Source organism: Carassius gibelio, chromosome A3, assembly GCF_023724105.1.
Source record: "Carassius gibelio isolate Cgi1373 ecotype wild population from Czech Republic chromosome A3, carGib1.2-hapl.c, whole genome shotgun sequence".
Taxonomy (NCBI): Eukaryota; Metazoa; Chordata; class Actinopteri; order Cypriniformes; family Cyprinidae; genus Carassius; species Carassius gibelio.
The window spans coordinates 21,903,421-22,047,599 of NC_068373.1; the positions used below are offsets into that span (position 1 = coordinate 21,903,421).

At 37.3% G+C, this 144,179-nt stretch overlaps 4 protein-coding genes across 5 annotated transcripts; 3 read left to right on the plus strand and 1 right to left on the minus strand.

Moving 5' to 3' along the window:
- The first annotated feature begins 12,657 nt into the window (after positions 1 to 12,657).
- On the plus strand, positions 12,658 to 20,540 carry lfng (LFNG O-fucosylpeptide 3-beta-N-acetylglucosaminyltransferase). Its single transcript, XM_052550567.1, has 8 exons — positions 12,658 to 13,213; positions 17,506 to 17,554; positions 17,820 to 17,922; positions 18,020 to 18,173; positions 18,288 to 18,373; positions 18,477 to 18,642; positions 18,740 to 18,825; positions 18,917 to 20,540. Exons 1-8 carry the CDS (start codon positions 12,800 to 12,802, stop codon positions 18,981 to 18,983), a joined length of 1,125 nt encoding a protein of 374 aa, XP_052406527.1. The 5' UTR covers positions 12,658 to 12,799; the 3' UTR covers positions 18,984 to 20,540.
- Positions 20,541 to 28,278: 7,738 nt separating this feature from the next.
- Positions 28,279 to 82,549, minus strand: LOC127952164 (protein tweety homolog 3). Of its 2 annotated transcripts, none has more exons than XM_052550540.1 (14): positions 81,596 to 82,548; positions 63,584 to 63,753; positions 55,911 to 56,022; positions 55,551 to 55,771; positions 51,691 to 51,786; positions 50,080 to 50,152; positions 48,867 to 48,942; positions 45,136 to 45,191; positions 42,771 to 42,863; positions 41,485 to 41,577; positions 40,385 to 40,521; positions 35,891 to 36,064; positions 35,601 to 35,676; positions 28,279 to 31,463 (listed from the first exon to the last, which is right to left on the minus strand). In XM_052550540.1, the coding sequence occupies exons 1-14, from the start codon at positions 81,719 to 81,721 to the stop codon at positions 31,389 to 31,391; spliced, it is 1,578 nt and encodes a 525-aa protein (XP_052406500.1). In that variant the 5' UTR covers positions 81,722 to 82,548; the 3' UTR covers positions 28,279 to 31,388. The 2 variants fall into 2 exon arrangements, with proteins under 2 accessions (XP_052406500.1, XP_052406492.1); XM_052550532.1 differs by lacking the exon at positions 28,279 to 31,463 and adding an exon at positions 32,703 to 33,301 and having other exon boundaries at positions 81,596 to 82,549.
- A 2,180-nt stretch (positions 82,550 to 84,729) lies between these two features.
- Positions 84,730 to 95,533, plus strand: LOC127952171 (sorting nexin-8-like). The gene is made up of 13 exons (XM_052550554.1): positions 84,730 to 84,891; positions 87,368 to 87,495; positions 87,677 to 87,806; positions 88,710 to 88,900; positions 89,427 to 89,547; positions 89,819 to 89,955; positions 90,147 to 90,227; positions 90,355 to 90,515; positions 91,546 to 91,675; positions 91,756 to 91,824; positions 92,520 to 92,669; positions 93,939 to 94,088; positions 94,221 to 95,533. The coding sequence occupies exons 1-13, from the start codon at positions 84,870 to 84,872 to the stop codon at positions 94,308 to 94,310; spliced, it is 1,560 nt and encodes a 519-aa protein (XP_052406514.1). The 5' UTR covers positions 84,730 to 84,869; the 3' UTR covers positions 94,311 to 95,533.
- A 1,837-nt stretch (positions 95,534 to 97,370) lies between these two features.
- mrm2 (mitochondrial rRNA methyltransferase 2) lies at positions 97,371 to 99,188 on the plus strand. The gene is made up of 2 exons (XM_052550578.1): positions 97,371 to 97,971; positions 98,633 to 99,188. Exons 1-2 carry the CDS (start codon positions 97,671 to 97,673, stop codon positions 99,055 to 99,057), a joined length of 726 nt encoding a protein of 241 aa, XP_052406538.1. The 5' UTR covers positions 97,371 to 97,670; the 3' UTR covers positions 99,058 to 99,188.
- Positions 99,189 to 144,179: the final 44,991 nt, after the last annotated feature.

Here is a 144,179-nt window from a genome sequence, read left to right on the forward strand (position 1 = left end):
CCATTTTGCCTAAATGAGCAAAATGGTCAGACTCAAAGGAGTTTGTCTATGCCATATCACAACACTTTTAACAGCTCATTTGAGCCGCTCAGTTCCTTTATTTAATAGTCCCATATGCTTACAGCAGTTGCTTAAATGGGTCCAAATGTGGTGAGTTAACCTGTTCCTCTGTGATTTGTCCCGTGGGAAATCAGGATCCCTGTAACCTGTGGAAATGCAGTCTGTTCCCACGCTCACTGTATGAGTTTGGCAAAGTCACATACACTAAGAGCTGACCAGCCTCCTCTGGCTCAGTTAGATTTCCACCTAACTCCACCCAAATCTAATCATACCATGAGACTGTGCCCATTATACTGTTCAGAGTTTGGGGTCAAGAAGTCTCTCTCTCTTTCTTTCTTTATTAAGTAGGGATGCATTAAAATGATCAAAACTGATAGTATAGACATTAATAAAATAATAATAAAAATAATAAAAAGATTTATATTTCAAATAAATGCTGCTCTTTTGAACTTTCAATTTATCAAAGAATCCTGGGGGGGGGGGGATATCACAATTTCTACAAAAATATGAAGCATCCCAACTGTTTTCAACATTGGTAATAATAATAAATATTTCTTGAGCAGCTAAGCAGCATATTCAAATGATTTCTGAAGGTTTCATGTGACACTGAAGTCTGGAGAAATGATGCTGAAAATTCAGCTTTATCATCACAGGAATAAATTACTTTTGTAATTCGTAGTATTTTGATTCCAATAAATGCAGCCTTTGTGATTTCCTTCAAAACATTTAAATGCTATTGTACATTCCAGGTTCGGTAAGAGAAATAATGATGATTACTATAAAAAATATGAGGTTAGTGCAGCACAAACAATGAAAGTACGTATATGGGCTTATTTGTGGAGGACTGAAAAGGAGAATTGTGAAGCTTACAATTTTATAAAAGCCATTGTATTAATTATTTTGCTTAAACTTGAGTCATTTGAGCTGTTAAGTTCTTGTAATTGTGGCTGTTTAAGGATTTAGGCATTATGTTGTCATGTCAACAAAGCTGTAAAACTGGATGTGCTTTACACACACACACACACACACACACACACTAAAAAAATTTTGTGGATGTACTATCAAAACAAGTGTGTTTAAGGATGACCCCTTTCACTTCCACTTGAAGTGCCTCACTGTAACCCAGATCCTTTGATAGTAAAGAAAATACAATTGTAGATGCATTTTTAATCAACATTATGCCAAAAAAAGCAGTCGGTTGAGCTTAACTTGAACTGAACCCCAGAAATATTTCCATAATGTTTCTAAGGAAAGAATGAGAACAAACAAGAGGCATCCTGTTTAACTAAAGCATCGGACCATGCCTGCTCTGCCTCTAAAAGCCTTTTCAAGGAGCTTACTGAAGGCTGTCAGGTCGTATTGAGAAGACTGAATGCTGGGACGGCCGGCGGTGTCCACCCACTAGAAGAGAGCAGGTCTGTGACCCCGTTTGGTGGATGCATGGGCCGGCATGTTTACTACTGACCCTTGGAATGAGCCAGTGTTATAGAGACACAAGTAGAGCAGTACGTCTAGAGAGAGCGGGGAGACGGGGGTCTGTGCGTGTGTGTGTGTGTGTGTGTGTAATGATAGCAGACAGACTAAATCTGTGTTTAACAGGTGGTGTGGGTATTGTGTGGCGTTTCTGACCCTACCCATGCACCCGACCCGACTTGTTGTATTCATTAAGCTACTGCTGGAAGTATAATTAATTCAGGAAATAATAATTTCAAGTGAGATCTCTATACAAATTGTTTCCTTTTGGCAGGTACAAGGTTATTTAGAAACTAAATGGAAATGCATTTTGGATATTTCTCCCTTGAAAAAAAGAAAGAAGAAAGAATAAGAATCCCAATAATCCCACATCTGAATTTAATTAGATGTAGGAAAGATCTTAATGTCTCATACACAGAATTGCTTATTCAGTCTTCAAATAAATATTTGAATATAAACCCAGACCAAATTATCTGAGCTGTGCTTTCATTTGAGCTCCTATATCCTATAGCTCTTACATATAAGATTTTTTTTTCTTTTGAAATAATTTAATACTTTTATTGAACAATAATTAATTTGAATTGAACAAAAGTGACAGTAAAATCTGCTTTGTTTTTGCAACAATGTCAAGTAAAAACTGTTATTTTACACTTTTGAAAAAAGAAAACAAAAATCACAGTTTTCACACAAATAATATGTTTTGATGATGTGACACTGAAAACTGGAGTAATGATGATGAACAGCTTTTCTATTACAGGAATAAGGTACATTTTGAGATATTTTAAAATAGAAAAGAGCTATTTCATAATATTGCTGTTTAACTGTATTTTTTAAATAAAATTAATGCAGCCTTTAAAAGCATGAGAGACGTTTTTTAAATATATATATATATATATATATATATATATATATATATATATATATATATATATATATATATATATATAAAAATCTTTCTGACCCATAACTTTTAAATTGTAGTGTTCATTGACAGTGCCTGAATAATTTCATCTGAATGACATTTATCTATAATCAATGTATTTTTCTTTCAAATGAGTTGAGAAAAGTCCAGTAAAATCATATTGTTCAAAGAAAAGCAAAAAACAAAATCTTTTTTTTTTTTAAATCTTGTGAAATCATTTTGTTTTCAACTGTGCAGCTTTGAATGAATCTGGATCAAGATGAACAAAATTATGTAAGCCTGAACTGAATTTTAACCCGACTTATGGTTGATGACTGAAAGAGTGTTGACAGTATACATTTACAGCCTCACAAAGCAAATTACCCAAAAAAACTTTAAACATGAGTCACTGCATTTAGTTCCTGTGATGTAAGAATTAAGACAGACGAGTGAAGGAATAAAAACCCATGTTAAGGCAGTTTGCAGTTTGTCTTTAGTGATTATTACGGCCTGGTTCCCTTTGTGGACCCAGCATATGCCTCACATGGCTGTGAAGTCATTTAACAACCTCACAGTCACATGTGGATGCAATTCCTCTGGCCCCCCATGGACCACCACATAAAAGTCACCCTACTCTATTGCATCCTTACACAGGCCATACAAAAGTTTTCTTTGCGCTGACAATCTCGAAATCTACTTTACAAGACAGACTAGAAGATTATCATACAGAGGCTGCTAGAACTGCAGTGACTGCAGTGAATTCAACCCAAAACAGTCAAACTTCAGTAAATCAAACACCAAAATGTGGACAAAGACATCACAAGGGACTGAAACCTGAGACGCTGGCTGCAAAGTGGAAGAGAAAAGCAGGCAAGACTGTGAAATCCAAAATGGATTATACAAGAAGTGTATTATTACAGATTGGCTAGATTACTGACCTTGAATGACTGTCCCATCTGTCATGGTTTCTCTTCCTGTGCGCACAGTGATGGAACAGCAGCAGGGGTGAGGGTCCGGGCATTATACTCAAATGTTTGGGCCTCTCTTGACGGGGAAAAATGGTCAATCTGGGCTTTAAAAGCCTGCAGTTACTGTACCAGAGACAGATTGACTCCATGGGGCCTCTGGTGTTTCCCGAGCCCCTGAGGAAAGGGAAGTCAGGGGCTCGGTTCACTGGGAAGCAGGATCAGGTATCGGGGCAGTGCGAGGCCCAGGACCTTTATGAGCTCTGGGGGACTACCACTACAGGTCATAATGGTGACACTGAGGAGCCTGAGACCAGATCTAGTACTTCTTACCTGCAGAGAGCACTAACACAGGGCTGAGATGCAAATCAAAGCATGGGAAAGAGACAGAGCTCCCAATAAATGTAATGTATCACAAACTGAGAGCTTAGATAAAAACAAAACACGACTATGAAAAAGGATCCTGTCCATGTCAATGTGTGAAATATTTCTTCTTAGGTGACTTTGTAATAATATTCTAATATGAAGAATGGCCCCATTCTTCTCATATGTTCTGGGTCTGTGTTTTGTATCTGATAAAATAAAAAAGATTGCCTTAATATTGCATATAGTATTTCTTTTCAATAGATTTTTATTTTTATTTTAGATAATACAAATGTGCTACAGCAGTTCCAACCCAAACAATACAAACATTGGAAAAGGTTGGGACTGTGTAAATGAGTCTCACTTTTCTGAGAAAAATATTAACAAAAAGGTCCATGCAAATGCACTGGTCAGGTGACCTGGCAGCCATCTATGAGAACTTGATAATGTGGCATGCTTTATGCAAACCAATACACAAATTCCAAACACAATTAATTTAGCAATGAACTCCTGTTATTAGGTCTGTTACAACTAGTAAGTACAACTAAAGTTGTATTTATATTTAACAGCAGTATTTTGTATTATTATTATTATTATTATTTTGAAAGAAGCATCTCATGCTCACCAAGGCTGCATTTAACATGATCAAAAATACTGTAAAATGGCAAAATTGTTGGTAAGGTTATCATGAGAATTTAGCAGGTAACCAGTTACTTCACTCTTTAGGTGGAAAAAGTAATATCAAAATCAAATTCAGAAAGAGCTTTATTGCCAAGTATGTTTGCACATACAATAAATATGTTTTAGTGACAGGATTGTCCAACACACAGAGACAACAACAACGACAACAACACAGATAATAAGTAAAGATATGTGAAGAAAATACACACACACAAGCCCCTTTCACACTGCCATTCCGGCAAATACAGGGGTAAAGTGTTCCTGTAATTGTTCCCTGGTCGCTAGATTTGGCACTTTCGCACTGCCAGTGATGACCCGGTATATGTGCACACAACCCTTGAAGATCCCGTAACGACACGTGACATCAGCGCGTGACGTGTAATGTACGAGTCGACAACGCTTGGCACATTATACTTTAACTGAAGCAAGCAAACGATCTCTGCGTCAGCGCGGAAAGTGAGGAACTAACTGATCTCTGCTTCATTACAGTTTGCACATATGTTTTTGTCGCGAATGTTGATCTTCCTTCAAAACAGCCGGTAAAAGAGTCGCGCGATAACGCGCGTCATCACTTCGATACGGAATTAGATCTGGCTTTTGTTCACACAGCGCTCATTCCGGATCGATTACCGCAATGTTACTATGTCCCCGACCCGGGTTCGATTCGGTAATCAATTCCGGGACGTGGTTGCTTTCACACAGAAGGCGACCAGGCAATGTTACGGGAATATTGCGGGTCCGACGTGCAGTGTGAAAGGGGCTACAGACACACATATGAATAGAAATATATTTACAGTTGTGTTATATAAGGAATAGAATTTAAAAGCAATGGAATAAAATGTAGGGTAGTGTTAAACAAACTTCTGTGGTATTGCACATCTTTTTATTTAACAGTGGGGGAGAACATTTAACTGTCCATGGGGTAGATTGCCTGGGGGAAGAAACTATTCTTTTGCCTGGCAGTCCTTGTTTTCGGTTCTTTGTAGCGCCAGCCAGACAGTAAAAGTTAAAAAAGGAGATGGTTTGGATGCCAGGGATCCAGAATGATTTACTGAGCCATTTTCCTCACTCTGGATATATACAGTTCTGGAAAGGTGGGCAGGGTAGCACCAACAATCCTTTTTTGCACTCCGGATCATCTTCTGTAGTCTTCTAAAATCAAATTATATTACATAATGCATTACCCCCAAGAGTGATGAGTTGTGGACCAATTCCTCTGACATCTGTAATGTTATTTTCAGAGCGCTGTTGAATTGGAGATCACTGTGGAAGCTGGCAAACCATGCTTTATCTAACTTTGAAAACATCCACTGGTTTGCTAAGTCCGATGATACTGAAAAATTTAGGACAAGTGAGCTCATCAGCCAGTCCTATCAGTCAGTGCTATTTTTCCCACGTCTCACGCCTCTCCCTCCGTGGGTGAACTGTGATTAGCATCACACACACATACAAAGAGAGTCTCAGCGTTTTCCCAGCAGACTCACTCTCTTCTGCTCAGCACTTTGTGAGAGTTCCCTGTGATATTCTCACACAGCAGCTCTCTCTGTCATCCTACCCCTCCACAGCTCTCTCTCTCTGTTTGCCTAAGGTATCGCTTCCCAGTGGCTTCATTCTACCCCTTGTGACCCGCATTGGTGGATGGCGTCCCCTGCGAATACATCACAAAACCTGTCCGAAACCAAAGCAGCTGACATAAAAAAAATTAAAAAAAAACTCAACAAACAAACAAAATCAAGCAGGACAGCTCTTTTGGTTTCGACTGTGTTAATTGGTACTGTCCCGGGACGCTGTTCTCACTGCTGTTCCAGATCCACCCCCCATGTCCTCTCATAAACAACAGCCCCAATTAATATATGGTTGATCTTCTCTGTCGCACAGAGCTGTAATGCTGTCACTCATTAGCAGGTTCTCAGGATAGCAGGCCAGGGTCAAAGTGGAAATTATGGGAAGAGAGTGGAAGTGGAGGGGGGGAGGGGGGGTAGGACAGGTTTGGGAGGGGGTCAACTGTTGTGTAAATGAGCTGATCCAGATCAGAGGAAAGTACAGACAGCAATTAACACAATAGGCCAGTCTCAGTTATTCTGAGCTGTTAGATGTCATACTGTTTTTATGAATTGAGCAATAAAACAGACGTCCAGAGACTGTGTTTTTCTCTTGGGATCTGCAGTTTTAGAAACTATAGCATGACTGGGCAACATGTGGTTCTTATTAGGCGATAAACAGACATGAAAACAAACAGATCAAGCATTCATTTTGGTGCTTTTTGCAGATAATGAGAGTCTAGGGGTTTTGTGTTTGAGGCTGAGGCTTTTGACACTTGGGACAATTACTTTCACGGTTGTAGGTAAGATTCGTGTGGCCTTCATCATCAATCTAAAATGGTGTTTAGCTTTCACACGTCCGTGCCACACACAGGTTTAGTGTGACGCCTTCCCATGCCAAACCTGGTGCTGATCTTTCACACCAAACTGTAGACAAATAACAGTGGACAGTTTGTAACTGCACACAATAAGTGTGCAGTTAAATACACGTCGCACATTGCACATCTTTCAGAGCAAGAACACAATGCTGAGGCCAACTGTAGATTAAAAAAGTGTATACATGCTGAACAAGGTCAAGCTACAGTCACACGATCTAGGTCTGTTAATCGGATTTGTCTGGAGAAGTCGACACTAGTTGTCAGAACCAGTCGACAGATTACGGGCAGTCAGACTTGACATATTTCACAGAAAATCACATAGATAATGGGCACAGACTTTTTTTTTTTTTGCTTCAGATTATAAATCCTTCCAGTCAGAGAAGATCAAGGAAATTAGAAATTTTGAGACATTTTAGGCTTTAAACAAGACATTATGTTTTTAAGCACTTTTGAACAGCATTGAAAGCAGATTGTTATTTTTTCTTTGTAACCATTTACAAAGTCAGTAAGTGTACGAAGACCAGTGGTTTAAACTCTGGTCAAGTTTTAAAAGTCATGTAGTGTATTCCAACCAAGTGTTTTCAAGTGTTTCCAAGTGTTTGTGACATTAAGTTTAGGAAGAATTACTTTTTCCGTCTGACTGAAATCTTACATTTCAAAGTGCATTTAAACACACTAATTGAGGCTAACTTTGTTGAACAACACAAATGCACTACATTTTTCCTGAGTGCTATTCGTCCAGGTTAACATTTAACTATCATCAGAAGCTTATATCCCCATTGAGAGAGGAGGATTCATCAGAGCCATCAGAGAGAAGAGACAGAGGAGTCATCTCAGCATTCCCAAATGCCATTTAGCATTCAAATACCCAAAATGGGCTGAAGAGAAGGTAATTCACCTCAACAGTGGTTTTCAATGAAAACAAAGGAAACTGTTTAAGATCTCAGTAGCATTTAAGGAATAATCAATATATATGTCTCACAGAGATGCAAATGTGGTCACTATGACAACAGCATCATCATATAGACCAGTATGGAAGAGTCATTAGAGAAGAATGTGATCAATGAACCCAATTACAACAGGACGTGTGGTTAAATCATAACAACTGGCAAACCCAAAGGTGGGGAAACCCGACAATTTAAACCCACTCTTATTTGTGGCTGGAATGGGATGGGTGCTTCTAGCCTATTGGCATGCAGCGAGCTATTAGAATGGAATAGAGGCCTGATGAGAGAAAGAGACCTACAGTAGTGTTTTAGAGTTTAATGGGCTCTGGGCAGCACAGAAACATGTCTCAGTTTTCAATGGTTGGCTCATTGTCCCGCTCAGCAAGGTAGTGGCAGGCCACAAAAGGGAAGGGTATAGGTTGAAGAGAACTCTTTCAAAGAGTGATCCAGAGCCTGATTCACCCACAAACAGCAGCGTCCTTGTCCCGGTTCCACTCTTCCAGCACTATACAAAGAGACCCAAGCTGCTCTTTTCCCATCGTTACACCTCCCACTTCTTTTTCAATCAGCTACAAAATGTTACTGCTGACATTAGGTGGGAGATTAGTTGCTTCTGTTTCTTGCATGTAAATCTCACATATGCTTTCAATGCAGCTCAAAAGTGCTTAAACTGCAGTCCTTAATAGTTATGCAGTAAATTATGTAGATGAATGAGCAGTCAATTAAACTTTTCCTTGTGATTGCAATTACTAATGGTGTTTTGTGTCAGGGAAATATTTAATACCACTTAGAAGATCACCACATGTGTTATGTAATGTTGCTACACTGAGCGTTTGTAGTTGAGGACAAGCCTGGACTAGCCAGAGGAACAATCTGACCCCCACTGCTACAGAAAGGCCATTTAATCCATTGCTAAATTTCCCATAATCTACTTGACATGGTGGAAACAAAGCACAAGTTACAGCAACAACAGCTGGCACGGTGACACAGACCCTGGCGCCCAACATCTGCAATGAACAACAGTCCAACTATTCGCAATTCTCAGAACAACTCAATTAAATCTCATCTGAAGTATCGTAGGATCTGGAGATAATGGCCAGCGAATCACAGGCTTGGATGAGCCCAGAGAAAACAGATAATGTTTATTTGTTAAAGTTGAAAAAAAATTAGGTGCCAACCCAAGTCATCCGAGTGCACTTTGTCGTTCACAAACATTTATTCCAAAGCTGAAATGGGCTGTGTGGGAGAAAAACATAGAGTATAAAAATGGCAGTGGAAGAAGCCAATAGCTCTGCTTATTCTCCCAGCATGGCTGTGCTAGCATTGATAGGATTACAGGTCACACCAGAAGTGAGGGCCAGGGGACTCTGCAACCCCTCAGAAGCTGCATTATGTTTCCCTGCTCAGGACACAACCATAGAGGACATGTGCTGCAGGATTTATAGTCCAAAAAAGACAAAAAAAAAAAAAGTTTTCCCTTCATTTGGCTAGAGTTCATAGGGAAGTCGTGGCCTAATGGTTAGAGGATTGGACTCCCAATCGAAGGGTTGTGGGTTCTAGTCTCGGGCCGGACGGAATTGTGGGTGGGGGGAGTGCATGTACAGTTCTCTCTCCACCTTCAATAACACGACTTAGGTGCCCTTGAGCAAGGCATCGAACCCCCAACCGGGCGCCGCAGCATAAATGGCTGCCCACTGCTCCGGGTGTGTGCTCACAGTGTGTGTGTGTGTGTGCTCACTGCTCTGTGTGTGTGCATTTCGGATGGGTTAAATGCAGAGCACAAATTCTGAGTATGGGTCACCATACTTGGCTGAATGTCACTTCACTTTCACTTTCAGATACTTTTTCCATTAACTGAAATAGATTTCACCCAGATGGGACAAATATAGTCTCATTATCACATTATCACTGTGCAATTACAACTTAGGAATGATATCAAGGACCACCACCGTCTGTAATACCATTTCATCCAAGAACTTTAGAGAAAGAAAAAAACTGAGACTCGGAAAACAAAAAAAGAATGAAACAAGAAGACATTAAAGCTCCATGGACAGACTCATACTTGTCAGGACTTGGTGATTGCATAATTCAATCGAACATTTCACAGATCCCTATTATATATGTCAAATGGCCATGACGCTTCCCAAAGAGCCTTTTTTAGATGAGGCGAAAGATGACTATATTTCATGTATTGTAATCAATATTTTAAAGCTCTGTTTTGCAGCTGGCCAAAAAGGAAGAAATAACCCCCCCAAAAAGATGCACTACACATACTATAACTCAAGATAATTGGAATACAGTTAAATGCTCCATTATGTGGATCAGAATAATAAACAGGAGACTGTAGGCTGACAGACAACCACTAACCACCCCACTATATCCTTATCTATGCCCATTGTAAAAGGATACAGTGGGACACCACATAGCCGTCATCCTCTTATACATCTGTTGCGAATTTAACCTCCATCTTCAAAGAATCTGCCCAATGGTTGGAGGGAAAGGAAAAGACAGAGATGTATAAAAATAAGTATAGAATGAATGAAGGATGGATGTGCCTTTATCAACATGATGGTGTTTTACCACTCCGAACAGACTGCTCTCATTACCCAGAGTATCTGTGTTTGCAGTTGGGTATTAAGATCAAAGTGAGTCTGTTTGCATCAAGGGAACTGTTTAAACTGAACGGTCAGAAAAGACAACTCTGTCCTCAAATAGAGCTAACATGCTGAAATTGCTTTGTTTACCCTATGCAAACATTCAAATCCCAAAACAAACAGTTGCGCCAAGCCTTGAGAGCTTGAGTTTTGGCAGGCGGGAAAAGGGGCTGTTCAGACAGGGCATGTCAAGTCTCATTTGGCAAGGATGCCCACCATACTCACTGAAATGCCGTACCTCGCCTTTGTGCTACAGACATTAAAGTGACTCTATAAATAGCATAGCAGTAATCATAACCATTCTTTTCTGAGATTCTCCATCATCTTGCTCCAGATGCCACGGCAGGACAGCGGGAATGGGGTTGCAGGGTTTTTGCATTTATTAGCAGGATCGCTGGGCATTCTTGCGGGGAAGTGGCTTGTATTTGGATGGGAGATTTAATTTAACTGGAATTCAGCGATAATGTCTTCAGACAGGGAAGGATCCAGGATGTGGTAAAGAGGGCAGACTGGGGAGTCTTTTTTTGAGAATGAAAGAGAGGTTGGAAGAAAAGTTTTTTCCCCCCTTTTTTGTTATCCATCAGAGGGGGGTGGGGGGAGTGCTGACTGGCATGAATCTGGGATACTTTTGCTTTGTGTGGTTTAGTCCTGCTTTTTATTGCAAAGATTGTCAGAGGAGTCTGACAAGGGGCCCGCCAGTGTGTTCCTCCATTCCAGACTAAAAAAGGGTGCTGATCCTACAAAAGAACAGAGCCCGGGGGAGGTTCACGCCTCTGCCTGATTTCTTATACAGGTTTTAACACATTTTTTTTGTCGGGTGTTTCAAAAGATTAACAAAAGATGCTGTGTGTCTGTTAGCAGCGCTGGAAAGTTTGAAGCTTTGTGCTTTGTCATGGACCTGTAGAATTTCCAAAGGAGCACAACTTTTTGTTAGAATTTTTGTGATATGTTGCAAATGGGCCATTTCTTGGGTGCTAATTATCTCTTTTATCAAAACTCAAGTACATCTCAGCTATTCAGCCTGTCTTGGAAGGGAGATCTTAAATGTAGTGTCTAAGTGCTGGTTTTTTTTAAAGCACGCTGTTGAGAGGGCTAGAAGTAGGATCTAAAGCATTTAAGTCTGTCATCAGCAGTTGCTGAGCTGTCAGCTGGAAGTCATGGTCAGGGTCGTGCTCCCAGCTCTACAGGCTCTTCACTGCAGAAGAGGCGCCTTTTTAAAGCGAGTATAAGGAACGTGCAGTTGTTTGAAGGCCTCACGAGGTCTGCTGCCGTGGATTGACTGGAGCGCGCCACCATTGTGAGCTTGATTTGAATGTTAACACTGAGAAATGGCTGGTTAGCATATATATATATATATATATATATATATATATATATATATATATATATATATATATATACAATTTATTTTTTATACAATTTATTTTTTATTTTTGGGGGGGGGGGGGGGGTTATGTTAAAAATATATATACCTGTTCATCTATTTACATTGACTTACTTATTGTCATGGTTACTTTTTAATGAGATCTTAGAGTCGTAAATAATACAATTTAAAGAGATTAAAAAAGCCCAATGAAGTTACTTTTACTTTTTAAGTCTGTAATTTACTATGAGACAGCAATAAACTTACTTTTTCAGTTCTTACCATTTTCTTTTATTATTTTTATTTATTATAGTATAATCATATTTTTTTGGGATTTAGTGGGAAATATGAACCCACTTATTAATTCTGTATAGGCCTATATGCTCAGAATCATGTTAAGATGAATAAATTCTATGTTACACTTGTAACAGGCTGACAAGCAGTGTTTTCACTAAAAATATATCCTAAGTTGCCACTTAAAATAATTATATGTTATTAGACAGTGAATGAATGAATGAATGAAATTATTACACAAATTATTATTATTATTATATTTTTTAGCCCTGCTCTTGATAATGAAAAACATGCAATAAACAGTGATGTAGCACTTGCATACATCGTTTGTTTAATAAGAGCATGTACTTTAAAAATGTTTACGCCTGTTTGTGCTCTCCCCCTCCCCCTCTTTGTCCCTCGCCTGCTGTCCTTTAACGCGTCTTCCCATTGACAGCCTCTCTGCGGTTCCCACAGCAACAATGGCATCAATGCCCCGCCCACTAGGCGTGACCAATGCTGTGGGCAGTTTATAAAAACCCCTCCGAGTCTCAATGAGGAGACTCAACGTTAATATGTTACAGTCGGATGACACGCTAGTTTTTTATTTTATTTTTATAGAGTAGGCTATTTAATAGAGGTTTAGATTAATGCCGTTTATATCACAAAGAGAGCGTCCTTTTCTTAGAGTTTGATAAACATGTTGAAAACGTACGACAGGAAAGCTGTGCTCTCCCTCGCTGGAGCGACCGTCACCTGTCTTGCGCTGCTGTTATTTCTGTTGCAGCATCAGCGGATTCAGACGGACGGGATGCAGAACGGGAGTGAAACCGGCTTGCGCTCGCTCCAGAGTCTGGGGGAATCAGAGGCTGATAACGGAGCGCAGACTGAGCAGAATGGAAAGAAAGGATTCTCTGCTTATTTTTCAAAGCTGACCCGCAGAAGGAGGGATGCGGAAAAGCCCAGCGAGGCGTCCGGAGCGACGACAGACGCGCCGCCTGCTGAGGACATCAGCGCGGATGACATCTTCATCGCAGTGAAGACCACTAAGAAGTTTCACCGGTCCAGACTTGATCTACTGCTGGACACATGGGTATCCAGAAACATGCAGCAGGTATGTTTGTTTGCACGGTTACAAACTGCTTGCATAACTTGTTGCACTCTTTGGTTACATATTTTACCAGCCGGAAACAAATTAGATTGATCGTGATATTAATGATTAATGGTGTGCACTCTTTCCGCTTCAAAACACCTTTTAGCTATGAATTTAGTTCATGATCCGAGTTTTTTTTTTAAATCTAGTTACATTTTACATTTCTGTCTTTGTTAAATTATAATGTAGTTAACTTCAACAGTTTTAAATTGAGATGGATCAGTAGGCCTACTGGTTTTCAGGACCAATACAGATTATGCCTGTTTAACTGTTTCGCGTAAATGGATACATTTAAATATAGCTTAAATATTTTAGTATTCAATATTATTACAGATATTTTTAAATATTATTTGTATTTTTTCAATATTAATGGTTGTAAGTTTGTTGTATTTTATTGCATAACAATCAAAAAATTAATAAATAAAAGTTGGCCAGACCTATTTGTCAACCAATCTATAGTATTAATTCTAACAATGTGTATCTACAAGCAGGACTACGAAACCAAAACAAATGTTGTACATCGTTATTAAGGGACCAAAAATCCATTTACATCTGCCTGGCACATTAAAAAAAACATGATTGAACTCAGATTCATAGTGCTGTCTGTAGCAGTTGCTGTATTGCTCACAGAGCGATGGGTGGCTGTACGTTTCCCCCTCTCTCCCCTCCTGCTCCATTGTTTGGGGTGTCCCCGTGAATACGCTGGGGCTAAGGATGCACCGCAGCAGTGGCTTCAGAGCTGTCCCCTTCTTAGCACTAACAAAGCGTCTTTCTGAAGGGGGAAAGAAAAGCTTTGCCAGCCCCTTGTCTCCCACTCTCCATGGGAACCGGGGATCTGGAGCAGGGGCTGGGTCAAGCTACCCAAGTGGTGGGAAAAGAGAGTCTTCGTTATGGAGATGCTGGGGGGCACAAAGGGTGAGCATCTATAGGCAAGGGAAGGCTTTTCAGCAGCATGCCGAGTGGCTCACAGTATGAAAATACAGCTCTGAGAAAACAGACCTCTTTTGCAGCCAGCACAAAAAAAAAAAAGCAAGTGTAGAGCAGTCAAAATGATTTTATCCACCACCTAGAGTAGTTGCTCATACATTTTACAAAAGTCAGTTTAATTGGCCTTGGGGGTCTATCACAATCAGTTTCCCTCACAGCTTAGACAAGAGGGGTTTTATTATTGTCACAGTTGTAGCAACACTTTTATATACTTGCAGGGTCTCAGTACTAAGAACAGTATGTTTGTGGCGTTTCTCTGAAAAATGAGGCATGTGGAAAGTGAAAATTTAAATCAGACCTCTTTAGCCTCTGCTCTCATTCAGTCAGCTCAGATTTGTCTTTCACTATACAGTTAAACTGATATGACCACTACAGGAGACTGAAAACTAAGACTAAGTTTGCTCAGTACAGGAGTTGATGGAAGCTAACCCACAGAGGAGAGAGTTAACAGCAGGGATTAATAGCAGCAGCTGGTGGGGAGCAGCGCAGACATAAAAGACCAGCGTAGACCAGAATACAGGGGGGAGTTCCTGGAGAATGAGTGCCAGGTGGCTGGGTCTACAAGAACAAAAGATAGTTCTAATGCCAGCTATATGAATCCTCGTATTCTCAACATGTGCACACGGAGAGCCGCTCTCAAATGATTTCTACATTCATCTGTGCAACACCTGAGTATGTTAAATCCCAGTTATTGTCATCTGAATGGCCAGGGATTATCCCAAGGACTCCGGTGTACTGTTTGGCTGCTTGCCAATGGGCCAGGCAGTGTTAGACCCACGGCATGGGAACTTTGTCACAAATGTCACGTGAGATGATGCATGACTGACACTGTGAACATGTTCATAGGGGTTAGAAACTTGTGTAGGAAGGATCTTTCTAACCCGCTTACCTACTTCAGGTGGTGCATCGAGGGGTAATGAACAGCCTACAGTCTCGGGCTGTTTACATGTAAACACTGAGAGCAGATCCAATCTGTGCCTGCTGTTGACACTCATGGCAGCCTGCGGCTCTTCTTGGTGGGAAACTGCCTTGTCTTTGTTTAGAGCTAGCCACGGTCAGCTAGAAGCTTCCCCACCCTTGTTAATACACTGGAATTATCAGTATTTTTCTAAGAGAATAAATCTCTAGAGCTCAGTTGCTTTCTGAGCACTTGTTTTTGATCATTAAAAACATGCTTTGTAATTGTCTTGACTTGATGAGTCAGGACTCTTGAATAGTGCAATTATTTTCAGTCAGATCTGCTCCATTTTTAACTGTTCATGCTGCAAATTCTGGCTTCCACTGTTTCTCAAAATTCCCCCCCCCCCCTGGAACAATGCAGCTTCCCCAGTGAGAGAAATTCACAACAATGAGAGAACAGTCTGTGCCACTGCTGTGGTATCTGGTGTCCAGTTACACAGATAGCTACCAAATGCCATTCAGATCGAATGCACACTTGCTCAATGCATATAAAGTACCACGACTAACCTCATTATCTCTATCTGAAATACTTAACTGTATAATGATTTATGGTTTGTTGCAGTAGTTTCTCCGGGTTGAAGACAACAGTGAAAACAGTGTAGATCTATTGTGGTACGAGTCTGTGCAAGTTTCTGGTCTCTTATTGGCACAGGTAGAGGGAGCAGGGCTCATCTCTCTACTTCCTTCCCGGGTAGAAGGAGACAGACATCCAGGCTCCATGCTCACCCTGCCCTATGCCAGACCTTCCTTTGGCAGGGTGGGACGTCTTACCAATCTCTGCCCGCTCATCAGAACTCCAAACAACAAAACAAAAAACCTCATCCTTTCTTGTGTGCCGAGAACGCTGGGAAGCTGACATTTATGAAAGAAACCACAGAAGGGTCATTTTGGCTCACAGTATCTTCAATAAAAAGGAAACCGAGAAGCCATATGGCAAGAGAGGCCTCTCTTTAGTTAACCACTGCAGCTGTATGCAAATCCAGGCAACCATATTTAAGATTTACCCAGTGACAGCTTTACCCACTCCTTATTGTCTCTATGCATAGGGAAAGTGTGAGCATGGTTGGGGGGTGTATGGCCGCACACATACACACATTGTAATGCACTAATCAGCTAATCAGGTTTCTCTCTGTCAGTGCCCATTCTGCCTTGGCAGCTGCCTGTGTGATTAGTCTGTCCTTTCAGCAGAACTCTACCGGACAGCACCAGCCCCTGATTCTTTACTGGTCCAACTGCCAGCCCTCCCTGAACAAGCATCGCCTTGGGCCTCAGTCTCAGAGTTTGTTCTGCAAACCAATTAAACATTATCTGGCAATGTTTAAACAATCAAAAAAAAACTTGACTGTGAAAGGAGGAATGAGTCCACGTGTGTGTGCTGGCATTTGAAAGGCAAAAAAACAAAACAAAAAAAAAATACAAATTCACTCTTGAGATAAAGATCACAAAACAGCTCATAAGAGGATAATTTTGTAGCGTAGGTGTACATGTTCAGGGCCAGTTGGGCGTGGACAGGTTGATCTGTTCAGACACGTGGCTGTGATAAGGCGGCGGGTGGCAGGTGCTGTCTTACCTGAGGTGGAAAGCAAACAGGTTAATGGCATTGCATAGCCAGGGGCACACTGCCTTTTCATCAGTCTGTCTGAGGCGTGTGGCGGCGTCTTCTCAGTGGCTCCTTTGAGCCGGGGCTGCTGCCTTGCACCTGCTCTGTCTTATCTTCCACAATGAGCTCCTAATCCCACCCCTTCTATTTGAATGTTAACAAAACCCTGAGGGGTCAGACGTCAGTGAATGCACACTGGTGTGAATGTATTCTCATCAGTTGGAGTATGTCTGGGAGAATGGGACCTGGTGCTTCTTTCTTTTCTTCCAGATGATTTGGCCATTCCCTTTTGGGACATTTTAACATGTCTGAAGTGGATAGAGGGATGAGGAATGGAAAGACTTGGGAGGTGGTCAGGGGCATTGGAATGGGGGTGGAGTGTTGGGGCTGAGTGGGGTGGTCTGCTCCCCGCTTTGTTCTGGGCCTGGGATGCTTTGGGGTGCAGAGCAGTTGCCATGGAGAGATTGACAACAAGAACAAGGGGCCTTTATTTTGGCGGGTAGAGTTTGGCTTGTTTAACTTGCTGAGTCTTCCATGGCGTGAAACCCAGACAATGTCCGCTTGGAATAAATAGCTCTCCAAGACACATGATTCCAGTTTGGAACACGCACATTCCTGTTTCGTCTTTGCTCTAGTTCAGTGATTCATTGATGAACTTGTGGGACTCCGTTGATAGAGCTAACCAGGCTTTGTCTTGTTTTTGCAGACATACATCTTCACGGATGGCGAAGATGAGGAACTGAAGAAGAAAATCGGTGAGTGCAGCTTCCTCAAGTGGAAGTCACAGTGCTAGAAAGAAACAGACATTCCAAATTTGATGTGCACATAGTTTGGACTCACCCCTCTAATCCTCTTAAAAAACTTGTGCTTAGCTAAAGGGAGACGGCTCTTGGGGAAAGATGTTATTAGGGCACGTGCAGAGTCACCTGACCTCTTAGATAATGGGCATTTCTCAAGTGATAGACATAAGTGGAGAATTACATGAGCATTGACAATATATCCGTCCTCTTGTCCACACAGGAAGCCATGCTATCAACACCAACTGCTCTGCTGCACACAGTCGCCAGGCTCTGTCCTGCAAGATGGCTGTTGAGTATGACAAGTACATAGAGTCTGGAAAAAAGTAAGCATTGCATGATTATTTTTTATGTTATAAATACTTGTTTTAGTGTCAAAGCAAACCATATAAGATGTTCTAATGATATCTCTGGCTTGTGTAGGTGGTTCTGTCATGTGGATGATGACAACTATGTGAACACAAAGACATTGGTGAAGTTGCTGTCCAACTACCCTCACACTCAGGACATGTACATTGGTAAACCCAGCCTGGACAGGCCGATTGAGGCCACAGAAAGACTTGGGGACAACAAGATGGTAGGTGGTCCAAAATATTCTCATTTTTTATACATATATACACACACACAGTGAATGTAAAAATGAAAAGGAGCCTTAAGAATAGAAACTGATGTTTTTGTTTCTCCATTGCAGAGACCTGTCAATTTCTGGTTTGCTACGGGAGGTGCAGGATTCTGTGTCAGCCGTGGGCTAGCTTTGAAGATGAGCCCTTGGGCAAGGTGAAAAAACCCCACAACTATCCTAATGCGCCATCTACTAGCATTTTCAATGTTTTAAGATGATAGTAGACTTTGTTGACTTACCTTACTCTTTTTATGACAGTGGTGGCCATTTCATGAACACAGCCGAGAAGATCCGTCTTCCTGATGACTGTACCATCGGCTACATCATCGAGTCAGTTCTTGGGGTCCCTTTGACCCGAAGCAGCTTGTTCCACTCACACTTGGAGAACCTGCAACAGGTGTCCAAATCAGAAGTACACAAACAGGTGAGCAACTTCAGTGACTGCTTGATATAAGCACATTTCAGTTCTGTAAAATGAAGTATAGTTCTATTAATGCAGTGTTTCATATCATTTCGTTTAGATAACATTGAGTTATGGAATGTTTGAAAACAAGAGGAATATCATCAACATGAAAGGGGCTTTCTCTGTTGAGGAGGACCCGTCCAGGTAAGACGATTCTAGAACATATTTAGTTGTTGCTTTCATCTGAATTTGCGTGCATGTACAAATCTAATGTCTGTTTTTGATTCTCTCTCAGGTTTAAGTCAGTGCACTGTCTGCTGTACCCAGACACTCCGTGGTGCCCTCCTCAGGTTACCAATTAGGGTGACCGGCTCCTCTGTTGTATCCTCGTCCCTCACTGCCTCGGTATCTGACAGGCATGAGGGACCAGTGTGGTATTAGGCCGTGTAGCTGCTGCATTTACTCTGCAGTGGCACACGGCCTTCTGTGGTTATACTGGGCTGCTGTGCGGCCCGCCTTTAAACAGTTCCTTCCTGCCTGGTGCCTGAGCTTCCTGTCCAACTCAGACATTATGAAGGGCCTGGCTTTCAGAAGGATGCTTTCAGCTCCAAGTTTCACAGGCAATCAATTGTGCTTTATGTGATTACTGTTGCTTGTAACTCATTTGCAATTCTCATAGAATGTAACTGTCTAGAATACCCAAGCCTTTTGCCAGCTTTATATTCTAATTAGCAATTTAGTGCATACTTCATATTTTATTCTGTCCAAATGCCGTTCAGGATGTTCTTTCCCTCAGGTTTGATTTAGTGGTTGAATTCTTTAAAATACTCGAAGGAAATAAGTACAATGGGTTCTTTATTATCTAGTTCTAAAGGACTCCGGACAAAATTAATGACATGAAGGTCCTTTTTTTATTTTGCGAATTGATTTATTTGATGTCAGTGTTATTATAATTATTATTGCTATTATGACATTTTGTGCTGGCAATAGGCAAAGTTTCCAAATATGCTGTCAGGTTATTTTAATCTGTGGTGTATGAGGATTGAGCACTTTTCTCCCTAAATCCTCTGGACATTTTATGGTGATTGAACGGTTATCTCTTAAAGCTGTGTGAAAATGTATGATGTGCCCTAATTTTTAGATCTTTATATTATTTAATGCCAATGCATTCACACAATCTTGGCAAAGAGATATGATATTTTTGGCAGGTTTTATTATTGTTATAATTATCTTTTTTTATTTTTAGCTTTGCTCAAAGACGTACTTTTTGTGGGAGTTGCACAGCTTGGTTTTAATTAACTGTTGCTTGCTCAAGTGAAGTATCTCCTAGCAGTCACTTAATGGCAATAACGTTTTGAATTGGCACCAGGGCCACTGTCAACGCAATGTACATTGTTAAAACAGATGGCAGCTAAAGTTTAAGATGTGTTTATAGCACAGAACTGAGTTCTCTGATCCCTTTTGCACAGAGTGTTCTGGCTAAGAGCCATTTCTTCACAGCTGACAGTTGGACATCACTATTCCAACTATACAAAACATGTTAAGTGAGAGCTTTACATGAGCAACAACAGTGATCCTAAGAGTTTCAGTTTCTCTATGGGAATGACCCATATTGGGTGAGCATGTATATTTTATTTTAAAGCAGTATTTATGTACTGTGCCATTTCAAAACTATTGTATTTGTACATAATTGTTTAGATATATGCAATTTGGTCACCTATGGATCAGACCTAGTTCTGATGATTCCTCCAAAATGTTTTTTTTAAGTACTCTGAATTTCGCTAATGGCTGTAATTTATATTCCAGTATCTGGATTTGTTTGTTCAAATGTTGTCCTCTCAGGGATCGCAATCCTGATAATGTTACCATTGGTAATTCACCCTTCAGCTTTTGAATAAAGCAGCATATTCGCTAAGAAACCTTCCTGCATTGTTGTTTTCTTTCAGCTGACACACTTCATATTTTAGATTTCAGAGGGTAGTTCACCTCGAAATTAAAACCTACAAATCATACAAAAACTTTAATTTTAGTATGTCTCTCACACAAATGTATCATATGATTAATGTAGACCACATTTATCATACTTTTATGGTGCCTTTTTCCAGCCACAATGAATGTAGATGGTGATTGGGCACTGATGTCACCATCTACTTTAACTGCATGAAAGAGCATGATCATTTTTAAAAACATTTCCTTCCAGCGAGTAAACAATAACATAATTTTCGTTTTTTGGTGAATTATCCCTTTCAACAACATCTAATGTAAACGTCAAAAAGGACCCCACTTACTACTTTAGAGCAACACAGAAGACTTGCATCAATCATTTGGTGTAAAATCATTGCCAGACCGCAAATGTTCGGAGGCCAGTGTCTCTTACTCTGTCAAAACTGTTGTGATCTGTCACTGAAGCATGCAAGCAAAACAAACTCGCCCCCTCGTGGGTTTTGAGTGCTGGCATTGACCCGTTCTGTGTTGCTTGTTGTATTAATGAAACACACTTGAAAGTTTAGTCTCACTCGCACATCATTTATTATTCTACATCAATTGCCATGGGAAAAAAAAATTCCTCACTACCGGCCTTTCAACACACTATATAGTCACGGTGTTTGAGGCCTGGAATATAAGGGTAATGAAAACATATATATATATATATATATATATATATATATATATATATATATATATATATATATATATATATATATACAGAGAGAGAGAGAGAGAGAGAGAGAGGAGTACATAAGTAAAATCTTTTGGTAGAATTCTAAAAATGTCAGTTTTCAGGTCATGTTTGCTCTGAAATCTTTAATGATTCTGGTCTGGTCTCATTGAAAAGGTTAAAAGAAAAAAAAAATGTAATGTGCTCTTCATAGTCTAAAACAATAATACGTGCTGCAAAAAAATGGAAAAAGCCTTGAAATGAAGCTTGGTTTCTTTCTCTAGATGACTTAATACATTATGAAGACTTGTATTGCTTCCGATCAAAGAATTCCTCCACATAAATGGGAGGTCCACAACAGAGATGTAAATGTTATTGCAAGATGATACAAATCCTTTTATTCCTTCCACATTAATAACAGACTGAGGTCATATTTTTGAGAATTCTACCACAAACACTTATCCCATAGCCCAACGACATCATTCAACATACATTTAAAACCACTTTATTTTTTACATTCCAGTCAGATCACAAATATCTTACTACAAACATACTCATGTTTTTATTAAATCACATCTGTGTCTGTTTTAATGGTGTGAGAGTTCATATTCTTAAGCCACGAATGCCTGTTTTCCCATGAGTCTGAGGGCAGAGAGGGGATTTCTGCATTCACAGATCCTTCAAACTCATCCACTGCACCAAAAAGACTTCCTTCAATGGTCCCGAATTATATTTCTTCCTCCCAAATCCCTCTTCACAGACTTCAAACGGTTCATATGTCACATGTGGCTGTAGATGTCACAAACCATGTCTGCAAGAGTTGAAGCATCAGACACATTTGGGCATGTGTTTGCTCCCACTGTACTGTAATAAACCAACCCTATAATTATGGGTATTCATCTCGAAGTCTCCGTTCCAGGAAGCACAACATATTTTTGTTTAGGTTAAATACTACATTTACATTGAAGGCGGAGAGCGAGATTGAATTATGCAAAGCACTCAAGCAAGACAGAGAAAGTCATCTGCCTGGAGGAAAGATAACTGCCTAAATACTTCTGAGAGACAGTTGTCAGTTAAGAGAAACTGGGTGCCTCGAACCCATCCCGTACACAAAACATTACATCTTTAGTGTGGCATATAAACAAAGCTGTCTGTTCCATAACCAAATCTACTTGCTTATGACTTCAGAATCATAGTGAGGATTATAGTATGTGTAAGCTACACCCAAATATCCAAGCCATTCATCAACTTGAAGGGCTTATTAATGACTTCTGCTAACCACTGGTTGGTATAACAAACAACACAGAACCAAATTTTAGAAACAGAATCCATTTCTGCTCTCATCCTCGTGCCAAATTCTCATTTGTAATTAAAGCCCTGAGGTCTGTTTTGACTGCTTCTGCACTGTTGCGTGAAATAACAGTTGGACCACACAATGTCTGGGTCCGAAAGAGACTGGAAAATGACTCTTAAGTCCAAAACAGAAATCAATGAGGTCTTGGATTAAAACACAGCCCGTCGCTTCCTTTGACACTGGACCTTGATGAATGTTGCGGTGCCAGTTTCACCTCAGAGAGCCCGACGAAAACACTGAATGTGAAAACATCAGGCCACAAACCACACGGTGGTTTGCCAGACAAATAAATGGCTGCTTGAGCAAAGCAACCGTTGCATGGTTTCTTGGAAGGAAGATGGCAGCACTTTTGTGATGAGTCAGAGGGCCCTGGGGTCCACGTTTACAGACCTTCTGAACTCAAGAAACTGATCACAGCTATATTTTTATGCCCCTTTTTTCAAATCACATTCATTCGGAACTTTACTGATATTAACGGTCTTTGACAAGAACGTTTTTTTCCCCACATCCAGTAAGTGCTTGCAAATTCATTGTGAAATTTTCTGTTAGATATCGATCAGACAGCCTTCCTACTGACTCTACTAAAATAATCCCTCGCATAAAGATGTTACTTTCACTATAGCATTATTTAAATCTGATTTTGACAAGTAAAAATTGGTGTTTGCCTGTGCAAAATTTCAATCCCACAATGAAAAGCCATTGCTAGGCCAATAGCAATCTATGATTACAATAAAAAGAGTATTCAATAAATAGGAAGCCACAGCAAAGTTTCTTTTTTTTTTTTTTAAAGCAAACATGACAGCAAGTCTTCTCGCAGCTCTTCAAGGCAGTACCTGTCAGCAAGCAAGCAGCAGTTTGCAAGTTCTCCAGGACTCCCAGCCATCAGATCCAAAGAGGCTTTACCTCATGGAACAAAAATGTTCTACATGCTGGGAGATGTCTCCTGGGTGTTCAGAATTCATTCATTCAACAGGTCATTCGTCTGTAACTTGGATTTCTTTTGACTTCCTTGGCGAAGCAGCTTTGATGAACACTCAAGGCGAATTGCAAGGTTTTGTTCCTCATTTCATAAACCTGCACACATTTGCAATAAAACACCAAGAGATGATGTTCTGCCAACGGTGAGGGTAAGTGGTGTGTGTGATCTCATTCTCTACTTCTTTCCATCTGCCTTGTTGCTATTTACAAGCAGGTCTTTCCAACGGCTCATTCTGGAAAATATGATCTTTGTATGGGCCTTTTAAACCCCCTTTCATCAGTGTCTGGCATGCATCTGCATAAATTAACACCTGACTGTTTTCAGTTGAAACAGACAGCTTCATGCACGTCATGTACTAAGAACTTTCCAAAGATGCTTTACACTTTTACTTACAATTGCAAGTAGTTCAACAACAACCAAAGAGTTTGAAAAAAGTTATTAGCAACATCAAAAATGTGAAAAAAGTTACTCAAACAGGAAGTTACGCTATTTAAAAAAAAAGAAGAATATTAGTGCATAACTTTTGACTCCGTGTTGTTATTAACTAAATCTATTAAAATATAATATACAAGTAATATAAAATTTAACAGTGTCAAGCTTTGCCTGCAAAGGGAATCTAAATCGAAATCGAAAAAAAAAAGAAAGAAAGAAAAATGATTGAATGGGTACAATATATAAGTCAATGCATATTTCTAAACACGCACTGATCTAGAAATATCCAGCTAAAATCATATGAGGTACTGCATTTCATCCACGGGCATACAAATGTGGTTCACCTGAGGCTGGAATGAGTTTAGGTGAAAGTGTGAGTTTGGATGCAAAGCAGGATGCAAATAAGCAGAAAATCAGTTAAACTTGCAGATTTCACTCAGGCCAGGACAGGACAGGACAGGATGGTGCAATTAACTGAAAAACATGTTTATACACTCTACCATCTTTCGTTTAACATCCTGCACGAGTTCGTGGCAGGACAGTAACCAATAATAACAACCAGCTGCTATGAGTAAAAACCCAACTGCTGCTCTCCTCAAGGTTTCAGTTTTTGCATTTCATAACGGACACAACAAACCCAACCTTAATAAGAAATTACTCATGTCAGCTTTGACTACAGCGCTCTTTGACTCACTTGGCCTTTAGCACAATGCTGTTTTGGTGTAGAGCCGGTCTTCCTGCGGTTGTTCATTCTTGAGGTATTTTGGGGTATTCAGGGGCAGCGTGGTGCACTAATGTGGGTTAAACCTTGTTGACTTTCCCTTGTCCTTGTGCTGTGTTGGAAAGAACACTGAGGTATATAAATCGCAACAGTGAGGGGGGTGAGTAAAGCTGACAAAATGGGTAAGCAAAGGGCGTATGGCTCAGAATAAATGGTCTTAGATGTTTCTGAATGGTGTGGGTATAAGAGAAGAGCAGTGGGTTGAGGTTGAAGTTAACTGACACTCAAAGCCAGCAATGGAGGAATGACTGCTTCTCCACACTGCTCTTAAATAAAGAAGGGAACAACAGGTTTGAGCTATTCAGAGTGACCTGCTCCTTCCTCCTGGTGGAGAATGACGTTAAAAAGAGGCAGTGGGGTGTGAGGAATGGGTGGCAGACCCCCTGAATACAGCTGCCCCTCTGTATGGCTCTGAGGAACCTGTGCTGTCACAGTGACTCAAAATCTTGTCCATCAAGGTGGAGTGTAAAGTGAATTTACACACTAAAGACCGCTGTGACAGAGCATTTGATGGATAGCATATATTCTGAGGGTCTGAAAAGAACCTAACTGAGCTTCTGTTAAGCTCCACCCTCAGCGGTTATTGTTGCTAGCTAAAGCTTTACAGAACAGCCCATGGAATGAGCTAAGATTTCTGCCATCAGCGCAATTTTTAGAAAAAGTGCTAAAATTGTATTCAAAGTTCTCAGATGAGCTGAATTTTAACACTGCAAAACATTTTTATTTTATGGTTAATTTTAATTTTATAGGGAAGTCGTGGCCTAATGGTTAGAGAGTTGAACTGGCAATCGAAGGGTTGTGAGTTCGAGCCTCGGGGCGGCAGGAATTGTGGGTGGGGGGAGTGCATGTACAGTCTCTCTCCACCTTCAATACCACGACTGAGGTGCCCTTGAGCAAGGCATCGAACCCCCAACTGCTCCCCGGGCGCCGCAGCATAAATGGCTGCCCACTGCTCCGGGTGTGTGTTCACAGTGTGTGTGTGTGTTCACAGTGTGTGTGCACTTCGGATGGGTTAAATGCACAGCATGAATTCTGAGTATGGGTCACCATACTTGGCTGAATGTCACGTCACTTTCACTTTCACTAACACTTTATTTTAAGGTTTCCTTGTTACAATGTAATTTAATTACTTTGTAATATTAATAACCTGCACTCAAAACAGGGTTTGAGTTAAGAATAGAGTTTGGTCAAGGGTTAGCTGCATGTAATTATGCATACTTTTACTGTTATCACTAGTGTAAGTACATGTAATATGCAACAAGAACAATAAAATAAAGTTATACACATTTTTTATGATGTTTTTCTCTCAATAAATAGCTAAATTATGCAGTAATGTGATTAAAAACTGTGGGTACTGAGAAAAAATTACTTCATATTATATTTACCAAAACAGAGTCATATTTTTGGATAATTGTAGTTGTGTTCAAAGGTATTCAAATGCACAGATCCTCCATAAACTAACATAGAAGGGGAAAAATGGATGGCAATATTCCTTGCTTTCATTTTTAGTATTATTATTATTATTATTATTATTATTATAATATATTCTTAGTTTCAAAAATGTTGCTGTTATTTGAAATATTTCTGTTTAGCTTCCCTTCTGGATAAAAAAATAATAATAATAATAATAAAAAAAAGTTTAAATTATTTTTATTTCAACTCATTATTTGAGTATTTTGCCTTAAACTGATTTATGTACCAAGGCGACATTTCTAATTTTTTGTCTTTGTATGCAATACATTTTTGTTTTATTTCAATTACTGAAACATTCTTTTTATGTTTTTAGTTAACTATAACACTAAGTGAGAATGTAAATTTGAGGTATTGAGGGAGAAAAAAAAATCAGGTGTAAAAACAATCAAAGCGCTAACAAATTTAATTTACAGAAAACTACAAGTAAAGACGGAAATATAAGCATTTTCTTTTAAAACATACTCCAATAATACTGGTTTTACTTTGAAAAATCATTTCTGTGTCTGTATGTGTGTTTTGTGATTACTTACTTTTGAGTAAAAGTGGAGTCTGACTGTTGAGTTCCTGATATTGATAGCACAACAGAGTTGACAGCTGCTAAGAAAGCCCCTAAAAAGTCTCCCAAGTAACAAATCATTTTCAAGCAGATGGTCATTAATAAAACTTGAGGAAATCTCACCTATGATTAGAAACACTATGTCCACAAATAGGTCACGTCAACGGGCACAACTGAGAAGAAAAAGGATCCCACACTAAATGAGCTGACATTGAGCCTTGTCTAATAAATTAAAACCTGCTGGGGTTCACGGGAGCCTGGCATCACCCACATTGCCATTCACTTAACCACTCCACTGCATTTGCAACGCATCCCTGCGGCCCAACAATAGAAGCCCAACTCAATTTCCAACAGAATAAGGCTGTGTGGAATTCCATTTGCGATCCCTCTTATGGAATAAATCTGTGCCATTTTCAATAAAAGGGAAAAGTGTTCCTGTAACACGTACACAGACTTTTCATTTGTGGCTCACATAAGCTAATTTGTTTCTTTGATGCCTGTTCACATTTTGAGTCTCTGACATTGTTTGGCTCTCAAAAAATAAACACTTTACATTTCCACTGACAATGGAAGGGGACAGGCAGGGTGTGCTCTGTGTAAAGATCCCTCTGTCTTGTGCTTGGTTTCCCCAGAAGTCCTTCCTCTTCCCCTCCACAGGCACACAGGCCCAGTGATGTGCCAGCTGACAGACGGCTGACAGGAAAGCCACTATGGCGCGTGTCTGTCCTGTTTGTGACACTGACCCCCATGACTGAATAAAACCTTCTATTTTCCTCCTATCAGACGCTACACAACATTCAGTGCCTTTGACCTGACTATATTTTGTAACATTTTAAAACCCAAGCTCCAAACTTTCCCATAATCAGGAAACAGCAGCAAATTCCTAGCCACTTTTTATTAACCGTCAAACCATCCCATTTACAGCAAACCTTAACAGCACATCAAATTGTGCGTGATTCAGAATTATGTAGCTAGCAGCCAAGATTACCAAATGCCTATAATCTTTTACCTGCAGTGTGATCATCGTACATGTACCTTCTATTGAATGACACAATGCTGCCCTCTTGTGTTTTCATGCTAGAACTGAGTGGAGGGTGCAGTATTACCCATGAGCCACGGGGAGTAAAATGCATTCAGAATTTATATAAAATGTCAGAACATATATATATATATATATATTCAAAATCCTTGAATAGGTGCTGTAAATATAAATTCCTTTAACAGCATTATCAAATATTAATGGCAAGAAAACTTAAGATCAAGAATAAAGTGATCTTTCTCCCTAGTTCAACCCAATAACCCTTCTTATGATCTTGGAATATTCAGACAGGTCACCATAATAATAATGTTATCTAAATATACTCACCATAGTGCATTGCTGTAGACATAAAATACTTGCAGCTGAACATGAATGACACATTGATCAGTTAATGTTAGTTTTTAATCTGAAAACACAGTTCAAGCTCAATAAAACCACAGCCTTTACATTTAAAATATTTTAGTAATTGAACAAAAAAGAAAAGAAAAGCTGAAGTCATATAAAAGCATCTTGATAAAAGACCAAAATCATTTAAATCGCATGAAAGAGTAAATATTTTGTGCTTCCTAATAAGTCTGAAAATATGCCACAAGGACTAAGAAATTCAAATGAAAACGTAATTTTAAAAAATCCTGTTCGTACTATATCACATCACATTTTCATGTCCTTAATGGGGCATTTTCTTGCAAACATTTGTTCATTTACTGTATATACATTATTTTTTTTGCATTTTGACATTACCAACGGATTAAATGACAAGAAAAAAAAACAGATTGCATCATCACTAATGTGGTCATTTACATAGAAAAATCGAAATACTCCCACAGCATCAGGCTCATGTTCAAAGGAGTCTCATTTGGTTGCTCAGGCCACACAGAGCTCACGAGAGTCCACTTCAAGGACTGGAAACATTTAGAGATACACGAAAGCTGTCGGTTATTGGCACAGTCGAGGATGTACGGACACAAAAGCATCAACTGAGAAAGCAATGCATGCGTCAGTAGCACACAACATGGTTCCACTCCACATTTATAGGATGACAATGCCTTTGAGAAGCAAAAAAGCTTACACGGTCCAATAACAGCTGAAGAACACAATGCTTATAGCTGTAACACATCCCTTTAGTCATTTTCTCCATGAAGTTCTTGCTTGTTTTCATAAACGTCTGGGACCTCAGGAGCAACTTTGCCACATTGGCATTTGTTATTAATCTGCATTTAAACAGCATGCATGTATGCGAAGACCACGCAGATCTCTATGAGATGGAAAATCAGGCCCAAACAATAAGAATGAAAGGCCTAACCAATGCTTTATCTATTCTTCATAAATTATGAACCTTTATCATTGAGAATTTAGATTGTGTGGATAATAAAAATGTTAAGACTTTTTGTTGAGCCCTGAAAATGTGGTAATGACTCGGTGTCCTGAAATCAACATGTCTGCAGTGCGAGGAAGGAGGCAGTCTGTCCTGAGGTTTGGGCAAAGGGGAGACCGATGATGCCCATGGTATGAAAACAATGGCAGCACTTTATAAGGTCCAGAGGGGAGACGTGTTCATACTAGACTCAGTCTAACACATGAGAGGTCTTTTGAGGAGACCATCTTTTGATGCTCTCATCAAGGGAAAAATATTACAGCACATCACTTTTATCTCTTCTTCAGGGACGGCAGGCTTCCCCTCAGCTCTGGAAATGAAAGCAATTTGTGGTACAGAAGCAACAAGCCCAGGAAACTGTGGCCTTTGAAAGTCACACTGAATTACAGCACAAATTACAGAGGCTTGCAGGCTCTTTTCCATTTCTCTGAATAAAAATGACTTTCTATTGGTGTCCCCTTTCCTGAGGACTAAACTGATCAGCAAATCAAGGCCCAAATGTTAAGTCTACATTGTGTGCACTACAATGAGCTCCTCCCAGCTGCTCTCCTAGAACAGATAAGCGATGACAAAACACCCAAGCTGGTCCCAGCATCTCCGTGTTTGTACAGTATTAGGACAAATGTAATGTTCAGATATGGTTCCAGCATCAGACTAAGCATTTTTAGAGTTTTGTCGAATTCAGATTGAAAATACTTGGATGTAATAGCAGTTGTCCAGGTTTTCCAGTAATGGCAGTGGATATAGCCCAGTTGAATGAGTAATAATTCAGTCCATGTGTATTGAGAAAAACCCAGCAAGGACTTCAATAGGTAAACAGCATCAACAAACCATAATTTCCCACTGACAATTCAAGCCTGCAAATGAGATTAGAAAAAAAAAAATCTTCTCACAACAAGTGTATGCTACAGATTTTGTCCTAAAACATACAGTACTATACACAAGTAGAAGAATGCAAAAGCTATCTTGATTTCATGCATTACACTGAAATCTGTAACGCAACAAGTTTGTTAAAGCAAGCATTTCTTTAAGTTCAATTACGGTCATGACAAAGCAACTTTTGAAGAGAAACCTTGTGCTGTGTCTGAAATATAGTGCACTATTTGGTGTCTGCTAACATAGTGAACAATCAAGTACAGTACACTCATCTGATGTACACTAAATGTTTAACTGCTAGTGAATACCAATGCACTGTGAGAATTGTGCCAAATATATTCTGGATCTTGCCAGATAGCGGCATTCACGACTCTTGAATTCTTTCACTCACTTATGTAGACTATATTAGAAATTCAGTAAATAAATCTACTTAAAACATCTGGCTCTGTAACCTCGGAGTATCGAGGTTACTGCCAAAGCATGTACAATCAATCAACACATTCTTGGCGTTTGCATTTGTTTACTAGCATAAAGCATGTTTCGCTCTCACCATTTCATTAGAGCAGCTAATGTTAAATTTAAAAACTGCTATCAAGGCCTAAAGAAGTGGAACCCAATTATAGAATTCTGGGAAAATTCTCATTGCTCTCATGCTATTCAGATTAGATTTGTTCAGTTGTATTACAGTAGATGCCACTAATGTAAACTGTAGAGTCGGGATGTGCCAGCATGTCCTGCAAATGGAAAAGGTCACATTACTTTAAATGAGCAGAGGACAGAGGCCACGCAGGAATGTAGGGTTATAGGCATTAAACCCCATCCAGTTCTTCAGTTCTGGACCTTTCTGAACCTCTGCCAAGAGCACCACTAATGAGCAAGGGCAGCATGGATCAACCCACATACACACACACACACACACACACACACGTCACTCAATGTATCCGCAGGTAATGAAGCTCGTATCATTACAGACACTCTCACACATAAGCAGCCAGGGCTGAGAGTAACCCTACTAGCTGCCTGAACTGAACCAGTCATCTGGAAACAGCACAAGAGACCTCTGGAACATTCCTCTGACAGCAGTATTTACATGATGCAAGGGCGTCCTTTATCAGCTGGGTAGAGCACGCATCAAAGATCAACATGGCTGGATGGGTGGGCCTGGGGTGAAACTGGTCTGGGCTGTGGGAACAACATGTGGATGAGTGGGAGCTTTAGACTGAAAGGAAAGGAGACTGTTCCTCTAGTTTGCTGAGGAACCGCTGTTGGGGTCGGTTCGGGTGTTGGCCAGGTACTTGGCCCTCATGCTGGATGTGTACTGGATAGAGACAAACATTGAGAAAAAAAAAAAAAAAAAACTAAATCATTTAGATTTTAAACCGTTTTCACACAAAAGTACATGCTATATATAGTGCAAACATGCCTGTCACAGTGGTGCCGTTCCCACCTAGTACTGAAAACAGGATTTCATGGAAGTATATTGGGGATACACTGTAACTGAATATTATATCATAATCATATAAAATAATACGGACAGCCTTACATCATATAATGTACTGAATACACAAAGTACATATTAATTTTGAGATCTGCTGAAAAATACATTTAAAAGTGTTAATTTATTAATGAGATTAATTAAAAGATTAGCTGGTAATCTGTATGTAAATATAGACATTTGGATGCACAATTAAGTGACCAATATTGATGTCAATAGATTATAAAAATTCAGTAATATCAGATAAGAACAGAAATGCTATTGGTATTGTGCATCCCTAATGAATAATGCATGCTTTCCAAATATTTTGATTGGAATTTTCTTTCAAAGCTAGACCTCGAAATATCTGATACCCTTGTTTTGGCATCTCAATGAATGTATTATTTAAATTGTACTGACTAACTGTCAGTACAACTTTTAAACTGACTAAAACTACAATTTGGATAAATAATAATAATTAAAAAAAAGAAAAAAAAAAACCCCAACACAAATTAAAATGAAAATACAAAATATAACAAAATAATACTCAAATAACATTTATCCATAATAATAATAAAGTCTGACTTGGCACACCCAAAATCATTTAGACAGCCTTGAAGATGCAATATTAATATGTTTGCAGAGAGTGATCTAGCTCAGTTAGTATTTTATTTATTAATTCGCAATAAATGGCCAAAAAGCATATTTTAACTTTGACTGTTTGCTGTTTTGATAAAGTGAATGGATAAACGCAACTATAAATACACATTTTCTGTTTTCTACTTTTCTTATTTATATCCACTAACATGATATACAAAAAGAGGAGACATATTTATACTTCTAGATGTAAAATGAACTAATACTAACATAAATCCTCTTTTGATTCCCTTGATTATATATATATATACACACACACATTTTAAAGATAATAATGAAAGGTATAACAAAAATGACACAAAACACGACTACAGGACGTTACATTACTTTTGTTCACACTGACAGAGAAATATTACTAAGTGCTTATTAGGGTAATTACACTGTAAGTAGGAAACATTAAAATAAAGTGTCACCAATAATTTGCTGATTGTCAGTGAAATAAGTGACAGCGACCTTTATAAAACCGAGCACAAATTCATTCAAATGAGCAGTGATGTGACGTGTCAACTGTCAGTGGGAGCTCATACAGAGATCTGCTGCCCGATTCAACCTAGAAACTAGAAATGAATAGTATAGTGGCTCAGTGACCTGTCAGTGTGAAACCTTTAGGATGCTAATCATTAGCTAAACTAAATTAAAAAGCAGTTCTCTTCCTTAATGTCTACCTTAATGCATTTAGTCCTCTGTGTGGTCGTGGAAATGAGATTCTCTGTTAGATACGTGCATAGTTAATGCTGGTGGAGGGAGAACATGCCGCCTCACAGAAGACAAGACCAGGGATCCACACAACAAAAACACCAGGGGCAAGGGCAGCTTGCTTGGGTCAGAGTGAGGGTGGATTGGGAAGGAATCACGCTGTTGGGTTTTTTGGTTTTTGTAGGGAGGGAGGTGGGCCAATAAATTGGAATGGGACATTTGAGTACCTGTTGGAATAGCTGAGGCCGTTACCAAAACGAGCGGGAACTCTCCGATGGCTTTAACTGCCAGCTGTGACGGCTGTTACTGTCCGTGGATGTCAAATATAACTGTGTGGGTTTGCAGAAAAGAAAATGACAAGAAAGTGTAGAGCAGATAGACACCACTAACTGCATCTCCAGCTCACAAGAAACACGTACACATGCACTCCCAAACACACACACACAGGGTCTAGAGGACACAAGACCAGACGCGAAGGTGTGAGGAGACACAGGTACACGGGTGTGAGTGGGGTTAACTTACATCAGCAAGTCCTGACTACTAGATCTCATCTAAACTACCAGCCAAATAATCCATTTTAACATAGATTTTTAACCGTAAGCTTCTTTTAAATGTTCAGCATCAGTAGCTATGTTTCCATCACCCTATTTTAATGCACATTTTGAAGTGTTGCATGAGAAACGAATGATGGAAACACTCAATTTCAAATAAAAATCCATTTATTCGCAGATTTACTCTCGCTTCAGGTGGTTTTTGACTTCAAGTGCATCATGTGACTTTGCTCTAAAGTAGGACAAATCCTGACTAACCAGCAGACCGATCTCATTCCACAGCATCTGAAATGTTGTCATGGTCATTCAGAAATGCACAAGGAAAGTCTGTCAAAATATGTCTTATAACTGCCACCCAGAAATGTCTCACACGTTCCCAAACATCAGCATCCACCTCCGAAAGCAGTGACCACATTCATTCACTGCGTTTCATCTTCTCGCTCTGAGGCGCAAATAATTTATTATATGTAGAAATGATTATATTCTCATTCTTTTCTTCGTGATTTATAGTGCCAGTTTATCAGGAAGTGACGATTTTGTTCTCTTTGACTCGGATGGGAACGATGCTTGTTCGCAAATGTTTTATGCAATATTGTAGTGTTGCGCAAAAGCTAAATTCGCAAACACGGAGTAATTTTCTGGTCATGTAACTGATTTGTCAAATATTAAAATACAAGTAAAAAAAAAAGTAGAGTATGTGTTTATTTATACATAAAAAATTTAATCTATATAATATATTATATATACTATATATTATTTATAAAATAATGTAATGCAAATTATTGCTAAATTAATGTAAAAAAAAAACTAATCGATCAGATCAGTGTATATTATTAAAAAAGATTATATACTCTATACTATATAACTTCTTGGTGAACTTTAATGTTTTATTTTTGGTGACTTGAGTTTCTTAAAGAAACATAAAATTGGATTCTCATCTAGTGGGATCTGCATAACTCTGACAAGAAGCAAATGTCGATAGAGCAGCGATGTATGAAGCACAGCTCACACAGAACTTAAATCTGTATAGTGAAATCATTCGCCCTCACATTAAATAACTGGTTTTCGCCCACAAAATGTAGCCAAACAAGGGTAAATGTTAAGAAAACCTTTACAACCACAATAAAGAATGTGTCTGAAAGCACACGTCATTCATTAGATCTCATTACCTCAACATCATGTATCCACAGCGCCACCTTACGTTCAGATTTGTAATGCCAAGACTTAAGTGAACTGAACGGGCACATTTTTGAATAGGTGGCGCACAAGTACTCAAATAAATAATTACCTTCTAACATTCTTAGTGTCTGGTCAGGGGTGAATGTTAACAATCCCAACAACTTATCTCCCTGGTAAGTTAGTTTTTTGATTTGGGGATTCTTGCAAGAATTAAACTGACAAGCCATACTGTCTGAACTCTTAGCCACACCATTTTTTATGTTTTTCCTCTGAAAATGTTAACTGCAAAGAGTAAAGCAAAATTGCTCTCTGTGATGCTTCTGTTTGCAATGTGCTCTAGCTCTAATTTTGGGAGCTTCATATTGATTGGCTCTCCAAAAGAGATGTTAAAAATACATTAAAAGTCTATGTGAAATGTCAGAGGCACACATTCAGTCAATCAACTCTCTTCCATATCAGAGGAGAGTTTAACAGATTTCAGTTGATATGACCCTGTTTTGAGTCTGTAAGCAGGCAGCTTGCTCAAAATGTCTGTTCTCCTTTTCCGCACACGAAAAATCAATTCGACATTGATCTATGGCTATAAATCTCCACACTACCTAAACTGCTCTGTAAGATTGGCCAGGCAAGAAGTTCCAGTTCCTAAAAGCTTTTTGACAGGTTTGCGCTCAGTTCTCATTTACTTGAACAGAGTTCGGGGCTTTTTGTAATGACTTGCTGTGTACAGTGAACCTACAGTGGGGGAGATCACTGATTTACACAAGCAGGCGACAAGAACGTGCTATTTGAGTTGTGAATATTTAAGCATTCAGGCTGTCAAAATGACTCTGTGGTGTGTTAGTGTGTTTGTGATTATTGTGTGTGTCGTTGTTCACCGAGGACGAGTGCTGATACTCACAGATGGAGGAGGAGATTCTCTCCCGATCAGAGGAGTGTTCTCACAGCGAGGGTTCTGGAAGTTTGCATTCTGGGTCCTGGAAACAAAACACACTCTTTGCAAAGATCCTATATCCTCTTGCAGTAGTTACAAATGACTAAATTTCCAATTCACTGTTATTGCTTATTTAGACTATTAACATTTGGGTCGATGTTTTTAAAGAATAACAATCCCTCACAGAAAGGAAAAGGTGACCTGTATGTGTTCAGTCTGTGTATTGGCTGTTGATATCATGTGTGTGTTTAACTCACATGTACTCCGTGACAGGAGCGTTGCTGACAGCGTGTGCTCCTGCAGGGATGCTGGTCTCGCTGTCGTAGCTGCTGCCGCAGCTGTAGAGACTGGGCATGTGCACCCGGTACAGGTTATCATGATTCTCTCTTCCTCCATGAGCCATGGACTCCTCCTCACTGTCCTCTTCAGGCCTGTATGCACAAACACACACACAAACAGAACACACATTATTACAGGAACAGATCCATCAGTTCAAACTGGCCGGAGCTCAATGATTTCCGAGGACATCGGCTGTAGTTTGATATTGTTTAATCGGTCAACACAGCCCAATGTCATGCAGCTTGTGAATCGCTGGGATGACGCACCACGTCGCTGAAAGTGCAAGCCGTGATCTCTGTGGGAGTGTCAATTGGAGCAAAACTGCCAGCTAGCAGTGTGAGACACTGCAGATAGCTTACAAGCAGTGTCAAAACTAAGACGGGACCCCTCCAGATCAGAAAGAGTTGTCATCTGTATGCAACACTCCATAGAAGTGAAATACCTGCTGTTGATTAACACCACTTCCTGCACAAATCACAGGAATGAATTACATTTTAAAATGTATTAAAAAAAATTTATTTTAAATTGAAATAATATTTAACAATATAACTGTTATTGCTGTATATTTAATAAAATAATTGCAGCCTTGATGAGCATAAGAGACATTATATATCCAAAACTTTTGGACTGTAGTGTACCATACTAGTGACTATAGTATTACTGGTCACCAAAATACCACTAAACCATGCACATCATCATCAGCGCAGTCAAATAAAAATAAAATAAAAAATAATTTTTTTTTAAATATATATATATATATATATATATATATATATATATATATATATATATATATATATATATATTAGGGGTGTAACGGTTCACAAAATTCACGGTTCGGTTCGATACGATACACTGATGTCACGGTTCGGTTCGGTTCGGTTCGATACGATACACTGATGTCACGGTTCGGTTCGGTTCGGTTCGATACGTTTCAGATACAGCAAAATGTAAAAACATCTCAACTTTTCAGAATGCCGCAAGCGCACCGCGGGTCATGTGACAAGAACTAACCAATCAGCTTCATCCTTTCCCGTAACAACGTTGAGAGCTCAGCCAAGATGAAGGATCAGCTGATCATAGTTGTATATGGATTGCAATTTTGAAATAAATTTAGTAGCAGAGCTACTGCAAGCGATTTTTAGAGCTGCAAATCCATTTATCCTTCGCTGAAATTTCCGCGTCTCATGGAGAGAGCACGTCATTGTTGCTTAGCAAAGACAGACGCCTCATGAGCGCTTCTGCCCAAGCGCTTTGGAAAGGAGGAGAAAGACGCGCTTAGCGTTTTCCATGCGTTTTTAGGCACGATATGTGAACGGCCCCTAAGGCGCTCGCTCACTCAGCACACGCTGAAGGCTCGTTGCAAAATGTCGAATGCCTTTAACAGACCAGAAATATAAGATCCTAAAATAACCAACAGGTCTGGTGTTTGGGTTGGATTCCCTGTAAGCTATAGTTTCTAAATGCTGCAGGGATAGTTTGCTGCGTGCATGTTTCTCCTTTTTTTCGTCTTTTCCCGCTGGTGTTTTTTTTTTTTTTTTTTTTATTCCCGCTGGTGTACCCTGTCATGTTGCAGATGCGACATACCGTTGTTTTTTTATCCACCACTCTCTTGCCATCACCATTATAGCTTAAAGGGAATCCAAAGTGCACCCAAACACCAGACCTGTTGGTTATTGGAGGATCTTCTCATTTCTAGTCTGTTAAACGCATTGGCTATTTTGCAACGAGCCTTCAGCGGGTACTGAGTGAGCGAGCGCCTGCTGAGTAGCCTAACATAAACATATAAGATGGTGTTTTTTTCTTCTTCGGGAGTGTCAGGGGCGTTGCCTGTTACGTTGTTTGGGTTATTGGGCTACCTTGTTGAACGCATATCATTATATTTCTCTCTCTCTCTCTTTTTTTTTTTTTTCAAATATAATTAATTACTCCAACGAACCGTTCGGTATACATAATGCGTACCGCGTACCGAACCGAAAGCGTCGTACCGAACGGTTCAATACGAATACGCGTATCGTTACACCCCTAATATATATATATATATATATATATTTCAAATTTCAGTGAAATGGATGAATCCACTTAGAATAGAGGAGAAATACAAGTCATATCACTGTGATCTGTCCAACTGTATATTAATAAATTCTATCTGATCTTCACTATCAACGCGTCGCACTGTGGTATGAACAGCAGAGGGCGCTCTCTGCTGTGCGCGCTACTGATGATAAACAGGAAGAGCACATCAAGTCCACATACAGTCATGTGCTGCCATTCTTCCTCTGCTTGCTTTCGGCCACAGAGAACAAGAGCAGCAGCATGTGATCCGCTCTTCCCTCTTTCCTCTTAAAGGGAGGACAAATTATCAGTCAGGAGAGCTGTGAGAAAGAGTGTGGTGCAAGAAATATACGGATCTGGGCCGCCCCCTGCTGGAAGCTTGATGACCTCTGTATTGCTATTAAATTTCTGAAGATTCAGGGTACAGTGTTTCAGATTCAGTACTACTTTAGATAACACTTCAAATTTATCATTGGCATAAAGTGTGGTTGCTTTATTGTACACAAAAGGTAACTTGTCAGCACCAAGGCATAATTTTCGGTACCTGGTTTTATGAAAAAAAAAAAAAAAAAAAAAAAAAAAAAAAAATACATTTTTTAATTTTATTGTTATTTAATAATAATTATATTCAATTTTAATTTGTATTTTTTTTGCTTCAAATGCAGAAAGCCTTTAATGAGATTTTCTTTTCTAAGAGAATTCTGAAATGTGGCAGGTTGAAAGTTCTAATGTAAATGTTTCACACTTATGGACAATCTAGTTGCAGCAGACTTGCATTAGAAAAGACCGTCAAATTGACAAATTATGCTCCTGGTCAGTTTGACCCATTTTGATTTTAGAGTTGTCAGAAATACTGGTTAAATTAAGTCTTTCTTGAAATTTGGTGATATTCGCATGTCATGAACATGTCTGCAAAGTCTCAACAATCTTATGTGCTGTGGAAGTGTGTGAGAGGTTTGCAGGTCAATTTTACTTGAGTATTTCATGGTTAAAGGCAGCTGCACAAAATACATAACTAATCTCTGAGGTTACATATTTGATGGATGCTTCCCCCCCCCCCAAGAAACTTTGTTTCCAAACTAATACTGTATTAAAAGATTAAAATTTAAGATAAAAAGTTTGTACTTTACAAAAAAAAAAAAAAAAAAAAAAAAAAAAAAGTACTATTAGCTTTTTAATGATTAAAAATGCCTGTGTGCACCTATAACACAATTTTTTTTTTTGGCATATAAAACTGAACATAAAAATAAAATAAAAAATCCCAACTTCACACAGTTAACATAATCAGTGTCTACTTCCACACTGCTCTGCTTGCCACAGCCTGCCTGAACTCATATTCAGAAACTGCTAATTACCTATAATGAACAGTGAGTGCGAATAGCTGTGTACCATTAGACACACACTTATGAGTGTGATAATTACATAATATGCTTAAGCTGGTGTCTTTGTCCCTTCTATCTCAACCAGCCTAATCCGGTTTGTTTGATACAGGCCTATCCTGGGTGAGCAGCCGCATGGGCCTGGGCTGGGAAATTATTGCAATTTATGTCATTATAGGAGGAAGATGGAGCGATTCCCACAGAGAGCGCTTGGAAGGAAGGAACAAGGGGAAGAGATGGAGCGAGGCAGCGGTTTCCGTTGAGCTTATGACAGAAGAACGTGATGGGAGCATAATGTGTCCAACCATAGTCTTCATAACAAAGCCCATGGACACACTGCTAACCACCTCCAGTGTTGATTTAATCCTCTCGAGTGCATTTAACTACAGAAATGAGGATGTTCCACTGAATTACTGTATCTTACTGCTAACATTAACTTGGGAAAAGAACAATGTGTTTTATGACAATAACACAACTGCCCCTTTCTCTTTAATGCACTTTTAACCAGATACTTCAAATTTAATGCTGTAAACCAGTAATATAGTCTTTGTAATAGTATAGTTATTGTCATAAACGGGTAGGTAGGTATAATATATAGTATCATTAATTAATCAGAAAGCATTTTTATTTAAAATCATGAAAGGTAAACAATTTAATTTATTAATTTTAACAAAAAACGAAATTTGTATGGCACTATGAAATGTTACATTTTTTTTTCTCACATTCATTTTTATTGTCATCAAATTCTGTTTTAGCATGTCTAATTTTTTGAATGCATTAAAACTTAAAATGCATTGATTTATAAAATTAGTATTTTCAATCACCCTATGAAAGTGTTTTTTTTTTTTGAACTTCTAATTTGACCTACTTTTGGTTTCCTTATAACTGGATTCTCCATTGTGGAAATCATAGGGCCCTAAAACACATAATACAATACATTTGGTATATTTATGAATATTTTTTCTCTTCAGATCTCACCTTTTGCCATGCCATGTGTGTGGCACACTGCAGACGACAGAGGTGAACATGAGAGCTGTGATGAACGAGAACAGCACCAGGTAGATCAGACCCTCTAGTCCATCATAACACACTCCGGTCAATGCCTGCACATAATCCTGCACACAAACAGAAAGACGCGGCATGAAACGCAAATTCTGTCATCATTCACTCACTGCCATCATTGATTTCTTTCAGCAGTAGAACATTTCATTTTTAGGTCAACTGTCACTTTAAATGCCTTGCATGAAACAACACACACATAGAAACCAGTCTGCTGGGTATGTGGATAATATACATACAGAAAAATGTAAAACGGTATGATAATATCCAGTGCTAGACTCTCTAACTGGGATCTTCCTGCAGCAGACAGCACCATATGCTGCGGAGAGCAACAGGGCTTTTAATAATACACGCTGACCGAACTGCAGCTAGCCTTACACATGCTGCTATCAGAGAAACATGGCAGCGTCTTCCTTCCTCTAAATTACTGTCATTATTAACGGCAAAATTGCTCCATTTGTAATTACTGCCGGTGCTGTTCAGCATCTCCAGCACAAACCCTCCTACATACAGCCCAGATGTACGGTTGGACCGTGTAGTATGTTATTGCTTTTGCAGTATGAAAACACCATTAATAATCTATAACACATATCCAAAAGTCCATATTTTATCCGTTACTTTCTCTTCTCATGGGAAGGAGATGCACTTTTAGGACCACCCATACAGCAGGCCAGTGTCTCGCAGTCTCTTTCTCTCACTTTCTCTCTCCCTGATGAGGAACTCTAGTCACGCCGGATCCTGAAATATCAGACATCTCCATCCATCATCTCAGAGAAGAGCACAGGTTTCAGACTGTGGCAGTTAGTGCTGGTAAATTGTAGAGCATTTAGAAGATAGGAACACACACACGTGTGTATGTATGTATGTATGTATGTATATTATATTGTTAGTTTGTTTGTGAGTGAGTTGCAGATGGGTGTTAAAACCCTGGCTTTTCAAGCCCACAGGTTGAGGTTACAATGAAAATGGTACTTTGTAGTTTGTGCAAAGTGGTCATATACCCTGAAACACTTTCTTACCATGTGCAAACTGCGGCAGTCCACAAGAGCAGTGAGCTGGTGCAGTCCAACTTCAGTGGTGTTCAAACCCCCCTGAATTTGGTCAAGGTTTCCCTAAAAAACAGGCAAACATAGTTTGAAATAAAATGGTTACTCTAAATACAATATCTATAGATATTCTCATTTACATACACGTTTCTTGTTTAACTTGATCGAAGATACACTAAAATGGCAATAGTTTACTATTATTATAATTTAAAATAACAGTTTTCTATTTTAATATATTTGAAAATGTAATTAATTTCTGTCATGTCAAAGCTGAATTTTCAGCATTGTCACATGATCCTTCAGAAATCATTCTATTATACTGATTCGCTGTTCAAGAAACATTTCTTATTATTATCAATGTTGCAAACAGTCGAGCTGCTTTTTACTTTTTTTGAAACCAGGATACAGTTTGTTTTAGCATTTATTTGAAAGAATATTCATCTTTACTGTCACTTTTGATCCATTTAATGCAGGGATCCTCAAATCTGGCCCACGAGATCCACATTCCTGCTGAGTTTGGCTCTAACCCTAATCAATCACACCTGAGCATGCCAATCGATGTCTTCAGGTTCATTAGAAAACTACAGGTAGGTGAGTTTGATCAGGGTTGGAGTTAAACTCTGCAGTGCATTGGCCCTCCAGTACAAGATTTGAAGAACCCTGATTTAATGTGTCCTTGCTAGATAAAAGTATTAATTTCTTACTGAACCCAAACTTCAGTCTTTATAAGTCCAGCACACAATGGCACACACATGACTAACCAAAACATGCACATTCACACAGGAGGATGTCATAGAAGAAAGGCATGTTTTCTTTCTTTCAAAGGCTCAGTGTTGTGTGAGGTCTAAGTTGTATGAAGCTGTAGTGGTAATTGGCTGGTTCCAAGGGTGAAATATTTCCCTGTTTTCTCTCATCGCTTGTTTTTTCAGAGAGAGGGCGGCTTTCTTTCTCACATGTACAGAATGTCAGCCATCACTTTGTCCCAGAACACACACAGATGCTGCATAATAACAGAGGCCCAGGGGTAGTGCACACACACACACACACACACACACACACACACACACACACACACACACACACGCATGTACAAACATTTCCACACAGACACTACAACAGGACTTGAAAGCTTTGGGACACTGGTGCATCAGGGGTTGTGAGAATAGGACAATACATACCGCATACATGCTCTGAAAACACACACACACACACACACACACACACACAAGTCATGCAGATATCTACATACAAGCGCTCACCTTTGTTTTGGGGTAATCCCGGACTGCAGAGCGCAGTAGTTCTGACACATCGTCCTGCATTTCCACCAGTGCTTTGTGACTTCCTGACAGCATCTTTAACAAGAAAAAACAAAAACCAGTTACATGCTTAATGTAGGGTAAACATTATCTTGATTACAAGCTTATACTTATAAAATATTTCTTGCTCCCGGTTACTTAGGACATTTTAATGTGTGTCATGGAGCATTTCAGGAGCACAGGTCTTGAACACTTGAATATCTGAGAAGCCAAATGGCCACAGTGTCAGCATTGTCTGCCAAAAGGTCTACAATGATAGACAGGAAAATAAGCTGACATTCACTGAGAAAGAGGTACTGAAAGTACAACGTGTCCTTCTTTAGAAAGCTCTCAGAAGACTTCTGCTTACTGTGTTAATTGCAGGCAACAGTGCTGGAAAGTGGAAACTAAAGTCAACAGGCAGCAGCAAGAACAGGCTCAATTCTGCTAGCAAGAATCATGAAAAACAACCTCACAAATATGCTACTTCCCATGCCTTAGAAGATACATACGTTTGGTCAAAACTGGATTCTATAGGCTACAGTACCATTCAAAAGTTTGGGTTTAAATACAAATGACTACTTTTACTGAACAAGGATACATTAAATTAACATCCAAGATGTTTATAATTTTACAAATAAATGCTGCTCTTTTGAACGTTCTATCAAAATAATCCTGAAATATTAATGATGTTATAACAACGGTTTTCAAAATTGCTGATAAAAATAAGACATTTGTTGGGCAGTGAATCAGCATACTAGAATGATTTCTGAAGCATAACGTGACACTGAAGACTGGAGTAATGATGCTGAAAATTCAGCTTTACTTCACAGGAATAAATTACATTTTCAAAATACATTCAAATAGAAAACCTATTTTCAATTGCCTCAGTGTTACTGTTTAGTTTTTTATTCATCAAAAAACAGATGTGAATGTAACTGCTTATGTGCATTGTAGATAGCAAAGCAACTCTCATTTTAAAAACACAAAACGTGAAAATCGTTGCAGAATCGTCACCATTTCTCTTTAAAATGTTCCTGAAATATTCCTTGGTGACATTTTAAGTCAATATCCATTTCAAGAAATTGCTGTCTCAGATGTGAATCAGGCTCATTTCATCGCTACGCTGCATGAGAACTGGAGGAACTCCATTCAGACATCAGCTGACAAAGTAGACAGTTCAATCTCGATATAAGCATTACCCTTCATTAAACTGAGAGATTGGAGTGGCCACTGACAATCCATCAATCATGATCAGTTAAGAGCTGAGATTTGTCTGAATCATGCACACGCATTATTCAAATAAAGACGTGTAGTCTGACTCCATTAACTAAAGGGAGAGGCAGCATTTCCATTGAGCCGCCCATAATAAGGAGAATGCTAATGTACAGTGACAAACGAAACGGGGGGCGGCACTTCCCCTGTAATGGAGTGTGAGGAGGGAAGAGACCGGCTGTCTTCTAAACTCCAGTGAGATGTCTGACTGTCTATTGTTTAAACACACATCCTTACCACGATGAAGTTCAACTATCTACAGAAGGAACAACATTAATGTCCCCACAGACCTCACACAAATACAGGTTCGCATGCTAAGTACACAGGACTTAACATACTCTGAGTCTGATGGCAGAACCAGTGTTGTTTTGTTGATTAAATCTAACTATTTTTGACAATCAAAATAAAGCTGAAATCAAATAAAATATGAATATTAGATGAAAAAAGAACTTTACTCAATAATTTAATAAATTATATAAGTAATATAAAAATGATATAATACAAATAAGTTTTAGTAAAAAAAAAAAAAAGAAAAAAAAAAAAACCACATTTAAAAATAAATAAAAGGCTCACTCAAAATATTAATAAATATAATATAATATAAACACTAAACCTACACATACACCTGATGTTAAAGTAACATTTAAAAGATACAAAAATACTTTTTTTTATTTTTATTAAATAACAATTTTTATTGATATTTCAGAAATGAGGGGGAAAACATTCACTGACTCAGTCCACTATCTGTGATAGTCTCACTAACCTGATAGCAACAAATTCTCAGATTACCATTTTCATGACACGCACATGTAATGCTGTATTATATTTTTGTCAAAATCAGGCACCCATAAAGGTAATTGCACATAATATTGCTATTTGCAAAAAAACTTTTCTGTTATCTCTATGATGCCAAACTTCTCTAGTTAGGAATCTCACTTGTGTTTTGAAACCGAGCCAACATCCTTTTTTGTGGACATCTTTCAGAGATTTGAAAGTGGGTTGACAGAGAAAATCTGAATAAATTTTTTTTTAAATAGGTAGAAGCTATAGTTACCTGTTGGAAGGGGTTGACCTGACCTATGTTACAAGCCAGGAAAAACTGCAGGATATCTGTAAAGAGAGAGAAAGGCAGTAGGTCAAGGGTAATGACATGAAGGAAATCACTTCATCTAGATCATCTAGATGAAGACCCAGTCAGGTATGATTTTTTCCTCCTCCATTTTCTTGTCTCTACAGGCATATAATACAATTTTATGCACTGCAAGTCATACTATCTTTTCTCTTTTCTTTCCATTTCACATCAGCCCAAGGCAGATGAACACAAACACTGACACACTTATTATTTACTGAGCTCAGAGAACCCACAGTAGCCATGTCAGGTATCTGAACAGCTATATTTCCAACCACGAGCAACCCTAGATTCAGTCCACAAATGCCTCACTCACCCAAGCGAAGCCAAGCATCTCATTTTTTCTCATGCAGTGGAGAATTTCTCAGTCAATGCATATGAATCAATAACTAAGCCCAGACCACATCTGCTGGCTTTTGTTTGCACAGACATTAAAGGAAAATCTGTTGAATGAATTTAAACACGATACACCTTGTTAAATAAAGTTAAGAGCACACTTATTGGTAGATGAGTGCATGACAATTTAGCCAAAATATTTAATAAATGGGTAAGACTCTAGGTCTTCAGTCTTACGGGGTGATCAGGAATAATTCTTGCCTGGTGCAGGAAGTTGTAAGTTCAAATCTCACTCGCCTGAACATTGCATATGCTTCTCAGTAAATGTGCTTTAGTAACAGGTGTCATACTTAATTTTGTGTTTTCAACTATTTTAAGCAAACGTGAAAAGAAAAAGTGCTGACAGGTCATTGAGAATTTTTATGAGGGCTGAAAAGAAAGACGAGAACTGAAGATTTCCTAAATAGCAGTGCAGCTTGACATTAGCAACACCAAGGTGGTATAAAGTACACACACACACACACACACACACACACACACACAAAGTGTGGGGACCAACACATTTAATTGTGAAGTTGATTAACATGAACTTGAAATGACTCTGATCTGTGAATGTAAAATGAATGGAAACGAGGCAGTCGGAAGGAGGCGGCAGTGTTAAGAAAATACTTTCTATTTCTGCACAGGAAATGGTATTAATTCACAGTCCTCTCACAAACCTCCACACGCCAACACAGATGGAGTCTTGGGCCATCTTCATGCGCAGCTTGCAGCGGGTTGCGTGGATGTGAATCAAAAGCAGACACATGCGTCAGAGCGGTGGGTTTGTTGAGGGGGAGTGATGCTTTCATCACTATCATTACACGTGGACACACACATGGCAGCGGTCACAGGGACAAAATCACCCATCCCATACGACCGGCCTCCTTGATTGCCCTATAAATTGCATAATTATGGCAATGATGAGGGAAATAAACCGGCCGGTCAATTACATCCATGGATGGCTATATATAAAAGGCTGAACTGAGCGGCATTCATTTCTAGTGTAGTAGTGGAGTTCAGTGCTGGATTTATAGGTTGTAATAGTATTCAATGTGAGGGCCAGAGCCCCACAGGATCATATGTCATGTGTAAATGACCTCCAGTAATTGAATGTAATATTGGGTGACTGGTGATGCCCATATAAAACCCAACAAAAACAATGGAGTGGCTTCCAAAAATGATCTGAGAAAGAGGCAGAGCTCTAAATCCCACTCACGCCGCGAAGACTGCAGGCTGTAAAAGATCCTGATTAATGTAAGGTAGGGAACACGCCAGCGCACTCGCAGATCTTATTCATGAAGTGTTTCACAGCTTTTCTTCGATGATGATTGAACATCCTACTGAGACGTTATCAGATGAGTAAATGGGATATATAATGGAAGACAATTATAGCATGCATTACTGTTGATTTTTTTAGAGGAAAGCATTTAATTTAATAGGCGTTTGAACGATTGTCATCATCTGGGTTTGAAATTAATATTGAGTGATGATCAAGTACACCGGAAGTGGATAAACGCTGGAATGTCATTGTAAAAAACAATGCAAACTAGGAGTTGAGTCAGTCATAACAGAGATTATTTACATGCAGATGTAGCCAAAGCATTCGACAACAATAAAAAGTTCACTAGATTTGTTAATTTATTCCAAAAATGCATTACCTTTTTAAACAACAAGATTCAGTATTAAACAGCACAAAAGACATGCTGGAATACATACTGAGGCTTTCCTCACAGAAGCAGCACGATGGATGGCACAGGGACATGTGCACTATTTGTAAGTACAGAAATGTCTTGGTTCTATTCTAGGGAAAAGCAGTAGGATGACTCAGTCTAGGACTGTGATAGCCAGAAGGAACAAATCCACAGCCATTAATGCTTCCTGCTGAATGACTGCATTACTGAAATATATTTCTGGAATAAAGGAACATAATTAATGGAAAGGTGTAAGCGAAGATCTGATGTGCATATTTTGATGATGTTCCTGGAAATCAGAGATGTTTTTAGATTGGTTTCGTATGTGTATGCCCACTTGCCATTTATGAGTGATTTGAGTATTTTGACATATAACAGGACAATGTTCTATAAAGCAGTGAAACTCCGTTTGCTTTACTTTGCAACAGATTTTCAGAGAGACTGAAAGTAAACGACGATGCAACACTGAGTCTGAGAAGAGATATTCACATGGTCCACTTGCACATGGTCACTAAAAAACTGTGTTAGACTGAAAAAGGCTGGGTGAAAATTCATAATTCTCCTTCTGAGTCTGGAAAGTAAGCATGGTGAATAAAAAAAGGCAGAATTTTCAATTGTGGGTGAACTATTCCTTTAAGGACTTATTTAACACAAATGAGAGGAAGACTGAAGATAGGAAGAACAAAGATAGGAATAGAGCCCAGAAGACACACAATTACATGGGTGTGTGAAGCTGATAGTCACATGGTTTATCATCCCCATCCTTCAGCGGGTTTCTCTTCCTTTCCTCTCATCTCTCTTGCTGTAGCTCTTCTCAGCCAACCAACAAAGTGTTTCATCATAACAGACGCCAAAGCTGACATATCAAAACGGTTTCTACTACATTAAAGCATATAAGTATCCACAGGCATATACAAATACACTTCTGCTTCCTGCATAGCACCAATTCTTGGGTTCACTCACTGAGTCTCAGTATAACCCCTGCCTCTCCATGTCCATCTTTAATAAAACATAATGAAACCATTTAAAAACATTTAATGGGATTCACACATGTTCAGGCCAGTGTAAACGCTTCCTTTCCAAGGATTAAGTCACAGGAAGACCAATTTGCAATGGCCCGTATCCTGAGTCTAAACCCCTAGATTAGGCTTAACCAGAAAGTGAGAGCATCAACTTTCCATCATCATTATCATCATCTTGCTCTGGCCACCCAAAGGGGAACAATCAGACACACAAAACAAACACAGTCTAAGATAAAAACACCTACACGGTTGTCTCTTCCCCCTGATTTACTGAAAGCATCCACACTCCTGTGGAAAATAAGGTCACTTTGAAGAGGAACTGCTGTGTTGAGTAACACTGATAAAGTGAGGAAGTGAAAGCAGGAAATGAACGCCTGCGCGACTTCTCATGCCTCAGAGAACACGCTCCAGTCTGAATTCAGACAGACTCGCATGTGATTCACAATAGCACCTGCTAGATTAAGCATCTTACTCACAAATCAGCAGGAGGTGAAAGAATTGTGGCAGAAAGAAATTTCTGTGAAATTTGAAAGAAAACTTTAGACTGGAATGAAATAAAACATACCTTCTTTGATAAGCATGTTCTGCTCTGACACCTTTGTTATGTACATGTCCGGTGCTGCACAGAAGTCACTGAAGCCCTAAAATAAGAGAGAAAAGCAAACAAAGTGTATTAAAATAGCATATTCTTCACTTTATAGCATGCTACTTTTAAGTTAAAAATGGTTTTAAGACCATTACTCAACTCTACAGAAAGTTAATCCAATAAATTGATCAAAAGTGAGAGTAAAGACCTTTATAATGTTACAAATAATAACAAATGCTGGTCTAAACTTCCTATTCATTTCAGCTTTCTATTCTATTAAACTTTCTTTAAGAAAAAAAGTTCCATGTTTTCCACAAATATTATTAAGCAGCACAATCGTTTTCAACGCTGATAATGATAAGAAATGTTATGATAAGATAAGAAAGCATCATATCAGTATATTAGAATGATTTCTGAAGAATCATGTGACACTGAAGACTGGAGTAATGATGCTGAAAATTCAGCTTTAATAAATCACAAGAAGAAATTACACTATAAAATATATCAAAATATAATATTTCACAATATTACTGATTTTACTATTTATGATCAAATAACTGCAGTCTTGGTTACTGGTAAGTGACTTCTTTCAAAGCATCTTACCGACCCGAAACCTTTGAAGGTTAGTGTTTATATTTTAAGCCTATTTTAGTGACAGTGTTCAATTAGCATCTTGACAGCTTGCTGTGCTTTAACTGGTTGAAGTTTTGCATTTTTTTTTATGATGGCATGTCAAGCTAAAAAGTTGTCTAACTTTATATATAAAAAAAAAAAAAAAAAAAAAAAAAAGCACCTTGAGATCCCTTAATTCTGTTTCATTGATGTGACGTGAATTCAAGTGACGAAGTCAAGTATGATGTCCCATACTCAGAAATGTGATCAGGCCTTGGTAAATCTGAAACTAACCTAATCATACAGGGACTTCCATACAACCGATTTGCCAACTAGTAGTAGAAAAGTAGCTCTGTACATTCCTGATATGAAAATGACCTTGATTATGAGTGTTAGATTCTGAGTGTTAGCGTATGTATACAAACAATGGCATGGCATCTCCCCTTTAAAGAAGCTGTATGGTATATAAGCTATTACTGGCTGCTTTAGGTTATTCCACAGATATAATTTGGGCATTCGCATCATCACTAAAATACTGTCCTGCGTCTGTGTGGAGAAGTGTTGCCATGGAGACACTCACCGAGGAGACAGTCAGTTCCAGACCGAGTGAGGCCCAGCTGACTACCAGCGCCAACACACCCAGAAAACACACCCTGAGAGAACACAGATCATCAGCATGTCAACCATCATTATATACAGTGTATACATAAACACTGCTCAGAAAAACCTTTCATCACACTACAATTTATATAATATATTGATAGGTAAAAATTTATAGCCTGAATGCACTGTAAGTCGCTTTGGATAAAAGCGTCTGCTAAATGCATAAATTTAATTTAAATTTAAACTTAATTTAAATTTAATATATATATATATATATATATATATATATACATACACACACATTTTATTGGAATACAAGAAAAAAAAAAATTAAATTCTGAACAAAAATTACTGTTTGCAGTATAACAACTCTAAAATCAACATCTTCCAGATAAAACGTGCAGACGTTAAAGGGATTTTTTTTGGTGATGTGTACATTTATGAAATTATGGTTCCATCTGTACTTTTAAATAAAGGTAAATCAAGCAGTAGGAGGGAATCATAGTATTATGAAATGTCTTGAGTCAGGATTGAACTAAGGTAACCTAAAGATTTCATGCTTTTAGCGAGTAGCAACTTTTAGTGTAGTAAATAAATCAATATCATGGTATTTTACCTCCTGACACGACCTAAAGTCAAACAGGGTTTTCCGTTATATAATGTGAAATGCTAAATATCTTCACGTCTAGTGAATACGACAAGCTAGAGGGAATCACTATGCCAGCTTCAAGATATGGATGGCAGGCTTTAATATGATCTTTTGTTCCTGGTAAATTTTTTTTTTTTTTTTATATATCTCTGCTAATCAGAGAACTTATGACACATGGAAATCACACCAAAACAGCTCTGTAGTGCATCTGTACTGGCATCTCCATTGTTTTTAAATGAATTATGTCATTTGCAGTGCTTCACAGGATTGTAGTTCTTTAAGCGTTAAGTAAACAGTCTTGTAACTTTGATCTGAAGCAGAAAAAGTATTTGAAAATCAGACAACAGTCTATCAGTTATATGTCATTGCATATGAGGTAGTGTGGCAGAATGAAGTAGTAAGCAGTTTTCTGTGAACCTGCAAGACTTCTGCTTCATTAGCCACTTTAAAGAAATAACAAGAATGACAATAAAAAGAAGCTGTAAAACTGTTTTCACTACAAACCAGTGTGCTCATAATTAAGATAATATATTCAAATAATATGGTAAGACACACCAGTCTGCAATATCAAGCAGCAAAACAAGCTGTATTGCTCATACAGGAAAAATAAGGTGGAGAGAGCAGTCTTGAAACGGTGCTAACGTGTCTGTTTTTTTTTCAAGCTGTGTTGTTCAGGCACTCTGGAGAGCTTGTCACGCTATTGTTCTTGTTTTTCTGTGCCATCTCTGATTTAAAACTTCCCAGATGGGTGAATCAGAGAGAAAGAGACATTATAATTTCTCTGTTGGAGTTAAAACAGAAGAGCATAAAATCATTCATGCCTCATGGAGTGTCACGGAGCAGATCAAATATCTCTGGTCATTTGCTAGTTTCTCTAAGCTCTGTTTTCTCTGATGTACCACACGTGACCCACAGACACATCCATACGACTAATCTCACCCAATCAGAGTTCCTTTGGAGTTACGGACGAGGCCGAAGAGCACCAGCAGACAAATGAGCACATCAAACAGCAGCAGACCCAGGTAGCCCAGCCACCTGAAGACAACAACACGTTAACATTACAAACACAGCAAAATCCACAGTCACTGTAACAAACACTGTATAACAATGTATCTCGCAAACATTAACAAAGTATAAGATGCTGAATAGATCAGTTGTCTCTTGTATATTTAGATAATGAAATCGAAATAAAAGAAAAACAGCTAACGGTCCACTTTTTCATATAAGAAATGTATATTTTAAGAAACCAAGGATTCATGTAATGTATAGACGTTTTAATCTCAACACTCACTGCGCTCTCCCAGCTTTTGTAGGTGGAAAGACCTGTGTCTTATATTAAATGTTACTCAAGGTCTGCACTCTAAAATTCTCTTTATTTAAGCAGGAGATAAATTCACACAACAGACATTTCAGAATCATATTTGTATTTATCTCCTCTTGACTCTCTCTAGTAACTCTTGAGTAACGTTAAATACATGTAGGTTTAAAATCTAAGTTTAATAATACATCTGTTTAAATGTAAATACTCTGATAAAGTAGCTTTTTTTCTGAAGTTTATCCATTCAAAACTTGCCAGCACAATTATAAGGGTTGTTGTTGTTAGCATAAAGATGTCAACTTTTGTATGCGCAAGCACCATTTAAAAATCAGATTTTTTTTTAATCAAAGCCACAATTATTTGATATTATGGGTTCATCCTGTTTCGGAAAGCCTGAAATTAAACTTATTTGGCTTTTCAAGGCAAACAAACAGACCCCAAAGCAATTCCTTTCAGTGAGAAATGTAAATGGCTGGCGAGAGGTGGAAAGAGGCAGCGAGTGAACAGAATACTAATTTCTATTCTCTCTAAGAGCGCAGTGCTCACAACTCATGCTCATGAGTGTTTTTTCTCTCTCTCTGATGACACTTGTTTTTTTAGATGTTAGAAAGGTTTCACACCTTCAAACAAACAGAAGTACATGACGTGTGTCTGAAACATTTCTCGGGTTGTCGCAACACTAAAACTTCAGTTACCAGAATAAGGAATTAATACATTTCTGTCAGCAGAACACTATTACTAAGTATGTTTACTTGAAGTAACCCTTAGATTTGAATTTAATATTTCAATAACACATTTACATATTCACAGTTCCCCGATGATGGTTAATGGTCACATGACAATAATGAATAAAAAAAATCATTATTATTAGGTAAATAAAAATGTCTATATATATATATATATATATATATATATATATATATATATATATGTATATATATGTATATATATATATATTAGGGATGTCAAATTTCGATTATTTCCATAATCGATCATCGTTTAAATTAACGATCAATTAATCGATTAATCGTTAACCATAATACTGCAAAATGCGTCTATTGCAGGCACGCAGTCAGCGGTATGACAGGATGTGCAAAAGCCACACACACAACACGCTTTCTCACTTGAATTAAAGAGGTTTTAGTCTGAATAAAATGATGCTAGTAGCAGGATTATAAAATGAATAGATGCGATTATGATCATTTGATAAAATGAAGAGAGCGCGCCATACTTTTGAGGTCATTTTACTTTGTTGACAGTTTCCAATCCCGCACGGAGAACGCTGAACGCGCCTCTTTAAATGGTTTTGTGGTGCTCGTTGTTGTATTTTAAAGCACAATTGCAATGTTTTCAACTGACATTATTGTATTTAAAATCAAATTATCCGAAATGTGGAGCGCGTGTGACTGCGCTGCACATTAAGTGAACTACATCGGCGCTGCTGCACCAAAACACACAGTTGCTCACATTAATTTGATCCTGCTGGATTCGGTCCTAGAAAATGTCAGATTTTTAAAAATCCGGCATACAGCGCATTAGATCGTGACAGTGCATGCGTGCAGACGAGGATGAGCGAGCGCGGCTTTGGCTAGATTTATTTGGAGGTTATTGCTCATGTCTCATTCGGCACAAATCAAAATGTTTCCATATTCGCAATGTATTTGAATGTTAAACTATTATTTATAATGTAAACTAGGCTTGTACTTAACACGCATTCGCATATAGACGGAAAAGATGATCCTCTTCATATGAGCAAAAACGTCCTTGGCATAACAGCAGAGTGGACCGGTATACTACGGTCTATTTAAACTGACCAGTGTAACCTTTTAATGTTTAGTTGACTATTTTATTTTGATAGTGAACAGACTGCGATGTAAGTTTGAATCGCTAGAATATACGTGTGCAGCAGGCTCCAGCGCGATCGAAACAGCTGAGAAATTAAAAAAATATATATATTTTCCGCAAAAGTGTTTACTTTCATTTGTGCACACTCACAATAAAAACAGAAGATTTGTGCTCTTGTAAAATAAAGCAAACAAACAGAATGCGTTGTCATCCTTTTTTTTTTTTTTGAATTTATGGTGCGCCCACACTTCTGTTTTAAATCCGTTAATCTTAATTAAGTCGGATATATTTCGCATAGCCTATTTAAAAAAAAAAAAAAAAAAAACATGAAAACAAATTGTTATTTTTATGTTGGGCCTATTACTTAGTAGGCTATACATTTTCCTTAAAGCATCCCATTTTGTCCCAGGGCTTAGAACCTGTGCCCTAGTCAGGTCCATGCAGAAACTTGTGAACGATGCTCGGCGTCACCGTTTAGTGACAGCAGTGAATGCTCCAGGAATGTGTCGGTCACAGCGCCTATTAATCGCCGTTTTGAATCCAGCAATTATTTATTTAGAAATTATAAGATCTGATTATGACAAGTGTGGTATAAAAGCTTTGTTTATTAGAGGAATGATAGGTTAACTGGAAAATGTTAGATCGCGACCATGCTTTTGGACCCCATAGTCTTCATTTACGCGGCTTTGTTCTGGTTTGCCGGTTGGTCACGAATTTCCACAAATTCAGTATATTTAGGCATTGTTTCTTTTCCTAAATCTTCATAGTCTAACCCTCTAATTTCCCAGGTTTATTTTATTATCTTTCGCTTTTAATAACTGTTTTCGCATCTCTTACTGTGGTAAACATGGGAAGGGAAATTAAAGATTTCATGAATTAAGAATTCGTTCGATTTATTAATTTGTTCCCTTATTTCACTTAAATCATGGGTTATTTAGGGAACACAATTAATGAAACATGGACAATTGCCACATTACTAATTCGTAGGAATGAATTAACAAGTTGTAGGAATGAATAGACTACCTGTCCTGTCACTGTGTCCCGCAGCCCTGCAAAGCGCACGATATAAAACAGTTATCTGATGAAATGATTAGTAACTACATTTCTATTGCTTTTAATGTTGAATAACTTTTATGTTGTTTCTATTTTAATGTACTTTAAAGTTTAAATCACATTAAAAGCTTAATTTGTACATTGTGAATGAATGATGATGCTTTTATATATCGTCACCGTCACTCACAGCCGCTCGCACGTGTTGAGTGCGCATGAGCCGCACGCAGCCCAACATTGAATCGGTTAACCGACCATCGACAGCCTTAATCGATTGCATCTCTTATCGACAATTAATCGATCATCGATTAATCGTTGACATCCCTAATATATATATATATATATATATATATATATATGAGGGGAAACCCTGACCAATACCTACAAGAGCCATTTTTATGATTCTCGAAACCAACCATTATTTTCCTTTATTAAAAATAAATTATTATATAAATACCTGAACTTGGGTAGTGAAATCTGCATTTTCTTTTACATTTTAGAACTGATTTGGAACTGAAGTAGAATGTTTGACAACCTTACATATTTCTTTTAGTGTTATTGCCATTCCTGTGAAAAAAGTACGCACCTGTACCAGTCATATAGTTCAATCTGGGTTGCCAGATTCTCCAGGGAGATGCTGGGATTTCTCCAAAAGGGAATGTCAGCCATCTGACGAACCAGCTCGCTCCGCTGATCCTGGAGTTTCTGTATGATGGACAGGTAGTCTGTGTGCTTTGCATACTGGTCCTTCAGCAGCCGGAGGTTCTCGTCCACAGTCTGGCTCTGAGCTGATGTACTTTCTGTCACCTACAAACACACACATTTGCTTTGTAAGCTCTTATCTCATCAGATCACACAGTAAAACATCCAAGTGTGTCAGTGAGATTGTCAAGCTCCGGTGTGTTTTGGAGAGATGAACATAACCCAGTGTGCATCAGTGCCTCACCAGTCTGTGCACTCCGGACACGGTGCGGTTGGCATGACGGAGGGAGTAGGTAAGCCGATTCACACCGTCACAGGTCTCACCATTGCCATAGAAACCAACAGCAATGCCGGCACTGTAAGGAGACACAGAAAGAGAAATGAGGAGGAGTAGACCGGGAATGGAGGCTTTGAGGAAACCCTGAGGAATACTTCAGTAATGTCCCAAAATCCCTGCACACAGCCAGAATAAAACACAGACATGCTTCTAACTCAGACTCCACTGTCCTGATAACACAACTGAACACACATGAACGTCTTATTCAATTATAGTGAAGGCTCACAGATCTTTCATGGCACGGATTTACATCAGTCATTCCAAAACAGAGGTACTTAGGAATGTTTCAGGGGTACATGTAAAGATTTGAAAGAAGTATTCATCCTGTGATTTTTTTCTGTAATAAAAATACACAAACCTTTGACATTTATTTAATGAACAAAGCACACAAAAAATGTATGACAAAGACTAGAAACAGACTCTAATCATTAATCATCATAATCAGAATTATTTCTTAGACAATTAATCGTCAGCCAAATGTAATAATCGTGACAGCCCTAACTAAGCATTACAGCATTACATATAGCTCATAAGTAGAAGGTTGCTGGTTCAAGCCTAATAAAAGACAAATAGCCCTTTGCTCCATGGGGACTGTCAATGTAATAAGAGCCCTAAATGTTAACATAATCTAAAAGACTACTCACTTACGTCTTTGTACAGTTGACAACTGACAAAATTCTCTTCTGTGGTCACAAAGAGGCTTAAGTCCATTTAGTCAAAGTGTCTGTGCAAATGTGAGAACCACAAAGAGAAACATATTGGTCAAATGATCGATAGCACTCTGAGAAACTCAACACACCATTGACTCAGACTGTTTGGCTACTACAGATGAAAACGAATCGATTGCTCTAACAGCTTTGACCAACCACAGAATCAGGTCAAAAACACAAGGCTGCCCCACAAACCCACTGAGGCCATTCACAAAAATGTACTCCCAGCAGCGGACCACCAGCACCATCTGTACCAGAGATGTAAATGACCACCAACACATCTGACTTGAACTTGCCTCAACACCAGGTGGCAGAACAGCACAAACCTCTCTCTCTCTCTCTCTCTCTCTCTCTCATGTATGTCAACCAACTCCATTGTAAAGCTAAAATCAGCGGCCACCCCGCTTAAGGGGGTTCTGCAGCTAAACAAAGATCTATTCACCGCAGGACAGGCCCCGCAGCTCTCAGCCAGAATACATTTAAGATGCATTCCATGCGCTTGCCAGTTTTATCATTTGCATCGCGAACAGGCCAAAGTCTAAGAATTAAGATTTCACAATAATGCGTGGAAGAGAAGGACCCATTGTCTCTGAAGCACTACACAGGAAGTCACTTGAGTCGAATCGAGTGACAGTCTCTCAAACCAACTCTATATTTGGTAGACAAGCAGTCAGTTGTGTTAAACCGACTAGGTGTGTTGGTTTCATTCTCCAGGCGCTCTGCTGTTCAGACGGGGCTGTGTTGCGGCACGAATCCGCAGATCAGGAAGCAGATGTCACCTCGCCGTTCCCCCCCGAGGCCACAGTCATGTGACCCATTAGAAAGGTCTCAGTGGAGTTCCCAGCATTCGTGCTACACTGTAAATCTGGTGGATAATCTGCATAAGCAAAGTTAACTAAATACACAAAAACACACAGTATAATCTCTCACAGCACAGCGTGAATGGCTAGAGAGTGATAAGAGGGCCGTTTCTTTTCTCACATTGTTTGCAAATAAAACAAATTATAATGCTACTTGTGTTTACACTATTACAGAACTATGCAATTGCGTCACTAAGAAATCATTTGCATGCAAGAAGCAAAGGTTCATATTTCCCAAGGAAGTAGAAGTAAATTAATATTTCGGGACTATTGTGTTCAAGGTGGGATAATCAAAGTGAGGTTTATAGGGTCAGATACATAAAACCATACAAGAAATATCTCAGATAATAGAGAAGGGAAGTTTTGTGGGCTCTGAGGCAAGAAATGACCCGAGGACATATCAATCAATGTTCCCGCAGCTGTGGCCTTTGGTGGTCCGATTTCCCTGCTGTCCTGTATTAAAGAAAGCTCGGTTTTTCTGACAGTCTCTTTTTTGGGCTACAGCTCCCTAGGGTCTACAGACATACTGCAAACAAATAAATAACAAAAATAAGCCACATGACTCCTCAAAATCTATCCCAAGGCTCCCTAATGCTAAAAAGCAGACTTTAGTTGCATAACATACATTAAGTAATGACCTGTGATTGTTGATCAATGTGAATGGGGTTAAATGCTCCTTAGAGAATAACACTTCATTGACTGGACAGATCACACTGAGCAATCTCATTACTTATGCTCGTCCTGGTGTGCCCTTCCCCCTAAAGCACAGCGTCCTGAATCAGTGGGGATTTGGTTAAGTGGAGTGTCAAAAGGTTAAGACAAGACTAGTCTCGCATAGCCAGACCTTCAGACTGACGGCCTGGAATCTATGGCAGCGTTCATTGCCCCAGTCTCGCCCATGAGGCCGTTTGACCGACATGTCAAACAATTAATCACAGTTTGTTTCGTTCATCGTCACCTTTCAGGGTGTGGAAATGTCACCACAATAACAGACTGGTGTATAAAACTCTAGAACGCATTTTAAAGATTATATGCCGCAAACTTTAAATATTTCACATACTTTTGAATATCCAGCGTTTAGTTGATACTGATGAGCGCTGGTCGTCACAGTCGTAAACTCGACGGCTTTCTTCTTCTGTGAGGGGGTTTGGCGCCACAGCATTTTTGTTTACAGGGCGGAACATTAAAAAGCGCGACACACGTATCGTGGAAATCCTGTTGAATTCAACCAATCCAATTACGAATTTGACAATCCTGAAGTGTTTCCACTTTTGTGTGCCATATGCATCAGATGTTTAGCCAACAGTCAGTGGGCGTGATGTCTGAGGCTGAGACTAAGACGAGACTGGTTCGGTCACTGTGCCCAAAGAGTGAGCAGCCAGCTAGTTACCAATTAAAAAAAAATATATAAATGATATTTATTATTACATACATAAAATAGAGAGAGTTATACATTACATAGATCAAGCGGCATGTCTATTAATTTGCAAGACTTTACGCACAGAATTTTGGACCCTCTATTGCTATAGTTGTCATTTTCGGATTCAATCATACATTTAAATATGGTTCTTGATCTTAAGATTTTACAGTGTGTAGATAGCAGCAAATCCTTTAATGGTTGTCTGTGATTTGTTACAATACTTTAGCACAACTTTGACACTTTTGGAGTTATTTCACATGCACGGAAGTGTTTAAAAATCAGCGCCTATGAGCTATCATTCTAGTGAGACAAAAAACTTCTTTTTTTTTATCTTACATTTTACAGACTATTGATATTAATCACATTCACATTCCCCAATGTTATATTGTCAGCAAAGATATTGTGATAATATTAAACGTGCCACCTAGCTCTACTGTCCATTAGCAGATACAGAATATCTTTATATGTAAGAAATATCTACATTATAACTGAAATATACCTAAATGAACAGAAAAGAATCAGAACTGGACTCAAGAGCATGTGAATAAGAATTGAATCAGGGAATCTGCTATAATTAAATAATTTGTATATTATACAATGATGTACAATTGGACAGATCCGTCATATTTATAGTGTAAAAATGCTGGAAGCTTATATATGCCTGTCTCAAGCTCCTCAAAAGCCCAAATAAAATACACACTAGCTTATGTGATGCTATCAGAGCCTTTGAAGTGGCCTCAATGTCAAGCCATGAGCTGATAAGCATAAATTCTAGAAAGGTTTCAAAGTCTTGCACTGAATTTCCATAATCTTTAGTTATGCAGCACTACAGCTAAAATGTGTCTGAAGCTGCAGACATTGGAATTCCAAGCGTGAAACTTAGGTGCTTGTGCATCTGGAATGAGTCCTCCAGGCTGTTTCACACCAACTACATTCAAAGTGGTTGACTTGACTAGCAAGCTTCCAACTATATCAATTCTGATTGAACAGCGTGCTTTTAAAGGGATTTCAGCTGGACTAAATAATACATGTGGTGCAAGAGAACATGAAAGAAACACTCCTATGTAGGAGCAAATAACAACACAAACCCTTCATGTTACTCACAATAAACAGGAAACATTTAGAGTAGGTGTTAACCTACACGACTGATTGAACAGTGCAAGAATCTACAGTTACATGACTAACAGTTACATTCTGCTGTTTATGATCACTCCTCTGCTTCGTCATGAATCATTGATTGAGGACAGGGGATTGCATGTCTCAACCACATTTTGTAAAACATTCTTGTACTTTCTGGTTTCTATTTGAGCACTCATGTGTTCCTTCAAATGCGTCCACTGAGATTTCTTGTAAAGCTCTTAAAATAAGTGCTTTCATCAGCAATTCCCAGGAGGTTACACCATACAATTTGCTTCCAAGAAAGACCAAGAATTGCACAACGCTATATTTCGATTTCAATACAAGCAGAATTAGCAGATATATCTAATACTAAATCCGATGGCATACGTTAAACTTCAGGTCCCGACTGCAGATGGTTTCTAGGCTGTCTAGATCCACAGAGTCTACAGTAAGACTGTCCACTGAACGGACCTCATTTCCTCCTCATGCATAAGTGAAGAGTAGTCCATGCAGAATAAGCACTTTTTAACATTTTCTGTGCTGACTGGGATGGAATATCTGCAGTGTTTTGCAGAATAAACTCAAATATGGTCATACACACAAGAGATGGGTGAGGAGATTCGTATGAATGACGTACAAAAGAATAACGTGGAAATCTGCAGAGCTTTCAGTGGAATTCTGCCGCTACAGCTACCATACAGGCCTGCTGATGTGAAATAAGATAATGTTTGATGTTCGCTGCTTTAAAAAGCAAACACGTCTTCTTTAAAAAGCAAACATTGGTGTGGGACTCTCCAAAAACAGTTTCAGGCACAAGGGAATGGACAAGGATGTCTATTTGAATGTGTAGTATGGCTTTAGAAGTGGGTGATGAATAAAAAAAAAGCTACTTTTGAGATGTTTTACTGTGCAAACTATCTAACAGATAAAGCACATCATGCTGTGAGCATACAAAAATAATAATAATTCGGATTAACTCGTAATCAGCTGAGCAAGTTGACCATCATAATAATTCGTTATAATTATCACTTAAGTACAATTTCTTGACATACTTCAAAGAGTTCCACTTAAAAGTGAGAACGCAGCCAGCCTAAAGCATTACTGGCTGCAGGCATACATTTGATCAGAATATTAATATCACATTATGAGAAATCCTGATTCCTGTTTCTCGCAGGTGTGATGATTATTAAAGGTGTTTGTTGAAAATGGATAGGACCACACATAATGAATCAAAACAAACACTTATGGGATGAAATTAGACTCAAAATGATTGAACCACAAACAGATGTCTTTCAATTTGAATGGGGATTAAATGATTGTGCAGCGATTTGTACACATACAGACATGTTTGCAAATAAAAATGTTCTGTTCTGCATTAATATAACATAAATTTCTCATGCAAAAAGGAATCCATGCATATGTGGATCGGGTGACACGCGTGCATTAATTTACGTCTAGTTCGAGTTGATCTTGTTCGGTACATTTGGATTTTGAGACTTCATTTTTGCAGTTTAAATCCATGTTGGCCCAAAATGGAAACAATTTACTTTCTGAAAACTCATTACGGTCATATTTTTTATTGATTTGCATTATGTTATGTTGCTATGTCATGTTTTTTTTTTTTTAAATGTGCACTGATAAATAATCCAAGTAATATTAGGATGCATATGAAGTAACTATTAGTCTTCCATGGTGGCATCAAAGAAGACACACTCCGAGTATTTTGCCTTGTCTTTGAGCTGAAAAAAAAAAAGGAACATGTACTGAGGACTTGGTATATAACTCATAGTGGCCATAAAGTTCTCATCTGTCATCTTGCCTGACAGGACAGCTAAGACCATACACAGAAGAACAGAGACTCACAAAACCACACAGCAGGCCCTCTCTCACGCGGACACTATCACAGGTGGACTCCCTGAAGAGTGGGCGCACGTTAACATAGACAAAACATGAGGAGTGGTCATGAGACGTGGGGGGTTGTGGTGGAAAAAGGTGGTGGTCTTTTTATGAGTCCTTGATGATGGCTGTAATGCTAGAAGCCACAAGTTAGGATATGCTGGGAAAGACGCTGCCATAGCAACAGGGTTTATTTGAGACAGGACAATAGTCGAGCCTCAACTTTCCCACCAAATTCTTTTCATTCACATTGTGCATCCATTTTGCTTTCAAACACCTACATAACAAAAGCCAGCATTACTTATTCAATCTGTTTGTTTATGAATCCAGCCATTGGTTTGGATCCACTCAAAGAAACATCTTGACCTCTTGAATTTTAATGGCTTATAATGCACTTGAAAGAAAACAGCACTACGGTCAATTCTGAAGACAATGAAGGCAAACTAGAGTGAAGGACAGCAGAAACACTCTTTGTGGTTTCATGCATTACAGCAGCAGCACCAGACAGAAGGCTGTAGTCTGAAGTAATGACTTTCTCATGCACAAGCCCACTTTGTTCTGCAGCTCAGCACTTGTCATCATCGACTTTATAACACACCAGGAATAGCCAAATGACCGGTCAATGTTTCACCTGAGCAAATTTAACAAGCCAAACAATAGACAGATCCTGTGATTAATCCAAGCAATCTAAAATGTGTTTATGGAGGGACCTATATGGGGATTCTAAAAGAGTCAAATGTGAATTAAAGTCTTTTTTTATTTATTTTTTTTTATTAAATTTTACTGTGAGATCCAAATGACCTAGACATGATCATGAAAAGTCACCTACAAATCATCAAAATCAAGATACCAAGATGCCAAAACTATATAAAAAAAGTAAAAAGTACAAAAAGAAACTGAAAGTACATTTAAATTTGAACAACTAGAATTCATACGGATAAACTGATCTATATAAAAAAGTCCAATACCAATAAAATGACAGATAGCTAATATTACAACTCTATACTACTTTGCCAGAATAAATGAAAAATAAAGCACTGAAAACTATTTTAAATGCTTCAAGTGAATTTTATGTACCAACATTATAATTTAATTTGAGGTTTGGTTTGGGTTAAATTAAATCGTGTCATTAAATTATTAATAGTGTCCTAGGAAAACTAGGACATGAGAAAAATTGAATTTGAGTTTGTGATTGCAAAAGTTTCAGGGCTCCCTACAGTTTATCTGTGATTCTGTCATGACACTGCAACAGTTTGAAGAGAATCCCGCTAAGCAAGTTTGAACAATGAACTGAGTGGCTCATAGATATCTAGCTCACTTCCTACTCAAACTCTACTGCTCTGACTAACCTGGCAAACTCCAGTGATTAGTTTCTCCTTCCAGGAATTAAACCCTGCAGCCCTTTAGACAATATACACCTACTTTTACACTCCAACAGACAGATTTAAGTTTTTCCAGCTGGGGATAATTTGATAAATCATCTCTCTGGAGACCAGAGTATATGAGCAGTGACTACACATGTTATCTTCTGCCTGAATGAGATGCTGATATGAGGAAAAATGCATTCAGACTCACCTGCAGATGAGGGTGGCAATGATGACGCACCAGGCGGTGCAGCAGCAGTCTGCGTTTGGCTGCTCATCGCTCTTCTTTCGGCGGCAGCACAGCCAGCAGCAGTAGATGAGGAGGAAGAGGAGGTCCAAGGCCAAGCATGCTAGAGCTATACTGCCCAGCAGCAAGATGGACTACACAAGAGATAAGAAGAAAACATGAGCCATTAGCTACATTTACTCACACCCAAATATCAGTTTATAATCAGATTTATGGCTCAAATGGATTGAAAAGCCTTTATGTAAATTAAGCCTCCAAAAAATCTCATCTTTCGGAAAAAAAAAAAAGATTTTACTAAATGTTTTGGGGCAACCGAAGTTAACAAGTTAACTCAGATATGAAATGGTTAACAGAAATGTTGATGTTTCATTTTGAGAGTGATTTAATTTATTATATTGACAACACTAACTACCACGTTATAACCAAATATTAGATGCAATCATTTTATCAACTTTTAATTTTACTTTAGATTTTTTATTTTAAAAAAATTGCAATTCTTTTTTTTTAATCGGAGCTTACGCGTTCAATGTGTTTCCCATACTTTGATTTATTGGCGGTCCAATATCAAAACTGATCACCACAAAAAGACTTTACAATAGGCTTTGACTTTGTTCAATAAACATGAGCACAGCATGTCAAAGTCGAAACTCAGTGCAGATGTTTTTATATTACTGTATTTCTGAAGGAATCCGACTGTCTTCAAAAAATTATGTATGTCATTATCATTTCATCTGGCCTGTAATGCCTGATAAAGCAGTGTTTGTGAATGCAGCTTATGTGATTAGACTGTATAAAAACATGGACGTAGTGTCCGTGACATCACCCATAGGTTTCCGAAGAGCGTTTTCTAAGCCAAAAGTGGGCAGAGGAGGCTGTCGCCATCTTGGCAGCACGTCATCAAGCGTCACTCCTGGATAATCAAAAATGGGCAAAAAGGCGGGAGCTGGTTGCTGAAACCACGCTCACCTAGCTCGATGGCGGTGATAGCAGCGACAATCCAACTGTCACTCAAGTGGCCGCACTCTTAATTATGCAGAACTTCAAGCTTTAATATAATTTAAATGGATAAGTTATACAACCCCCCCTCTCCCTTCACAGTTGTCATGAAGGGCAAAATTAGCTATATAGACCAAACTCATTTTTTGAACCAGGCTGTAGACATGTTTTTTTTTTATGCTGTTAATTTTGGCATTTTAACATTGACTCCCTTTTGTAGCCAGCCTCAAGTGGGCAGTTGATGAATTACAGTTTAAGTCACTTCCATATGGGCTTCACGAGAGAGAGCGGGATGTTGCCGCTAGTTGTTCATTCAATATATTGCGGAAAACGAGAGCATCAGCGTGTTAACGTTTGTTGTTGTGGTTTACATTAAAACTAAAACCTAGCCATTCACAGAATGCCTATTTATAACATTTTCAAGAGGGACTTCAGTGCACTCATGTCTCACACAAGAGAGCCGCATGTTTAGAAATCTTCTCAGGAGAGAAGTCAAAAGCTTTTATTCACCCTAACTGAAATTATGCATTTTAATTTTGAATATATATAATATACAAGTTGAAAATTCGAATTTAGTTTTCAGTCATTTTGACAGCCCTAAATGCCGCCACAAATAGAGTGCAAGTCTGTTGGAAACACTGATATTGGCAAAATTATCCACAATTATTATTGTTTGTTTTTTACTCAAAATCTGAGGAGCATAAGCTCAGATCAACGAGGTCTATGATTACTCAGTCCCAAAAAGAAATACAAAACATGCTATTTAAAAGAAAAAAAGTAGACAAAACTGAATGCATGATTTGGTGATAATATAGGATAATGAAAGATTTACAAGCAATTTTAAAATTAGGTAAAGGATATTAAGCACAGTACAAGGAAAGAAAACCAACAACAGAAGGAAATTAAAACAATTCTATATTTAATTTTGTGAAAATATATTCTACCTTGACATTAATTGTCATACTTAAAATAAATGAATAAAATAAAACATGCTGCAAAATGACCTAATTTGCTGTTAATTTTGGTGTCATTTTTTATATTTTTTTTTCGACTGAACGTTAAATGAGTCTTTTTAGCTCAATAGATGACTAAGACAAATCAAAGGCACCTCCTAAAACTTCCGCTTTTATTAAAATTGAAAATGGTGTGTGGGTCGCTTTTAAGCTGAGTCTCACACTGTAGCTCACGTGACAAGTTACTTACTTTTATGTATAATGAGGTCAGAGCTATTCTCGGTTAAGATATACACTTCATTCTGACAATCTTATTGTGACAACCACACAAACGGTGACACCCATGATGGGTTTTGTCTGATAATCATTTGATCTGCATGGCCTCACAGAAACCCTCTTTGCATGTAAGCATTTCAAATCTCCCAAATCGCAGAGTTTCCATACAGTTTTCAACCTGTCCGTCAAGCTCACAGTGTGTGATCACAGGAGAGATGGGAAAACCATTGTGCTGGTTCAAAAGGGCCCAACGAGTCAAACTAGAAAAGCAAGCAGATCTTAAAAGCACAGACTATACTGCTAAAAGGGCATCATCACTCAGTGCATTTACTTTAAAACACAAAGCCTGAGTTTGCCTCAAGGTAATTCTTTGGGCTTATTAGGCTCAGATGATTCCAGAGAATTTTCAGGTCAGAGGTTTATCAGACCACCTGGTAACAAAGTTGTACTAACGACACAGTCTAAAGATGAATCTAGAAGTTGTGTTTGACAATTGGGAGTCTTAAATGGAAAAAGTTTGGAAAAAAGTATGTTTGATGCAGTTGTTAACCTAACAAATTTAACAAGAAATCAATCAACATAAATGTATATAAAAAATTGTACATCCATACCAAATATTGATTGAGCTGTAAATCAGTATTAGAACGATTTATGAAGAATCATGTGACACTTAAAACTAGATTAATGAATTCAGCTTTACAATCACAGGAATAAATAATTTTAACATGTATTCAGATAGAAAACTGTTATTTTAAATTTTAATATTTCAAAGTATTGCTCATTTATGTCCGTCATTCTAAATGGACTGTTTCCAGTCAGAATATGGTACAATGTAGAGATCGACCGATATGGGTTTTTTCTATAGCCAATGTCAATGCCAATGGCGATGTTTAGAGGTCAGGGTCAGCCGATCACCGATATGTGCTGCCGATTTTTAGGGCCGATATCTTGGAATTTTCCCCCTTCATTTGCATGCTAAAATGTAACACTAATAATAAGTGGATACACAACATTTCTAAACTTATCATTTATTGACCAATGACTTGAACCATCTCTCTTATCTTATTTTTTTATGCACTGCACGGTATTAAAATAAAAAATTTATCCAAAGTTAACCAAACAAATCAATAAACTGACCAAGTATTAAAAATATATATATATATATATATATATATATATATATATATATATATTATTTTATAATACAATCAATTAAACTGAAAAATATAAAAAATAAAATATATAAAAAATAAATAATAGTAGTGCTGCAGTTAAGTATAAATGACACAGAACATTAAATTATAAAGCGCATTCTAATTTCAAACTTTCGTTATTAAAATAAAGTGCAGTCAACCAAACATATAAAAGGTTACACTGGTCAGTTTAAATAGACCGTAGTATACCGGTCCACTCTGCTGTTATGCCAAGGACCTTTTTGCTGATCTGAAGAGGATGATCTTTTCCGTCTAGTTTACATTTTTTCAAAATTATAGTTTAACATTCAGATACATTGCGAATATGGAAACATTTGGATATGTGCAGAATGAGACGCAAGCAATAACCTCCAAATACATCCAAACCCGTGCTCGCTCGTCCTCATATGCACAAACACATGTACTGCGTGACACTGCACTGTAGACGCCGGATTTTTAAAAAACAAATAGGCCTAGTGGAATGCAAAAAATCAAAATAGACCATTTTGCAGAACAGGATCAAAAAAAGTACTGGTCATAATACTTGCATAAAAAGTTTAATGTGAATAAAGTAGTACACTGACTGAGCAGCACAGCTACAAGCGCCACAGATAATTTTAATTTTTAATACTATAGGAAATTTGAAAACATTGCAATTGCGTTTTAAAATAAAAACAACGAGCACCACAAAACCGTTTAAAGAGGCGCATTCAGTGGTCTCCTTGACGGGAAACGGTCAACAAAGTAAAATGATCTCAAATGTATGGCAGGCTCTCTTCATTTTATCAAATGATCATAATCACATCTATTCATTTTACAGTCCTGCTACTAGCATTTTATGCAGACTAAAACCCCTTTAATTCGGGTGAGAAACCTTTTTTTTCCAAGGGGCTTTTGCACATAATAATAATACCGCTGCAGACGCATTTTGCAGCATTATTAATTGATTGTTAATTTAAACGACAATCGATCATGGAAATGATAGAATATTGACATCCTTAAATGCAATTGAGTTGGATGGAAACCTGCCTATTGTCTGCAGCAAACCATGCTTCCGAACAAATGTCATTCACCGGTTTGGGCTGCTTCAGGATAGCTGTCTCTCCAAGCACGGTGCTGTCTGTGAGCGGGGCGGAGTAACGGAACCCTCAATCACACTGCAGTGTTTGTGAGAGCTGCCAACTTCTCCACCCCATTTACAGAGTAAAATTCTCTGACCACCTTTATCTCCCAGGACAGTTGTTGAATCTTCCAAAAGTTTTGGCTTGGGGTCCTTCACATGCAGAAGCAGCACTTTCCAATGCAACAATATCACTGGACTGACCGCTGATGTGCCTGACTTTAAATTGGTTCTACTTAACACAGATATCGGCCAATTCTGATTTATTAGAAAATGACAAATATCGGCCCGATATATCGGCAGACCGATAATCGGTTGACCTCTAGTTCATTATGCATCAGATTGATAAAGTTTGCCTCACCATTTGTTAAATTATAAATGATTATGTAAATTACATCAATGTAAACAATTCACAAGTTAAAATTCTGGTTAGGGCAATATTATCAGGTAATAATTGGATAATTGTGCAGCTCTTGTTTACTAGACATAAGCCATGGTGGTAATTAGATTACCTTAGTTAACGCAGCCTTCACAGCAGACAATCTACCCTCAAAATGCTCGCATTCAAGACCTCTGCATTGAATTTGGAGAACATGTCCATTACTTCATTGTAGGGCTGTAGCTATCAAAATATTTTAGTAATCGAGTATTCTACCAAAAATTCCATTGATTAATCGAGTAATCGGATAAAATGTGTTTTTGCTTAATCAAAGTGCAATATTAACTATGCAAGAGAAAATAAGACTCCTGGGTCTCTTAAAATGAAGTTTCCTTTTTTAGAAAAAAAATTATTTTTATTTTTTTAAATGCATAGAATGCACATCAAAAATAAACATTTAATTTTTACCCATTGTTTCTCTGTCTGTACTTGTACTGTGAACAATGACAATAAAGTTGACAGATGAATTAAGTGCATTTAAGTGCCATTCAGTTGGGGCTTTAAATAAAGCATTTTCTGAGACACACATTAAACACATAAAACATTATTTTAATGTATCTTTTAATTATTGAAAACTTAACTTTTTGGTAAACAAAGGGGATTTACTATAAAAAAAATAGAGCATGGAAGAAATGTTGTATGATTAAACCTTAAAAAAAAAAAAGATTGATTTTTTTTTTAGTAGTAGAGACCGCGCTTGTGTCTCCTTCCGCTTTGTGGGTGATGTGTGATGCGTTGTGTCACATTAAAAAAAAATCATTGCAAAAGAACCTGACGTGAGAATTAAAATAAATTAAAAGAGGCTTAGAGGCAGAGGAATTTGCCTCGATAATTTTTTGTAATCGAGTTACTCGAGGAATCGTTTCAGCCCTACTTCATTGCTGTTTTATATTTCTGTGTGATGGAGATTGGAGGAGATGGTAAATCATTTCCAAAAGCCAAGACAACCAATACCCTGTGGGCAAAATGCTAAACCGATCTAATTTTAGAAGGACGATTAAGCCTTGTACAGCCTTGTATAGACTGTGGAAGCAACTTTGTCCTCAAACCACAGTGTCCACTCTTCACAGTGGCACTTCAAGAAAAATTAAGATTTTGTGAAGTCTTCTGAATCTTTCACTCTTTGACGGTTCCAAAACAGACAGCAAGGGTTGTGCCAACTTGAAACAGATACATGGGCATTTACGTTTACGAATATTTTGTATCTGACTTACAGGTGAATATTCAAACGGACTCATATTGGGGATAGATGAATAAACCAAGACAAATTCATTGATAACCATTGATAAACCATACCTCTTTCAGAGTCCACATCAATAACTGACTAAACGGTTGTCAGATGATTAGACAGACATAGTGACCCACTGCTAATATATAAACACGATCTATCCCACTTACGATCTTAAGACTTGCCAGGGTCATGATTTATGGGTTTATGATACAAATCATTGCAAAGCATCTTTACAGAAAACAACAATGGCAAAAGTGAGGCTGGATCTCATCTGAGATAAATGAGGTGTGAATGATGATGACAATGGGTGAAAAGTCGTCTCAAGATGAAGAAATTTGTGACTTGGTGCCAACACCATCTGGTAAAATGGCCAGTAAGCACTCTTGATATGATTAATCAGTGCTTAAATACCCTAATTTACAAAGAATGACAGCTCTTGCCAGAACTACATAGCTAACAACCTCCAATAATGTGTTTGGAGAATGTGATTAACAGCCTTTGGGTCCATGAGATCATCTCAGCCTACTGGCAGAATGCTGTGCCTTTACATAAATATGCAACACAAATGCAGGTTTGCATGTCTACTAAATCCATCTGCTTAATTGGTTTCAAACAAGAAAACGAAGTTACAAAAAAATTATATTTAAATAGCCAGTAAGCTAATTCTAAGCTTCCTATCACTGTTTAAAAGTCATGTACAACAGGTTTAAATCCATCCAAGGTTAAAAAACATTGTTATTTTGTCAAAATATCATTTTAAAATTACCTCAATTCTCAGAGATCCCCAAACGGTTCGCGCGAAGCTGTTCAAAAGATTTAATTTCCTTAAACCCCACCTTTCGGTAGCATACTGTGTTCTGATTGGTCAACTGACAGTCAGTTTTGATTGGTTTTTCCGCACACAAATTCACGGTAAACAATGCGTTAGCATCTTTTTGGGGTGAATTATGTCTTATTCCTCTCATCGCGAAGCAAACAGTAAAATAAAAAACTTGAACAGTCTCGCTTTTTCTTCTGTGTGGGCGTATTCAAGCTGTGCGCTTCAGTTTGAATCTGCGTTCAGCGCGGGGGCGTGGTCACATTAGATATAATGAAGGGAGACGTGAAAAACGGACATCGCGTTGTTTTCATATGGATTACTTTATCACAGAATATTTTCGGCAGCACTTGTTTAGTTTTAAAGAAGATATGTCAAGCTTTCTATAGATATCTCTCTCATGTATCTTCGTTGAGTATTCACGGAGTTACACTTCATTTTAATGGCGTGTTTGTAAATGAAGATCAGCGCAAACAAAGGCTGCAAACAGCACACATACTGACGCTCGGGAGAAAACAAACACATAACCATATAATCATACTCACAGGTTGTGATTCGGAGATGCTTGTTGGTGCAAATAAAGTTGGTAATGAACCCTCTTTTATGGAAAAACGCTTTGAAAATCCCGCCTTAAACACACCGAGATTAGAAAAGCAGTCATCAGTGAAATGTTGTTAACACAACAAAAGGGATTAATTTTAGCCATTGGTTCTTCTGATCTTCATTCTTTGGCAGTGAAAATAAAACAAACTTGCCTTTAAAAACAATTAAAAACACACTGTCTCCTCGACATGATGCTGTCACACCAACCAGAGCCTCTGTGTGTGTGTGGGGGGGTGGGGCAGCTCAGAGATTTGTTTCTCCCAACACGGTCGGCGGAGATTATTATGCAAAGTGTTCTAGTGACGTACATAGAGATGGGCAAAAGATTTGAAATCTATAACGACTCGTTTCAGCGATTCAGAGTCGACTCCTTACTTTAGAAGCCAATAACTTTATAAATCGTGTACTTTTTGGTTTAATTACTTTGCGCATAGTTAACACTGATGGACAGCTACATCATACACTGAAATACAGGTAATTTTTGATTTCCCATCTGTGTGGCTCTTTAATATTAATATTTAATATATCACATTAGCCAGCGTGGGGACATGCCAAAAACTACTTCCTGTAGTTGAAAGTGCTTGCAACACCAAGATCATAGATTAGATTCCCAGGGAACGAATGAATTGATAAAATGTGTACTTTAAATAAAATGGATAAAATCACCTGATAATGTATTAAACCTAACGTGACCTTCAACAGACTTTCTCACTGAAAAACAGCTGGCATTTGCCAACTCAGAGTGCTTGAATTTTCCTATGAGAACTTGTGCCAAGGAGGTCACTGCAATTACTGAGATGTCAATACTACACTATTTCTTTTTGCTGCTAACAGGAAAAGACCCAGACTCAGTTTTTCTAAACAGACGGTAATCTTCTGCAGACTATCTTAATGGATCTACTCTTTCCATATGCTGATTCAGGACACAGTGTGGTGAGAGACCCCTCTGAGCGATACCATTGCCCAAGAACAACAGCAGCATTTCAAACACAAGCTCACTGTGCTGATGTGCTCCTGGCTGTAGGCCATCCTACTGATATTTGCAAAATTTGCACCACCAAATGTCACATTTCAGATAAACCCCATAAAAGGAATCTCACTGTGCTCTACTAAACAAAGACAAAAAAGCGGTCACATTACGGGACAGATTTTTTAAAATTGATTTAATATTTATTTGTATTTTTTTTTTTTTATTCCCATACCTAAAGGATACTATACACACAAAATAATAATAATAAAACAAAAGATTTAAAGGGTTAGTCCACCCAAAAATCTAAATTAGCTTGTGTTTTTCTCACCCGTGGCATCCTAGGTAAATATAACTTTCTTCTTTTAGATGAATCCAGTCTGAGTTATATAAAAAATTGTCCTGGCTATTCCAAGCTCTATCACTGTAGTCACCGAGTGTTGCAGTTGAACGGTCCACAAGTCGTCAAATAAAGTGTGCGCATTCATAATTAATGTGCCTCACACCGCTCCAGGGGGTGAATAAAAGGCATCCTGTAGTGAATATGCACGTTTTTGGAAGAACAATATCTAGATTTCAAATAATCACTTTTCTCTCGTTATCTGTCATACGCATCCAAAATTCTCGTCTGAAATTTTTGCGTGTTAAAAAAAAAAATAACACAACCTCCCGATGTGTCAATTCTAAAGATGCGAAAAATAGAAACCGATGCAAATTTGAAGTCCACATGACAAAACTCATAAGATTACTTGAAATCTTCTTTTGACAAGCATTTTTTTATTCAATAAAAAACCTAACTTATTTTAAAGGTTTTTACAACTAAATATATTCGTTTGTGGAAAAATGGTTCCAAAGCTCAAAGGTTGAGATTTTGACTCAACTAAAGCATAATAATAACTCCGTTATTCTCCCTTGAAAATGTGTGTTCCGGGCTGAAATGTCTGTCCTTGTTTTGGTTTGTGAAACTGCCAGTTTACCCAATTGTATTTCGGCATCCCGGGTTGCCATTTGGTGGAAAACACAGCGCATTTAATTTTATTCATCATCAATTGTGCTCGCTCTTGTTGGTGTCGTTAATCTGGCAACCTCTGTGCGACAAGTCTGAGGAGGAGTGGCAGAGTGAAAAATAAAGCCCTCTCCAATATTTTTAAATTTGGACTGCAATACCTAGTACAGCAACTTTAACATTTAAAACGTAAAGGATTAGTTCACCCAAAAATGAAAATTAGCCCAAAAATTACTCACCTTGAAGTCATCCAAGGTGTATATGAATTTCTTCTTTAATATGAATCCAGTCAGAGTAATTTAAAAAAACTGTCTTTGATCTTTCAAGCTGTTTGATGCAACTCAGCAGGTGTTGCACTTCATCGGTCCATTGAAAAAAAAAAAAAAAAGTGTCTCACATGGCTCCTGGGGGGTGAACAAAGGCCTATTTTAGTGAATCGATGCATTTTTGTAAGAAAAATATCCATATTCAAAACTTAATAATCTAGCTTTTGTCATCAGTTGAACACAGAAGCAGTTCCAGGGGAATGAAGAATGATGTCAGCGATGCGCATGCGCTGGTAAATCTCATCAAAACCAACATTTGTTAACAGGAGCATAGGATGCAAAGTTTTCTACTTTAGCAAAGGACAACCAGTCTCTACTTAGTAACTTGTTTTGTTTTGATCTGGCGCAAAGATGACCTTGACTTACTGCTTCATTTACAACTTTGCGCGCAAGCTAGATTAAAGTGATTATTACGTTTTGAATATGGATATTTTTCTTACTAAAACACATTTCGTCCTTATTTTTAAGCTAATACTTACACTCTAATAAAGACAATTTTGTTAAACTTAAAACCTAAAATGTACATGATGATATTTGCAGTTGGAGCTGCAAGGGGCCAAATCTGGGTCAGAGATTTCTTTGGGAAACCAAAAGTAATCTAGGGAGGAGTTAGAAACATTTTCAGAGAGGATGTCAAAAGCTTTTCAGCCTTTGAAGGCAGACTGGATTGCAATAAACCTTCCCACACACACATACGCCACACACATGAAGTCAGTAGTTAACACCTAACTGTAAATGTAAACTGAAAAAAAAAAAAAAAATCTAGAGTTTAATGAAAGCAGAAACACAAAAATTTTACAAACAAGGTTGTGTTTACACCGCTTTATGAATGGCTCCTTCACAAATCCTTCATAACCAGCTAACCACATGACAAAATTATTGGCAGTATGCCACTGTGAGAGACAGCTTGTGTTTCCTGCCTGGCCTGACGACAGGGCGGCCTCGTCGGTCTGTATCACACCATGCAAACACGCTGACAAAACAGATTAGCAGCATCCCTGGCTGCTCTCGCTTCCTGTGCGCCCAACGACATCCCTGAAAATGACACGCTAGAATGACTAAAATGACTCCACAAACACTAGCGCTTCAATTATCAAAAAAGGAAATGTTTCCAATGCTCCCCCACGTCATGAAGAGGCCAGTCACGAGTTTCTCCAACCTCCCCCACAGCCAACCTGGGGAGTGGGTGTGGGAGTGGGAAAGCATGTAGGGGTTTTGTTTTTCAAATCTGCACTTCAAGCCGTGCTCAAGCCCACATTCCCACAAAAAGCAGACAGGAACTTTAACAAGGCAAATGAAAAACAGTACACTGATGTGTTTAATAAAACAGTGATTAAAGACCAGATGAAATCAAAACTGTGATGCTTTTAATCCATGACTGTTACCTTGGAAATCTAAATTTAGTGCATCTAGTTCATCACTAAAATTGTTTTAAGATTTACAGTTTTTCTCTTCCAGCAAAACAGTCAAACCAGTGCGCGAGCGGTTGTGAGTGTGGATGGGGGTAATGGCGCGTTGTTGTTTTTTTTTTTGAGCAACTGGGATGGTGCCCCGCTGGGAGTTGGTGCCCTATGCCAGCTGCGTACTCTGCATGTAGGGAGCAGCGGTACTGCTAAGGAGCAAAATCTGCATTTAAGCTTATAAAAAATAAAGATTTGAAATGTAATAATTTTTCGCTATCGACTGATGATTTCATTAAACAGTCATGCCCTTAGTTATAAATACAATCTCCTTCTGATTAGCTTTTGCAAGTGCCAAATTATGCTTTCTTAGTGTGTCTTCAGTTTCACTATATCTCCTTTCCCATCCAACAACTGGTTGTGAAATCAGTCTATTTAGACACAGAAAGTGGCTGGAATTTGAAGTTTACATATTTTTCTATATAATAATATATATAAACATAAAAAAAAAAAAAATCCCAAGCTTAATCATTTTCAAGTCAAGTGTCAACTAAATTACTAACTGAAATTAAAGAGAGTCCACTTCCAGTTACAACATATCAACACATCACACACTCTTGCAGTTTAAATCTAGATTAAAGACCCTTAAGATCTCTTTAACCTGGTTTACACATAACATACTAATTATGCTTATATCAAAATCCGTTAAAGGATTTTTATGCTGCATTAATTAGGTAAACCGGAACCGGGAACATTATTCCCATAACACCCGATGTACTTGCTACATCATTAGAAGAATGGCATCTACGCTAATATTTCTCTGTTTCTCTCTTATTCTGAGGTCACCGTAGCCACCAGATCCAGTACATATCCAGACCAGATGGTGGATCAGCACCTAGAAAGGACCTCTACTGCCCTGAAAGACAGCGGAGACCAGGACAACTAGAGCCCCAGATACAGATCCCCTGTAAAGACCTTGTCTCAGAGGAGCACCAATACAAGACCACAGGAAACAGATGATTCTTCTGCACAATCTGACTTTGCTGCAGCTGGAATTGAACTACTGGTTTTCGTTTGGTCAGAGGAGAACTGGCCCCACAACTGAGCCTGGTTCCTCCCAAGATTTTTTTCTCCATTCTGTCACCGATGGAGTTTCGGTTCCTTGCCGCTGTCGCCTTTGGCTTGCTTAGTTGGGGTCACTTCATCTACAGCGATATCGTTGACTTGATTGCAAATAAATGCACAGACACTATTTAACTGAACAGAGATGACATCACTGAATTCAATGATGAACTGCCTTTAACTATCATTTTGCATTATTGACACACTGTTCTCCTAATGAATGTTGTTCAGTTGCTTTGACGTGATGTATTTTGTTTAAAGCGCTATATAAATAAAGGTGACTTGACTTGACATAAAAGAAACCCTGCTCACACAACTTCACAAGCTCTTTAAGATTTGGCAAATCTGGTGTTTGATATCTAGCATCTCTATGTCGTTGGGATAAAATCCAAATATGGACCTCAATGGAATCTGCATAGTTGATGTTGAGAAAAACAATTCCAATAGAATCTCTGAATACAACCATGAACTACTTACTAGTAATATGTCCTTTAGATAGAGCTACAAGTAAAAAAATTCCAGAAAAACAATCACGGTTTATAGATTTAAAGGATTACTTTTAAAGTTTCAGTTGAAATACTTTGTTCTTTCCAAGCAGATTTTGCTGAAGACAGTTTAAGCGGAACGTAAACACATGGTTTAGCAATGGTTTGTTGAAGACTAAATATGAAAATACCACCTCTTTTCAGAAGCCAATATCAAATGTCTCCAAGTAATATTTGCGTATCTGATTCCAATTCCTAACTACTGAAAAAATACTTTTACTTTACAATAACATTTAGGTTAAACAACCCAGTGGTAACACTCATATTAGCCTTGTGTGCCTTCCTCATCCGCTGGTAGGCCTGTCCTCACCCAAACAAACTCAGAGCTCCAGTCTCAGCCATCACCTCCCCTTCACAGCTTGGCTTCCATCCATGACGATTCATGAGAAGCAGTGCCCAAACTCCCACAGTCCTGGCCTTTGTAAACACATGAGACATGCATGAGACATGCACATGAGACTTGCTCAATGCAATACCCATTGATAGCCAAGGGAAAGGGTGAAGTTCAAATAGAATACTAGACATTGATACAATCCACTTGAGTTAAAAGAAGTAATGGTTGCCCCAACTAGGGTTGGGTGATGTCAACAAATTTGGCATCGGACGATGTCTACAGTGAAACATCGGAATGTGTGGATTCTTACTAATGACATTACAACCAATGATTCCTAACACTGTGTCTACACCAGATGCAAGCGGAGGGGTGCAGCGCAACAAAATACTATATAACCACCGATTTATAATATAGATTAATTATATATAAATATATAAATAGATGCTGTGTGGCGTGACACCACAAATCCCTGACAGTCAACTGCTACCACATTCTATTTATGACGTGTTGACAGAAATTTCTAATTAATTTTCAATGGACGATGGAATCGTCTATCGGTCCTAGCCCCAACAATTTCAGACTTATCACCAATAATGGAAGATATTTTTCATTTATCATTATTAGTCGATATACTAGATATTTAATTGTGCCTACCGTGCCTATTAATTTAATGTAATCAATTTATCTTTACCAATTTAATAACACTCTTAAATGCAATCTTTAGCAGATTAATACCCATTTTTCATACAGTACATTATAATAATGCGATTCTTTGATTTACTTCTAGAATTTAAAAGGAGTGATTTTAGTTTTTAATTTTAAGACAAAATTTCCCTACAGCGGCTAATGAACTGGAAGTCTCGCAGCTTAATACTGCTAATACAAGGACACAATCTATTACAAAATCTATGTTTATCTGTGTTCTTTAAAAATTACCATTCACCAATGAATCCTTAAAAATGTCACCATTTCCAGAAAAATATTAAATAATGAGATATGATTTCTGAAGGATCATGCGACACTGAAGACTGAAGTAATGATGCTGAAAATTCAGCTTGATATCTTCACAGGAAAAAGCTACAGGTTAAGTAAAAAAAAAATTTTAAAAAAAAAACAGCAGTAGTGTTACCCCTGTGCTACAGTTAAACATATTTCAGTACATGCATTAGCTTGGAAATTTGACATCTGACACACTTGATACATTCTGTTGAGCAACATTAATAACCTGTCATCTCACTCCGAACTACAAGCGGTCCCAAACAACTGAATATTTAGGCAGGGACATCAATAAATAATGATTTTGTTCTAAAAGCAAGGCTGCCTTTGTTACTTTTAATGGAAACAGACAATCAAAAGTAAATATACTGAGCTGAAATGAAAAGTAGGACAAAGTTCACAGATAAAGCACATCAAGGAAACCTCAACTGGGACATCAGGAGTAAGCTTAACCCCTAACTAGTGGCCAAACGAGATGACAGCTCTACTTAATTCCAATCCAGTGAACAAACGGCATTCAGTGGACAGCAGGTGTCCCCTCTCTCTCTCTTTCTCTCTCTCCCCAATCCTCAGCTGTGCTGTTTGTTATCATTCACTAAGAGCACTTTGACTCAAAGACAAATGCTACAGAGAACAGGCTACTAGTACAAGCTGCTTGAACGTCCTGTCTATTTTAAAAGTGCATGATTTTGTTTGGATTTATTTTTCTTCAGTGATTGATTAAAGGGTTGATCAAGGGGTTTAGAAGTCTGTGATAACAGTCAGAAAATTATAAAAAATATCCAGAAATATCCCATTTAAAGGTGTCATATAATGCTTTTTTTTTTAAGATCATTAGTTATTGTATTTGGAGTAACAGAATATGTTGACATGTTTTAATGTTCAAAAAACAATTTTTTAAAATACTGTACATTATTGTAGGTCCTCTATGCCCAGCCTCTCTGAAACGCATTGTTTTCTATGAGTCCCTCCTTCTGACAAACGCAATCTGCTCTGATTGGCCAACTGACCCAGTGCATTGTGATTGGCCGAACACCGCAAGCACCCATCGGAAATGTAACACCCCTTTCCATAATCGCGAGCTACATCTGTCAAAATAAATGTAAAGGGAGTTAATAATGTCCTTAGTTTTACCAGTTCAAGTTCAAGCCCGAAAAGGGGAACAGAGAGTCGTGTGATAGACAGTGATGAAGCTCGTATGTGTTTGCAGTACACAAGCCATGGACGGTTAAGACAGCTCGCTCTCTCTCTCTCTCTCTCTCTCTCTCTCTCTCTCTCTCTCTCTCTCTCTCTCTCTCACAACATTTGAACAGTCAATAGCAAATACTTAAACTAATAACAAGACATACTTACAGTAACTGATTCAGAAGCACCAGATTAAGAGATAATTACCCCTTCTCCTAGGTTCACGAAACTGATTTTCCTCTATATTAATTAAACAAAATTTGAACATTTTAATAATTTACTTCCTTTCAAAAAAAATAAAAAATGCTTGGCAAACTGATGCTGCACAAGGGTACTCTTTAAAAATGATGCAGTAAAACTAGTGGTTAGGACTTCCTCGTCATCCATGCAGATGAGCTTTTGGACAGTTCATGAAGTTCTTTGTAATTCTATATGCACCTGATGTCAATGGCAATCTGACAGGATGAGGTTAGATCCCTTAACACAACTGTAAAAAACAACAACAAAACATCATGTGTTTCAGCTTGTGCTTGCCATGCTGTTTTAAGACAATTTTCCAATGTTGATGCTTGGAAAGTCACAGGTAAAACATTTTGAAACAGCTGATAGTCTATCCTGGGCTTTATGACCTAGAAAGACTGAATTCTCTGCCTTCACCTCTGCTCTCCATCTCAGCTGCTTTCCTGAGTAACTTTCATCATCTCTGTGCCTGAAGACCAGCAGGGACCAAGGATCAAGTCGCCCATCAGCTTGAAAATTCTGTTTCTAAATTAATCTACAAATTTTTGCCTTGATCTACTTCCTCAACACTTCTAACTGAAAGAGAAGTGATTCTCATCATCACATGAACACGTACAGCAGCCCTAAAACATGTTTATAGACACTTTTGGACACATAGGCTAAGTCAAACTTACGTTCTGTTGCAATTCATTAAAATAACCAAATCTAAAAGCAAGTGCCACCTGTAAACTAACCAACTTAAACTTACCTTTTTTGCACCTGCTTTGACCTAAACACTGTTGAGATGATATTTAAAACTGTCTAAAGGAAGCACCTTGAACATACACTGACCATCCATAAGACATCAAATCACTACTATGTACAAAGACCACCTTGACTAACCCCCTTATAGTTGCAACAAATTATGATAATGTTGCTATAGCTCTGGAACTGTGTTGTACCACCTGAGCGATGGTGATGGTCAAGCACAATTACTACTTCTTTACATTAGAATTCAAAGTTACCAACTGGTTTCACCCAAAAACACTCCATAAAGCGAACAACAGTGAAGGCCAAACTTGATTTAAGGAGCTTTGATTAGAGGTATTGTCACCAGGCTTATGGCACTCCTGGCTTCCCGTTTGGCCATCTGTTTTCTCGATGACGAAAAGAGTATAGTCAAGTAGTTGAAAGGGTGCTCCGAAGCCTACTTTCTGCTTTCATCAGCCAAGCCTGGATGTGTTCAGCATTAACGAGATGCGAGTCTTAACAATAATAAAGTCATTATAAAGACTAAATGGTGTTTGTTACCTTTTTTTGGCACTAAGAAAAATTCACGCTCTGTGTAATCCCTTTAAGAGATAAGCTGCGACTAACTATTGAGCTAAAATGAACAGTACATTCTATTGCTCTAACTCAACAGGCAAAGAGGTGTCTCTGGGTTTGTTAGTGCGTTTCAGTCCTCCTAGAAAGTTGTATTTACAAATGTATATTTGTACATTGTACATGCTTCATTACTAATGTGCATACGGAGTTTGTTATTTTAATATCAATTGCTTAACACATTAAGCCATGCTAAGCATTGTCTTTATAATAGATTTCTAAGGGGAAAACATGTGAAAATCTTGTCTTTCTACTTGGATGACAGTGCCATTATCTTAGTAGTAGATTGAGTTTATGGCAATAATTAATGAAAAGAAAAGTTTTTTTTTTCCCCTGGTCGTTGTTTTAGAACATTAAGCCATATTAAGCGTTTATGTCTCCGTAAATACAACCTTAGCAACATTACTTGAACACGGTGTTCATTACTGAGCTGGAAAGCCGCAAATGGAAAATCTGGAATGATTACAGAACTCTTTGAGCAAAAGACGAAATACCTGTCGTTCTACTCCAGTTTGGCTTTGCTAGGTGACTTTTGTAACTAATTTAGTTTGGCTGAGAAGAAATAGCCTACATCAACTAACCAGATCGATTTACGTCTCAAACAAAGGTTAAACAAAATCACTTAACTCACAAGTATAAAAGCAAAACTTAGTCATGTCATACTGAATATCAGTGAGGCTGTTATAACAGATTACAGCTGTGCCTATATTCACAATAACAGCACCCTTACTTGTGTGACAGTGCTTAGAATGGGGTACAATCGGTATCATGTAGCCTTTCAACACCACACATTTCCAAACAGCATTTGATCTACACGTGTTGCTGGATCAAACAGCAGATGTGTGACTGTAATGCAAGGGCTTACCTGCTGGTATGAGGAGTCCTCTGGGCGAAAGTCACTGCTGGTTTGCTCAAACTGCAGATTAAAGTGAGGCAGTCTGTGGAGAAGGTTAACCCACCACGGAGGAGAGTAATTTACAACGGCTGCCATAATCTTTATGACAATAACACTCGAGAGAAACTAAAGCAGGAAGTTGTCGAAAACTTCTGTCAGGGTTTACACAAAATCATTAGATTATAAAGTCACACATAAAGCTGCTCTTCCCTGGAAAATGCACATCTATCGTTTTCCATCCACAGTAATAAATATGGAACCAAAAACGACCAGTAGTTTGAAGCGCCTGCAGTCCCTGGAGAGAATCCGAAAGCTGATTGTTAAGTATAAAACGAGGGATTTAATTAATCAACATAGGTCGGTAAACAGCTAAAAATGTCAAGCAGTAAAACGGTTCAAAAGTGTCCAGCTGTATAAAACAGGACTTCAGCTTTCCTATGTCCACCGGTTGGCTAGCAGACGCAAGGGAAGCGTGTATTACAAGCTCTTACTTCCCCTCTCCAAACTGCCTATTGTTTGGATTCATTACTAATACACGCACACAATACACTTTGAGAAATGCATGCATTCAGAGCTGAATCCTTCCGAGACCCAAGCCTCTGTCCACAGGCTGCTTTCAACGCCAGCCAGTTATGAAATGTGTCTCCGTTGCTTGATGTCAGTCACTGGCTGAGATTAGTGGCCAGCGTCTGTCCGCGGCTCCGTCATTCCCACGGTGGAACTCCTCCGTCCTTTTGTCCTTATTAGTCCTAGAAGAGCGGGGAAGGTGTTTGTGAAGTCGAGATGTCCGTGTGTGTAGCAGACGCCACGCGACTCCTCCCTGCCGACAAAACTCGGCGAGGTGATCTCTAATCCAGTGTGAGCCAATGAAGAACAATCAAGCAACGAGCCGAAGCCACCGCAACAAACTCACGCTGAGATCGTGGAGGTTTATCACGGTATGAGACAACTGTTGAGTATGCGGACATCTAGTGGTCAGACACAGTACTACACATTTATATTTATATTTATATTTATATTTATATTTATATTTATATTTATATTTATATTTATATTTATATTTATATTTATATTTATATTTATATTTATATTTATATGTTCCCCAGGAAAGGGATGATGATAATACTTCTATCATGCTTACCTTCTGGATGAATTTTCCAAGCATTCTTGTAAGTTTTACTGAAGGTGAAGTAAAAAATAAAAAAATAAATAAATAAACAAATTATAAATTAATGATAAAATAATAAATATAAAATGGATTACTTTTTAAAATATAAATTGTATATAAAAATATTAAATTCATTTCTAAAGAAAAAATGAAATCACATTAATTGTATTGATTTTAAAGGTTAAAATGTGATGGTTTAACATCAAATCCTGTGGCTTAAAATTATTTGTAAGTATTGCATATTTGTTGATAAAATATAAAATATTAAAATTATTCAGAAAATTAAAAACGAAGTCAAATGAATAATTCCCAGTCAACTCAATTCAATGGTAACATCAAATCCCAGGGCTTAAAATGGTCCAAAGCATTATATATTTGTTGATTGTCTTGAATTTGTCACCTAAAATGATACATTGTTAGAAGCACTTGTTAGACTAATTCAGCCTGATATGCTGTAAAATGTTTCACTACTGAAAACTACAATGCATTTTATTTCTAAGCTGTGAATAAAACAAAGATTATTGAAGTATTTTTACAAGATAATATGCTTTTCTTTTCAATTATTTATGAAATGTTCTATCAATTTCGGATTGAAAATTATTTCTACACCAGTTTTCTTTTTTCATTGTAAGGTTAATTGCTGCATTGAAGTAATTCACAAACTATAGTACAGAGTTCCTTGTATTTTTTAACACTTAGATTTGAATTTTTGATGAAGAAGACTAAATTGAGACTCAATTTACAATTCATCACAACACATTAAAGAGATGTAAAAATAGATGCTGAAACAACATTATGATGAAATGTTGGGGAATGAGTGCAAATAATGAATGTACACTTTTTAGCCAAGCCAAAAACTAGGTTTTGGTTTGAAGGAATGCTCTGATACAGTTAATTTTTATAAAACTGAATCTGACCCACTTAATGCATGTGGTCACAAGGAGAAACTATGACAAAAATGACCTTTGACCAAAACTTAAGGAATTCAAACCTAAGCAAATTTAGGTTTCTAGTTTGCTACTCATTCATGGCACTATAAATGAATATCTGAATTTTCTGTCTTTATTCCTGCAATACAGACAGTCAACACTTTCTCAAAACAAGGGAAACCTAAAACTGTGATCTGGTATCGGCTGTTTCTGCTGTTATGGTGACTAAAACATGCAATTCACCAAACAATCTGTAAACCGGCAAGTCTACACAAAGATATATGACAGGATGGCGAAAACAAAAGTGTAACTGGAGTGGGTTTCATTTAAGATGGTTAGTGCCATGTGTGCATCATCATCATCATCATCATCATCATCAAAGTAAGTAATTATTAACTATTTGGTTTACTATTTGTGTTCAAACCTTTTAAAACGTTTCTTGGTCAGAGAAAAAGTGTACTTCATCAATACAATCTCAATACTTTGTAACTTATGAACTCTTCATAACTATTATTTTGAATTCCCTAAAGTTAAGTTGGATTTAGTCCAGGATGTGTTGTTTTCACTTTTACAGAATATTATTTTGTCTAAAAGAGGAACAGTGGAAAGCACTCAGAGGTTTCATTGACCTTCACAATGCAATGGCATAACAGTTTCCTTCTTCAGATGAATTGTGATTGAATTAGGTTAATTATTAATTATTAATTAGGTAGCCTACTACAGGGAGCAAAAAAAATAATATGCAATAAACTAAACAGTAAATAGTAATGTCTATTTACTAATTTGTTTCTGCTTTATTTATTGGAATGGTAAATGGATACAATATAGCTCCAGAGGTTAGTAAGGCTGATTTATTGTAGACTATGTATATTAGCTTTGTAACAGATCACATCTCTGAGTGAATTACCTTCTTCTTAATAAATTACACTTGAATTAATTAAAAAGATACATACAAATATTTGAATGTTTATTGAAAAATATATTATATTCTAACCACACCCCGAAGGGTCTGATGCACCCGAGGCTCCGCCCACCGCCGTCACACAGCTACCGTGTGTTTCATCACTACAACTTTAAGGAGTGGGACATGCTCTTTTCTGCAGGAAATCACATGGAGGTGATATCGCACTCACATGACATCTGAACCATGGCAGCGGACATCAATGAAGGTAAGGAATAAAAATTATTGCAATTGAAATATTGCACAGTTTCATGCGATGTATTTATTTAACGTTTGTACTGGCGGTTGTCTGCGAATTAGTTTTCTTGTCTTGGAAAATTTCTCTGATGGTGTTTTTAAAATCGAGAGTGGAAACCCGAGTTACTTTAAAGCGAGTTAAGCGCTTTACGTTGTTGTCTTGCGTACATGTTTTCTTTTATTTGTTGTTTCACTTGTTTAGTGACTGTCTATTACCGGTTAATTCAAGTTTTCCAGACTGACAACTCAGATATAGTTACTAATACAAACAGCTCTTTAAAAAACAGCTCTTTAAAAGTTTTTTGAATCTATAAAATAAAAAAATAAACTGTGTTTCTGTTCAATAATGGCATATTTGTTTGGATTTAATGTTGTTTTTATCTAGTTCTGTTGTGTTTCTATTTGTATTGTGTTTGTGTCAGACTCTTGAGAACATTCTGAACTCTTCAATACTACTACTACTACTACTACTACTACTACTAATTTTCATTTCATTTATTTATTCTCTTTTCATGGTAATGCAACACAAAATACCACAACAACAATCCAACAAACACACAAAAATACATTCCATGACAAGAACAGGAGTAAGATGAAGAAAACAAATCTTATAAACTCCTACCCCATTCTTATATTAAGAAAATTACAAATTACAAATTAGATGGTCTCACAGACATGACATATATAAAAACAAAAACAAAAAACAAACAAAACAAAAAAACAACAACGATGCAATAATGACAACTCCAGCAACAAAAACAATGACGAAACCATCATTGTTGTTATAGTTTTAATGATTTTCACATTCATCTTCGTACAAATTAAATATCTTCTGTTTATACTTATATTTAAATTGAAGAATATTTGAACAACATTTCAAATCATTTTCTAGAAAATTCAATTTTTTCACACCAGAAACTGAAACACACATTTGTTTGAGGGCATTTCCAGCAAAAGGTTGTTTAAAATCATTATTTCTTCTACTTGTCTCAATATTTACAGTAAAAATGGTTTGCAATCCATGTGGTAACAGGCAGTGTTTTGCTTTATGAACAACTAATACAGTTTGTAAAGAAACCAAATCCTTCAATTTGAGTAGTCCTGACCTCAGAAACAGTCCTGTAGTATGTTCTCTTGGAGCAACTCCATTAATTATTCTTATAACCCTTTTTTGCAAAATAAATAAGGGCATTAAATTAGTAAAATAAGAGTTTCCCCATACCTCCAAACAATACATCAAATATGGCAAAATAAAGGAACAATATAAGATTCTCATTGCCTTATAATTTAACATAAACTTTACTTTGCTCAAAACGGCAATGTTTTTACAAATTTTATTTCTTACATAAGCTATGTGTGACTTCCATTTAAATTTTTCATCAATGAGTACTCCTAAAAACCTAAATTCTGACACTCCCTCAATAATTATTCCATTTAAAGTCAAACGAACATTATCAGGACATTTTTGATTTGTAAACAACATACATTTTGTTTTACTTAAGTTTGACGACAGATTATTTTTGTTAAACCATTTCTGAAGTAGGACCAATTCTTGTTCAATAGTTTTCATTAATATGTTTAAATTCTTCCCCGATACAAAAAAATTTGTATCGTCCGCAAAAAGAACAAAACGCAAAATCTTTGATTTGTCACAGAGGTCATTAATATATAAAATAAATAATTTAGGCCCCAGCACAGAGCCTTGAGGGACTCCACACTGCATTGTTACCAACTTAGATTCATGGCCTATATACTCTACATATTGTTGTCTATTTTCTAAGTAACTAATAATCCAATTTAATACTACACCTCTAATTCCATATGTCTGTAATTTAGATATCAATATAGCATGATCAAGAGTGTCAAAGGCCTTTTTAAGGTCAATAAAAACTCCAACTGTGTGATTTTTATTCTCCAATTCTGTAGTAATGTCTTATGTGATTTTCATCAAAGCCATAGCTGTTGAGCGGGTACTTCGAAACCCAAACTGATTATCATGTATCAAAGAATGTTTTTCAAGAAAACAATCACATTTTTTAACAAAAAGCTTCTCCAGAATTTTTGAAAATTGAGAAAGCAAAGATATAGGCCTATAATTCGTGAGACTATGTCTATCACCAGATTTAAAAAGGGGAATAATTTTAGCCACCTTCATTTTATCTGGGAAGAAACCTGTATCAAAAGACAAATTAATTATATATTTAATGGTCTAATAATACAACGTATAGTAAAAATAATAATAAAAAAATAAAAATACAAACGTATTGCGCAACTACAGTATTCTATCAGTGTTGGAGCAATCAGCTTGTTTGAAAAGAAAAAAAAAACAATAAATTATTTCAGTGTGTTCACAATGAAATGCAGTAACAAAATGTTCCAAGTCACCTTTGCCAAGACAATTCATTTATGTCGACATAAAGCTCTTAACAGACATCTCTTGACTGTAGGATCTGTCCCTTCATATTATCGTGAAGTATATCAAGCCATCTGCTCCAGAACTGATGAACGAGTGCCTATCGGTGTATTCCAGAGAGTTCTCAGCAGAACATATCTCTCCAGTACTGTTCAAAACCAGGTGAGACTTGCACTAGGATTACATCTCATTATTGGCTTGAAAGACTGTAGTTAGCTGAATGACATCCCACATGCTTTGTTTAATGACGCTATTTATGGCTGGAAATGTTATGGTTTGGGTTTTCTTGTGGAACCACGGCTTATTCTGCACAGGCTAAAAGGCATCTTCATCTACATTTTAGATAACCGAGCATGTAAACAGTGGTGATGGATTCCTTAGTAAAGTCTCGCTGTATAAAGGCTTGGCTCTCATTGCCCTTGCTCAACAAGGAAAACCACCAAGTCCCAAACTGCTGGAGAATTTCATACAAGGTAAGCATAAGGATATCTATTCCTCAGCTGACTGTTGTAAAAGCAACCCCAGTTAAGTCCCCATAAAAACTGTCTTTGTTCAAGATGTCATGTGATATTATATTGCCTGCTGTCCCAACTGATTTCAAGCTGCATTTCAGTGTCACCGTCAGTTTACAGTGATTTGCACACTTTTTTCAAGGGAAAAATCAGCATTTTTAAATCCTAAGTAGTCCTCACCCTGTTTTATACAGTGTGCATGCATTATTTACATTCCTCAGGTCTACAGTTGTTGTGGGATGGTTGTGTAATAGTGTTTGAGTGTTTTGTATCATCACAGTGATTCATATAAGAGCTCTGAAGAGTTGAAGCTTCTTTTCAATACAGGCATCTTGTGTTATTTCAGGTGTTGCCAGTATGACAGTTGAGTGTGCACTTTAATTGTGATGCTTCCTGTTTTCTCCTCTACACAAAACCAAGTTTCCTGTCAACTGGATGCCAAATGCATATTTCTCTGTGGAATGACCAAGAAACACTTTTTGTTTTCGCGTTCCACCAAACAAAAGGAAAGATCCTGGTTTGAATCTGCTGAGACAATGTTTTGCTGAGTCAAGCAGTTTCTCCCATTTTCCAGAATTTATTTTCTGAATTTGATGCACAAACCACAGAAATCCACAGAAAAAGACATTGCGTGCCACGCAGCTCAACATTGTTTACAGACTTCTTTACCATCCCTTGTGACCTTTCTGTAATGCTGTGTTATTTATGTGCAGTCACAAGACTCCCATGGAACAGAGATAAAAAGAAAGCAAACTTCTTTATATTATTTAAAATGATCATACTGTGATCACCCATGTGTAATGCTTAGTCAGTGACCTATTTAAATACAGTACAGTCACTGTAATACGTGCCATGTTTTTTAAGAGTTCCCGAAGCCTCAGCTGGGAGAGCCAAAGGAGCTTCAGAGTCTGAAGATTCAGCCGGTTGAGGAGAGTCCTTTGAACTTGTCTTTGACTCTGGCAGAGCTGTTAAAGAAGGACACCATCAAAGTTGATCTCATCCCCGAGAAGAAGGGATTGTTTCTTAAACACGTGGAGTATCAGGTCACCAGTGAGGTTAGTGACTTAGGAGGCCGTATTAAAGTGAATCCCAAAAGTAAAAAATAATTTACCCACCATCAAGTTATCCAAGATGTAGGTGAGCTTTATTCTTCATGGAACGTATTTGGAGAAATTTAGCATGGCATCACTTGCTCACATGTGGACAGCTCAAAATAAATGCGTAAACAAGAACCAGTGAGTCTGGTTCATATTACGAGGAATTCTTTTCCTTGATTGGTTGAGATAAAATAGCTTGACTTTGCAAAGATGCTGTTATAGAAGGATGAGGGGCTTAAAAAAAACGATTTGGCACAAAAAAAAAAAAAAAATATTATAAAAAAAATACCTCGGGAAAAAATATTTAAAAGTAATAATAAAAAAACATGTATTTTGTAATATAAAAGATGATCATAAAAAAAAGTATTGTCTCATCCAGATGAGTTGCTACCGAGTGATTGCAACACAAGTTGTAATATTTACAGTTGCAATATTTAAACATATCGCTGATAGTTGATCTACTTCTGTATGTGCCCTTTTGCAGCGTTTTACAGTATCAGTTTATCGGCGATACAATGATTTTGATGTTTTCCATGAGCTTCTACTTCAGAAATATGCTTACAGAGTCGTGCCGGCACTTCCTCCTAAAAGGGTGCTGAAAGGAGGTAAGGCGTTGTCAAACCTGTAGATTATAGTTTTGTGCATTTCCCACTTAGACTGTGCTGCGCCATTCAATACTTTCTGTGAATGCACCAGACAAAAAATAACAGCTCTGCCATAATTAAAAAAGTAAACTTGTTCTGTTTTTCAGCAATATTCACTTCAATAGTAACTGAGTACCTGAAAGTTCCTTGCTGTGTTTTATTAATGGAAGGGCTGTGTTTTGTTGTTCCTTGAACAGTTTAATCTTTTCTCTGTTCTTTGGCCCCGCTGCAGTCCTGACCTCCATGTCAGAGCGGCAGTTCATTGAAGGGCGGAGACGAGCTCTTGGCAGGTTTCTGAATCTTGTGGCACGACACCCTGTCTTTTCTGAGGATGAGCTTGTGAAAACATTCCTCACCTTCAGTGGCTCGGTGTGGATTTTTTGCTACTTGAGTTTCTAGATTAGCAGGATTCATTTTTGTATGATATTTTTGTAGTGGAAGAATAATGCATTTAAAAGTACATTTGAAATGCCAGTTCTGAGATGAGAATTGTTATTTTTTATTCCTCCTAGACATTCAATAGGTTGTGACTTCCAGATTTCCATTTTTATGTCTCACAGGATGTCCAAGCTAAGCTTAGAGATGCTTGCAAAAAACTGGGAGATGAGTTCATGACATGCAAATATGCAACGCAGGCCAAGGTTTGATTCAGTTTTCTTTCACTTTGCATTTTAAAATCAAGCTTTATGTTGAAACGTCATAATATTCTTTCTTATTGCAACATTTAATAATTAAAAATGCTTGTCTGTTTTGTGATTTCTCCTGCAGGAATACCTCCCAGCAGATGTCCAAAGTCAATTTTCATCCAGCAGAGAGCTCATCAGAAATATCCATAACAGTTTTCAGAAGTTAAGGGACAGGGCGGAGAAGATGGCCGAGCGCTCGAAGGAGAACGCCACGGATCTGCTGATGTTTGGGAAGGAGCTCAGGTACCACCTCATCCTGAGTACTGACTCTGAATCTTTACGTTTTTTTTCTAAAACCAGTGGTTTAAAAACCAGTGGACTTTATTTTAATTACAATAATGTTAGTAGTTCTTATTTTAATCTATAGACACTCTTAATTTGTATAATTTTAAAAAGGTTTAGTACCACAGTGTCTGAGACGTAGAAAGATGGGGAAAAACGAATGTTCAAAATATATGGTAAAGGCAGATGTACATATTTATTTCTAAAATTATATATTTTATTTATAAAAACAGTTATTAGCTGACCGTTTTTCCCACCCACCAATACAGTTAGATGCATAAATAAATAATTAAACAGCTGAGATGTTTTTCTATGTTTTTTGCCATTTTTGAAATAAACAGAATTATGACTTCTAGGACTTTATATATATATATATATATATATATATATATATATATATATATATATATATATATATATATATATATATATATATATATATATATATATATAAACAAAACTGTCCTAAACATGGAAATCAGAATGTTTAAAATAGAAAGGCAGCTGTAGGTGTTTATCTATGTGCCGACCAGTTTTTTTTTTCTACTATCATAATGGTTAGAAATATAAATAAATAATGTGATTTAAAAATCAAGATTTAAAAATGTATTTATTTTATACTATACTTTTTTTTTTTTTTTTTACACATTTTTACACACAATTATGTCTACCCACCTATTTATTTTCACATATATATTTTTTTTCGACTTCTATTTTTTCTTAACTACCCCATCACCCCATATGGCAAAATAAATACATTTATAAAACTTTCAAAGTGATACAGGTCTACAAATCCACCTGTAGGGGTTTATTTTTTGATGGTGACTAAACTGTATGTTATTTCTTATACACAATGGTACAGTACAGTAACATTAACGGTTTGAGTAGGTGGAAAATACCAGATTTGTCCAGTAATTTGAGAAAGCCTGATTGTCAGATGTTTATGACCACATGCCATAGATTTCAGCTTTGGCCTCTCTCTCCGCTCCAGTTCTTTGGGATCAGATGAGTCATCTGTGCCTATCCTGGCGTCCTGTAAGAGTCCTTGGGCTGCACTCAGACGCTCTGTCAAAGGGCTTTCTGTTGAGTTCTCACTTCTGTCTGAAAGAGCTGCCCAACAGGTACTTTGCTGCCCACACTCACACCACATGAACTGGCTGCATGCTGCTACAGAGGAATTTAATTTGTGTATTTAATACAGGGCAGAAGAGAGGAGGATGATGTGGTAGAAAAACTAAATCTGTTCTTGGACTTGCTGCAGTCGTACAGGGTGAGTATTGATGTGTTTTAAAATTTAGATACAGCTTTATTATTTTGTCCATTTAGAGGAAATATATATGACAGTAAATGCTTATAATAATAATAATAATACAGTAAATATTTATAATAATAAATGTTTTTAAGAAGCAAATCAGCATATTGGAATGATTTCTGGAGAATCATGTGACACTGAAGACTGGAATCATAATGCTGAAAATTTTAAAATTACATTTTAAAATATTTTCAACGAGAAAGCAGTTATTTTAAATTGCAATAATATTTCACAGTATTACTGTTTTATTGTATTTTTTTAAATCAAATAAATACAGCCATGGTGAGCATTAGAGATATCTTTTGAAAACATTACTGAGATACTTATTTTAAAAACATTATAAAATATATTATTACAAACTTTTTTTATTAGGTATTTTTTCTTAATTTTTCAGATGTCTTGGAACATAGCAGTAGTCATTTAGCTTTTTTCATCCACTGTTCAAGCTGATTTGCCTTTTGCTACTTTTCATGGAGAGAGGACAGGAAATAAAAGGGAGAATAGCAGAATCAGCATGTTGCAAGCTGAATTCAAACCTGTTTTACCCACATGAGCACCAAAGCTCAATGTATATATAAGTTACAACTTATGCAACAAGCCATGGCACAGAATATTTGTTTCTGAGTGTGTACAGTATGTGTGGTGTCATACAGGACTTGTGTGAAAGGCATGAGAAAGGGGTCTTGCATGAACACCAACGAGCACTGCAGAAGTACGGTGTAATGAAAAGACAAATGCTGAGTGCCACGGTGCAGCCTAAAGAACAGGTTTCTGTCGAACAGCTGGAGTCCCGTATCGTCCAGGTCAGCACACACACACACACACATACACTAAAAAGAGCTATAGCAGCTTGTGTGGCAGAATTTCCAGAGGGGAAATGTTGGGACCAGTAGCTTGCTTGAGGGGAGCTGATACATCCTTAAAATTTTGGGCAAAATTTATCTGAGGAGCTTGAAACCAAAGCCCTTGAGCAAGATATGTATCCTCAAAATCCCTCTGGGTATGTCGAAGGCATCTGAACTAGGATCTCTGCCTCTTGAGAGACGTAGTTGAAGGCCTCTTTTTAAAATCGTGTTTGGGCCAGGGTTTTTTAAACTGGGGTCTAGAGAGGCTGCAAAGAAGTTTTGTGAGTATAAAAAAAAACACACATTGTACAATTTTTATAGATTTCAAAATTAAAATGATTTGACATAAGAAATTAATTCAATATTTTACAGAATTAGATTTGAATGGTAATACAGTACTATTAAAAAAATATGCCTGAGTAAGATGTTTATGAAAGAAATTGACACTTTTATTCAGCATGGATGAAGTAAATTGTTCAAAAGTGACAGTAAAGACTTATAATGTTACAAAAGTAGTCTTACTTAACCCTCCATTCAATAAAATGTATCACTGTTTCCCACAAAAATATAATGTAAGGATCATGTGAAACTGAAGACTGCTGAAAATTCAGCTTCGCCATGACAGGAATAAATGACATTTAAAATATAGATGTTATTTTGATTTTTTATAATATTTTACAATATTACTGTTTTACTACATTTTGTGAGCATAATAGACTTATTTTAAAAACATTGAAAAATATTACTGAAATAGGAATTAATAACACTTGTGTTAGCGTGTTTTTATTGCGCTAATGTGATTTCATTGCATCACTAGCACTGAGAATATTTTATAAGACACCAAGTAATTCTAAGCAACTCGTTTCATTTTATGTCTATAAACTTTAATTTGGTTTTGTTGTTTACTGACCAAACTTGTTGATAAGCATTTAATTGGTCATTTGAGCAGCCATTTTGCACATTAATTTAATTGATCATCTAAGAAAACATTTAATAAAAGCCCCAGCCAGGTGGAGAACAAGAGAAACATGCTTGATTGATACTGATGCAATGCCAAATCACGTCAGTCACATACAATATCCGTCTAACCTTCAAATAGCATGTCATGACCAAGTGGTTTTTAACTGCTGGGTGGCTCATCGTGATGATGATAATGATGATGACTGAGGTTAGGGTGGGAAGATCTGACTGTACCGTGACCTCACTCTGATCTCTGACTCACGGCAGCAAGAAAACGCCATTCAGACCATGGAGCTGCGCAACTACTTCTCCCTGTTCTGCCTGCACCAGGAGAGCCAGCTCATATTTACTTACCTGCCCATTACGTCTCACATCCTGGGGGCACTTGTAGACTCACAGGTGCTGGGACATAAAGAGGTACACCTATCTTAAGCTGATCTAGTATCTCTGCATTAAAGCTATTCATTTTAATGTGAGTTGGTTTTATTACTTTGACACTAACAAAGCCTTCTTATATTTGCTGTTGCATCTTATTTTGCTCTGTTCTAGATGGGTGAGGTGTGGCAAGATCTTCATTCCAAACTTAAAAGTCTTTTTGGGGACGGTAACGGACAGTCTCCGCCTCTCAGCCCAAAATAAGCCTCCCTTCTGTGATTTCATGAACTCCAGGCCTGTTTCGAATCGCAGGATCTAATCAGGAACTACAGACAATCAGTATGCTTTCTCGCAAAGAATTATGGGGAACTGGTTCTGTGTAAATGTGTTATGTGGCAGTTCTTAAAATCTGTCAGTCTGAGTTGAAAAGGCAACTTGATTTCCTACAGTTTGAACAAACTGACACCTAAAATAAAGAGCTAATGTTGTCGAGAATAATTTTAAGAAATGCAACAAGATGCTATAACACTGTATTGATGTTTAATCTACATGTATGCAAAGATAATGTTATTGTTTTAAAACGTAAACTAATCTGAAAAAGAAATTTTATATTGTAAAAAGGGTTAACACATGAAAGTTGACCTGTATCTTCTATTTTAGTGCAATAAAAAGAAATGAGCTAAGCTAATAGCAAGTGAGCCGGAGCGGTGGTTAGTTGAATACACTTCATGGGAAATATGCAGAAATGATGTTATTTGATTCAAAGGCATATTATTCTGCCAGTCTGATTGTATGTTATCTATTTTGTATCTTCAGACTTGTACTTCTCGCAGCTTTGTTTTGTTGTCACATTTCATTTTTATTTGTAAGTAATATTTACACTACCATCCAAAAGTCTGGAGTTAGTAAGATTTTATTTTTGAAAAAAAAAAAAATTATTACTTTTATTTAGCGTGAAATTACTAAAAGTCATGGTGAAGACATTTATAGTGTTAAGAAAGATTTCTATTTAAAGCTGTTCTTTTGTACTCATCATATCTTGATTTCCACAGAAATATTAATCAGCACAGTCATTTCCAACACTGACAAGAAATGTCTCTTGAGCAGGAAATCAGCATATTCTTGCTTCCTTGCTGAGCATCACTGTGAGGCATTCAAATGACAGTAGTGTATACAAGTGAACACTTTCAAACTAGTTGTCTTACTGAAGTAATTAGTTATTAGCTGCTCTGAATGCCAAAAACTTGTTTTTATTCAATAAATTATTGTTCTGAGATTTTTAGGTTGCTATTAAACTATCCTATTAACTATACTTCGAAATATGTCTGTAAAAAAATGCTGTTGGTTGATAATGCATGCATTATGCATAATTGCATCTTAATTGTTTAATATTTAGTAAAACACTTTAGCAGAGTTTATTTTCAATTGTCTTCCAATGTTTGATTTTATGTTTTAACCAAGGAAAGCATTAAAGAAATGGAAACTTTTATCGTACTTCAATACATATTCAATTCTGCCACCTGCTGGAACAGAGGGCAAATGGTTTGAGAAAGAGGTTTTTCCTATGACATTTACCGTAGTAAGGCGATAGATAGATAGATAGATAGATAGATAGATAGATAGATAGATAGATAGATAGATAGATAGATAGATAGATAGATAGATAGAAAAAGTTCTTATTGAAAATGCTGTACATTTATTAAATTAAAATACAGCATTTGACATCGGGTGATTTTACGTAGAATGACCATATCCACAAAACCATAGATTTGAATAATTTCCACTGATACAGTGGCAAATGTTCATCAGTGGTATTCAAACCCCAATCAGACATCCTCTACTTCCTCCAGTTTATGCTTCACTATCACATAGTGACCATGGAATTTAAAATATCCCAAGAACTTATTTTTTTTCAGAAGCATCAATGGTAACCACAGGACATCATCTGCCTACATCTGGCTGAACGGTATTTTATCTCTGTCAAACCACAGTGGCCTCATATCTGAAAAAGAAAACAAACCTCTTCAGTGGCACGTTATTAGACCTTCTGTCTCAGTATGTGTCTCACAAAACTGGATCATTAAGTGATGTGGCGCTGTATTACAATCTGATTCGGTTGGCTCTCCTTTATAGGTGTCAGCTCTAAAAATGTGGACATCCAGCAGTTCTGTTTGACCAATAAACTCAAATGTGATATTTCCAATCTTGTGGAGAGTGTCAACCGTGAGGCCACTTTCCTCTAGAACATCCCTGTCACATAAAATGGCATTTTGTTTTAGCTGGAAAACCAATAAAAGCAGGGAAGATTGAACACGGCCAATCGCTGACACCACAGTTAAGTTCTACAGACAAGTAAATAATAAAAAAACATTCTCAGCATGACAAGGTTCAAATTGTTTAACTTTGATCTCTAGCTTCAATAAAGTGAAGAGATAGTGGAAGAATATAGCTTTTTTTAAAACTGAAATATAAAACATGGTAATGTACATTTGTGTAAGAAAAAAATCAAACACACACACAATATCAGAACTGTAAGACAATGACATTAACCAAAAGGTGGCCAAACGTCCAATTTTCTTGTCCCTGGAAGTGTTTTACAGCACTTTCAAAACACCCCATAAAAACATGACAAAACAAAACTAAAAAAGTAGCCTCCAAGAGCACAAACATAAAATAACCAAATATCTGTTTTATAATTTTTTATTCATCATGTGTTCTAATTTTTATTTTAAGTTTGTGAGTTGTTGTTGTTGTTTTTAATTCATAAACTTTTAATAATATTATTTTGATGCAATGGCTTCTATGATTTTTGGTGAATTATAGTAAAACCAGTCAGGGTCAGTTTCACATGCAGTGCAAAGATGATAATTATTAATTATAAGAAGATTATATGCTCACAATTTTTTGTATAAATAATAATAATAAAAAAAATGGCCGTGTCTGACATATTATACAGAATGTTATTTATCCAAATGCAACACATGATTTACAGATCTGCGAAAATATGAACTCAACCAGAGCTGGTTGTCTCCACCTACCCACGTGTGCACTGTGCAACAGTGAAATTATCTCGATGGGAAAAGTGACTCATTTCGGTGAGTCGGTTCTTTCGAACACAACTAACTAAAACTATTTTTTTTTTTTTTTTTGTATGTTGTAGCCAAACGGTAAAGATATTACAAGTACGCTGTATATGTAACATTTTTTTGTTTTACGAGTACTAAATTACTCGTAAACGGCTATTATTATTCCTCATTCCGCCTCATGTAAATCATTGAAAAGATCCGACTCAAAAGAACGAGTCATTGATTCATAATTCGGAGTGTACGTCTGTCAAATATTCTCGACGGATACTGAAAGCAATCATTTAATAAAAATGCAAGTATAACCGTATATAACGATAACTTACTGATATATACATGCATTTAATCTAAATAATTATAATATATCACACAAACAAATAAAGCACGAAAGTGCGAATAGTTTAATTATTAGAAAGACTCAGTCAGAGCGCCCACATCTTTGATATCACGAGGACAGGAGGACACCATAGACGCCCATGTGCCTCCCTGTTTTCATTCACATAAATTCTAAATGTTATCTCTGCAGATCACGTGCTTGTAAATGATGTGGAAATGTATCCAAAGATCGTGCATTCACGTGTCAGCGGTCTCCCTAAAGAAGACGCCTCTGCACATGAAGGGGAAGAGTGCTGCCGATCAGAGATGGCTGGTCCGGCAAATCAATGACCCTTTCGTTAAAGCTGCTCACGCGCAGAATTACCGCTGTAGAAGTGCTTTTAAACTGATCGAGATAGATGACAAATACAGACTTCTCAAACCTGGTTTGAGTGTCATAGATTGTGGTGCTGCTCCTGGTGCATGGAGTCAAGTTGCAGTCCAGAGAGTCAACTCAACAGGAGAAAGTAAGTGAGCTGCTGAGCTGAATGCATCACATCATGAAATCTATGCATGTCATCATAAGATACATACACTACATGAATGCATTCAGTTGATCCAAAGTGAAAGTAAAGACAATTATATGTAGAAATAAATGCTGTTTTAAAATTAGGATATATATAAAATATATTCAGATATTTTAAATAACAGTATTCCTGTTTTACTTTAGTTTTTGATCAAATAAATACAGCCTTTTAAGCATAAGTTTTCAAAACATAAAAAAAACCCTACTTATTTTTGAATGCTGTAGTATGCACACGTTATCAGTCAAACCTTTCAAATACACCTACTTTATCATTATAGTCTGTGTGTATTGTTTACAATTTTAGAGTAATAGTAAAGTCATCATCAACTGCCACACTTGTAAGTATGAGAATTTTTAGTGGAGGAACTTATATATATATACGCATTTGTTTTATAAATTACATGCATCCTATATACTTGTGTTTTTTTTAATCCACCATAATAATAATAATAAAACTGATCATTCTTTTGAAGTAATTCAAGCATTTATAAATGTCAACGGAACTAATATCAAGCATATGAGCGTCCACTTTTTAAGATTTAGATAGATAGATTAGATAGCTGATGAGGATATGATGAACAACATACCTTTGTTCTTTCCAGGTGCGAATCTTCCTAAAGGAAGCGTAATAGGAATAGACATACTACGCATCGCCCCTTTGGATGGAGCTCAGTTGCTGTCCAATCATGACATCACTGAGGCCTCAACTCACATGGCGCTGGAGAGGCTCCTCCCTGAAGCTCGAGCAGATGTCATCCTCAGTGACATGGCCCCCAATGCCAGCGGGCTCAGGGAACTGGATCATGAAAGATTGGTCACCATGTGTCTATCAGTGTTGGACTTAGCTGACAAGGTTTTGCGCCCCGGAGGCTCTTTGATTTGCAAATACTGGGATGGAGCTTTGGCCCATAAGCTCCAGCAGAGGCTTTCCTCAATGTTTCAAGATGTAAGAACTGTGAAACCAAGAGCAAGCAGGAAGGAGTCGGCAGAGCTTTTCTTTCTGGCGAGGATGTTCAAAATGAGATAGGATGAGGTCTTTTTCATGAAAAGGATTTTTTTTACATATATATTATATTTTATATATAGAAAATAGAAAATAAAATTGTTTTGTTCTTATTATGTATTAAAAATAAATAATAATAAAAAACCTGTTTGCAACTAGATTCAGAAACTCAATACAGACCTTGAATATAAATGCTAAAGCAGAATAATTTGATTCAGGTGTTAAATATATCATTGTTGAGTCTGATTTGCATATTATTTTCAGTCTATCAGGACGGCCTAGCACTGTTTATTTTTATTTCAAATCATTTTACAAAGACATGATGGGCATGCATCTACATTTTTTTTTAGTAATTTACATAATTATACTTTTTTTTTGTTTCCTTCTGTTAATAATTAAAGGAGTATAATAAGTATAATAAGTAAAGGAGAAATATGATTTTATGGATTAGATCAGTGGCTCACAAATATTGGTCTATGAAGAATTCCAAGTGAGGTTTTTGGGCTAATCAAAAAATAAGAAGCTAAATAAATTATAAAATACAATAATTATAATTAATATAAAAGCGCCAACTCATAACAATGGACTAAAAGATTGTAACAATAATAATTTAAGTTTTTGTCCTCTCACTTCGATAGACCTTAGTCAGGGTAGCGGCTTATTTTTTTTTCTTTAAAGAATGTAAATATTTAACATTCTAATATTTTATAAATATGGCCGGCCATCCATCCATCCCACCTGTTGCAAAAAGTCAGTGACATAACATTTTTTTTTTTTGGCGTAAACTCTAAAAAATAGTTCAATCCAAGAGTATTGTTTAGTGTAAATCATGTTGTAAATTAGCCGATAGGCTGTTGATTCATTACGTTAAGCTGTCTCCTATAAAAAGCTGTTTCAGGTGTGTTAAATCAGGGTTGGAGTTAAACTCTGCAGGACACCATCCCTCTAGGAACGGCATGCACAAAAAAAAAAAATACAATGGAAGTCAATAGGAGTTCTATGACCACCAACATTCTACAAAATATTTTCTTCTGTGTTGAGCAGGAAGAAAAAAAAAAAAGATATGCATACAGGTTGGGAATGACCTGAGGGTAAATGATTTTCATTTTTGTGTGGACTAACGTTTTAAGAAACAAGCTCATTTTAAAGCTTAATTTGTATTATTTTAAAATAATTTCAGTCATTAAGGCAGCTAATGGGCCTCGGCGCTCTGCTTCACTATCCTAATGAGTTTGGGATGTTGGGTTTTTTGTTTTTACTCGAAGAGTTCCACCACCTAAAAAAGTGCAAGAAACACTGGATTGGGAGACATCCAGCTCGTCAGAAGATGGTGCTCTTGAGTTGCCAGCGTGAAAGCAGAAGACTAGTACTTGGACTTGGATTCTCACTCACACACCCCAGCAGTGTGAAGAGACAGCGTGGACCGGCTGTTACTGGGAACATTTCTTTCCAGTCCATTTGAGAGTCGAGTGCTAAGAAGTTAAAAATCCAGCATTGTCATGTGCATTTTAGTAAACCCTCGAAGTGTGGCTTATTTGACAACACTAACCGGAAAGCTAAATTGTTTGCACAAAACCGAAAATCTGTTTTTCTAGCTGATAAAATCATTCTCTCATTACAAGCTGAGGAGCTGTAGAGAGGATGGATAAGTGTCTTATAGACGGTAAGACTAATGAGAATCCTTTGTCCCTGTATCAAAGCAGTCTAGCAGATATAAGCCTGACACATTATTATCTCAGACACTCACTTTCTACAGTCCAGCTGTGAATGACATCCAGCTTGAGCTGCATGGAGAGTTTAGACCTAACCCTCATATGCGGAATAGAAACATTAAAGGTAATAAAATAGAGTTTAATGATTCATAGAGGTTAGATCAGAGTATATTCATCACTAAAGTGAGAATATTATGGTTATACACAGCTTGCCAATAATGAGGAGAACTCAAACTTTAAGTAGCTCAAACTGTACTAGGCTTGCTTTGAAAGCACTAGAAAAAGAATGTCAGGTTCGACTCTTTATTGCTCTAATCTCAAGCTCAGGGAATCTTCAACTGAGAGACATACCTAAATTAATTCTGCCTGCAGATCTGACGCTTTCATATTCGACTGAGCTACAGTATGGAAATTCTTGCAACCTCACTCTTTAATCTGAGCTCCTGTGTCAGCAACATGTTTAATGTGCGCCGCTTCGGTCAGTTTGAATGGTGTGGTTTTTGAACACTCTGACGTATATCAAAGGCGTAAGCTTGAGGGACAATCCACTCCTGCGTATGTGACATGTCAAGAGAGCCTGGAGAATTCATTATGGAAGATTAAGGAATTTATTTGAGAGCTTAATTTTATATGCCTTTTAACGGTTATAAAAGTGGAGACTAGTGTCTGCAGGGGTTCAGCCACACTGAGTGAAATGGAAATACAAGTGATCAAGCTACATTTATAATAGCTTTTTTGGCCCCCAAAGTTATCGGCTTGATTTGAGAAGTTTTTCCCTCTCTTTTATTCTTTCTTTAAGGTGCGTTGCTGTTAACCCACATCCTTCTGGTTACCTGGAATCTCAATTTCTCTTTAAGGTCAGAGATCAGGCACTCCAGTTCAGTTTAATAATGTGCCGTCTAACATTTTGACAGACTTCAATTTAGAGTTGGATAGCAAAAAACTTTTTTAAGCTTTTAAGTTTGTGCACCATTAAGAATTCATTGAACATGCATTTTACATTTGTGCATTTCCATTTGAGTTTGTATTTAGGTGGCATTTTTTAATTCAAATTTAAGGATGTAGAATTAAAGTTGTAAATAAATCAAATTCAAAGCAATTCATGTAACTTCTGTTAAATATGAATTGCCCGTTAACATATTATTAAATGCACAGCATTAGTAGTACTTCCAGGAACAGAAATTTCCATTTATATTTCATTATATTTAATAAATGATTTTCTATTTCATGGAGCATGGTAGAAGAACACTTAATTTCCAATCATTTCAGCAATGCCCATTTAAGCCTCGGGAGTTTGAATTGAATTGAAGAGGCTACTACACATAATACACTGAAGAATATAAAGGAACCTGAAATGTTTTGGCTGGACAAATGCTGTTCACAGTCTTGTTACTCTCTGTAGGGATGTGGATTAAAAATATTAACATAAATACATTTATACACAACTGTTTAAAAGTTTGGGGTTGATATCAATGTTTCAGGTCTCTTATGATTGCCAAAGTTGAATCAACTGTAATATTGCCAAACATAATTATACAATAAACTTGATCTTTCAGAAAATATTCTAATATGCTGTTTTTGTGCTCAGTTAGGAAACTTGTATTATTATGAAAACAGCTGCTTAATACTTTTGTGGAAACAGCATTTATGTATTTATTGAAACATTGAAAATCCTTTCTTAAAAAGTATTAATTTCTTTCTAAAAACTATAAACTATAGAATATTATGGGTTTGCAAATTTGTTGATAATTTATCTTATTCCGTTTTGCTAAATTAAATTCCAGAGCAGATATTATATTTATGATTGCTTAACAGTACAAAAAACTTGAAATATTAATTACAAAAATGAATAGACTTTTGATATAATGCTTATTAGTCCAGTACTTCTTCAGCCAATTTTACATTATCCTGCAAAAGATGAATTTTTCAATACTCTTTAAAATTTTAAGCCTATATGCTATTACTACATTTACTACCATTTAGCCTGTTCATAACTCTTCTAAACAGGATGTAAATGATCATTAATTGAATACAAATTAAAGAGTTATTGGCACACTACACATCAATTTCCAGCTCAAGGCTCATGCTGGCCAAAAGGTAACACAGAAGGATATGGTGAGAGGACAGAGGGTTCAGCTCAACGTCAACAGATACTGTGACTTCAGTATAAAAAATAAAAATAAAATTGGAAGAGAGGAAAGGGGAATGCCATTGGTCAGTCAATGTCAACAAAGACAAGGATCATCGTCTGTGATGTGCAAACCTTTTGACAAAGTAATTCTTCTTCAAGCAATAGCAGAGGCCTGATACTGTATACGGGTGTCAAGATTCAACATTCACATCATTTTTTCTTAGATGCATCTGAAAAACGTGTGATGTGGAGATTTCATAAATATATGTATATTCAGTGGCAGGAACGTGTTTATGGGCTTTTTGAAGTTGATTTATGTATATTTGCTTGTTTGCAGTATGCAACACAGATTCCCATGACATCCTTTACTCTTAAAATAAAGCTTCTTTATTTGCGTCTTTCGGTTTCAAGAAGAATATTTAACATTCATAGAACCTTTCCGTTGCACAAAATGATCTTTAGTGGAAAAGGGTTCTTTACAGCTTCTTCACACTAAGAAAGAAATGGTAGTTTTTTTTAAGAATTGTTCACTGTAATGTTCTTTGAGGAACTCTATGGCATCACTTGTCATGATTCTGCCCTCGTGTCCTTGATTTTTTCCTAGTCTTGAGGCAGGATCATGACAGACCCGTGTTTTGTGTACAAGCGCATGGCCTTGTCTTTGGGCCATGTGCTTGTGTTGTCTCGTTCCCTTGCCCCGCCCCCCTTGTTAACCTAGTCGTGTCTTGATTGTCCTATCTGTAACACCTGTCGTGTCTTGATTAGTACCCCTATTTAGATCTCCTAGTGTGCTCTGTCTTGCGTCGGTTCATTGTCATTGAGATTTGTACCTGTGATTGTGATTGTGATTGTGATTGTGATTGTGATTGTGATTGTGATTGTGATTGTGATTGTGATTGTGATTGTTCCACTCTGTGATTGTTCCTTAAGAAGTGTTTGTATTACCGTGAGTGTTTGTTTATAGTAAGTATTTAGAGTCCTTGTTTATCTTGTCAGTCCAGTCCTGTTTTAGTTATTTAGTCTTTACCTTGCTCCGTGTTTTCCCCCTCGTGGGTTTTTGTTACCCCTTTTTGTAATAAACCCTTTGTTTGAGAATCCCTGTCTGCACCTGAGTTCCTCCCTTACCAATACCTGACATCACTGTCAAAAGCTCTTTTTAGAATCTTTATTTTTAAGAATGTTTGTGTATAACCAATGGATAACAATTCCATTTTACTGATGTCAGTATTTCCTATTAAATAAATATTGGGTTGACTGTTAATTGTTTTGACCTTAGGTTGGAGAAATAAAATGGATTGAGGAAAAACTACTATATTTGTGTGTCTCAAGCTAAATATTACATAATCAACATAAAAAAAATCTGATAAAAATGTTTATTTTGGTCAAATGGTTTCAAAAATACTATGGTGAACATTTAGTGGTGCCGTAGGACAAACAATTAATTTGTCAATATTGAATATAATATATAGTTCAGTGAAATATGTCTAATTAAGGTTGTTGAGAAAAAAAATAATTATCTGAATTAGGTAATAAATATGCATAATTATTTAAAGTTATATAATTACTGCACAAATGATATTCCTATGTCGTGTGGTATAGTGAATTTTATTGAATTACTGTTCTTTTCTATTTCTTACCATCTCTAAATAATAAATCTGAATTCAGCATCCATAATTCAAATTCGCACTCATAATTTAGAAACTGAGGATTATTAAAGAGGTAGTCCACCCAAAAATGAAAATTCTGCGATCACTCAGTCACCTTCTTCTCAATTCAATCCTGTATGACTGAACACCAAAGAAGATAATTTAAAGAATTTTGGTAACCTATCTGTTTTGGTACCCACTGAATTCATCCGTACAATGGAAGTCAATGGGAACCACAACAATGAATTACCAGCAGCATTGACTAAAATGTATAATGTGTCTACACTTTTATTCAATTAACACACTGCCCCGGGTAACACATTTTGCATGAATAACAAAACCTTTGAATTAACATAGTAAATACCCTTGTTGCAATCAGATTAGAGCAACAAATGAGAGATTTTGAAGTCTGAATAAGCCATGCAATGTAATTTGTAAACCATATAACAGAACTTGCATGTATTTATGAACTTAGAGAAACAGGCTATTGTTATTCCAACAAATTTGAGAATGACTCAATAATATACAGTTTGCCTCTCATTTTGGGGCGATTGTAATAACCATAAGAAGAGTTAAAGACCGTTTTTCCTCAACTAATTTCCTTCTTTAGTGTTTTGATAACATTTGATACTACTCCCATGGCAATACAATGTATTTGTATTTAATCAAGCAGATCCCCGGCACTTGCTGTTCTGTTTCACACAGGTGAGAATTGCACACTTCGATATTAAATGAATCCGTTCCAAGAGTGTTCCAGGGGGATGGTGCACTGTCAGGTCAATTTACTGTTGTTAGGACAGCTGGTGGCTTGTATGTAAATATCAGTCAATTAAGGAAAATAAATTATATGCAGAGACTATACTTCCTAAAATGTAATTACGAGAATACAAGATCAGCTTTTTAATCTTATGGCTTCTGGCAAAGAACGCAAACAAACCCAGTGGAAATAAAGTTAACTCGCTGAAAACCTGATTTGTTTGGCGATATGCAAATAAAGATATGCTTAATAACATTTGATGGAGCGCCAGCTTAGATATTTTCAGCGGCTGTGCAATGCTTCTGTCTATATTGAGTTTAAAGCTGCAGAGGCTGACAACAAACCCCTCCGATATGAACAGATACTTGCACCTTCCAGTGCTGAACGAGCACAAATCTGTTTTCTGTGGGTCTGGAGGAAAAAGATTAGAATGTTTTCTCAGAGAGTTTTCTTCTCGCAGGTCTGTCATGAAGGCCTATTGAATGGGAAAATGAATCAAACTAATTATTTTGACAGGATTTGGAACGATTGAATGACAAGTTTCAAAAGCCTTTGGGACACATTTAAGCAATATCTCATGAGGCAAGAGCACAGTTACATTCAATATAAGCATGGGTTGACTGCAGGTAGTTGCAGCTGTGTTGATATTAAGTACAACAGGATGTTATTGCTTTTATACAACAGTATATACTAGAGTTCAGAAGTTTATTTAACAAGGCTGTGGTAATCAAATGTGACAGGAAAGATAAAGATTTAGATTTCAAATAAATTCTGTTCTTTCGAAGAATCTTGAACAGCATTTCCATAAAAATGTTAAGCAGCACAACACCTTGAGCAATTTTTTTTTCTTGAACAGCAAATCAGCATATTAGAATGATTTCTGAATGATCATGTGACACTTCAGTTTTGCATAAAAGGAATAAATTATTATTATTATTTTTTTTTATATTCAGTAGGAGCATGTCAGCAAACAGAAGAAGACAACAACAGTTCAAGTACAGTTCAACAGAGTTTATGAAATGAGCCTTTAGAAGAGGAGAAATCAATGATCACAGCTATGGATATTCTTGTAGAGTTCAGAGCCTGGATTTAGCTGAATCATCACACAAGTAGTGATGGACCCAGAGAGCTGAGCAGACGGCTGAAGATGAATAGCTAAGTAGATCAGGTAAGGAGCCAGGGAAGTTGATGCATGCATGTGAAAAACAAGACCAGACACTGAGGAAGGGATGTGATGCTGGCTTTATAGCGGGCTTGAATGGTGTTGACAGGTAGAGTGCATCAGTATTCAGGTGATTGTGAACGCGTGGGAGGAGCTGAAAGATCTGGTGTTGCCGCTGACTCTGTGTCAGAACACAGTTACATTCTTATAATATTCTGGAATAATTACTTATTATTATTTTTTACTGTATTTTTGATTAAATAAACGTAGCCTTTGGGATCATAATGGACTTCTTTCAAAAACATTAAAAAAAAAACTCCAATCCCAAACTTTTAAACAAGTAGCATAACAAGTAGCAATTACAGTATGTTTACATGTACAATATGGATATCATCTTTCCACTATTTATATATTTTGGAGTTATATGCTCTCTAACGGCATAATAGTGCTTAAGTGCTAATGATGTTTAAGCCACCTAAAATCCTCTTTTTGCAGAAAATGTTAGGTTAAGCACATTTTGACACATAACTTTGAGCTTTTTGTTTAGTTTGATTTGATGCTTGAAGCCTGAAGGACATTTATTGAGATGTTTCAGTGCTTTTATCTACATTCGGATATCCTTACCGGCTTTCATAGATTTACAGACAGTCATACTGGACTTCAGATTCACCGACTGTTATATTAAGAGTTTGCCATTGTGTGCACCACTTTTGTCTTGATCTTCAAAGATGTTGGCATGCAAAGTGAGATCACTGAGCTTTATCCATTTCTGCTGTAATCTAGAGCTAAGTGCTTTCTTTGCAGGGCTTCTACTCTACCACTCAGTCACTCTATCCTTCACTTTGATGCATCCCCCTCTCTCTGTAGATAAGTTTTCAAATTTAAATTGATGTTTTGGATGTATGAAGGAGTTCACTGTGAAAAATTCATTCCCATCAGCAGTGTTTACTAAAATCGGACAAGCTTTCTGTTGATTAGTCACAGTTTTTGTGACACTTTCTGCAGGTTAAATCATTACGCTTGTATGTGATGACAAGGGACTATCTTTATTAGTCATTGATATTATTTATAAAAAAACTCCAGTTCATTCAGGTATGAAACATGTGGCTTTATGTCTTAATGAGTGAGTCACTGAATCATTAACTCTATTATATTCTATTATATTCTAATATATGATATTATATATGATTGGTTTTTCATAATAAAAATCAGATCAAAAAGTCATAAACTGCTACATATTTCCTGTAGAATTTGTTTTCTTTTTTCCATAATGCTCTACTATATAATATAATATAATATAATATAATATAATATAATATAATATAATATAATATAATATAATATAATATAATATAATATAATATAATATAATATAATATAATATAATATCAGTTAACGTTTCCCCCTAAGCGACAGATAAAAGCTAAGCTAACTGTAGTTGTTCACTTTAAATGTTGTTTAGACAGTCTCTTCCTGTCTAAGTGTGCAGCCATAAGTCTGGCTACGCAACACTAGTAATGAGTGGCTTTGCAAACTCAGAGCTATAAGGCCTTCTCCCGCCAGAAAGAATGGGAAGTGGAGCATGAGCCTGAATATTCATTGCTTCACATTGCTTCATAGGTTGCTCGAGTTACGTTCAAATAGGTTTCTGCCGTGGAGAGCCTGTAAATTGCAAAGAGGTTTTTCTGATGAAGCTCCTGGCTCCCAAGACTGCAAATGTGCAACAGGCATTAATGCTTATTCCTAACTGCACATGTCCAATAATAATCATGTGTGTGTCTGGATCTAATCTCTTTCAGAACATATGTGATTTCAAAGACTCTATGACCTCTATCACAATTCAGTGGCTTAATTATATATTATATAGAGTATATAAACATGCAAAAACCTTTAATTAATTTCATGTGAAAAAATCCATCAGTCTTTTTTATGTGAGAAACAGATTTGACTTCTAACATTTGGACAAATCAAAAAAAAAAAAAAAAAAGAAAAGAAAGAAATGTAATTCCACAGTGATTTCTTCTTCTTCTTATTATTGTTGTATAATCAATTTCATTTAACTTCGCCAGTAAATGACAGATAAAATCTAAACAAACTTGTGATGCAGGGGCAAAGGAGGAGGAAACATAACATATAAATGCAACATATTAAATGAAAAACAAAACAACAACAACAAAACAAACACACAAACAAATAACTAGACACTTTATTTGAGGAGAAAAGAATAAAAAGAAAAAGGAAATTTGTTGTTTGGCAAAGATGTTTCAGACAGATACCAAACATACTATACCTATAATCTGATCGGTTCATAGGAATGTTGTTCCAAGACCATTAACCATGTGGTCCTGCAACATATCCTATTTGGGCATATCACAGCCTGATAGCACTAAAGGACCAGGGGTTAGCTGGTCAACATGATCTGGTTACTGGGATGCTGTAACACCAAAGGAATTGATATCTCAAGGTATTATAGACCTCCTTGAATTAAGCTAAATATAATGGGAAAACAAAATTCATTGCACATGTCATATCAACACAATAATTGTTTCGCATTCTAGGCCAGTTGTAGCATCAGCCAAATGACATAATTTCTATTGCTTAGACGAGCTTCAGTTCCAAATGCTTGGTAGATGCTCCATTTTAATTTGTTGGTTGTTTGACAGCTCACAAAATTTGGGATCCTCCACAATGGACCAATACTCCTATCATTTAATTAACCTGTGCATGGGACAGGTGTGGACTGGTGCATGGGATCAGCAAACATGGTCTCTAGGTGGACAACAGCTAAATTAGAAGTTAGAAACGAGGACACAATAGCAGGAGACTGACAGATGGTACACAGTGTAATTCTGGGATGTCTTTATTTTATCTATAACCTGTCAAGCAAGACAAAATTATCCAGAGTCTTGGTAAAGATAAGAATGAAACGTTTTTAGTAACCAAACTATCAAAAAGTTGCCTACATTGTTTATGTTGTTGGCAAAGATAAGTTTAGGGAGAGATCAGATTTATTTATTTTTTCAATGTCTGAGCTTCTTATGTGCTATGCATCTCAGACTTTGATATAATATTTGCATATTTATCTAATACATAATCTTTGAACTGTGTGTTGTCAAAGTAAAAAAGTCCTGTAAAAACAAGGATGATTTAAATTTAGTTTGGTAGTATTTGTTAGTAATGTTAATAAAAAATATGTAGTTCTGTTCTCTTTAGATACTTCACTCATACTGCGTTTTCCTCGCTACTGAAGCTTTTTTTCAATAATGCAGTGCAACTGTATTCCCAGTGGTTTAATTGGTTTAAAACTTTTTAAACTAATGACAGCGCTGCGTAGCTGCAGTGCGCCAAGGCCCGCCAAAATGGGCAAGGACGAAGGACGGTGCTTTCAACAGATGCATCCAACCTGGGTTGGGGTGCTTTGTGCGAGGGACACAGATGCGCTGGCCCACAACTGGCCCAGCCTCCTTCTTTACACTTTTCCCCTGATGACAAGTCAGGGAAGACAAACACAGATTCCTCCTGGTGGCCGCACTCTAGATGAGCCAAGTTTGGTCCTCGGAGCTATTCAGGCTTTCCACGAAAGCCCCATGGATGATTGTACTGAGGAGGGACCTCCACTCTCAGGCGAACAGGACAATCTGGCATCCACAGCCAGAACTCTGGGCTCTGCACCTATGGTCCCCCGTTGCGAGTCTTTAAGCCTCCACAGGGACGTGTTCCACACTATTGCTCATGTGACAGCCCCGTCTACAAGACGCCTCTACGCCCAGAAATGGTCATCCTTCGTTGACTGGTGCTCAGCACGAAACGAAGACGCTGTTGAGTGTGATGTGTCTCTGATACTGTCATTTCTCCAAGAGCATCTAAACAAGTGTCTCACCCCTTCCACACTCAAGGTGTACGTAGCAGCCATCGCAGCATCTTATGCTATCGCTGGCCAATCAATGGGTCGAAAAAGCCTCATTGTGCATTTCCTGAGAAGTTCTAGGCAGTTGAACCCCCCGCATCGTCTCACTGTTCCCACTTGGGACCTTAACACGGTCCTCGGAGCACTCAAAAGACCTCCCTTCGAGCCACTGCGGTCAGCTGACCTTCGGCCCCTTACGCTCAAAACTGCTCTGCTACTTGCTCTAGCATCTGTTAAGCATGTTGGCGATATGCATGCCCTCTAGGTGAGCCCTGTGTGCCTTAAGTTTGGGCCCAATGACTCGAAGGTCATTTTAAAACCCAGGCATGTCCCTAAAGTGCTCTCGACCCCACATCTGTGTGGCGGACGTCTAGTCCTCGCTGTCCACTTTTGTCAGATTCTATAACCTGGACATTCCGACCTTGCATGCTTGGGTCCTTTTGGTATGATACCGACGGTCTCTATCAGACTCCATCATGATGCCTCCAGGGAGCTAGCTTCCTCTTAGCAGTGGAGCATAAAGGGTTCGGACAGCTCCGGTCCTCTCACTTATCCCCTGGACAACAAGGTGTCCAAGATAAGTCTTTTTAAGGTTGAATTTGTTCCCCATACGCAGTATGAATGAAGTATCGAAAGGAAACATACTCGGTTACAAACGTAACCTCGGTTCCCTGAGATAAGGAATGAGTACTGCGTACAGGGAAAAGCTAATTTTTTCTCTACCGAGGTTACATTCATGACCGAGTACATTTCGGTATATGATGTACATATACTACCACTGAAATTGGATTAGTAAGATTTGCATTATAAGATTTTCATTATGGCATAAAATAGCATCATGCAAGGATAGAAATGACACCACAATTAATAAAAACGTCCTCAAAATTAAAAATATGGGATGCCCCTGTATCAATTAATTTTTTTGTGTTAAAATAGTGTTCGGCAAGAGTGCTATTTTTACAAATAGATTGGCTGTAAATGTGATATTAATTTTATACAAGAGTTCAATAAACAATAAGGTAATTATTAATAGATAATTTTCAGAAACAACATTGTCAGTTTGGTCTAATTTTGCTCTGTTCCGCCAATGGAAACAGTTCAAGTGAAAGAAGATTAGCAGCATCTCCCATAACACAGAGTGGAGTTTCATTCTTGAATGATTGAAAATTTTAGCCAGAATCTGGTGAGTAAATGGTTTAATCAGCCATTCATAAGGCCAGCATTCTTTGTTGCCAGTTCATTAGTTATTTTAAATTGTTATCAATTATTTGAATTGAATTGCAGAGTCACATTTTTATTTTACTAGTCAGATGGACAAATAAATATTTACTTATATACTAATATAGCTTCAAGTTTACTAAAGCTTAACATATTCATTTTACTGTGGGATGGACAATTAAGAATCAAACCAATAAGTATCTGAAATTCGGATTTTTAATAATGTGCAAGCAATTGCTCCACCATAACAAGAATAGCGATGTACAGTGAGTACATGTACAATGTACCCATGTATTCTTTTTCTTTTAGCAAAACTTAAAAAACAGTACCAGTGCCGACGATCTGTTCCAGATTCCTAGAGGTTCTGGTGAACAAGTATGATTACATTTTTTAAGACTTTTCTTTAACATCTCACTTAAGCAGATCAGAGTTCATCACCTTCACGCCGGCTTTTAATTTTTTATAAATGATGACTGAATTTAAGCCCTGCAGAGTCCAGCACAACCACTTAGCATTTCTAGTTCTGGCTGAATAACCCTCTGGGTTGCTTAAGGAGCCCAGGTTGAGGCTGGGGAGTCTTTTTAGAGCACATGGTCATTAATCTTTCTAAAGATGCTGAAGGCAGGGTTTGACACATTGCTGTAGTCAGGTCCATGGGGGTCCTGGAGAGTGGTTGAGCTGGGTTTGTCACACACTGAGGCCACGATGCCCCCCGTTTGCTGTTCACATGGCCTGGCAGCCTATTCAGAAAAGCGGCAGGCCTTCCACCATCTCTGGGTAATCTCTCAGCTGCTGCCATTCTCATGACATGTGCAGTCTCACCTGAGGAGTGAGTATTCAGCTGCCAGCAGGAGGCCAAAGACAAGACTTTTGGCAAAGTGTCTAACACATCCTTCATGATGGATAACAGCGGGAAAGACACACAAAAGGAGTGTGACTGATCTAGCTACTGAAAAATAGCTTCCAGTTATAGGTTTAGATTTAAATTCATGAAACATTTCACTTGGATATTTATCAGTTATCTTTCATGACACAGTGGCTTTTGAAGTGTAATCAGGGAATCCCAAGATCCGCTGATCCTGAGCTCCTATTCATCTTAATAGGAGTTACTTGGTATGGTTCTTGTCCCATGTATCATTTTTCTGTTCAGAGTGTATATTTTGAACAAACCACTAACTGATAATGACTTTCAGCGTGGGAGTATCTAAAAACCAAAGAAATGATTCTATTAATTTGTATTAGGTTTTATGCATTTCACAGGTGATACATTTCCACATGCATGCAGTATTGCCATATATGCAATATTTATTAGATGTTTTGCTACTTCATCTACACCACTATTTGAAAATATTTAAATTTTAAATAATGAATACTTCTTTTCAGCCGAAATACATTACATTGATCAAAGAAGACAATAGTATGTTCAACGGCATTTATTTGAAACAGAAATCTATAAAAAAAAATAATCCTACAGTAAAACTTAAAATATCATGGTGTCCAAAAAAATGTTAAATGACACAACTGTTTTCAACACCGATAACAAGAAATCTTGAACATCAAATCAGTATATTAGAATGACTTCTGAAGAACCATGTGACACTGAAGACTGAAGTAATGATGCTGAAAATTCAGCTTTGCATCACTAAATTACATTTTATAAAATAAAAAATAAAAAAAGAGTTATTTTAAATTGTAATAATGCTATATTTAATATAGCTACGAAAAAATGCAGCCTTGAGTATAAGGAACTTCTTTAAAAAACTTAACATAAAGAAAATGTAATTAATTAGTACATTACAATCATTTGTAAGTGATTAATAATTTATATATAATTAGTATAAGCTCAGAACAAGTAATTATCTTGTATTACACAATATTCCGAAGGAGCATTGCTTTCTTCAGGGATGAAAGGTTTTGTATTGCCTAACAGGAACAGCTGATAAATTAAGTTATAAAAATTACATGTCACATCTCTGGCATCATGATTCATTTATTCAGTGGAAGCCAGACACCTGTGAGCTTAAAGCAATCATTTTATTTCAAAAGCAAATGTAGCCTTAACCAGCGGTGATCTGCGGTTATCAAACATTTTGTATAATAGACAAGACATTCTATTACTTTGGCTCTGGGTATCTGCCAAAAAAGAAAGAAAAAATCAAATGAACGAAAGATTATTGTTATGCTTGATGGGCTAACATGAGAAGACTGCGCTGACATGCTTCTCATCAGATTGTCTGACATTTATCATTTTGAGATATGTTATCTATAATGGTTCATTTCTCATTTAGGATTAGGTTGAACTATTGAACATGTCAGAATTGAAAATGTCTGTCTTTGGGAGAACAGACACAGATTATCTCAGAAAGCAAGCAAGAGGCTGAGAAATAAATGGGCGCTATAAAACTGTATACAATGTATGTATAAAATGATTGGCAGTACACAGTGTTTTATGGTTTTAGATTTGCACAAAGCAAAGGGTTAGGAGTTTTTGTTTTAATTTGAGCAACAATCCTTTAATACTATACTTATATATTTTTTGGGAGTTCTGTTAAAACCAAAGTACTTCTTACACATTTCACATTTGAACTCCATTGCAATTTATGATCACTTAACTAGTACACATTGTAAGTCATCTTGACTTTAATATTTTCTTAATGATTTGAAAATAACAATGCAATTTATTTTAGTGTAAATACTGTTAAGGATCCAAAAATGAATGAATGAATGAATGAATGAATGAATGAATGAATGAATGAATGAAATGTCATTCCAAACCTGCATGACTTGGTGGATGAGGATGAGGATTTTTAAATTTCCAAATATAACAAAATACACGTCATAATTGTATTGTATAACTTCCAAAGCTAAATGAGGTTTTATACATAGAACAAAGTGAAATTTATGCCTCCATTTTTATAACCACCTCAGTAGATGTTGAATGAACTTAGGTTTATGATCAGTCCTGATTTTTAGTCTAAAATCACTTCAATGATATAGTACTTAATCTATATAAAAATTTCTCAATACATTTCAGACCTCTGATCGTTTCCATAATTAATAGTATTCTACTTTCCTTTTGAATAATATTTCAAATACAGTCATCTATTATACTAAGAACCTAAGTAGAACTGAAACTCATTTTGTTGTGGGTGGGCAATGTATTTGGATTGTAATAATCACCCTAAACATTTCAGAAATCCCTCATGAGTCAGGCTTCATATTCATCAGTCAAAGAGTATTATCTTGGATTAATAGAAATGAGTGAGTGCTTGGATGAAGTCACTACACTTTAGGATGTGCGGCCTACAGTGTTTCCCCGCAGGCAACCCACTAAAACAGCTGTTAACTGTAATATTGAATGACTGTCAATGTCTGGAATTTTATGTTGAGAAATCATGGACATTTTCTGTTGTTATTGACAAATTGTGCCCATGTGGTTGCATACTGGCATTTCAGCCGGTTAAGATGGAAAGGTCAAATGTCATGTGTCATTAATGTCAACATAAATTTCCTGAAACTCTATTCTAGGTTTCCTGAAACCTAAAGTCTAATTTACAATATCTACAGTAATTATCTGTGTCCAATGAATTTGGACGTTTGAAGTCTTTCATAATTCAGTGCAGTTCGCTATGCATAGATTCAGGGTTTCTTAAAGCCCAGGGGGCACAATTACCATCTATATTCTCTTGCCGAGCAGCTTTAGCTTTGTTTGCAACACAGGGATGTCATTTACAAGATCCTCTGAGTAAGTGAGGGTCTGGCTTGACTGACACTGTTTAGAGATCCTGTTTGGCTCAATATATCTGGATGAGTGATCAAGGCAGGTTGGGTTTATTACACCAATTAGACCTTGAGAAATTGTATCCCTTAAAGACAGCTGCTTCCTAAATCTTTTATTTATTTATTTTTTGATAAATATGGATGTCTCTATTTTAATAAAAAACATAAAATGGCCATGAGAAAGAATATATCTAATCACTATGAAGAGAAAAATGTATTAGTGAAGATGTCTGTTCTAAACGTCTCTGTGTTTGGTGATTTGAAAAATGAGAATTGTGCCTTGTGCAATAAGAGAGTGAAAGAAAGGTGGATGGTTTGATGTAGATAACTAAATGCAATTTCCTTTTCCAAAATGTGTGAGATGGTGCCCCAAAATTGATGGATAACTCATCCTTAGGAATTCTATTGTCGGGATTGGACCTGTTTTGTCATGTGTTTCAGTTCATGTTTTGCCTTATTTGGTCTTGTTCCTGTCCTTGTTTAGTTTGATTATTAGTCGCACCTGTCTGTCCCAGTCTGTAAGCCCCAGTCTGTTCAGTTGTGTTCTACTTGTATACTACGTGTGTTGTTCAGGCCAGTGTTTCCTTGATTAAAGTCTGCTATATGCTCCTTTGTGCCTCCCGTGTTCTTCCTGAACAGCATTACGTGATGTATATTGTTGTATTTGTTACAAAACATTAAACTTCTATATGTGATTAACTTGAGTGAAACTACAACAGACAGTCAGTCTGCGACTAAGAATATATTGTGAGCCAATCGTATGTCTTGTTTTGTACATGCAGTATGTGAATCAGTTTCACATAAGCTAAATTAAATCCAATTACCATAGATTTTGTGGTCTAGACAAGCTATTATCTAAGTCCAGTCACCAGTGGTATCATGGCCTTATTTATGCATTGATCCGGGAAAATGTGTTTTTTTCTGATGCTACATACGGTTCTCTGATGGTCTCCAGATTGCAGTCCCTTGGTGATTCTGTGTATGTCTTCATGAATATGCAGTTTGGTAAGTAGCCTCAACAGAGTGCACAAACAAGGAGGACATGCATCTAAAATGCATTATTTCTCATTGGATACAGCCTTTGGCAAGGATGTCACATCAAATCTCAGCAATCTAAATTATTTTTATTTAGCTTGATTGATTGGAAGTTTTAACAACATTCTCTTTGGTTTCTTTTCTGGATTTTCAGACCCAGGATTATACAGAAAATTACAGAAAAACAACACTCTACACAAACAAGGAAGAGCCTGGGAAGATGCAAACCCTCTGACTATTAGTCTTTGATTATAACTGTTATGGTACCAACATAAGTACAACAACATCACATAAGTACAACAATTCGAAGAATGACTTGAAGGGCAACACCTAACTGGTTGTACAATCATTTTTAAAACTTTTTTTAAACTGAGAAAATTATTATATTGTTTGTTTGATGTTGACTGATAATACATGTGATAGTGTATTTTGTATAATAATAAAAAAAAAATGTCGAAAACGTCCTGTTGCAAGAAGAAGAAAAAAATTGCAGAAAAAAATATAGTAAATATCTTAGAATACATACTAATCATTATAATAGTGCTTTATTAATATCGACACAACTTAAATATTACCTTATGTAATTCTTATAACAGTGCTTTATAATATATATACATATAATGTTGTATATCACTGTAACTTTATTGTAATAATGTATACTGTGTGCAATCTGTCATGCCCATTGGAGTCTTGTCAATAGGTCCCACATGTGCTGATAGCGCTGAAGTAAACTAAACCTGAAACAGAATCTACTCCGGAGCAGGTTATGTTCAGAGAATATGTTTCTTAACTGAAAGCTGAGTTTATCTACTAACTTACCCTTAAACCTACCCAGGTATGTCACATAACCTGCTTTCTGGAATACCACCCAAGGTAAATCACAATACTTCAGAGTTTATTCAGGATAACCAGCATTGGAGGATCAAAGACAGACATTAGGTAAATAAGCCTAAATAGTATGAGGAGCTATAGTAATGCACAGGCCCGTCGCAACAAGGCAGGCAAACCAAGCAATTGCTTGGGGCCCCGAGCTGACCTGGGGCCCCAAGACAACGACTGGTTAAGAATAAAATGCAACGACACTGTGTGAGCGCCCCTTTGATCGTCAATGCAGTACCGTGTAATGACACTGTTATCGGGATCCCCCTCAAGGGGGCCCCTCTCAGTTGTCGCTGACAGCAGCAGGCCAACCAAGTCAAGTGATCTCTGCTTTTTTTTTTCGAACGGAAGGAATATGGTTACTGTAATATTTTATTTTTTAACGGGATAAGGAAAACGCAGATCAGAAATCGCAGACTGCAAGGAGTCAGCAGTGTTTTGATTTGAGGGCTCAGGCAAACATAAAGAGAACGTCGTGGCGTGTTTCGATTGCAAGAATCGCGGAATCCATCATAAAAATGGAATTTACAGTTTAACGCAGAATGACACGTAATTTGCCAAATTTTGAATGAATGAATTAAAAATAGGTCATTGCGCTCACATCAAACCACGATACGGACTAATATCTGTAAATATTAAGCAGGAACAGTCTGTTTAAATATGAATCCTTCATGTTCAGCGTGTCTCTGTTAATGAAAGGAGCAGAAGCGCGTCTTCCTTGAAGACACACTGAAGCGCGCGTGACGCTCGCGGTGATTTCAGTCTCGCGTCTGATGTCTCATTAAATAAGGACATGAACAACATCTACAGAACTGCTCTTAACAAAAACTTTAGTTTGCTTAATTTTCAATAATTAAAAGATAAATTAATGTTTGGTGTTTAATGTGCATCTCAAAAAATGCTTTATTTAATAACCCACCTGAATGGCACTTAAATGCACTTAATTCATCTGTCAACTTTATTGTCATTGTTCAAAGTACAAATACAGACAGAGAAACAATTATTAATAATTAAATGTTTTTTTTTTATGTATGCATTGCATTCTATGCATTTAAAAAAAAATCTAAAAAAGGAAACTTAGTTGTTCATTTAATGCACCCCTGAGTTGGTAATAGTGACCTCTTTCAATATGCTAACAGTGAAATGGTAAAACGTACTTCACAGGTAATTTCAGATTTTTGTTTCAATTATTTCCAAGCTACACCATCAACTTCATCCTCAACATCAACAGATGCATCACTTCTCAGTGCTGATTTTTCCTCTATAAAGCACAAGGTACCAAAAGCTCTATAATTATAGCTGATATCCTGCACAGCCTAGAGTTTAAACTAAGTTTGTGCTGTCATGTCCTGGCTGGACTTAAATTATTTACGATGCCCATGCGAGCTTCAAAGAACAAATGAAAACCCCCAACCACATTCCAACATACACAAAAGGAAACCTTTCGTAAAGTTCCTTACTTTTGTAAGTCCTTATTAATATGTATTTTAAATATGTTTATGGATTGCATAAAATGGTTAATCCTTGTTATGTGAAGAGTATAAGTTGCAAGCTCATACTTTAGGAAATGTCTCTCCTCACTTTAACTTCCTCAAAGAGAGCCACGTTTCTGCAACCCCCATCTTTGCAGGTCGTAAAACTTTACGACCACCCTGGACACTGGAGAGGAGAGAAGCCAAATCTTCTCCCCAATGCATTCTATGGAATGAATTCGTTACCTGTTAGTTTTTATGTTTTATAAATGTATTACGTATTCCCTTTTGGTACATTTAGATGTTTCCCAACATCTGCAGTGTTATCATGTGTTAAGCAAATCTTTAAATATGTGTAATTCTACATTTGAATGTAACTTCATGTTTTGATCACATATACCTATTATGTTTAGTCTTGTTCTAATCGTCATGCTCTGACAGACCCATTTATCTAGAGCAAAGTAATGGAAAAATGTATGTAATCTGAAGTACGAACCGATAGAAATATCCCTGATGGAATCGGACAAGCACTAGATCACCAGGGGGGGTTGTCTCCACAGAGACAAAGGAACTTTTCCCTCCGCTTCAGATCGCGGACATTCATTCGATGCTCCCTCGAAAATGGGCGTGAACTATTTCAAGCTATAAGAATTGACCAAACAAGGTCCACTCTCTCTTCTTCCTCTTCTTCTCGTTCTTGGTTCTCGGACACGCTGCTCTCCTGTGCGACCCTCCGCGCGGCCTCGCGCCGCGCTCATAGCGCAAGCCCCCCCCTCAGCACAGGGGCTGAGAGAAAAAGCCATTTTAATGGCTCCTTTAGAAGCTTTCGTTTTCGTTCTTTTCTTTTCTTTTCTTTACTAAGTTTATTCAACTATTCGCCTCTCCACGCAAGGAAGACGAATTCTGGAACATTGTTTGTTGAACCTTTCAAATACCGCGCGAGGACAGAACAAAGGACCACGTACTCCACGCTCATGCCAAGATCAAGCGCAGCGTGCACGCGCGTCACATGGCCTCCGGCACACGCCACGCACATTGGACATTTTGCAAGTATCACTTTCTCTATGGAGATTTAAATGCTGCTTTAAATTGTTGCTATGATCTGATTTGTTGTTGGCTTCCAAAAGTTACTGACTATGATTTTCATACCCGAGCTCCTTATGTGATCTCATTCTATTTTCTCTCTCTCTCTCTCTCTCTCTCTCTCTCTTTTATTTGGATTCGTTATGTATTGTATAAAGCTTACTGTTTGTATTGTCGTACGCATATTTACTCTGTGTGATTTGTAGTTTGATGTATTACTAGTTTAATTATTAAAAACCCATATACTGACGATTGGCTTGGACTCCACCCCACTCACATTACGAGTCACTGAGATTTCTGATCTTTAGCTACAAGCTCTAAATTTAGAAACTAAATTTATCATAAGGATAGGATAATATTTTCATGGCCAGAGAATACTTTTCCTTGAATTATAAGGCGTGATAACTTTATTGAAAATTGATAGGTCAACAGTGGTTTGCTGGACATACCACGGTTTGATTTGTAGTAATTTACAGTAAGAGATATCACAATAATTGATATGAAGAATGTAATATTGACATATTAATGAGTAAGTTACAGTGCCCTGTGATTATTTATTGTTATAGGCAATTGAGCTATTTTTCATAATCAATCAAATTTAATGTAACTGTCATCTGAGATATAAATTAATCATATTCCTGATTAATTATTCAAATTCCCTATATATCATTTGAGTTAATTATTCTGTAAGACTCATTGTTGCTACATCCCACCAAACTATTTTTTCAATCAGTATTTGCACTGTAAACTTTTTTTAATTTATATAAAGTGCAGGTGAACTTAAACTGTATGGCTATGCTGTGGTTCCTGTATGCTTTGCGTGTGGGGGCGTGTGTGTTTGTGTGGGGGGGGGGGGGAGGGGGGGGGGAGTTTGTCGGAGGGCCTCTATGTCCATTTTGCTTAGGGCCCCCAAATTCCTTCAAACGGCCCTGGTAATGCAACTTAGCATAGTGTAAAGCGTATTTTCTCTTATGCAGTGAACAGAACGGATGGGATCAGAAGAAAGCAACAATAATGAAGGGAAATTTACGAGAACAGGTAAGTTCATACATGGAGAGTCAGGTAAGAGTCACTTTTGTAACTCTGATACCAGACACTGACTGAGTGGAGAGCAGGTGCTTTTTTAAGGTGCACTGATTGCGTGATGGCAGGTGCAGTGGATTAGAACTCTGTGGTGAAGATGTCTAGTGTGGTGGTTGTATCCATGGCTGCATCAGAAAGTCTAGGCAAAGACTTTTTCACAGGAAGGTACCTCATGAAACTGGCTCCTGCGGCAGCAAAATGGTTAAATTATCTACAACAAAATAGAACAGAAACAGAGTTTTGGTGATAACTATACAAATATATAATTACTATAATACTGATTTCTCGTTAGAAATAACATTAAAAGTGCAAAAAGATAATTACATTTACACACAAACTGACCAACAAACGCAACTTTCAGACGCCATCTTTATTTTTTAGCTCAACAGTCGCACAGGATTATGGGATATCAAAGGCAGTGATCTATGCTACCTTCAAAATTCGATCAGAAGAAGGAACTTCAGGAGACAGGAAGTAAAGCAGAATTTGGATTCGGATGCCTTCCTGCCTTGGAATGCTGCGGCCAAAGTTAGTTATTAGTCAGAAGTTATTAGTTTCTACACCAACAGACAATATTATAAATTTATTATAATTTGTGAGGCACAAGCTGCAGTTTTATCATCTGCCACTTTAAATGCCCAAGCTCTTTATAAGCAAGGTTGATTCTGATTGTGTTATAAGTGTTTTTATTGTTCATTGGGTGGAAAACATTATTTTTCTGTGTCACTATTGTTGTAGCTGTATAGTGTGGATATTGCTATATCCATAAAATTATGATAAATCTAAAAACCAGTAGTTCATAGTAATAGTTTTCATTATAGTTATCATCCTTGCTCTGAATGGATCCACAGAACTGAATAGGATCTCTGTTTTGTTATAGCATGACCAAATTCTTGAATGTATTCTTTTTATGCATCCAAGGACCTGGATTTCCTAATTAAACTGTATCTATCAAAGAAGGAGAGATTATTGCTTCCCTTTTGATATTTGATATAAGTTGATGACACTGACAGTGGATTTTCAACTGTGAAGTATTTTAGATCATTGTTCGAAATGCCACACAGTTCTGTCTGTAAATTCTGCTGATGATGGCTCAGAGATGTTGCAGGGAAATCAAGTGAATTATGTATGCTGTTACCTCTTGATAGGCCAAGCCAGGCAAGAGTTGTGCAAGTAATTCAAAGGCTCTCTCCCTGTTGAAGCATGGAAGTAAAAGATAATTAGTGCCAGTGTGTGGAAGAAATGTAATAAAGTTAAACAAGATGTGGGCAAACACTTAGAGAAAAGTAAGAAAGTGTTCTGCATGAAACAATATTGACATGGCTTTCTGCTTTTCATGCTCAGACTGCAAAATGAACAGCTGTCTGGGGGAAATCAATAAAGTGGGCACTCATTTGTCTCAGGTAGGGCCGTTAACGATGAGAATATTTAGAAATAATTAGCTTATATTGCATCAACAGACCTGACCTTTTATTGATGGGGCAACCCTCTTTGAATTCAATGCATCAGTAACTCATTTTGGGTGGCACAAAAGGAAATAGGATTTTTTTTTGTAGAACATTAAAACAAGATGTAGAGTAAACCTAGGCTTTGTTTCTCATTTTTTTTTTATGATTGGAAACGTGTTGTGATGAATTCAAAGTTGTATTTTTTTTCTCTCTCTTCTCAGTTCCTTTCTCAGAAAACTGTTTTTGGGGAAAAATATATTTTGTTGGGATAAAATAAATGTCTGAATATATGTGTGTGTGTGTATATATATATATATATATATATATATATATATATATATATATATATATATATATATAAATAAAATATAATTTCTGAAGGATCATGTAACACTGAAGACTGTACTGGCTGAAAAATTCAGCTTTCCATTACAGAATTAAATTACAATAAAACAATTATTTTAAATTGAAATAATTTGCAAAATATTACTGTTTTTACAGTAATATCGATTAAAGAAATGCAGGCCGTGGTCAGCATAAAAAATAAAAAAAACTTACAGACCCTGAACTTTTGAACATTGTGTAAATACCCCCCCCCCATTAAAAAAACAAATAAAAAATAAAAACAAAACAAACAAGTAAAGAAAAAAAACACAATCCGATTATTTTAAAATCCTCTCAGCCATGGCCCATAGTGCGAACTACGGGGGAGCTAGGGGGAGCTCGCCTCCCCTTAATAAGACATGGGCTCCCTTGAAAATGAGAAATGTGAAATTTTGGGGGGGGTCTCAAAAATATTGACAATGTGAATATTTTGAAGTGCAATTTTAGTTGTGTAATGTGATCAATGGTGGATTATTAAAAGAGTAAAATAGCAAAAATATTATTCAGTCATGCATGACGGCAATTAAAGCCTAATTTACTTCAATAAAGATTACTATACATGCTATTCTTGTAATGAGCATCAAGGTGTGGGGACGCTGCGCTGCAAATTCCACATATGTTAGTACGTCATACATATTCGTAGAAAAAAAATAAATGTTGGAGGCTATTTATCGCGTGCAAAGTCCTTAATTCATTTTGTAGTTATAGCATCATAGCCATGGCAAAAAGAAAACAAGGCAGTTTAATTAATTTGGGTTTTATTAAGAAATTGTTTAGTGGTGACGTTAATAGCACGACTGATTCACCTGCTGCAAGCACTGTTACCTCCCGCCGCGCCCATAGTGACAACACAAGAAGCTGAAGAAAAGACAACTTTGGATGAAGATGGTAACAGCTCGTCAGAGGCCGGTCTGTCTTTATAAAGTATCTTCTTATTAGTACACTTAAAAAGTTCTCAATGCTTCATATTCCTTAGGCTCATTTTGCTCCGAAATTGTCCTTTAACCTTTGTTTATGTGAACTCAAAGACAGCCTATTTATAGACATTTTGTGGGTGGCTGTTTGTTTGCTGTTTGACCTATCAATTTGTGTCGATAAAGTATAATAGTGCATACAGTTGTAGCTGTTATTTATCTTTGTAAGTCATTGTAAGTCCTTTTTGGAGGCACTCGTGTTGATAATGTATAATAGTGCCTTGTATAAAAGGTGGGCTCCCCCAAAGGTCACGGTATAGTTCGAACACTGCCATGGCCTCTCGGATAAACTGTGATTTATTATACATTTATAACAATAAATCATATAAACATTTATACATTTATATAAGATAAAATAAGATAAGTCTAATATTTTAAGATCCCTCCCAAACAGAATCTGGCACTTGTACAATCTTTACAATTATATTAAAGAGTTATGTTGATTTTAGAAATGTTTTTGACTGACCATCAATGTGTCCAGATGATGTAGCTATAACATCTACCTCCGGGGACTAACAGTGACCTCTTGACTGTAACATCTGAGCCATGGATTTCTCATGGTTTATGCTGTTGTTCCCACTCTTATTGGTTTCGTTTATTTAACTGAACTGGACTGTGTACCTACTTCTACCTGAAATCTAGCTGCTGTTTTGGATGCTTCTTTGTTTTCTGAGTTCATCCAAATAATCACACAAATCATGTGTTTTCAGCTTTTTAAAAATGGATTCAAATCAAGACATTTGTACAGCCATGATTAATGGAGTCCAGAAATAGACTGCATTTGGTATTCAGTTTCTAATGAACGCTCTAACTTCAATGGGATTCCAGCTCTCTTCTCTCATTTAGTTACCCACCAGGGTACAGCAGTCTAGAGAACCAGCGAGATTAAACAATCAACTCTAAAATCGTCCTTAAACAGTTTGGGACTTAGCTTATCTTGACCAAGAAAAATCACTTCTAATATCTCACAACTGTTTTTATTCTTCCAGAACAGTTTACCAGTGAAAACATCAAACAAGAAAAAAATAGGCATGAAAATCTTCAGATTATAATGTCTGGTGATGCCACAGAAAAGCCTAATTTCTATAATGATAAGTCCATGCAGGAGAGCAAACCCAAGAGAAATGGAGTGAGTTTATCACAGGGCACAGACACATTGTCCATATTATTGATGTGCCATATCATAAGCAGCATATTTTTAATTATAGCAAGGCTCTTGCTTATTCACCATTGTGAATACACAGGCCTTTGAACTTTATAGAAATAATGAGCTTTTCACAACACTACCAGAATTTCAGTCAGTTTTTGTTGGCTGTTTGGCTTGCTTTACAGAGTTTAACATGTTTTTTTTTTTGCTTTGTTTTTTTACCGTGCCTTGACCTTAAAGACCAAAAATAAACATTTCTGCATATGAACTCATTTGGAGAAATTTAGCATAACATCACTTGCCGTCAGAAATAAGAGTCCAAACAGCTGATAAAAACATCACAATATTCCACATGCAATCTATATGACTCCAGTCTATCAATTAATGTCTTGATGAATCCATCCTCCCATTTGAACTTAAAATCATTTCTGGCCATAATTCATAATAATGCTTCCTCCAGTGAAAAAGTTCTCTCACATCAAAATCAGATCTATCTAAAGTGTTATTGCCTGTTTCAGAGAGTTCGTGATTTTCAATCCTTGATGGAGAAGAGGAACCAGTGAAAGACATTCCATTTGCCAGGCAGAGAAAACTGGGCTTAGTCAAAACTGTCTAACAGCTTTCCTACAACAATAACTATTGAACGCTTTATCTCATTGTGGAAAGTTACAGCAAATCCATGCCTGTCTAGATTAGGCCTCACCGTGTACTTGCAAATTAATTTTTCACCGCCTGTCAACAAATTAGAGATAAATAACACGATGACAATATGCTTAAGTTGTCAACTTGCTTAGAATGCCTTATCAGAATTGTACACCTGTTATAGTGTTTTAGAAAACCAGCTTATAAATTGTCTTGTTTAATACTGCAAATGTTTCGAATAGGGTTAATTCATATTTCGAGCAGCGTTCGTTAAATGCAAACACAGAATCCATTAGTGTCAGTTCACAAAACATGCTCAGCGGTGCCCTCCTTCCATTTCATTACTGCTCCAGTCTGTGGTGAATGGATTACTGGGTCTAATTAACTCAAACTTGGAGTACTGGCAATCCACTCAAACTTTTGCATTTGCACATGTATTGATAAAATCTCTCTGAAAATCTTCTCCATCAAGCACGTGCATGTCAATACGAAATGCTTGTTACTGAACGAATAATAGAAATCAGATTCTCTCTGGTAGAGGAGCTGTTGAGTAAATACTATCCTATGACTTAGACATGTAATGTGGTGATCATGACAAAAATGGGTGGTCATTGTTTGTGTACTTTGCAAGGTTGCTTATTTCAGCTGCAACATTGCGAATAGATAGTCTTCTAGAAAACAGAATTAAATGTCAACAGTGATCTGTATTAACTTGGATTATGAAGTTATGATTAATATGGAGAACAACACATGCAGAATGTGGTTTTGCAGCCCATTGGCCAGCGCAGCCACAAGAGCTCCACCACTGTGCAAGTGGTCCCCCACTTCAGATTGTAAAGTGTTTTTGTTTTTAAAATGCCTTGTCAAGTACAATAACGTAGGGGGGAGTTTGATGGATGTTTTGTTTGGAATTTTACAGCAGAAAATTAAGCAGCATTATCCGTGAGAAAATTGAAATGAGCACAGCCTACATCACAGCACAGAATGTGCAATCCCACTGCACAATTGATAAAAAGCAAATCATTAGGATGCTGGTGGAAACTAGGCTGCGCTAATAGGTTCGCTGCACTACTGCGATGCTCACAGGTGTTTTTGGAGGCTTATCTCAGCCATGATGTGATTGAAAATTTAAAGATGGAGAAGTCATCTAGTCCTATCACACAAACTGCATGTCTCTCATTGTGTCTTGGAAAGCACCATCTGTGCTTCTTGTTAGCAGAGGACATTAATACTTTCTGATGGTGTTTGTAGACTACTCAAAATCATCAGGGGTTTGAGATTCATTTAGGGCATACTTACTTTATAAAGGTTTTTAAAAATTAATGTACTACGTACCATTTGTAAAACCGAAATGATGAAAATAAACAAATGTGACGTTTTCTCTGATACACTCTCACAAAAAAAGATACAAAAGCTGTTATTCGGACATCTTTGTACCTATATATATATATATATATATATATATATATATATATATAAGACAAGAGAAAGCAAGACTTCACATTACTACAGCTCTGTTTCAAGTTTATGGTCCACCCACCTCAGAAACTCGGTATCAAAATGATCTCAGAGTTTCCCAGTTGCAGTTCATGTCATGCAGTTCAAGGAAAGCAAGTAAAGGTAGCATAAAGGTCTACTGAAGCCCCTTAGGTAGCCATAGTAGTTTTTTAGTCTAGTCCTACTTCTGGTGGGGTAGATGTTCCTCCACAGGGTTAATTTTAGCTACATTTACCCTGACAGCTGTTTATGAGATATAACAACTTGAAAATATTTCATACTGAGGCTTTGTTGTTTGTCCCATACTACCTAAAGCCTTCCCTGTTTATAGCCCATACCAAGGAGGATGTGTCTGAATATCGAAAAAGCTTTGGTGTTTCATTTTCACTTTCTTAGCTCAATCAAGGTATGTTTGTTCCAAGTCGTTATCTTTTCAGTCGACTGCACCCAACACTCATGCCACAAATAAAGTGCTTTTAGTGTGTATTGTTTATCCTTTTTATCATGGATGCTTTCAGGAATTCGGGTCAAGGAAATGTTTTATTTTGAATCTCATTAGACTTAATCGGTTAGATTTTGTGACTTTGGCTAACTAGTTTGAACAGCCTTTTGCCTTAATATGATGAGGTTATAAATTTGCAAATAGCTTGTTTTGCTGTTGATTTTTAAACAGCACATTATGCTGATGATATGAGTCTAGACTAATTTTGCTCACTAAAGATAGCCTGCTCTATCACATGTTTGGCATGGGAATCAATTTATGAATTCTCTTAACAAATTGCACACTGGCAGACCTCAGCAGCGGTCTTGATTACAACAGCTATAGTCTGATTATTGCTCACAGTTAAATAACCCAATGTCAGCAAGGCGCCATGAGTTGTCAAATGATAAAATTAAAAGATAGGCATTTATGAATTTCCTCACCTCTGACTTAACCCTGTGATTTATATAAATGCATAGCAAAACCACAGAACCTGGATGTGAAAATGCGGTCAAACCTGAGTTCTTCTTGGCTTTAAACTGAGGTGTTAATTAGGGAAAAGCTGTATCCCTGTCACTTTGAAGTCAAGAGCCCAGTTTATGTTCATGCATGTTCACTTGAAGAGTCAGAGGTTTAGAATTTTAAATGAGCTTTTAGATATCTACAACTGCAAAGATTAAACGTGGGGTCACTTTTAATTGTATAATTGAGTGGAAGAAGGAGGAATGACTTTGAGCTGAATCATGTGGCGCAAAACTGAGCATGTTTTTAATCAGTATTTTGTCTGTAAAAAAAGTATTTATATCTATACATGTTTTTTTTTCTTTATCTTTCTTAAATCAGAAAATTCAATGAATTTTGTTTTTTTAGTTGTGCTTAAAGAAAATAAGAAAAATAGAACTTTCTGGGGTACAATTATTAATCTTATCTTATTATTAATGCTTCTCAGTGAAAGTAGGTATAATATATATATGAAAATCATTCTGATGGTACACTGACTTTATGTCTGTTTTGAGAGAATAGTATATGACGCATTATGCACTATATACTCACACTATTATACTAAAAAGTAAAGTGCATAAGTGCACAAATTTGAACACTTCTCATATAAGAGTGAATACATTCTATGAACAGGGTGGACTGATTTACAGCATGCATCCAAATCCACTCTAATAATGACAGTGATATACTCGCAACAGTAGAAAAATACACAAAACTACATACATTTTGTTTTAGGGATTATAATAAATATTACTGGAAAACAAGACAAATATTTCAGATTTTTTTTTTAATGCAGTAAACACAGTTGATGTGTCCCTAAGTAAGGAGCATTCATAGAAAGTTTCATTCACATTCGCAGAAGAAAGAAAAAAACACTCATAGTAAAATCTTGACAGAACACCATGCTCATGCAACTTAGAAAAAATCTTTCTGTTTGAATTAATCTAGCGCGATGGAAATATGCAGGTGTCTTTGAGTTATGAATGAAGCGGCATGTAGCAGACTCTGGGAACAGATTGCCAAGCAGGTCTAAAGCGGATTAGAGTTAATTAAAGGGATGTTTCTACTTGTCATATCCATGGATCCACTTTCTATTTACATACTAATGCTGAGAGCAGGCGGAGGAGGAGAGCGCTCCAACATGACATTGCATGCTTTAACAGATGAGGACTGAGTTTTTCATTCTTTGAAAAAGTATTATTTGTGTAGACACTTCACCTGAGTATACCACCCTAGATTTCCTACACACAATTAGCCTGTTTATTTTTTATGTAAGAAAGTAAAAAAGAAATGCATACACATGCAATTATTTACAATTTGGTAGCACCTGAAATTTTCATAACTAAATATTTTGGTCATTAGGGGCATCACAACGGGTGAGGAAGGGGTCAGAGTGTACGAGGGTCTTGCAACAATATAATTTGGGACCCTGATTGAGACGGCTCCTAAAGTACTTAAACTGAATAAGTAACTGCTTTGAGATTGTGAAAATAAGTGTTCTATGAAGTATCAAAATGCGTAGTACGAATCTAATCCGGACATACTACCTTTGTCATTGTCATGTAACTTAAAGCATCAGTCACCTTGCTTCTATGACATTCACAAGTTTTCTCCCATGGCCTTATGGGACTTTTGACATATTGTTTTTCACTTACTTTATAGTAGGGAAGTATGCATATTCAGAAACAGTCATAACCTACTCTCCTCATTGACATAAAATAATTACTATATGTGTCAGAAGTATGACCCTTGCGTAAAAAGGTCTGGTCTTGTGGCGCCTTGAGATTTCCAAGGTTGAGGAGGTCCTGTCCCTAATGGTAATGACAGAAATGTTTGCTCTCCTTGATTCCTTGGATACTGGCTGAGAAGGGCACATGTGTCAAGTTTCGGTGAGTCGTGTTTGACACTTCTTCAGCTAATTAGTGCAGACTGTAATTTTCATAACAATGCTTGGTTTTCAGGGAAGACTTTGAGACATTTTGAATATATTTCCGTCCCGTGAATTGCCCTTTTCACATTAGAGGACAAAATTAAATAAAATATTGTTTAATGTTATCATATTTCAGACTACAGTCTCCCAACGGCTGCTGGTTTAACATTCCTGCTGTAAAACCCCATTATTAGGTTTCAATCGGATTGAGTTAAAAGCCAAAACGGAATAGAAAAAAAGGAAATAATGCGATGAGAAAAAATTCAATGAACTTCTGCCAACATGCTCTTTATCTGAGTGAGGCCTGTTTGGGTGTTAATTGGATATTGATGTTCATAAAAGACATCAAATGATTTTGAGTGATTGTAAGTCATACTTTCTGTTTAATGTCTCCTAAGGGCATAGAAGATGACATCGCTTATTCTGTCCACTTAGTCACATGATTGTTTAGGTGAATGAAAATAATGAGTTTGACTTTTCCTCCTGCAGCCTCATTTTATCACAACATTAAAATATGACAGACTCAGAAGCAGTGATACAGGATAGATATTTTCAAAAACATAAATGCATCCAGAGAGATTTGTTTCTATGACCATCAGCTATTTGTAGGCAGACAAATCTCCTCAGCTTTGTTTTTGAATTAGACGCACATATCTTTGGCTGTTACATAAAACAAAACACTTCTGTGATATATGATTTCTCTCTCAAAGTCTCACACAGGTCAATACGGTCTTTTTTTCGTAACATTTTTCATTTATTTATCAGCCTGTGTGCTCATATCTGGCTTCTGTAAGTGGCAGCTAGCAAATGATAAACGATCATTACAGACATCTCTATATTTCAGATAAAAAATCTGCTTTTCTAATGTTTTTACTTGGTACACACTATCTTTCTGTCATTCCGACTCTTGTCAAACATGCTTTGGTTGGTATCTAATTGATTCAAACTAATAAAGCCTTATATTTTCTGTACACATTTGTAGCTGTAAATGCACAAGCTGGTTCTTAAAAATTAGATAATAATACTTTTGTATATTAGTTTTAATGAATAAGAGTCAAGGGCCAATGTGACACAAGGCGCAGCGCAAGTGTGTTTGCTAGTTTTGCATTTTCCCGTCCAGCGTCACATCGTTTAATTAGCGAATGGATTTGCGCCCATTTGTGCGCCCATGGGCATGCTGGTATAAAAAAGAGGTGTGATCAGGTGCAGTGCTGGCTATTTTAAGGACCTGAAAATAGACTGCGCCATAGACCAATTCAAACCTGGTCTAAAGTCAATGGCGCAATACTTTTTTGTTATTTGAAGAGCACGTTGGTAGAAAATGCACATTGCGCTTGAGAAGCATTCAGCTTTTCCACCAACAAATTCTGCCGTGTAAATAGCGATCTGCCCTGGCGCGAGCGCATCTCGCTCTTACAGGGAATGGGAGATGACACTCTGGTTTCTTGAATTTTACGCCCATTACTTATTAAGAGAATAGGGACAACCCATTCCAGAAATGCACCCTGGAGCACGGACCATTTTTCCATCGTTAAAGTAGCAAAAGTGGATCTAGACACACACTGAGTGCACCTGAGCCATGCGATTTTACACTTTGCGTTTAGATCGTTAAAATAGGACCAAAAGTGTTTTCACAGCTTTGAGTTAATTATCTTTAATGGTGATTAAGTTTTTGTCAGAAATATCAGTCTGAATCGACTCACCAAACCTTTTGAATTTTGAATCTAGTTCACCAATTAAAATTACCTTTTTCTTAAGGGTTATTTCATCAGTTGAAAAGAGAAAAAATAGGCCTAGTTTAAAACTGCGCCACTTGCTATATAAGGGATAACAGTTTATAAAACTGTTCTTGTATGCAGGTCAGTAATAGCAGAGAGGCTTCATTAATGTCCTTCCTGAATAATGCATATTGTGTTTCCGTGCTTTGTGACTCTATATTAAATCAAGTGGAGTTTGTTATTGTACTGTATGCAAGATTCAGCAGGCTTGTAACAAGAAAGAGTTATGGGTAAGAAGGACACATTGTCCTAGCACGGCTCTTTAATCTCTCACTTTTAAACTTTGTTCCACCCAAGGGTGGCTAACTGAAAGGGGCTTCCTAGACCCCCAGGAACAATCACTCACTGCGTGGAGGTGATGAAACTGTATATTTTTCAATCCAAGGAGAACTGCCTTTGTGCAGTGCGGTGTGATGGAATTAAACATAGGGGTTCTGTGCTCATCTATACTGTATATTAGGTTTCTCAACCAATATTATACTTTTGGATACCTTTTTTTGTGTGTTTGTGTGTGTGTGAAAGAAAGCAATTTTTTTTTTTGTTTAAAAAATAAATATATTTATTTTTCAGTATTTTCAAGGGCTCACCGTAAGACAAAACAATGGCACACTGTGTATACACACTTTTTGGTATTAAAAAATAAAATAAAAATATATCCATTGCTGATGCCATTCTGGTACCAGAAAAATAACTGACTGATTCTTTGTTCAAAGGGGAGCATTTTTGTCTTCTGAATATGGAAATTCATTTGAGACACACTACGGAAATAGTAATAGTTTCCAAATGTGTAAAGCACTTTGAGTGAGAAATTAGAAAACATTCCATTGAAAACAAAAATGGTAAATTTTGATTTCATGATGATTTTCAGGCCCTTGTTTTGTACTGTATTTGTGCAAAGTGCTTTTTGTGTTTTGTCGCAATGACTCAATTAAGGTCCATGCATATACTTTGCATGTAGGTTAATATACATATATTTTACTTTTTCTACTTTTTGTTTAATTTATATCCCTATGCCACCTCTTCATCTACCTGCTTCTTTCCGGGAAAACCACAAAAAGACTCCTGCAACTGGCCTTTGCAAATGGCCATAAAGCTTAACAAAAGCCAGGTAAAAGCTCAAGCTGCTGTATTCAGTGTGTGCTGAACAGAGACCAACCTATTATTTTTCGTCCATTCCGTGCCTTTGAATCTGGTGACCTATTCCAGTGAAAAGCAATTTTAATAAAGGTCATACACATGACTAGGTAGGTGAGAAAGTCCCATGAGGCAAAGTTTTCAGAGGATGTTTAAGTCCTTTATCTTTTTGTTTTTGTGTGTGGCATTGTGAAGACATCATTACAGGTTGAATTAGGCTTGGAATGCAATCTGGAAACTAAGGCTGTACATTATAGCAACATTCAAAGTTGTTGTTCATATGAATAAATAAATAAAAACGTTTCTTTAAATAATAATTTGATTAATGATTCTGAGCCAAGGGGAAAAGATAGAATAACGGGTTGATTTTTCTTATCAGAATTTTGAAATATAATCTCGGAGTTGTGAGGAAAAAGTCAGCATTTTGAAATACAAACTCAAAATAACCTTTTCTATTTTTTTATTCCTTTGCTTCCATAGACTGCTACTTTAAAACAGTCATTTTGTGCCACCAGATAGGCTCCGCCCACAAAAAAACGTCATCACTGTTTCCAAACACCATATTGGTTTATAGTCATGAAGATTTGATTGTACCTATTAATAAGGGAATATGTCTCATTCTTCAGAAAAATGAAACTGCTCCCACACAGGGAATGGTATTAAGCACAGAAATATCCAGACCAATCATAGTCTATAATGAAAGGTATTAAACATAATCTCTGTCGTAAATATTTGAGGAGGCTGACATCTGGTAGAGAGTCCATTTGTGTTTTGGATAATGTGCCCCAAAGCCCTCCACGTCTCTCACCCTCATGTAAAATGCATTCAGCCGTCTGTTGCTTCCATTGAGTCGAAGTCTGGAGAGTGGATTTTAGTACACCCACAACAAACTTCTTTGTACATGTCAGCTTTCTTCCACTGGTTTGTTCCATCAACACTGTTTTTATGTTTTCCTTTGCTGCCAGCACAGCACTTTCACCCATATACTCTGGTTTGGGAGTGCAAAACCATTATAGGGGCTGGTTGCCATTGTTGTTGAACAACATTGTGCAGTGCTGATGCAAATTTTCCTGTCCTACACTCAACTTTCATCATTAAATTATATTTGGGAGGCTTTTTTAGGAGCTGTTGAATGTTGTCACTTGTGTTTCAAGGTCCATTTAACTAAAATTAGGCATGCATGGCCATTTACTAAAGCTATTGATTTTCTGAGCACATAATTACAGTTGTTTTGTGGCAATTATCTAATAATTTTACTTTTTGTGCAATTCTGATAAGAATCTTGCATACACATTAAAAATATATTGCAATATATAATTGTAACATATATCATTGACTAAATAATTGGCTGTAAATGATCATGTGCTTCCTGCTACGTCTTGATTTCTTTAAGATTTTGATTTAAAACTTTATTAAAATCACATAAAATCAACAGTAGACCTTTTAGATTATATGTTTACAGACTGCAATAAAATAATGAACCTAAAGGCAAGAGAGATTTCTAAAGCATTTGTCCAAAACTGAAGCTAATCACTCCCTTTGTAAGTACCTCAACTTTGATTTTCACTTTATTTATGAGGGATGTGCTAAAATTATATTTGTATGGTAGCAATCAACATTATACTGTTGTTTTGGAACTTGTATTGAACGCACTATACAAGATTCCTTTAAGACACATAAATAATGTTGATGGATCTACAAATGAAATCTGCAGAGACAGATTATGACTCTGTGTGCAAGCTGAGTGGTTTGCACAGCATGCATTTAGCCGCATTCTCTCATGTGTGATGTTCTTTTATAACATAGCTTCCTTTTTAACCGCAGTCTACAAAGATGTGCAAACCTCAAACCACAAACAACATTTTTCCTCCACACTGTTCTGAACAGTACTTGCTTTCTGCTGAAATTCAAAGAACCTGTCAAAACTCCTTCAAATGCATACTGTTCTTTGCTTGGTTGTTTACATCGCCACGCACCCTCTTTATCAGCAAATAACAAACATTCTGAAAGATAATTATTTGAGATGATCTCACACTTAGAGGATGTTAACGATTTATTTTCGGAATGTAGTCATATGGGTGATTCTCAGCACGTACGTTGTCGCATATGTTCCGCTTTGTGTTAAAATGAAAAAAACTAAACAAAAACAAAGTGCGTCAAAGTACTATTCAAATATTTCTATTCAGGAAGCATCCATCATTCACTTACCCAGGGCTAAAAGACATCTTGCCTGCATAGAGTGCCTTGGCAATCAGCCTGGGATAGCTTTCACACCTTACATGTTATTGTTGTTGGCAGTCTAATGCATTAACAAGTAGAGCCAGATTTGTTAGATGGATACAGAGGACTGAGAGGATGGTGTTTGAACGGCAGGCTCTGAATGTAGATATCTATTTTTTAACTATTGATCTGGCGTGCTGTGCGGTTGTTAAGCCATCTGTGTAAGGACAAAGTGAGGCTCTTAGTTTGGGCTGGGGATCTGTCAAAGCCCTTAGAGAGTGACATGAAAGGGAAGTGTTTTGTCTGAGATGTATTTTAATGTTGCCACTCTTTTGTGTAGTTAAGGAAGACTGGCTGACTTTAAGGAACTTGCCGTTATGAAGAGCTCCTCGCACTTAGCGCTTAATGAGCTCGGGTAAAGTGCAAACAGACGGAAATGCATGGAGGATAGATTCATAGATTAATTCAGAATAGTATAGTTTACAGCTTTGCCTACAGTTCCCTAAAACAACCCGTGATGGTTTTTGAATGAATACATCAAGCCGAAGTGCTGTTAACGTATTTCACCGTCTAATTCATTCATGCTGGCTGCGAGAAGGGCCTCGGTGTGGATTGCAAAAGCCGAGGATTTTCTGAGTGGCACGTGGTGGTACATGAATGGAGGCTCGTACATCATGGCAGCAGTGCCTGATGGGTTTGGAACAGCACTAAATCATTGACTGCAGTGGAGAGCTCTAGCTCTACCAGGCTTCCTCATTGTGCTGCACTGCAGACCCATCCCCACCACCCACGTGAACTAATCGGAAATGCTATGAAATTCTCTGGATGACTTCGGGCTGATAGAAAACCACAGAAATGTCGAACGACATTGATGTCTTTTGATATCAGCACTGAGCCAGGGTGTGATGTCTCCCAATGGATTCCCATGCGATGTTTGTCAGTGCTTTAGACATACAGCACAAATGTGTTTTTGAACAAGCTGACCGATGAGGGAATACATCACTCTGCTGGCGTTTTGTATTCTGTCTCTGCTCTTGTGCTCTGACCATGGATGTCTATAATACTTGTTGAAATCAGATAGCGTTCCCATTTATCTCAATGGCAGTGCACAATTTGATATCTGCCATATTTTCTTATGAAACCACAGAACTTTTTGAGTCAATCACCTGAGCTGTTAATATCATGTGATTAATCATTCTGCAGTGGCAGGAAAATTATATCATGACAACACTGATTAGCCATTTTGAACTTTTAATAACCTTTGAAAAGTGAATCTGGCACTATTAAACATCCGCTGTGCTATATATATATATATTACTCAATAAAATAATAAGATCAGTTATAAACACTGCCATTTCCCTTTTTAAGAACATCTAAAAGGCATCAGGTATTGGTAAAACAGCTATTATATAATAAAGAGGTTTTTGCATTTTATGTGTTTCTTGTAGAAATATTTATAGTCACTGGTACTTTTTAATGGTCATCACTGAAGTATTATACTTTTTGCAGGTGGATGGCATCAGCCAGCAGGGGCTAATAGGGTCATGCTAACCATTCCAAACTTGACCCCCTGGCGTATCCAATAAACAAATATTAATGTTCAATATGGCACTGAGTTTTGTTCCAGATAAACCTCCCACTCTGCAAGCATTACTATGTATCTGAAGAGAGATTTGTGGGAATTTGATGGAGCATGTCATCCTGGATAGACCTGTTTCCATCCTGAGACAAGGCACACTTAGAAAAGCAGTGCAGAGGTTTTGCTAATCAACTAATTTGTGCTGCTTCTTCCTTCCTGCAGGCAGCACAGCGGATTATCAAAGCCTGAAATGCATAAACACAACAGCAATCATATGCTAGAATTCTTGATAGATTCAGAGCCATGGGATGTAAATGACTCCACTCATGATTACAACATTCCTGTTTCTGGACTCCCCCCGTGTTGTCAGATGACAGGCATGTTCTCTTTCTGCCGAATGATACAGAGGCTTAAAATCAATCGCTTTGGTATATTAGACTACAATGATTGCAGGAAATGGGGAACAATTGTAACATGAAAATATGCAGTAACGTTTGCAAAACATGCAGCTCCAAAACAACTTTACAACACTATTCAGTTTTAAATGAGAGTGAGAATTGCTTTGTACAATAAAACTAACTGCTTTATATTTTCAGGTCAATACATTTCTTAAAATATTAGAAAATCAGTCCTTCCATGACTTGTTAGTTTATTTTTTATTGCTTATTAAACTGTCATTTAATACAATTTCCAAATATATATATATATATATATATATATATATATATATATATATATATATATATATATATACATACATATATTATCACCTATTTTGTAGATGTCAGTCCCCAAAATGTGAACATATCTTAAATGTCACTTAAACTGGACAGATCTTGTCCACAATCCAATCCATTCCAACTTCCAATAACGTGTTGACGTAGCAAAGGCTGGGGACTGGGGGCACCCCCCCCATCAGAAGCAGCTAATTTTGTTGGCTGATTGACATTGATACGCTAAATTATACATCTAGAGTAAAGTTAACTAGCAATTATAACACCAGACGATAAGCAGCTCTCAACCTTTGAGCTAAATTAATTTCATATCAAATGAAGCATGGACAATAATGTACACAATTGACAGGGATCGTTGATTGCTAAGCCACTGGTTAGTTAATGTAATCCTTGGTGGTCGTGATTTTGCATGTAATTATGTTGTAATCATGCCAGTATCCAATAAATCAATTTAAACAGGAACACACCAAGAAATGGTTAAGCATCTTCATTTCTTATGTCATTTTTTATCTTTGTTGATCCTGAAGACATTTCTAGAGAGGATTATATGGGCTCTAGAGTTAAGTGAATGGTACAACCACAGATATAAATTGTGTCATCTTTTACACCCTCATGTCATTCTAAACCTTATGACCTTCTTTTTTGGATGATATTTTAAATTAGAAATTGTTCATGCAGTGTAGGGTCCACAATGTTATTCAACCCTGTTGATTTTACTTTTTTTTACATGGACAATAAAACACAGACACATTTTTCAAAAAGATCTTCTTTTGTGCTCTATTGAAGAAAGTAAGTCATACAGGTTTGGAACAACACGAGGGTGAAAAAATGAAGACAGGATTTAAATTTTTGGGTGACGTTTAACCTTTCAAAGTATTTTTTAAATGCTCCAAAGTTTTCTGGCTATATTCAGGCAGACTTAAGGACAGAAGCTGTTCTGGCTATGGTTGACATTTACCATGAATATTAACGATTGCCCTCTACCATGCAAGCACACAAGTACATTCACTCTCCTGCCGAAACACTACACTAGACAGCAGGATCACCCCAGGCCTGCACTTGTTTTCATGTCTTTTTGAGTCTGCTGTTCCAGGTCTAAATCCACTATGAAAGCCATGTGGAGAGTGAAGAATGGTCTTTCATTGCTGACCTCTCTCAGGTAAGCTAAGCCTGTTGCAAGGTCACGCGGAGCTGGATTTGCTGGACACTTTCTCTTTAGCTATGGGCAAACATAGATTAACCAGATTAACCCTGAGCATGAGGTCAGCACATGCAATGTTTATAACCACTTCTGGGTGCCTTTCCTATACCATGTAACTTGCTACTTTTTTTTTTAGAAATGACAGTTTCCTGAAGCCTTAGTAACTTTATTACACATCCACAGTGATGTGATGTGACAGTGATTACAGAACCACAGTGAACTCACTTGCGTTATTAACGTCACACAGGTGTCGGAATAGTAACTTATGAATGAACATCAAAGAAAGAACATACAATCTGAGGACTACTTTGCTATTTTTGTTCTTCATTGTTTTGCTTCATCCGTTGTCTTCCACTGATTGCAGATTCCCTCTTGGATCAAACTCCAGTCCACATGTCATAACAGGAAACAATGCTTCTAACCAGAGGTTAAGAGCTGTAGTTCCAACCACTCAGCTTTGCAGTGCGTTTTGCAAGTGTTTGTTGGAATTGTAGTTTAGGGAAACACTGAATCTTTGAAATATGGTGGTAACAATGGAACTTGCAACAATAGTTGGCTCAAAATGCTTTGGGGAAACACACCCCTTAGAATAAGTTATGTGGATAAGTTTGTTGGTTTGAGGGACATAGCAACTATTATAACCGATGCAATGTTTTCCATGTACTTTTTTTAAGATAAGTTCATTAGATTTTTTTAAGAGTTTTGTTTTACTTGTCTGTGTGCAAAGATCAAGCAAACTAACAAGTCAATGTTAAAACAGAGAGAATAACAATAAAACACCTATGCAAACTGAAACAAAGAACATGTCCTGTGTGAACAACCATTAAATAAGCTACACATCCTGATTTTACCAAGTGGTTGCTGTCCTGAGACAGACATCTTTTATGAACATACCATTATATGAATATGTTGACCTCAAGTCATCACTGATTTATACTGTTAAATGATGTCTTCAGACCAACATATGAATATATTGATCAGTGTTGCCAAGTCATTAGTTTCCCGCAAAAATTGGGCTACTTTTATACCTTTGGCCAGGGTTGTTTTTTTAAGTCTTTGGGTTGAAATGAACCACCTCCTACCCCACCACAGCCCCACATCAGCTGATATTTTGAGCCATGCAGATAAGTTTCATAACATGTGTTACGTACTTGAAATTGTCTAGGGCATGTACCGCAACATTTATATATTAACGTACTGCTGAAGGTGGGGATATGGTGGAAGAACACATGACAGACTCTTTTAAAGGGAAAATTAGACTGGGCTTTATTCTCAACAAGCCAAAAGGCCACTGGTCCCAGTCAAAACAACAATAATGTGCGCTTAATACAATGTGATATAAACAAAGACAAACAACAAACAAACAATAAATGGGAAAAGAACAAAAAGTGGCGCCTAAAGGAAAGAACAAAATATAACAAAAATATCCGTAATCTAAACCTAATCTAACCAAAACAAAAATGTAGAACACAAACCGAAATCTTCAGTGCATCCGGCACCCTAACTAAATTACCTATAAAACAGAAATACAAAGGATGGCGCTCACTCCTTACCTAGTGTGTCTAACAAATCATCGGCTACGGGTGCAGTGTATATCGCGATATACTAACCTGCGTTCTCTTCCCAGAATGGCAGTTTTAACAGATATCTCAAAGCGAATAAAAAGCTAGACACACACTAATCTCGCCCATGTTAAGGCGTAACAAATACTTAGAAACACAAAGCACATAGCACACAACTTAATTGGCGGGCAGAAACAGTCAAAACCTCAGTTTACAGCAGATAAACTCATTCCGCTATAAAGCGCTCGACTTACCACAGAGGAGTTCACAGTGTGCTCCGGAGAGAAAGCATGAATGAACACATAACCCGTTTTAACCAGCATGGCAGCCTCCGATTGGCTCTGAAGCGGCGCCTTGATGATGACTGACGTCCAACTCGGCCAATCACAGCAACCTGTGAGCAGAGAGAGTAAACTAGAGACAGAGAAGATAATGAGCATAACAACCGACACGTGCTCAATACACCGGCGTGCACAGATCAATGAAAACAGAATACGCGTGGAGCGTAACACCTCCCCCCTTAAGAACCAACTATATGGCATAGATCAAACATATAGTTGTTCAAACAGTGATCAAATCCCGCAATAAGCAACTCTAGATAGTGCGTCAGCTATAACATTTTCGACGCCTTTCTTATGTTTGATTAACAGGTTATAACCCTGTACAATCAGAGACCAGCGCATCAACCGTTGATTCAGATTATACATACGTGACAGAAAAACTAGAGGGTTATGATCTGTAAACACCATGACTGGAATACTACTCGATCCGACATACACATCAAAATATTGAATGGCCATTAAGAGTGCTAGTGCCTCCTTCTCGATCGTCGAATAATTCAACTGATGTCTGTTGAACTTCCTGGAAAAATAACAGATAGGATGATCAATACCATCTTTACCTTCCTGAATTAACACAGCTCCAGCACCAACGGCACTTGCGTCTACATCGAGTTTAAAAGCAGAATCACAGTCTGGTGCAGCTAAAACGGGTGCATTACAAAGAAGACCTTTGATCAAGTTGTAAGCATACTGACATTCATCAGACCATAAAAACTTTCGAGATGGACTAAGAAGTGAAGTCAGCGGGTGTGCAATCGTTGAAAAGTTTTTGCAGAAACCACGATAATAGCCAGCCATCCCTAAAAATCGACGGAGTTCACGTCGGGTGGTGGGAACAGGGAACTCGACTATAGCAGTAACTTTTGCTTCTACTGGGCGCACTTGACCTTGACCGACTTCCTTCCCAAGATATGTGATAGTGGCCTGCCCAAATTCACATTTAGCTAGATTTAAGGTCAGCGATGCTTTCTCAAGACGCTCAAAAACAGTTCGCAGTGAAAACACATGTTCTGACCAGTCAGTAGAGTAAACCACTAGGTCATCTAGATATGCATTACACTTAGGCACCCCAGCCAACACAATATTGATGAGTCGTTGAAAAGTGGCTGGTGCGTTGCGCATGCCGAAAGCCATCACGGAGTACTGAAGGAAACTATCAGGTGTTACAAATGCGGAGATGTCAGAAGCACGAGACGTAAGAGGAACTTGCCAGTAACCTTTTAACAGATCTAATTTACTGACATAACAAGCTGAACCAAGGTTATCAACACAATCTTCCATGCGCGGCAGTGGAAAACAATCCGGTACAGTTACGGCATTTACTTTTCGATAGTCAGTGCAAAATCGTGCAGTACCATCGCTCTTTGGCACTAATAAGCACGGAGAACTCCAGGGACTACAACTGGACTGAGCAAATCCATGCTCTAACAGATACTCATCCTCATTCCGCATCAGAGCTCTTTTTGCTGTATTCACGCGATACGCATGTTGTTTGATCGGAGCAGCACCATCCACATCAATATCATGCTCTAACACTGTAGTACGAGAAGGTACGTCGTTAAACAAAGTTGGAAATTCATTAACCAATTGCATAATATCACATCCTTGTTGTTCAGTTAAATGAGACACTCGAAATGCAAAATTAATTAATACCTCAGAATTCGTAAGTCGAGCACATTGCTGGTAAGTGTGACGTAAGATTACTCCATCGTCCTCAGGATCAGTCATTTCTACAGCCGTGCAAGCTACTAAAACAGGAGATGACACAGGGACAGTAATTTCATCTGAAAGTAACACATTCTGGACAATTTCTCTGTTGTGAAAAGTCTTTAACATATTCACATGACACACACGAGTCTTCCTCTTCCTATCAGGAGTTCCGATAACGTAATCTGTATTACTGATTTTTCTCACCACCTCATACGGTCCAGAAAATCGTGCGGATAAAGCAGACCCTACCATAGGCAGCAACACCAACACCTGATCGCCCTTGTTAAAGGTACGCTGTACAGATTTACGATTATAGCGACACTTCATTTTTTTCTGAGCAACTTCAAGTGACTCCCTTGCCACTGAACAAGCTTTATGCAAGCGTTCACGGAACTTGATCACATAATCTATCACATTCACTTTAGGATTAGTCTCTAAAGACAAAAGATTCTCCTTGAGCATTTTCAAGGGTCCTCTGACAGTGTGTCCGAATACCAATTCAGCAGGACTGAATCCAAGGCTTTCCTGAACTGCTTCTCTGATCGCAAACAAAAGTAACGGTACACCCTCATCCCATTCCTTACCCGTATCCATGCAGTACTTTCGGAGCATTGCCTTCAGCGTTTGGTGGAAACGCTCAAGTGCCCCCTGGCTTTGAGCATGATAGGCACTTGCGACCCTGTGGGAAATATTTAAACTGGACAACACCTGAGAAAAGATCTTCGAAAGAAAATTAGTGCCTTGATCTGTCTGCACAATTTTCGGTAAACCAAACGTAGAAAAAAACTTCACCAGTGCTCTAGTTACAACAGGTGCTGTAATCTTCCTCAATGGAATTGCCTCTGGGAATCTAGTCGCAGTACACATTACAGTCAATAAAAACTGGTTACCGGTCTTAGACTTAGGCAAAGGGCCGACACAATCGACGATAACATGCTCAAATGGTTCCCCTATCACTGGAATAGGAACAAGTGGAGCACACGGAATGACTTGATTCGGTTTGCCGGTGATCTGACAGGTGTGGCAGGTGCGACAAAATTGTGTGACATCAGTTTTTAATCTAGGCCAAAAGAAATGTCTCAAAATTCGGTGATAAGTTTTCTTAATTCCTAGATGTCCCGCCAAATCGTGATCATGAGCTAAAGATAGAACTTGCTGTCGGTAACAGGAAGGAATCACAATCTGATACACACTACCCCATTCAGAATCATCTGCAATATCATAGCGCCACTTACGCATCAATAAGTCGTTCTCCACATAATATGTAACTTTCCTCTCTTGAGCAGTCTTTGAAGAAACAGCAGCAACAAAACACTTTTGAAGACTTTTATCCTCCTTTTGGGCAGAAATAAGTCTCGCGCGTGTCACAGACAGATTTATATTTAAGGAACTCGGAACAAGGGATTTCTCTACAGCTTTACTCTCATCAGCTAAAACGTCACTGATAAAAACAGGTGCCATAAAAGATGTACCCAAATCATCCACTGCATTTATCTTACAAGCCTGAGCTCGCGTCACCACACAAACTGGAAAAGTGTCAGGATAAGAACTCAAAAGTTCATCAGGTTGATCTGATGCAACTGGATTATCAAAAACTTCCAACAAAGGCATGATTTTCCCACCGGCTAAATCATTGCCAAGGATAAATTCTACCCCATTCACAGGCAATCGTTCACGAACGGCTACTTTCACAAAACCTGTACACAGTTCTGATTCTAGGTGAATCTGATGCAATGGAACTTTAATGAGACCCATCTCTATGCCCTGTACTAGTACATTACTGCCACAGAAAGTATTTTCAGAAAACGGCAGTACTTCTGCACTAATAAAAGACTGCATTGCCCCAGTATCACGCAGCATTTTAACTCTTATCTGTTCCGCAGAATTCCCAGTAATGGAAATTAACCCTTCCATCAGAAAAGGTGCATAGCTAGAATCAGGCTTATCACTACGTTCGACTTTAACAGAATCCACCAGTTTCACAAATCCAGCACTCTTAGGTACAGAACTCGACTGTT

Excerpts from the sequence above, each read along its gene's own strand:
- lfng (XM_052550567.1), top strand. The coding sequence starts at position 12,800 with ATGTTGAAAACGTACGACAGGAAAGCTGTGCTCTCCCTCGCTGGAGCG. Across the intron at positions 18,374-18,476 it reads AAGATGAGCCCTTGGGCAAG|TGGTGGCCATTTCATGAACA; the intron begins GTGAAAAAACCC and ends TTTTTATGACAG. Across the intron at positions 18,643-18,739 it reads AATCAGAAGTACACAAACAG|ATAACATTGAGTTATGGAAT; the intron begins GTGAGCAACTTC and ends CATTTCGTTTAG.
- LOC127952164 (XM_052550532.1), bottom strand. The coding sequence starts at position 81,721 with ATGGCAGCCGTTGTAAATTACTCTCCTCCGTGGTGGGTTAACCTTCTC. Across the intron at positions 45,192-48,866 it reads GAACATGCTTATCAAAGAAG|ATATCCTGCAGTTTTTCCTG; the intron begins GTATGTTTTATT and ends CTCTCTTTACAG. Across the intron at positions 33,302-35,600 it reads GAGAATCTCCTCCTCCATCT|TTATATTTGACATCCACGGA; the intron begins GTGAGTATCAGC and ends AAACCCACACAG.
- mrm2 (XM_052550578.1), top strand. The coding sequence starts at position 97,671 with ATGATGTGGAAATGTATCCAAAGATCGTGCATTCACGTGTCAGCGGTC. Across the intron at positions 97,972-98,632 it reads AGTCAACTCAACAGGAGAAA|GTGCGAATCTTCCTAAAGGA; the intron begins GTAAGTGAGCTG and ends TGTTCTTTCCAG.
- LOC127952171 (XM_052550554.1), top strand. The coding sequence starts at position 84,870 with ATGGCAGCGGACATCAATGAAG. Across the intron at positions 87,807-88,709 it reads GCTGGAGAATTTCATACAAG|AGTTCCCGAAGCCTCAGCTG; the intron begins GTAAGCATAAGG and ends ATGTTTTTTAAG. Across the intron at positions 88,901-89,426 it reads AGTATCAGGTCACCAGTGAG|CGTTTTACAGTATCAGTTTA; the intron begins GTTAGTGACTTA and ends GCCCTTTTGCAG.